Source organism: Pieris rapae, chromosome 16 (genome assembly GCF_905147795.1).
Source record: "Pieris rapae chromosome 16, ilPieRapa1.1, whole genome shotgun sequence".
Taxonomy (NCBI): Eukaryota; Metazoa; Arthropoda; class Insecta; order Lepidoptera; family Pieridae; genus Pieris; species Pieris rapae.
The window spans coordinates 1,035,234-1,158,936 of record NC_059524.1 but is presented as its reverse complement, the minus strand read 5'-3'; the positions used below and the strand labels follow the sequence as shown (position 1 = coordinate 1,158,936).

Sequence of the window (123,703 nt, the reverse complement as noted above, 5' to 3'; positions counted from 1 at the left end):
GGGGCGGTAGCACTTAACACCTGTTAAGGCTCCTGCCCGTCAGCCTCCTGTAATATAAAAAAATCCAATTCAGCATGAAAGGTGGTTTAGTTATTAAATAAAAAAATATAAGCAATTATGCTGGACCAAAATAAGTTTACAAATTTACCACATGAATTAATTAAAATACTTTGGCACTGAGCCAAACTTGAAATTAGACCGGAAATTTTAAGAATTCAAAATATAAGAGTCAATTAGCGACTGATTGCTCTTGTATAAGTAAGAGAATTAAATTTATTAAGCAATATTATTCACGGCATTCAATAACCTATGGTCCTCTCTGTAGTAATTTTCTGTCCTAACTGCACCTATTTCTTAAACTCCACTCTGTCTCTTTTGCTGTATTCAAGTGTAGGAGTGTGGTCCCCTACCATTTTAAATCCTTCAGAGAAGACTTAACCGCCGACGCGAGGTCACACTTGCGCTTCTTGTGCTTACAGTTTTATTTGTGGTCTTCTCCCATGGAGACAAGTAAAAAGACTGAGTGAGTGGTGTTTCTATATTTGTACGCTGCATTGGACTTGCCCCTCGCCTACTTTTCTGTGTCTTCCGCTACAAATATTGTTTTTATGTTGTGGAGATGAAGATCTAATATTAGGCTATATGATGGATCGTCACTGATTTATGTTATTTAATTAGATTTACCTACCGACCCTGTGTGAACGTTTATTATGAGGGTAATGACAATGTTAATATGTAGTCAAGCTTATTTAGCCGTTATCAATACACGCAGATATTTGTCTTGCCGTTGTCAGGCATTTAAAACAACGTTAAGGAAACAGAGGCCTTTTTAACCTTATTTATATAATTAGGGTCAAAACATTAATATAGAATTGTAGACCATTGTCAATTGCAAGTTAGCGATATTCACTTTGGGTAGACTGGGAGACTGAACCACCACTATAATATGGAACCAGCTGCTGACTGAATCACACTAATTCCCAACCAAAACTTCGTCTTTCATCTTTCAAGAAAAGAGCGTACCAATTTCTAAAATGTTGGGAATATACATGCAAACCTTCTGGCTTCAAATAAGCCGTTTTTATAAGATTTTTCCACCGGTAGATAGACGAAGGCAAACAGTACGTAGTCTCTGTGAATTGCTATAACAATAGCGATCCTGACTACAATAGAGATTTTGCATCAGTAACATTTTTGGTGCGTAGTGCTTTCATGAACATGTAAACGGTTTGCACAATGACCCAGTGATTACAGAGTACCCCAGTAGTAGTATTTGAGTAGATTTGACCTGTCTTGTACTGTCCGTAGGGCAGTGTAACAAAGTTCGAGATAATCTAATATTGATCTCTGTAACAGCTCTGCGGAAATAGCAAGGAAGTTAATTCAATTTATTCAGTGAATTGTCAACATTTTATGAGAGTAGTTTTACTCCAGAAACAAAAGTTTACGAAGAATGGAAGCCTTATTGAAGTTTTAACTTGAAATTTACTTTAATCATCTGAAATCCATTAGTTTATTTGATTGTCTTTTTACAATATATACTAGCCTCAGCTATCTATCGAGTCACAGGTGGCGGATACTGATACGTCCTATAGTAAATAGGATAGCTTCGATTATGGCAACTCTAATAAGCAGTCACGGGCGGTAGGCTATACTCACAGATAGTGCCACATTTTCTGCGACGGCTCCACGATCTAGCCAATAAAAACCATCATTGAATAAGTGCTACCCTAGCATTGGTTGCTAGCTTCTCGTTGGACCTTCAGACCTTTGAGGAGAACAGCTGTGAGATACATTCACAAGCAGGGCTGTAATGCACCCGAATGGTCATCATGCTGCGATTGCCAAACGGCCGTTGCTGGCGTGGCAATTAGGGCTTTTTCTTGCCCTCCATTAACTATGACAGTACAAACACAATATCGACACCGATTTCCCAGCGTATTGTAAGCCAGTTCGAGCAGTAGCCGGATAGGACAGTACAGACTTACGACAAATTATGCCTGCGACGACAAAATGCCGTAAACATCTGTACGTGGCCATATTAGGACGATTGCCATTGCTTAAACGTTTGAATAATTTTATATAACCAAGCTATTTTTCGATGATTTATTTTTCTAAATAACTAGTATTATTAACTAGTATAATTCAATATATGAGATAGTATAATAAAATAATAGATTGCTCCTCATAAGACAAGGCCGAATCACGCCGAATTTTTCTCGCAAGTCATCCTTTTCTGACAGTTGTCACCGTTTTATGAGACAGTCAAATGTGAGTGTTAACACATTTTATATAAAAATACAATGTTAATTAACAATGCACCGTTCTAATTACATTCATTATTCACGCGCCGCGAAGCGTTTACTCTGAATTTGCATCTGTATCCAGTAACTTTGGCTGGACGTGAGCTGTCAAAGACCACAATTTGCATAATCTACAAGTGTGGGAGTTTCGGGAATTTACTATTGCTTTAAGTAAAATAACTTTAATAGGTCGAGTCCTTAAAATAGCCACTGTTTGTTTCATAACAATTTTTATAGAAACCTTAATTGTTATATGTTTGTTTATTTTTTGTTTCATTTGCAAAGAGTTCAGCCAAGTACCGCTTAGAAATTCAAACTTACGTGACGTAATAATTATCATAAAATCTAAACCTCTTTGGATGTTTTCAGGTCATCCCTAGTCCATGATGAAAGGATGTTTCTTTTGCGAAGAAATCGCTAGTGAGCGATAAGCGCGCCCGTTGGCGTATAACTTATGTCACCTGATCTTTATTTGTTTTTTTATATGTATATAATCATATATATTTATATATGTATATATATATATATACATATTATGGTAACCGAAGTGTAACCGGTAAATAAATAAATACTTTTTCCTTGAAAACCGGCAACGCGCTCACTAAAATGGGTATCTAAGAGCTGTGATGACTTCCGTAGACTCGTTTGCTCCCCTATCTATCAAAAACAGTTATATTTAACTATTTCCTTGAAATTTCATAATACATTGCTAATTAATTAGCCGTCCGTTAGAACAAAAGAGTAAATTGCCAAGATCCTTTAGGCTTTTGTCTTCATTCGGGACACTTCATCTATCTTTCATCTCAAGCCTAGGCGTCATGAATACAGTGAAATGGCTAATTAAACTGCAACAATGGACATGTATATCTGAACTCATTTCCCTTTAAGAAAACGGGACGGTTTCAAATAATAAATCTTATTTAAAATAAATGCTGGATAGAACACGATAACACAGTGTTATCTCCTCAATAGATATTTCTATTGAAAGCAAGCTAATAAAAATATCGGCAACCCTATTTAGGTCTGAACGGTTTTATTATAATTTATTTTTCTAAATAGGCAAGTAGATTAGCCTCCTGTGCCTGACGCAAGCCCTCGACTTTTTCGGTCTAAGGCAAGCCAGTTTAGCCTCACGATATGTTTTTTCACAATTCGAGTGAATGTTAAATGCACACATATGGAATGTCCATTGGTGCATAGGTGAGTATCGAACTTATGACCTTAGGCAATAAAATCGCATAGTAAACCAACGCTGTACCAATACAAGCTTTATATGAATGTAGAAGAAATATACATAAACATACCAAAATTGTAGATTTAGATTAACGAAAACTGGTCAGTTAAGAATATATACCCTTATAATATCACAAAGTTTAATACAGCCTTCAAACCCTTTGAATTTCGGATTTATATGCAAAGGTCGTTCGGGTTGAATTAATCCTGATAAAGTAAAATATTTGTTTATATCCGGGCTTATAGAACTTTATAATATCAATAACATTCGACAAAGCAATTCAGCTTAGGTTTATTAAGAAATTATTGTCTAACCGTGTCTGTTCCGAAGCAATGGAAATGTAAGTAGTCTTGTGAAAAAGTAAGTCAACAAAATACTTATTTATGATTCATGTAAAGTCGCACTCTTCTTTTATATAATAAACTTTATTGTACGAAAAAACCTTATTTTAAATATAATACATTACGAAAATTACATTAAAATTTAAAATACATTACCTTACCTCCTTTTTTGAATACGGTTACAATTTGGTTAACCAAATTTATTTCAAGAACTCTAACTTATGTAAATCAATTCTTGAATAATGTAATCCTTCATTTAAATAATCTTGTAATTAGTACGCACTGGAATTAAAGTTCAGTAGAAAGTTGTTAAACATATCCAATTATCAAAAAGTTAAGATATTATGAAACGATTTCATCTTCCTTATTTCCCAAATCCACATTTCTATGTGTAACTAGTAGAAAGGCTACAAACTCAAAAATTTAATGAAATACAAAACTTGATTCTTAATAAAATAAGGCTATATAAAATTTCTAACTTCTAAGAAAATCTTAATAATAAATATTAGTTTCCATATTAAATAGCGACATTAAATTCATAGAAATTTACACTCACTACGGTGTAACCAATTGCAACAACTTAAATTGATTCTACCTTTATTTAGTTCAATAAACAACTAAAATCCATAAACATCTAATGACATTATCCAATGATGCTGGAAGGAACTGTTGAAGATACAGGCTAGGCTTAGTTAAGACGCTAGTGCTCATAGAAGTATATTATGTATAAGGTTAACCACAGTGAATACTGTTTTTAGAATGTAATGTTTGTCTGGAGTTAAATAAAGTAATTTATTATTATTATTATTTTATTGCATTTTTTGTTAAATTTGTATTGGATATAGACATATAACTGTAGACATATGAGCAATAATAATTATTTTTATTCTTTATCAACCAGTAGTTTTAAACAGTAAGAACTTTTGGACTACTTATTGTTAGCGACGGTTTTCATTAACTACTAAAGTTAACGTAGGTTTAACGCCCTATTCGTAAATATGTTGAAGGTAGAACCCTTTATTTGTATTGTGTAAGTTCCATATAAGTTGTTAATGTTTAGTTAATGTCGCAACTTTAGGGTCCCACCTTAACATTGAATTCAGTCAAGAGTGTCAGTTCTGACTTTTGTTTGCATTTCTTTGATAATTTAGGCGCCCATGTTTCATATCCATTGCACTCCATTTGCACCGCATAACTAATACCATTACCCCTCTAACCCAACACAGTAATAAAAGGAGATGGACAACATATACCAATAGCTTTGATCACATCGGGCCGGGAAATTCTCAAATAAGTAAGTAAAAAAGGAATAAGTTTAAAACAGACGCTTTTGATCGGATACCTAATTATAAATAATTGTCGTGCACCTAATATGGGGCCGACTCAATTGTCATATTTAGTTAAGTTCTTAATTATTGTAGAAATTTATTAAAAGTATTTAAAAACATTTTGTTTTTTTTGGATTCACCGCTGGCCCTTATTTAATTCCCATGTACACGTCAGTTTTGTTTTGGGACAGCTTGGGATTCTAACATACTTCGAATAAAACTCATTATTGTATATCGCTGTTCTATAACTATTTATATCTCATAAATACACTCTGAAGGAATCCTTAAATAGAATTTGGTATTGATTTTAACTGGCTTCCATCCAAAAAGTTCTCCAGTAGGTCAAAACATTTGCTACGTGTTTACGTTTCAAGTTTAAGAATTGGATTATCATAAATTTGTGGAGTGCTTCTTTATCAACTGATAGACGCTATCGGTGGTATTTCCAGTGTCATGTGGGAGTTATATTTATAGTTAAGTCTCAGTATTGAATACTCCATTAGAAGTGGAATACATATAAAATGGAATTGGGAATAGAGGCTGTTGACTTGAGGCGTCACAGTCTCTTTACCATACACATTCAACTTAGGACACCTTCTAGAAAAGAGTCAATTCTTATAAGATCAATAACACATGTGCGAACGTTCAGCCAAATATTTAGGTTATCACTTAATATTAGATGAACCTTCTCTTTCACCCTGTTCTACAAAAAATATGATTTTCTCAATTAATATGGAATCATGTTTCTTTCAATATTTTTATTTATAAATCGGCGCTGTCTAACTATACGAGCAAAGAATGAAAAGAAAAAAGACTTATTATTATAACGATAATAAGGTATTTTAAGACATGCCAAGTATAATACAACGGTAATAACTTTCGCCTGTGCTTTATTACAGACACTTACGCGGGATGCGAGTATTATACGCAGCGGTTAAACTTATTATCATGAACTTAGTTCAGGGCACTTAGCCCTAAGCATGTCTATCGTACTGAATGTTGTCATACGAAATTAAGTTTGAATCTATATGTCATATTCGTTCTTGAGATACAGGATTTGGTGTGTCTAAAAATCGTATGAAATATAAAAAAAAACAACTTACGTAATACATTATGGGGTATTAAATATACAATGTTATGTGCCTGTTTAATTTATATTTTTCATTAGATCCACATTTTTAAAATATAATGTTTAAAGAACTTTATTTCTCATTACAAAAAAAAAATACTTTATTTACATGAGAAACTTAATATTAATATGTTTACATACGAGCGAGATACACGTCGCCATAAGCCGTCTTAATTTCAGTCGACTGTGTTCATTATAACATGCATCTTTACTGCCTTTTTGAATTTGTCAAACACTCCAATATTGAGAATTTGAGATGGTAATAGATTAAATAATAATAATATTTATATATTTATTCGGAAACCAAACAGAAACATCCTTTCAATAAAAACAAAGTCAAAAATAAAACAAAACAAACACACTAGATGCATCCACAATAGGTTACACTTATACAACCATATGATACATATGATACGATACGATTATAATAATATAAGGACCAATATTACCAAATCACGTACATTTGAGTTGGGTTCCAACTTTGACGACGGTCGGATCGTAAGATGAAACATGTTTCACTGAAAATAGAACGTGTGATTTGAAATAACTGTTAATCTGTAAAAATACATTATTATTATAGTGTATTACTACCGAAAATTTATTAGTAAATTATTTACATCACAATATACAATGCTGTCCAAGCCCCGAGTTATGTAAATAATTAAATAACTTTGCATTTTATTTAAATAAATGTTATTGTTATAACTAACTTCTTAAATTATCTAAGAGAAGTTTATTCAACGAAGAGCGGGTTGACCACCCATTCCTCTCGAAGTGGCTCTCTGCATCTTCTATAGCATTTACAATGGAGAGTCTTCAGAGTTAGTTTCATCGTCATATAAGAAATTTTACCGCATCACCTCGACTTCGACCTTCTACAACGGTACGATTTTTAAGACAGTTTGGAACCAGCAGCTCACTGAAGTATTTTCGAACCAATTCGACTTAGGGTCCACAAAAAAAAGAGCAGGCTAGTTCTTAAAAGGCCGGCTGTTGAGATTTGTATCGCTGTAGATCAGAAAAGTCTCCTGCCTAGACCACGGTTCTATTAAAAAAATTACACTTCAATTTATTTTATTTATATAGTTGTTTATATTTTTGTTATATAGTTTCATTTTTATGGGTTCGCCAAATATTACCAGCAATTACAGGAGTGTTGATTTTGTTTGATTTCAATCAGTGGGTGGAAGTCCAGCGAAATCTATAATAGACTGAACGGTGATGTCCAAGATTCTCCGTCAAATTAATTTGTTCTCTATTATTCATTTCCCTTGCTTCTCAATACCGTTCAAAACACTTGGCAGCACCGACTCACACGGGATTATAATCCACACACGAACGCACTTTGATGAAATGGGCTTTTGATCGAAATTAATTGAAATGAAACATTTTATTTATTATCCAAATGCTTTGTAGCAAATTATGTTTGCAATTCTTGATTGCCACCGAGTAAGTGATTAGCTTAAATCCTAACAATAATGTGGGATTACCTAATGTGTGCGTTTGAGGCTCTATGAAGCGTTACAAGACTGGATGTCCTACTTAGCAATATATCGTTTAGGATTTTTTTTGTCATTCTGTATTATTATTATTAAAAATCAAATGTAAAGTATTTACTTACAAAGTTTACTTAACCAACCTAGTAATAATAAAAATAATACAAAGAATTTAATTTTTTTTCTGTGGCAGTGTATCTTTAACGCAGAATTTCATTGCTGTATTGCTATAGTTATTCGTTGAGCGAGGATAGTACCAGCTGTCGGGTCATCGTTACTAACAGGATTTCATTCATGGAGATATTTTTGTAAAAGTTAATCATGGTTTAAAATCAAGTACTGAAGTAAGTTTACTGAGTCTTAATTTCCCGGGAAAACCTCTAAATATAGATTCAGACATAGATTTTAACGCGCCGCATCGAATTTTTACTTTAACGGCAAAAGTTCATACGTAATATATAAACAAACATCTTTTTAGACCCTTCTGCATAAACATTTCCTAACTATATCCTATAGTGAGCAATCGTGACATATGTCATTCTTGTATAACCTTACATAGTATTGCTACCTATTCATGAATCCATGATTTAAGCTTTTTAGTTTTTTTTTTTAATTTTATTATTTCTTAAGATTAAGGTTCTGTATTTCTTTTTTTAAAGATATACTTATGCACTTCTTGCAATTTACTAAGGTTGTTTGAAAGAGATCACTTTCTAGCGATAAGGCGGCCCGTTGCATCTTATTTTATGTACTTATTGTGTTAATTGTTTCTCTTCTTTAAATGTAGTGAAGTGTGAATAAAACATTAAAATAAATCACTGAATGCTGGCAAAATCGTATCCTGCCCGTCAACGTGTGATGTATTACATAATACCCTAAGGAACATAGCTAAGGAAAGTATAAATAATATAGTCTTTAGAGAATGCCAAGTTTTGCTAGTTAGGACTAGTCTCACATTGGCAAACCGAGAATTTAGGGTGTCAGCATCATTACGGTATCTAAGACAGGAGATATAGCCTCATGTACAAGTACTGCAATATTTAATAGGCAATAAATTGTTAAGATTAGAGAATTCCCATAGGATTTCCATCCTCCTTGTAAACATAACAGAATTTTCTTCTCTATCGACCAATTAATCTAAAAAATACTTTAGTGGACTTTCTTTATTTGTGCGCATTGAACATTCGCTCGAACGGCGAAGGAAACCGGCAGGCAAAAGTGGCTGATCACCTACTCGCCTATTAGATTGATAAAAGGTCATGAAACAGATACAGAAATCTGAGGGCCAGACCTAAAAGGTTTTAGCACCACTGATTTATTTATTTTATTTATATTGCACTATGAAATTACATTTATAAAGTAACTATCGATTTTTTTAAGTAACTATCGAGCAGATTTAAGCAGTACATCAGTGGCTTATATTTCAATAACCTTAACATTTCATGCAAAAGAATAAGTGAATAGAATGCGTTTTATATTTTGAATTTTATTTAAGTCCAAACGCCAGCTTTGTCTTTTAATTAAACTTGTTGGTCCAAATTACCTGAAGATTACAGCGGGCTTAAAGATAATTGGATACCAGATGTTAGCTTCCTTCAATCTCCAAACCCCTTTTTTACTGACGGACGTTTTATCAAACTATTAATGTTTTTAAAGAGTGGTGAATTATGTTAGGTAGTTAGTTAAGTTACATATATATAAGTTAATAATTAGGAGGACAACCCTAATGTTACAGATCATCGCTCACTTGAAGCCAAATGAGCCCTTTAGTTTAACCTACACTCATAAGTCACATCTAGTAATAAATCCAATCCGAACATCTATGTTTTTGCTTGGTTGACCGTCGAGTTTATTATGTCTACCTACATTTTTGTTGCCGGTTTTGTTTTGTAAATTTTATATAAGTACTGTTAAATGAAACGAGTATTTTATTTAATCACTGTGTTAATTATATTTTAATGTTAACCAGACAATGGCGAAAAAGGAAGTAAGCTTAATTATATTACACAGAGCAAATCATAGATACCAGATATAACATAGACAATAAGTAATGTATTCTATGATAATTGCTGAAGGCACCAAATTTACATTCCATAGACTAACACTCCTACTAAATTTGAGCCTTCTATTAAAGCTTACAAATGAAAACCAAACATTAAATAGCTTAGTTATAAAACTTTATATAAACATACTTGAGCAACACAGTAATATGATAGCTTTACATTTTTGGTTTCTCAATCACACCAAGTTTCTCTCTGAAATATTGAAATTTTACTTTACATAGAGCTTTTGTAAATATATCAGCGAACTGACTATTAGTACTAACATATTTCAAATCTATCAATTTTTGTGCGTATTTTTCTTTTACAAAGTTATACTTAATATCAATATGTTTACATCGTTTATGAAAATCATTATTCTTGATCAAACAAATAGCACTTTGATTATCTATATGAAGATTAATACAACTCTGTTTATATTCGTTAATATCAAGCATTAACTGCCGAACCCAGAGAGCTTCTTTTGTAGCACAGCAGGATGCCATAAACTCTGCCTCAGTGGTAGACAGAGCGACGGTTGATTGTCGTTGAGTGCTCCACGTCACTGCTGCTCCATTTTTCATGAAGATGTAACCAGTGATAGACCTTCTGGTGTCAGGATCATTGGCATAGTCGGCATCAGAGTAACATTCAAGTATGTTACTTTGAGTTGATCTGAAACAGAGTCCAAAATGTTTTGTTTCTTTTAAATACTTAAAAATACGCTTTACCGCATTCCAATGCATCTGATCATAATTATTGAGGAAGCGAGCAACTGTCGACACTGCATACATGATGTCAGGTCTGCTCACTATTGCAGCAAATATGAGAGAACCCACAGCTTCTCTGTAAGGAATGTGTTTGTTGTTGCTATCAGACTCAGTGCTTTTTACCAAAGTAACATGCGGATCAGCAGGAATGCTATTAGTATTGGTATCACACATGTTAAATCTTTTCAGCATCTCTTCAATCGACTTCATCCACAAGTTAGAGTCTTTTGATGACAATGCTTCTGCATATGTTTGTGGTGTGACAGAGAGTGGTACATTACTTGAGCATAGGTATGTCTTAGGTTCTGTGTTCTTATTAATTTTATTTCGAGGACGAAGTGTAATATTAGAACTCTGAGGATACTTCACTGACATCTCCGGTACATACTCAGGGTCATCAGAACCATCGCTGTGATCCACGGGTGTATGAGACGACAAATCTGTGGTGTTATCTTCACGGTTTGAAAAACTTTCAATTACATGATCTGATTCTTTATTTTCTGATTCTGACAATGAGAGAGGAACCACATTTCTTGTTATACTATTCTCTAGGAAAATTACATTTCTACTTTTTATGATATTTTTTGTTTTGGAATCTAATAATCTATATCCTTTACTATTTTCACAATAACCAACAAAAATAAGTTTCTGTGATTTAGAGTCCCATTTCTTAATTTTCTCTTTAGGTATTTGAGCCATTGCATAACAACCAAATATTTTCATGTGACTTACATCAGGTTTCCTTCCACTCCACATCTCCTCAGGTGTTTTATAATTTAGTGCTCGTGTAGGTGAACGGTTCACTATGTATGCTGCTGTCATTATTGCTTCAGCCCACAAGTTTTTCTGTAAGTTAGCATTGATTAACATACATCTGGCTTTTTCAAGCAGTGTCCTGTTCATACGTTCAGATAAGCCATTTTGTTGAGGCGTGTATGGAATTGATGTTTGATGTTGTATGCCGGATGACTTCAAAAATTCAGTAAAATCATTATTTATATACTCAGTTCCATTATCGGTTCTTAATACTTTAATTTTAGTGTCAAGTTGGTTCTCTACAAGACATTTGTATTCTTTAAATTTATTAAGACATTCAGACTTTGATTTTAAAATGAAAACAGTCACTTTTCTAGAATAATCATCAGTAAAGGTAAGAAAATACCTTGCATTTCCAAGTGACTTCACTTCCATGGGCCCGCATACGTCGGAGTGAACAAGTTCTAGCAATTTTGTTGCTCGGAAACCTTCACTTTTGAATGGCAAGCTTGTTTGTTTACCTTCTATACAGGAAATACAGGTCACATTACTGCTCAGGGACATTTGCACACCTTCAGCACAGGTGTCCAGCTTCTTCAGGTCAGTGTAGTTCAAATGACCCATACGCTGATGCCATAAGTAGAAATCATCATTTTCTTGTGTATTGACAACATTAATATTTACCTTTCCACAGGCCTTCACATCTAGCTTCTTGTCATTAGCTACTCTTATTGTGGAAATTGGAGGTGTAATTTCATCGTAAATCAAGTTACGATTCATTGTCATATGCATTGATGCTCCAGAATCAATATACCAATTAATGTCGTTGTTTATTGTTGCAGATAGCACAGCAACATACCCAGAATCTGTGTTCTCCTTAGACTTCTGTTCCTTTTTCTTACTTCGGCAATATTTGCTTATATGCCCATATTGATTGCACACATAGCACCTTGAACCTTTACTTGTTTTGTTTTTATCTTGAGCTTGTTTGACAAACTGATTTCCCTTACTTTTGACATACAATGCACTAGACTCAGAGCTTTTCACTTCTTGCAGAAGCTTAGTCTTCACAGAATCAGCTGTAATTGTCACACCAGAGCTTTCAAGTGCCATGATCATTGGTTGATACATTTCTGGTAAACCGGCAAGTAATAAAGTCCCAAGCCATTCATCATCGACTTCAAAACCAATGTTTCTTAACTTGTGAGCAGTGGTCATGATCTTGTTAACATAATCTTCAATGTTCAGACAATTTTCAAGTGTTGTATTGATCAGATCTCTCAACAGACCAACTCGGCGTGTCAAACCTTTGTCATCGAAAGCTTTGGCTAAATTATTCCAAACTTCTTTAGCTGTTTTGGCTTCTTGTATATGTACATAGTTGATGGGATGTACTAATAAGATAATTTTCGACTTCGCTTTTGTGTTAAGTTTGGGATCAATTGCTTCATTGTCTTTCGCGGTGACACAACTCCATAATTCCTCATGTTCGAGGTAGGTTTGCACTGCAAATCTCCACGTAGGATAGTTTTCTCTTCCAGTCAGCTTTTCAATCAGTGCCATCGTATTATTTGAAGACATTTTTGCTGATGAAGAAAATTGAAAAACGCGTGGCGAGTTTTGAGGTTATACTGAACTCAATTTCGTACTTTTCACTTTAACTATTTTGTTTTTAAATAAAATCAGGTGGTCTGGGCCCATAACCTGTTAAATGAAACGAGTATTTTATTTAATCACTGTGTTAATTATATTTTAATGTTAACCAGACAATGGCGAAAAAGGAAGTAAGCTTAATTATATTACACAGAGCAAATCATAGATACCAGATATAACATAGACAATAAGTAATGTATTCTATGATAATTGCTGAAGGCACCAAATTTACATTCCATAGACTAACAAGTACCTACATCTGTGCGTTCTAATAATAATTATTAATCTTAGTTTATAATGTTTTCTCAGTAAGCGAATTTTTGTACATAATTCATATGAGAAATTGTTAATTGATTCACGTTTCCGATAATGACCAATAACATAAGTGGTTCTTATAGATCTATGAACCCTTACATGAGTTGGATTTTGCTAGTGTCGCAACCCCACTACCACTAATATAATGTTAGTTATATGTTTAATCGATTAAAGCCAGTTACCCAGCTTTAAACAAAGAGTTTCATATAACAAATAGTTGAACATTCTCAACGACCGCCTCGAAACTTAATTTGCGTACGTTCTTATTACCTCTGCGCATTATATGACCGAAATAAATTATAGTTCTTTCCATATAACCTGCATTTCATATTTTCGACTGAATAAATAACAATATAATATGTTTATTATGGTATATAAGATACAGGTATCACTTATTATAAGTATTTTTTTTTTGTCGGTTTGTCCATACTCATCGGCAAAGAAGACAGACATAGGCCGAGAGAAAAAGCAAACGTAAAAAACTCTCGGTACTCTTTTAAAATATCAAATCATTATACAAAATACTGTATTAAATGTTTATGTTTACATTATATTTAGCTTACATAGATATTGTATGTTCACTGATACTATGATAGTCAAAATGTATATTTATTTAACCAAAATGTGATCCACATCTAAACATGTTATAATTTACCACAATAATGCTGCAAATTAAGCTCGTTGGCTTTGATTTAATTTTGGATTGAGCTATAACCTTTAATCAATGAGCATTCCTAATTATTTAAAGTTGTATTCGGAATTTTGCTAAACATTTTAAAAATCTGAGTTCTATGTAATATCTACTAACTACTAAAATATGGCAAGGTGGCCGATGGCTGGCCATGCGTCATACTCGTGAACGGATCCTACTTGTGGTGAGTGGTCGGAATTAACTTCATGTATGCGGTGATATTATTTATTTCGACTTAGTATTCGCGTGTTGTTCCCACGACAATATAAGTGCGTGCTCCTATCTCAACATGTCTAATGCAGATAGGGGAAACCTTTTTGTGTTTAAATTTTGTAATTAAATATTAATAATTAACTTTTAATTACTTAAGATGTAAGTGGAACACGGTGTAATAGTTGCAGCGCAGCTCTTTACCATCATTGTGAAAAACGAAAATTTAGTAATTAAAAAGCGTGGCGAAGTGTTTATTGCCAGTTTTTCTTGTCCGTTCTACGTCCTTGATTTGAGAACTGGCAGTAAATGCAGAATTAGAAGCATTAGAAGTATAGATTTTAAAATTAATTTATTTTAATTCATTGCCGTTACCTTAATGAATAAATGATTTTGAATTTGAATTAAGCAGTAGATTGCTCGAAACCAGGTAAGTTACACCAACATTCATCATTATCGGGCGTTGAGGCACAACTCAGAGTTTTCAAGACACTTTCTCCAACAGAGATAAGACCTGTTATTTCACTGTCACTTCAAAAACAGTATCTATCAACTGATAATATAACGCAAACATAAATGTACGCAACATTTACTAGATAAATCTTTTGAAATGCCTCGTAGAAGGATTTCCACCTGATAAGGCAACAATAGGATCGTCTATTTTTCCTCCATTATGTTTGTTCCATTCGTATTCATTCGTTTTATCATAGATTTGTAATTCATCTATAAATTACATTTTGTTATATAAAACTAAATTATGATTTTGTTCTGATTTTTGATGGACATACTCATTTCGCCTCGTTTTAACTTTACAATATAAAAAATGAACATAATTAAATGTAAAGGAGGGCAACTGGCGGCCTTATCGCTTTCGAGCGATATCTTCCAGGCAACCACTCTTTAGTATTTCCGAACCAACTCAACTTTGAGTCTTTCAAAAAAAGAGCGTACCAATACTTAAAAGGCCGGCAACGTATTAGTGTGCTTTCACTTAACGTCAGGTGAGCTCTCTACCAGTAAAAAATATAAAAATCTTCTCAACGGTTGATTTTTTGGTGAAGAGTCCGAATGCTTATCAAGCCAATCTTTGGGTTCAAAATCGTATATTTCGATGAAAAGCATGCTTTACAAATACACCCAATTCCTTTTAATCCTTTTTTTGAAACAAACATAAGATAGTGTGCAAGTTTAGTATTTGGGACGCTCCTTTCTTGAAGGAGCCTAAGTCTTTTTCGTTCATAAATACGTCTGCGGATAGCTGGTTACATAGTGGTGGTGCGAGGCAAAAACTGCCTTAAAAACTATGAGGAAAAATATATGTTTAATATGGTACAATAATAATAATTTGCTTACTGTTAAATACATTAAATTAACCAAACTACTATAAACAATTATAATATATAGCAGTATATATAAATGTAATTGGGCGTAGTATATGTGTGGTACATAACTTACAGCTGAGTAATTTTTGTGAACGATCACGAATAGCAATTCACCGTGAAATATAGACGTTACATGGGTAGGTTTCAAACATAATATAAATGAGGCTATGTATATTTTGTAATGTTAAGATAGCTTGTGACTGAATATTACTTGCGTTACGATTTTAAATTAAATGTACAAAGGATGTACAATTCAGGTTTTGTATCTCAGGTTTTTACTCAAAAACACAGAGAGTCTGTAATATCAATACACTCAACAAAAATGTATTATCTATAAATTTTCAGTATCGATCGATTCTGTACAGAAAATTAAAAATTTATTACAAAGAAAAATAGTCTATCAGCTCAATAAGCTAATAGACTATTTTTCTTCGCGTATATGATAAATTATCGAACCTGTTTTGAAAAGAATTCAAAGAGCATATTATCGTAGGTTCGAACCCCGGTTGTGCATCAAATGATGAACTATCAAATCCCCTATTATCAAAGAAATAATTCCATTATTCCCTCAACCTTATAAGAAGTTTCAAAGATTTCCGGACAAAGCTAATGGCATCGCTTTCAAAACATTTCTATTGATAACTAAACATTTGTGAAGAACTTTTTTTATATATTTAGTTTATTTCATTCATATTTATAGTCTGATTCTACTTTCTTCCGTAGCAAATGTATTTGCTTTTCCAATGCTGTTGCATTTAACACAAAATTCACCTATTCTAGTACTAACAAAAATTATAATAATTTAAAAAACCTTATTTTCCTTGTGTTTTTCAATCTGAAGATGACAGTATTTTAAAAGCTAAAACTAAAATTATGGTTGATTTATGTTAATATGTGTAAAATGAAATATTTGTTAATTCAACTTTAATATAAGCTGTCGTTAGTATACGACTATATTTGGTCCAATGTTTACGTAGTAAGTAGATTCTATATTTTTATGCTCTCCTAGTAAATGTTCTGCCAAGTTCAAAGACAGAATTGCATTGAGTTAGCCTTCATAACTGAGTTGCGTTTAATACAATTAGCTCGGGATCCATTTTCTTCACAAAGAGACTTTAAAGCGTGGCTAACCCGATTTTTTAAACTACAAAGTGCATTATTAAAGAAATAAAACCTGTTTATCGTTATAATCCTGTAGCGACATAAATAATCATTAAATACTTTTGAGTAAATTTTGGAGTCGTTATATGTTTTTATTATTATATAAATTCAATCTTAAAAATCGAATAAACACTACAGTTATAACCATATTATATGATTGTTTCTTAAATAATAACAATGAAATCGTTTAGATTTAAATAATATGCACAAGCTTAAACGTTACTTTGTTACGTAAAATTATCCAACTTAGCTTTATAATTTACTCTTAAGACGCTACTTGCATTCCGACCACCAAATTGCCCTATTTAAGCTGCGAATGTGCTTTAGTTTAACTATGTTCACTAAATTGGCAACTTCAAAGCTCGTTAACGCGATGTTAGCCGTATAATTAAGTACAGTATTTCATTGGAAAACTATAAGCATGTTTCAAAGAGGCTATGCTTGCTTATCCAGGGCCTCGCCGATTCCAGGCAGAGCCTATTTGAGCGCGGCAACTAAATCAAGAAATTCTGTAACGAAAATGAACCTAACATACGATGACGTAATATATTCATATCCAATACGCGGGACAGAACGCACGTGTCACATCGGTCTGGCATGATCGGAGAGTAGCGCTGTTGCGTTAGAGTGAGACAAAACGCATACTGCGTTTTCACATCTCTCTGTCGAGATCGGTGACGCCGCGTGTGGCGCGGTGCAGCCGGTACGAGTTAGAGTGAGGCAGATGAAATCAAAGAAAACACTTGAATAAAAAATAAAAGTATAATAATTGCATAAGTTGATAGTAAATGTTACGCAGCAGTCCTCGCACGTTTTGTTTTATTATTTGTTTATTTTATATTATATATGATAGAAGAAAATGTTCTCCAGTTGTATATAAAAATCAGTTCCTCTATAGTGTATTCAAAATTCAATCGAAAGTCCATCGGTGCACAGGGGATCGAACCTAAGAACTCAGGGATGGGAGACGCACGCTGAAGCCACTAGGCCAAGACCATGTAGTTTTATATACGTAGATTATATGTTCCTATATAGGTAAAACCAGTACGCTTCCGCTCATTTATTCAAGGAGAGGAACGGGCGTAGTTTCGGTGGCATCATCCTGAATAGAAGACAGACAAAGTAAAATTAAACCACGAACGTAAATAATTGGAAGACAATGTACAATAAGCGATATGTTTTTTATTTGCCCCTATTGTACCTACTCACTTATTCACAACAAATAATATGTCGATGTGTTACAAAAAATATTTCGGTGGCCGCGCTCTTATTGTATTGGCTTTTGTGTGCGCCGCATGTTCCTGCCTTCAACCCACAGACTTAGACTTAGCATAAGATTCAGAAAATAATGTTCTAAATCTGGTTTGAATGTGTCAAAAATATATTAGATTTGACAAATGGGAGTTAAGTCTCAACTTTGAATCTTGCCCCATGATTATATCTGAAGTGGAAATGCATTTGGGCAACCTGCTACTTTCGTGGATAGGGGCAGGGACCTATACTACAATGTCTGCTTATCAGTGTCTGTGTGAGTAGTTCATACTAAAACCATCTCACGTACTTCCAACCAGCTGCCTGGCAGTCATTCTGGACTCGCGCTCGTATTCTACCATGCCACCTTGAATCATACCCTAAATGTTGTAGTAATAGAATAATTTAAAGATTTTTTGTTTCATAAATAATTTTAGTTGTAATCATATTTGTGGGTTGTAATTTTAAGCCTTTAGTTAAAGCTGTCGAAACTTTATATTAAAAATTCCTTCCGATCGTCACTCAAGTTGAAAACTAATATAACTTCTCTCGGAGTACATTGATTTATATTGACTATAATCATAGTCCTTAATTTAACCGTATCTAAGTATGATCGTTATGAAAAAATTTTGTATAATTGTTTAGATACAATTTTTTTTATGACCGAAAACTGCCAACTCAACCTTGCCCTACAATGACACTTTATATCAACCATTGCAAGGGTGCTTTTTCTGTTCCAATTGGAATTAAAACGCAGACTGCATGCAATCGAACGTGCCTTTCGATCAATAAACCATAACAGTGAACTTAATCATTGCGAATTCTTTGGCTATTCACTGAACCTTCCCTTTAGTATATAAGTAACATTTATATGCATATAAGTGAACCCTCGTTCCGGAAAAACAATCGTCAATAATACAATTAATATTAAGTTAACGCTTCGTATATTTTACCTTCCGTTGGGAGTTTAATTCATTTCAAGAAAGCCTTAAGATTGATCGAGAAAATAAATTAGAAATTTCACGACTGAAGAGGCCCGTTATTGAAACCGAGCGCTTAGACAATGATATCTTTATTTTTCTTTTCTATAATTTTGGCTCAAAGTAATTTTAAACTTTTGAGAATTGTATAAGGCTTTGCAATGTACTTTTATTACCACAGCTAGGTGCGTTTTTTATAATGGATTTGTCGATTTTTCTATATGTTCCAATATTACAGTAAAAAAAGAGTGGCGGAGAGTTTATAGCCAGTTCTTCTCTTCTGAAAAGCCTAATGTAATAACGCTAATTACCCAGCGGCAGTAAGTACTTTTTAAATATTTTTAGTCTATATTCCAAGACACGTTGAAGGAGAAATCCATGAATATAATAATGATAAAAATGATCAGATCATCAAAGTTCTAGTTAAGGTTCGCTCTTATGGAGATAAGTGGATATTTCTTTTTTCAACGTGGCATTTAAAATACAAATTATTTACAGTATTCTATACGAAATTAATATAGAAATCATAAAAAAAAAACAGTGGAGGAAGGACTTCTTTAACTCTAGGCCTCAGATGTCTGAATCTGTTTTATGGTCATTTTTAAATCTAATAGGTAAGTAGGCGATCAGCCACCTGTGCTTGACACACGCCGTAGACTCGGATTCTTCACGATGTTGTCCTTCACCGTACGAGCAAGTGTTAAATGCACACAGAAAGAAAACCCATTGGTGCAAAGCCGAGGATTGAACCTACAACCTCAGCCGCACGCTGAAGCCACTAGGCCAACACTGTTCTATATCTAGAAATCTAGGTTATACTTAACCAATAAGTTATTATCAAACAACAACTACCAGATGACTTACGACTATTTAAACCACTGAGCTTAGTATTAAACAACTTTAATGGATTAATATTAAAAATTCGTCATCCATAGCATAAACATTTCAAAGTTTTATGAAAAATTGTCCCGTACTCCAATAAAAAAGTTAAAATTTTTAATATCACCTACAGCCATTACTAGCGGTATTAATATGAGCCATATTTTGCATAAAGTGCACTAAACAATGGCTGAAAGCTTTTAAAACTATTGTAAAACTCCCACATACACTACACTGGAGCTTTTGAAAACAGGACATTTTTAAATTGCGCGCCCAATAAGTCGTATAAGCTTTTTTGATTTTGAACTGCTTTTGAAGTTCTTAATTTGAATTGAAACAATAGAATTTTTTATATGAGACCGAATCGACAAATGTTAGCAAAAAATAGAAAAATATCTAATATAAGAGGTCCAAAATATATAGTCCCATATTTCGAGTCATTAATATAAAAATATTAATCATGGGGATTATGGGACCTCATTTCAATTCGCAATTATTCTTCGCATTATTTAGTTAAGCCACACATAATTTATACGATTGTAAATTGATAGTAAACGTTCGTGGCTGAATTTACACTGAAATTTACATTTGAAAGCCTTTTGATTGCAATTTCGAATTTGTAGTTTCAATGTTTTGTGCTATGTGATTTGGGTCAAACTATTGATATCCTCAAAATCCTAAGGGCCTCGGATATTGCTATAAAATTGGAGGAGTGGTTTGTCTATGTGTCTATATTGTTGACTTGAATAATCAAAAAAATATTTTTTTACCAAAAAATCATTTTGAAAATAAAACTTTTTCTTTACATTGCTCTTTAAATTCCCTCTAAATGTACATATTTATAATCATAACATATACACAGCAAGTTACGTTTTAAGTGTGTAATGCGTCGTGTGTGTGCCGTGGTTGAAATTAGGTCTGGCTCTGCATTATGCTGAGGAGTAGACTGTTCCTCGGTGCTGATCATTGTGTCAGAGACAACAACAGCTAGTTTGCGTCTCAGTTGCAAAAAAGAAAAAGAAATACTTATAATACTGTTAGTAAATCTTAGCAGTGTAAGTAATAAAGTCTCGTGCAAAAGTAAATAGTTAACAAAATAAATTTAAAAATAAGAATAATTATTAAGAAATAGATATTTTTTTTTTGGCGGATTAAAAACTATGATTCTTAGTCTCAGATTGGCATTGATACTTTTTTTAATAGGTCGGCCTGATCACACATGTCCACAACTTTTGCATTGGATTCCAGTATCCTTCGCAGTACAAACAAGTGTTATAGTGAAGAGTTCCCATACCTTTTGAGTAGGTACGATAACGTAAAATTTAGAGAATTTTGATGTTAATGTTGTCTTCAGAGGGAAATAGTTTTGTAGCTTTATTAACACCATGGGTTCAACTGAATTCCTTGTCAATTTATCTTGTTTAAACTTTAACAGTCTTGCATACGTAAACTTGAAGGAACTTGGCGAATACATTATTAAATGTTCCCACAAATTTCAGTGGCTGTTCAGGAATGTTATCGTACATAAAACAAACATGTACAGTTAATTCTTAGAATATGATATTATATAGGAAATAGCAACGTTTCTTTTATGTTTATTATGAGGAAAATAGAAAATATTTTATGTTAACAAATACTGGATATGAAGATATTTGGTAAAATTTAAAAAATACTATTTTTTTAAGGATGTTGTCAATGGTTAATTAATGTAATGGCCGCAATTGTAAACCTGTGGTTATATAACATGCCTCAATTCATTCTGTATCTCATTGGTCGACTAATAAGCAAATATTTTGACGCGGTAGCGTTTTTTTATAGTAGGCCTGTCTGTCTTCGAATCATATGATACTTCAAACGTCCAAGTCGACCCACGTAAAAATGACGAAAGATGTTGATTTCATAACTCCTTTGATTATTTTTAATTCGGTAAAGATTCTAATCAATATTTAATTACGGTGCTTTGAAGAGCAAAGTTCGAATAATTAAAATAATTTATAATCTAAGTAATTATTTATCAAGCAGAAAACAGTAACTTAATTACTGTTTGTTTGGAAAACTCATCCCAAAGTTCGAATGAGTTCATTTCCATTTTGCTTGAAATAGTCGTTGGGAAATAAGTGCATTTTGAATTATTGTTTCAGAACAGCTTGAATGGAAACTTAAATGAAGATGAAAAATCTTTCATTCATTTTGATTTCATAAATTACGAAACTCCCTATTATGAAATGTCCCATTGAGGCATTGGACAGACGTATTTCTAATTGCTTATCTATACTAATACATATTATTTAAGGGAAAGATTTGTATGTAAGGATGTTTGTAACAAACTGGCTCAAAAAGTACTGGACCGGTTATATTTTTTTTTTCATAATTTGAATTCTACTTTACCACTGATTAACGAAGAAAGAAGAAAAAAATATTAAATGTAAATATAGGTACTACCTACTAAAAGTACAATAATGTTACCCGATGTGTAAAAAAATGCATATAAAATATATTTCATTGCATGCGCTGCGAAAACTCTTAATGGTAGAACAAATTTTTTTTCACAATATTAAAGAACATATCAATATAGTCAACGAAAAAGTTTCAGAAATGACCACCCGTGGGAAGCCGGGACGGGCCGCTAATAAGTTATGATTCGACAATAAGGAATTCTTGCATTGGAATTTTCTTTAGCTAATCATATAATTGCGTAGTAAAACGGATACTGTTTTCATGGAAATCACAAAGTCTCACGGGATCGGAGCGTTCTTTGGAATAAAAATATTCATCAAATATAGCGCGGTATGTACTTAATATTATTATAATTTTATAGAAACGGGGATTCAAGACAGTTTTACTTAACTATTAGGCTTTTTCGTAGGTCACGACATAAAAATGATTGCGACGCATACGATGATTAAGAGAATACCATTTACCCAGGAGATATTAAATTAATGAGAAACGTTCCAAGATGTAGTTTTCTCAATGTCCGTAGCGATCCGGCAGTCCTCAATATTGTAGACGGAGTCACAAATTTTCCATTGCTTTTCAATCTCCAACTATCTATTACACCTCAAAGATTTCGGTGCTTGCCGTTATGTCCACGAATCTGCAGTATCCTTTGACTACTCCTGTGATTTCTCAATTAAGTATATGCATATTCATACCGTGAAGTAAGTTCGCCATCGTTTCGCCTCTAATCTCGAGGCTTCCCCAGGGAATCTTCGAGTTGCCGTCCACTCCAATTGCCATCACTATTCCAAACGCAAGACCGAATCCTTACCAACCTACCCATGTTTGTTCGTATACCTACTTTCAAAAGTACCCAAGCTAGAAAATATAGTGTCCTGCTTAAGATCGTCATCAAATTAAAGTTCAGTTCTACACACAATAATGTTGTAAGAACGGTCTCTTTTTATTGACATGTTTTTAATAGTTTTAAAGTAACGAAACGATTCATAAAACTTAACAAGAACTTCTACTTCTTCTAAATTCTTACGTGAACATAAAAGAAATTTAGACCATTTTTAGTGGAAATATATTATGGTAAAAGATTTACATTCTAAATGATGCATTCACGCTTTAATCGCTGAAGATAAATTTTGCTGAAGTTTAAAATATCTAGTCACGCTAAAATTCTTCCGGTGTAATTTTAAAAGTCTACAAATAAACGTTGTTTATAAGATTTATTCGCTTTATGAGTATTTTTGTAAGTAGTTAGTATTTATTTCCCCCTTGATTAGAGATAAGACGAAAGGAATTACTAAATGAATACTATTAACAAGTCATTAATTTTTAGATCTATTCAGGCGAATTGAATAGGCTACAGGTATTAACGGTTTTGAACTAATTCCATCCAGAGATCTATCAAACCATCAAGAGAGGACTGGCTATCTTTGGAGGAGATCTTCACCTACAGAGGAGTTCTTACGGAGTGAAGAATAATAGTTTAAAAGTAGGGTTGCCATATGTTTTACAACAGTGTACATCACATAAAAACATCGATATTTGAATATGTGTAGTAAACATATTATTATGTGTTTAGTACAATTGATGCCATAGTAAATATTAAATCTACTTATAATATCATCCTTTTGATACCATTCAATCTCATTCTTTTGATAATTTTAAAATAAATCAGCGAGGAATTTAATTACACTAAACAGAGGAAAATTACGCGCAGAAATACACTAATTACCACACAAATTACGGTCACTAATTACTTGGATAACGCACACTTCACACAGTACTTTATCACTTGTCTCACAATTCGCACTTTATCTCTCTTAATCGAAAGTGAATTTATTGGTTGATTTTCGGTTAGCTTATATCGATCCAGGTATCTCCAATAATCTTGAACCATGTTCGAGAACTTTCTAGTAGATGATGTTCTGTCCTAGCAGTCTAGAACGTACGCATACTTTCACACATCGCTGCGTTTTTGTGGTTCTAGAATGTTCTTTTGGCTTCGAGAAGGCTCCCATGTTTCCTCTTTTTGACACCTAAAAAGTTCACTCTAGAATAATTCCTTTTTATCAAAGGTGTGTAACCAGTAATTCCTGTAAGCGAGTTTCCTGAAAACTGTACCTCTGGACTACACTTATTTTGAAACAGCCTGAAGTTTCAGCCTCCTGAAAACGAGCAAAACCTTTTGGTAATTTCTATTTTATAATATGTGATTGACGCTCTCTTGAAACGATCAGAAAAAGTACAATAACTAGTAGAAAAATCGAGAAACATTTCGGTCAACCTGAACCTCCTCGTGACAATATGAACGCATGAAGTTTCGAACATTTTATAACACTTTTCGACAGCCTAAACAAAAAATATTATGATACAACGCTGCCAAAATTACTCCATTTACTTAATAAGTTCAATACACAACTCCAAACAGTCGTAACAAGCAATTTACAAGTAAAGAGGAAACAGTGCGCAAAGAGCTAAAAAGACTTCGCCTGAGTTTCTCCCAAAAACTTTACGAATAAGGCAGTACGGTAGGATATATTATAATTTTAAGGCGTGTTTATACAAAAAAAACATTTTAATTTTTAAACGCGAATTAATTACTATATTTTTGATGTCTTGTGTTCATAAGGCAGTCATCAAAAGAAATAAAATGACATATAATTAGCAAAGCAACGGGCGACTTTATAGGTAAGCCGTATTTTATAAAACCTGTCCCTTCTCTCTGTTCTGGTTAAACGTACAGGAGGCTCATTTGATGTTAAGGAATACCGCGGCCCATGGTCTCTCGCACACCCCACTGGGCCCTCTGGGTCACAAGGGCGTTGCCGACATTTTATTTCAACGCTTCTAGTGTTGTATATATTTTTAGTGTTTTATATAAAATATATTATTTAACTATTTTTTCTTGTATAAAAATAGTATTTCATATCACTTCCCTCAATATACCGCTGACAAGATTTAGCAAAACAATCTCTTCTCCTCTCCTTTTAACCGCTAAAATTCTAATCATTAAAATTTGTTACCATGGCAACAAATACAGTACTCCTAGGTTACCGTCTTACCGATAGGTAATATCCATTACTTAGCGACATATGACTCCAGTATATCAAAAACATTTAGCATATGTTCGTCCTTAGTCGGAATCATCGATGTTCTAATAAATCCAAAAGTGTTTGACACATAAGCCGATCAAGCTCATTGGTCTATTTTAAGTATTCTAGCTCAATACGGACTATCTTTTATTAAGGCTATGCCCCAAGCGCTCGAATATTGGAATCCAACAATGCCTTTCCACATTCACGTTTGCCGTATTACCATATAATGGAGTTTTAGTACTGCTTATATGCTAAGACCTTCCTATTGTACTTTATCTCTCTTATACACTCGTATAGAATTAGCATCTTTGTTTATAGAAGTCTCCGTGAAGATTCATTTATCAATGCCCAACGACTTTGTGTTATTTTTAAGACACGTTTATTTTATATATAATATACTAATGGTGTTCTAGGGAAGTTTAATCTAAGGGCTTTAGTGTGTATCCCTGAAGTTGTGGGTTCGAACCCGGCATGAACTTTCTGTGTGCATTGACACCGGCTCGTATGGTGAAGGAAAAACGTCGTGAGGAAACGTTTATACCAAAAAGTTAACAACGTGTGTAGAAGTAGAGAAGAAGAATATAATAAAGTTATCATTAAAAAGGAGGTTTAATATTTGTATTATTATTGCTAGTATAGCGTATTAAGGATTTTATTTGTTTAGCCTCACCAGCAAGGCTATACTTTTTGTATTAATCTCCCGATACCAAGGGTCCCTAGAAATATATATATTTCTATTACTATATATGTATGGGCAAGTCGCGAGTCACACTCATACGCTTTTGTTGTTCTGAGCGTCGTATTATAGAATATTGGCCAGACTTATGAAAAACAAACAAGCTGCCTAAACTAAAAAGTTTATTAGTACAGTATTTGTATGAAAATTTCTCAGTAACTAAGACATATCGAGATCTTCATTTATATTAGGAATATTATAAGGTCCATGTTAGATCTCAATCAGTTTAGTAATTTTTCTGATTTCCAAATCTGGAGCCACCAGATTCCACCCATTCCTGGAGGAAACGCAGGTAACTAAGATGGTAACATTCTATACTGAGACAAAAGTAAATTTCTGGGAACGAAATTGTTATAATTATAAAATTAACGTTCCTTTTAACGGCGCTCGCTCTTATTCTAAACAACAAAGTATTCCGAGCAACGTTTTTCAGGATCAAAGTTAATTATTAATTCAAGGGAATTAAGGTAAAGTGGCTTATCTTGGTAACTTCAAGACTCTTTTACAAAAATAATAATAATCCGTAGACAACCCTAGAGGGCAGAAATAGCGTACTTTATTACTTCAGCTGCCATATTTATCTTCCAAACTACTCCACTTAGTCACCGTTGACAATTTACACAGCTAAACTAATGTCATTTGAACTTTCACAATCTTTAATTATCTGCAACCTTTAATTAATAAGCTTTTATCAGTATACATATAATGTTACTTGTGGGTTAGTTATGATAAGGGAGGTACATACGAAGTTCTAATAAATTTAAACCGAGTATAAATTTGGTAAACTATTGATTAATTATATTAATTTTATTTATTAGTACCGGTGTCGTGAGGGCTGGCGCTTTTTTCGCTTAAGGCGCAAACGTTTTAAATTTGTTTTAATTTTGTATTATTATTATACACATAATCATGAGATTCATTCATGAAACATTTCAATTAACATCTTGAACCGAAAAACTTCTTTCTATGGGACTATATCACTGGTTATATAAGATTTAAAAAACTCTGCAGATTAATAATATCAGGATTAAAAATAATTTTTTTTCATAATAATCTATTACTTTAGGCTTTATAAAGACCGGTGAAACCTCAAGGAACATATGGGCTACTTTGTCATATAGTAATGCAGTGATTTAGATTATCAATCATGAGAGCAGTAGAGGTTCGATCCCCGGCTGTGCCAATGGACTTTCTGCTTATGTGTGTGTGCATTAACATCCCCTCAAACGTTGTAAGGTAATCTTGCTTAGACCTTAAAAGTCGATGGCGTGTATCAGGCACAGGCAGCTGACCCCCTATTAGATTGAGAAATAATCATGAAATAAATTCAAGCCTTTGAATCGAGAAAAGATTGTAGATGGATTTTTATTTATTTTATGATTAGAGAGAAGTGTTGGATTAAGCATGCTGAGGTCCTTCGTTCTAATCAAGACTGTGCACCAATGGAATGTGGTTTTTATGTGCGCAATTAGCACCTGGTTCTTCGGTGGAAATTGTGAGGAATCCGTCATCACTCAAAACCAAAATTTGACGACATATACCATACAAAAGGCTGAACACGTACTAAATAAAATAAAAATGATCAAAGGAACGGACGCAATCTGAGGCCTAGACCCATTTATGTTTCCAGGGCCACTAGATAGATATTTCATTTTCCCTAATTTCCCTGGTATAACAAAACAATACCAACAATTCGTATTGTCTATATAGACGACCTTTTTGATCTTTACAAAGACAGGCCAAAATAAAGCTTTAAATACATCATATCGATTACTAGCTAAAAGCCAAAGCTAAATTCGTGCAGACATGAGACGCGAATGTGTTGAGAATCGTTTAAAAAGTAAAAAATCAATTTTGCCACGCAAATAACCTCCCTGTTGACACAGTTGCAGTGGACTTGATTGGAGCTTTATGTTTACGTGGCTAACCGTATACTGGCGAAATTTGTTGATTGGATAACTGTTTATCTTACTACAAGTATACATTCTAACATTTATTAGTTTTGCCATTGCTTTATTTGATGCGAGATGCAATAAAACTTTATTTTTATACATTTTTGTTATATATTTGATACATGTGCATTCAGATATCATAGATTCCTTAATCTTCCTTGAGCAACGGGTGGAGTAATGATCCCTTCCAGACAACCCTGGTAAAGAGTAAAGTGTTTATTAAAGGTAAAGTGCATAATTATTAATCAATGAATTGATTAATAATTAAGCACTAATGGCTAACACTAACGCTAACACTTTAAACTAGTGGTGCTACGACCTTTTTAGATCTGGGCCTCAGAATTAGTATCTATTCAATGATCATTTGACAATCTTATAGGCGGGTAGGTGATCTACGTCCTGTGCCTTACAGACACGGTCAAAATTTTGGGTTTGAAGTCGGTCTCCTCACGATGTTTTCCTTCACCGTTCGACCGAATTTTATCTGAACATATAATAAAAATCCATTGGTGCAGCCGGGGAATGAACCTACGACCTCAGGTATAACATTCACACACTGAAGCCACTACATATTATAGTGATCAGGACACATGTTAATTATTTTCCATGGATTATTTATTCGATAGACGGACGAAGGAGTTATACATACATAAAGAAATACAACCAATCAGAACGTTATTCCAGGAAGGTAATCTACAAGGTGTCCTTAATTTATTATATATTTAGATACATTCATCTAGCGACAACGACGTCTCCGATACATTCATGACAACTGAAATATCAGACATGATAAAATTTCAATCTACCTAAAGTTTGGCTTTGAGAAATCATTATATATATAAACTTATGACGCTACCTCTGGTCTTAACCGCCGTCATTATTTCGATCACAAATGTATTTAATTTAGTTGCATTTTCACAATGAAAATAGCTTTAAAACAATGTTTAATACCACATCCATCCAGACGAGCATTCGACAATATTAGCACTTCTGTGACCTCTTAAGTTAGCTTTTGACATAAAACTTCACGTATGAATGAATTGAATATTATTTTCGTATTATTCGGAATAGAACAGAAGAATAAAATTCTCGTATATTTGTAATTAAACTCCTCCGAAATTGTTTGAACGATTTTTGTGGAATCTTTGTGTGCATATCGGTTAGGTCTGCGAATCTGACAACATCTATTTTTCATCCCCTCAAATGCTTTGGGTAGTTCACCCCAAAGCAAAAAAAAATTGTTTTTATTATTTTTGTTATACAGTTTAAAAATATACATTCAACCCTTAATTATAACCCCTTTACCATCAACATCATTTTTTTATTTGTTGATAAAAAATTATGACTTAAACTCAAAGGTTTATGGAGAAAAATTCACAGTAGAAGCCCAAAAAGTTTTCATTCGGGAAAACCGAACTGTCCCTGGGGTATTATAGCAATATGTTCCATTTTGGTATGTACTAAAAGGTAGACTAAGTAAAATCATATTAAGGAAAAAAGAACTTCGCAACGGGCAGCTAGTATATGTATATTTTATAAGAAAAAATATTATATTTTCTGTTACTTACTATACTTTTCATTTACAAAAATACATTAATTTTTAATTTTGTGAGAGAGTATTAAATAGTTTAGTATATAGATTTCACTGCTGTGGCGTAAGAAGGCTTCAGTCGTTAGAAAGAAAAATGCTCGCTGTTCACTTCCAATAAATTTCGCTTTTTTGAACCTCCCTGGGTAACAGGAGTTCTGGTGATCTTTATTATTTAAATAGTTACAATTACAAAAACTATTTATTTTATTGAATTTTTCTTCAACGAAAACGAAATTAGACGCGAGTCGATTTCGTGTTATTTGGTTCGACGATTTTATATTGTATTTTAAATATCAACCAATTAAATTATAGTGATGAATCAATACATTTTTATTGCTTTTTATTTAAACATCACATATATAAAATCCACGTTGAGCGATTTTGACTGACCACTGAAACCATGTGCGTCAAAGGCGTGTGAGGACAATTTATTTATTCGCCCTTACTCTCTTTCAATGGTCTCAATTGAGAATTGAATACAAAAAAATAATAACAACACCCAGTAATAATAAACAAATACTAATTGGTTCCTAAGATTCACATCATTATCACGTCTGGTAAAGTGAAATAATATTGACGTTTTGGCAGGTTTTCGGTGATATTTTTCATATATTTTATCTCGTCCATCAATCTCTGTCTGAACGGCGCCTTTTGGTCTCCCACGACATAAATGGTTTTACGATTAATTGTTTTTTATACCTAGTAATATTTTATGGATATTCTGATAAAACGCTATGATATATATTTATAACCTAATTATGTGAGGGCCGGTGGTGAATCCTAAAAAAAACAAAAATGTATTTATTTATTTATTTACAATATAAAAATTGAACATAGTTAAATGAAAAGGAAGGCAACTGGCGGCCTTATCGCTTTCGAGCAATCTCTTCCAGGCAACCACTTAAATACTTTGATTAAATTGCTACAATAATTAAGAATTTAACTTAATATGACAATTGAGTCGGTCCGATATTAGGTGCACGATCAATTATCTATATTACATACTTAATACTACTTGAGATTTGACCGGTCCCATGTGAGGTATCCGATCAAAGCTGTTGGTATATGTTGCCCATCTCCTGTTTTTAAGGTGTTGCGTTAGAGGGGTTCCGGTATACGTAATGCAAGGCAAAAGGAGTGCAATATATGTAATAACCTACTTTATTAGCTAATTTGAAAAATAACTGTTAACAATAATGTGTAGCTTTATAAACTATAAAGTTTGAATAACCTAGTATTATGAATACATAAATGTATTGTTTTCTATTGTTACACTCAATAAATATGAAAAACATTAAGGGTATTTGCAGAAATTTCTCACAACGTCCTCCATTTTCGCGGATTGTTTGTTTTGAGATTTTAATTTGGATATCATTGGATCCCACGTGTTTGATAATAATTTTAGGCCGTCTTCTGTATTGAAATTGGGGTATTTTTTATTTTAATGGCTTCGCGAACTTAAGAAGAATCTTTTTTCATTCGCAAGTTCTTTCAGTTGGTCAAAGCGTATGTAATGATTAGGCCTGTCTAGTGTGTGTTCACAGACTGCTGCTTTTGTGTGTCGTGTATGTTTTGTGTCCGCAATATATTCCTCGAGTCTGCTGGACATATTACGTTTAGTTCACTATGTAAGACAGGCCACAGTCGCAATCCATCTGCATGCATCTTATACTGCAGTACTCCCCAATAACAAAATATCTGCATGTCTAGCACATTTAAATTCAATACACAATGTGTAAAATTACCCTATAACATTAATTTTGAAATTTTAATAATCATTTACACCTGTAGCCGTTAAAGAGTGTAATTCTTGAACTTCTTGAATGAACCGGAACTAGTCGATGGCTAATTAATAAAATTGTTAACGACACTGATACAGCAATCTTAACAACTACCACATAGGCATTCGTTCAAGATTTAACGGAGAAAGTAAGGACGCAAACCTAATCCAAAAAGGAACTATTTCATTTATTTTTTTCTTATCCCGCATTTTGAAATATATAGGAGCTAACGTAAGGTAGAAATCGAAAGCGGAAAGAATGTAATTAATGACTTGCTTTTACCGCAACTTTGTTCAAGTTGAATAATGTCTGTGGTACACATTTTCCGGCGTGTGATGTTTCAGACTGCTAGTCTGTTAAATGCCAATTGTCGAAATAAATGTGTAGTTGAATATATATTTTTCTTGTCCCTTATACTAGCAGCTTGTACTGTCTTCCTACGTTTGGACTTTTTCAAAACATGTTAGAATCAAACATAATGAAACTTAAAAAAAAATACATCAATTTTTTTTTAATCGTTGAAATGCTATTTGAAACTTTCATATTGTAGTTTAATATCTGTTTGTCAGGAATTGATCCTATTATCAGAAAATGTTCTGATCGAGTTTCTTTTGTTAATAATTGAGATTTCTTCTATTATTGTTAAGAATGATAATTTATTTAATCAAAATAAGATTTGTGTTGTGTTGTCATTTGCACTATTCAATTGTTTTATTGTTTAGAATCATTACCGAACAAATAAAAGTACGCATATTTGTACAACTAATTTTCTGTAATTGTCGAGATTGGCTTTTTAAGACTAAAGCAAGAACATAGCCACATATTCAATATTCATTTCCAAATACTTTGAATTCAGCCAATTATACAACTATGGATTTCGGATTTGTCAACCCTTGTGGTGCACTAATTTTGTATTTATTACGAGTACTATTGACATTATATCAATCTTTATTTTATTTCTTAAATATGGCATCTCTTTAAAAATGATAGGAATAAATATTCAGAAGTCCATTAAACAAATTGCTTTGTGAGTGTGAGGTGAGGGCGCTTACTTCGACCGGTTTAGAAGGACGTTTTTAGCATTCGCCCTGCTGTACAAGTGGGCTTAAAATGGCACTGCAATTTTTGGAACATCGTCAAAAATATTTTGCTGTAGATCTCGCAGCTAATTTAGGAATTTGAATAATCCTCACAGATCTTAATTGCTTGATTACTATTTTTTAAAGTGCAGTCTATAACGGCGTTGGAATTTTTTTATTATAAATTTATATTGTTCGTTTACGCGTCACATTTTTCCATTACGCGCCATTTTTTTCCTGTCACTTTTACGGTTGATTCGAAGAGATTCGAAGCCATTAATGACAAAAATATATAAAAACGATAACAATGATAGTAATACTTCTACTATAATTAATGTATTTCTGTAATAACCTAAGTAATAATGTACATATTGAAATAATTGTGTTATGTGATAATAATCTATGATAATGATTTTGTTAAACTTTAACTCATTTAACTTTCTTTACTTTCTTTAATTTCTGTTTGCATATAGTATATATTTTTTCGAAAAATAAGGCCATAAAAATTCAAGATTATTTAAATTAATCATATCTAAAGATCAATTTTAATTTATTAAATTCAAAGCAGCATTTTAAGTAACGTTGAAACGGAGCTTGTAAAAACAGTGGCTGAATGAATGATTCATAAGGATCGTGAAGCGAGACTGGCTTGCACAAGATTTGAAATCCTCTTCCAGTGATAAAGTTATTAGCGAAGAACCATCCCATTTGCTCTTTCGACATTATCCCTTACGACTTTTATTCCAATCTTATTTAACTAAGTAGGTACTAGTCTTTCCTTAGGTAAACACCGCAGATAAGAATAAATATGTACAATTAACATATAATATGAAGTCCTATAATTTTAATTTTTCACTGTAATGGTTTTGAATAGGTGAATTTTCTTAATCAATTTAAAAATATTACTGTTTTACCGAAATTTCTATATAATGTATGTATGTTTGTTAGTTATGGGATGTATAAAATGTTTATCTTTTTTTTATAGAACAGGGGGCAAATGGGCAGGAGGCTCACCTGATGTTAAGTGATACCGCCCCGCCGCTCATGGACACTCTCAATGCCAGAGGGCTCGCTGCGTTGCCGGCCTTTTAATAATTAATATTATACAGCGTTTAGTTATTATTTTGGTACTAAACATGAAGAATGCAAAATATAATATTTATTTATAAAATATATTATATTAAAAATACAAAAATTTGCAATCTTGTTGCTCGTTCCTTAAGTAGTCAATAAGAAAGACTTATAAACGTCGACATTCCACAGACCCACGGGATTTCATTTCGTATTTCATTTTGACATCTGACATCAACATTTAATTTTATTTTTACTTCAGATGAAATTCACGATTCGAGCTTTCACAAAATCGCCAGTAAGTTGTTACTTTTCTGAAAAATGCCCTTAGTAAATTTCCAGTGCATTCTTAATTTAAAAAATTACTGAGTTTCAACTACAGCTTACAGATTTCGTAAGGTAAAATATTATGTATTAACCAATATAATCATATTATCAAGATTGTATGTTTGTTTGCTACATAAGCCAAGACTACATGATTTGAAATTCTTTTACCATAAGAACGCTGCTGGCTATCTGTATTAAACAAAGCTATAACTATTCATTTCAAAAACGTATGAAAACTTTGATATTATAACCCAAATGTACCAACAGTCCCTATAATATGCTATGGAAACTATTGACAAAAGAGCAAAGTAATGTACCACAGTTTTATAGTAGATATCAATATCTACATATATCTAAGAAACAAATATTCTTTTTGCATTTAAAAGTTTATCAACCGAGATAAGTAGATCTATAGAACAGTTATTTATGAATTTGTTAAGCAAGTTATTTGTGTATCATTGTTCAAATTACACAAATTTGAAAATAACATTTCGCTTTTAAGCATATATACAGGGCTGATTAAACGATATCTAAGGTATAAATTTGTCAGAAGACCCAAAATGTTTTGTAGCGTATGTCCAATAAATTCATAACGGTTCTAAGTCAAGATGAAGGCTCTATAAAAGACATTCACTAAAGGTACGCAAGGTATAGTAAAGCTTTCGATCTGTGTGTGAAGCTTTTTAAAACAAAAGTATTTTTGTCGAACCTGTGGCGTTGCAATCAAGGCTGGCTCGTACGAAGAAGGAAACCGTTAACGCAGCCCATGGAGACGCTTAATGCTAGAGGCCTCGCGAGTGCGTAGCCGGCCTCTGAAATCCTATTTTTTGTTGTATAATAAAGTAGAGGCTTGTGCAGTTTCTTTTTATCTTAATATTTTTTTTAATAGAAGAGAAAACGGGCAGGTGATTCACAACGGGCATGTAATACCGCAGCCCATGGACACGCTTAATGCTCGCGAGTGCGCTGCCGGCCTTTAGAATTCTTTTTATTGCTATATACAAAAGTTTTTTTTCATACTTTAATGACAATTAGTTTATTGGACAAGAAATTTTGTTCGTCTAGCAATAATCCATTGAATATTTTAATACGTTAACAACCATGACAAATAAACAAAAACTCAAGACAGTCCTTTCCTAATTTTGCTTATTTCATGAACAACCGCTTTACTATGTTAAAAGCTCACGACATCTCTACGCATTAAAGATTTTATCTTTCCCAACTTGTGTCAGATTACGGTTTTACTTTGAAATATTATGTCTGTTTGGGTACGAGATTTACAGCCCAGCTTTAATTAAGGGCTTGCCATATTTAACCCATCCAAAATCTAAGCGGAAAAGATACTTGCTGGGTGTGATGTCCACGTCATGTTAGAATCCTGTATGGTATGATTAGATCTGGTTTTCTTATGCAGTGTCTTGCAATTCCACGACGTTGGATTGTCCTTATTTCAGACTGTTTTTTTTTCAGATAGGGTTCAATGTCAATTTTTTTTGTAGTTTGTATTCTTTCTGTAGGAATTATTGTATACTAGTGGCCCGCCCAAGTTTCGCACGGGTGAATGCTCATGAAAAGCAGGTTTTTATTATGTATTCTTATTTCCGTCGCTGGAAAGCTCCGATAATATACGCGTTTGATCGTTGCTAAATAAGCTGTAATGGGCTGTATAAATCTATATTAAATGAACAATGTATTCAAGGTATTTAATTGGTTAAGGATTGATGCTGTAATGGTTAAAATCGCTTCGAAAATTAGCCATTATTTGTCGTAATAAGTAAATGACAAAAAAAGTTATTGTGGGTTGTGCATAAGAGATAGACATATACCAATCAGGGACTTTTCTGTAGACCTTTACAATGTGGACAATACTTAGTACATGTACATTATTTTGATATAACTCGTAGAGTTCAGCCTGCGTTTGCAATGTAAGCGGAAAAAATGTAATTATTTACGACATCACATTAGAAACCTCTAAAATAACAGTACTTCTCCACTATTTAATTGATGTTATTAAAAAACCGCATGAAAATCCGTTGCGTAGTTTCAAAGATTTAAGCATACAAAGGGACATAGGGACAGAGAAAGCGACTTTGTTTTATACTATGTAGTGATATTACCTACATGAATAAATAATTTTTGTATTTGAATTTTTATTTATATTTATATTTAACGACACTTATTCTTAACCAAAAAATAGCAAAAAAGACATTGTAATTTTATTACTAAAGATACGAAGGTTGTATAAAAATATATATACAATCTTAACACAAATGAGAAAAAAGGACGGAAGCTTTATCGAAATGGCACCTGAAAGATGTAATATTTAATTGGAGAATCGCTCTGAACACCGCCTCTTATTTTGAAATTCGAACGGCATTTGAAAATGATATGAAACCTGCTAAATGCGCTCACTTAATATTAATTTTGAACGTATTACATATAAATACAACCGCTACCGAATAACGTTTTCGTTTTCCTTACATTATTTTATTAATTTTTGATAGATTTATTAAGATAAACTAGTATCATGTTTATATAATACTGTCGAACAACAAGTCCGATTACACGACTATTTTATCTTCTAGACTATTCTATTTTTTATGTACTAGGACAGAAACGGACTCGGCTCATCTGATGTTAAGTAATACCGCCCAAGGACATTGCCAGAAGTTTAACAAGTGCGTTGCCGGCCTTTTTAGAATTGCTACGCTCTTTTGTTAAACCCCTTAATCAAATTGGTTCGGAAATAAGTATTTCAATGTACGTATTATATAAGTACAAATACTATAATAAAATAGTATAAGTAGATTGCTAGAAAATAGAAGTTTCAATTATTATTTATTTCAAAGACATTTAGGTGGTCCGTTGTCATCGAGTTTTTAGGTCTAAGATGAATCTTATCGTACCGTATGAACAGGTATTAATTGCAGACATACTCGTAGAAAGAATCGTTTAGAGTCACACCCGCCTGAAGACTTATTAATGTTTAAAGAAATTTATTTCTCTTTACAAAAAATGTATTTTTATTTAACATATATATACAAATGAGATACACGTCGCCAACAGCCGTCCTAATTAAAGTCTACTAGGCTCATTCTGATAACTTTAATGCCCCAATGAATGCGCTAATATTTCGAATTTCAGACGGGAATTAATTAAATAATGGCACACCCTCATAATTAATTAACTTAATAACATGACTTATTCAAATAATTTGTACTCGGCAAGATAAGCAAACTCAACGAGTATTGCGTCTAGAGCTGAGTTTGAATTTTAAAATGGCTATGGAGTTATTTAAACTTAATGAGATATCAATCTCACAAAACGAGATCAGATGAACTTTTAAGTATGACAATTTGTCCAATACTCCGACTTGTATCTTAATAAAAATGATAGATTTTTTGACTTGAATGTTAATATAGTGAAATTAGGTTAAAATTATTATATTTATTATTCATAAAAACCAATTAAATATTGCAGTTTAAACTAATATGTTTGGTAATCTCCCAAAAATGTAATTTAATTCTATTTTCAAATTAATTAATCTTTCATAACAGTCAAACCACAAAACCCAACGATTTCACGTTTACCCCAATAAAATGTGTTAATTTATGCTTCATAATAGCAAACCACAAAAAGGCAACGAAACATTAAATCAAACATCAAATGGGTTTCTTGTTAAACTTTGATCTGTAAATTTATACTTACAAATTAAAAAAATATTTTTACACATAATATTGTAAATTTGGAAGTTATTATTTATAAATATTATTTTATTAAGAACATTGAAATTTAGTTTGTGTTATAAATTAGTATTAGAATTTTAAACCTCTTTGATGTGACAATGTCCTTGTTCGATGTAGCCGGCTGCACGCACGAAAAAACATGACGCACGCGGCGTCACCGCGTTCTGAGGCGTTCCCGTTTAGGCTTGAAGTAAGATAAATGTAACTTAATCAATTCAACTGTGATTTCCATTGACCTCCTTCTATATCCATACAAAATATCTATCAAACAAATACAATAAAAATTTTCTTTTGAAAAATGCAACCATTCGATCAATATTTTCTTACGAAATTGTCAGGTTCAAGTATCGTCAGTAAACCGACTTCACATACAGGCAACTGTTTTTTTTTAATTTCACTATTTGGACTACATGCCTATAACCACAGTTACCCAGTAAACAGCGATGTACCGAATAATATCCTGATATGAACCTGCATGTCACAGTGTCTATAGGAAGCCTATAATTGCCCCAAGAGACTTCTTGATTGAGTTAGGCTCACTTAATTAAGCAGCAAAATCCAATGAATTGAATAAAGAGCCCACAGATAGAACTAGTAAAGCGGTTATATGTTTGTGTATATTTATTTCGATACATCGTTAACAATAAATAGCAAACGTAACGTAAAAGATTTTTAGTTTACAGAGATATATTTAATACGAAGTGATATAATGTATGAATTTCAGAAATTGCACAATTATCAAACAGTGATAAATTATTTTACTTTAACAAATTTATTAAGTTAGTGTAATAATTCGTTTTAACGCGTTTAATGTAAGGCAATAAATTATAATAACGTTGAGAATGCTTTTCACTCGAAAACAAAATGAATTATGTGATATTGGGCCTAATGTTCATTGTTTGAATAAAGTTTTGTTCATTTTAGCAAATATTTTTATAGAATGAATCGCTGATCGAAGATAGTGTAAATTATAACTGGATTCTTAAAATTATTTTTTCTTTATAGGAAAGTCTTTCCTCAGAAAATCTTTCTGTTATTTTCAAGCGTCTTACATTTTTGAACACTCTCACGAAGTTAACCCTGCCAATTAATTCACTTAGACCCTGGCATTTTTATTTGTCCGAGGGAGGTGAAACGGGGAAAACTTGCCCACACAAGTAGCATCTCAAGTTTTTTGTTACTTACCTGTACAATATAAGATTTTTTTGAAATGGGGCCTAGAAATAATAACATTTAACATTCATTGATTTTGTATACCAAATGTGGTACAGTAATCAGTATGGAAATTATACTAATGTTTGGCTTTTAATCAGGAACAATAAAAATTATCATAAATTTAGTATTACATTTAGAATTATTGTCTTACTTCAAGAAACTGATCAACAACTTTAGTGTGGACACTTGCAGCGTTCTCTTCTCGTTCCATAAAGGAAGGTTAACAAGTTTTACATTTTGAAGGATTGCTGCATTTTTTGTCTTGTTCTCAATCATTTCATCTGTCTGCTGCTGGTCTTTCGTTTTCTTTGCAATGATGGACAATAGATAGAATGGTAACCTAAGCAAGTTTCAGAATTTTTAGCCTTCACCTATTATAAGGGCGTACTTTTCCCATCTACTAATTAAGATAAATGATTCTGAATCGTAAGAACTTATCAATAAGTAATAGTCGAATCTTACCCTAATAGTCCAAAAGCGACGATCTAATTAATCTTAATACTCCTAACACAAGCAATATACCAATTTCAACGTGCAACTTATCACATACATTTTGGGGACGGAGTTTAGCATATCATATTATCTTCACTAAGATCAATTTAATATGAACTAAGTTAGACAAGCTCGAGAGATAAGCTAGGGGTAAGGTACAATAATTAATGGTATGATTATTATTTAAATAATCTTAAGAAATTAAACCTTATTTGTACTTTATTAATAACAGCAGTGTTGCGTAGCGGCTTCACCATATTTAATGTTGATAACAGATACACAGAAATACTGAGTTCTTGAATTATCGAGGCGTTTGTAACAAACTCGATCCACGAAACCCTAAGAATTCTCCTACAGACATTAACATCGCTAGGAGAAGGTATATTTAATAACGGCTTGTAAATGAACTCGCTAACTAGATATTAAATAGTACTCGTATACCTAAAAACAGAGTTAAAAAGCATTTTTAATTAATTTATCGATTTTCTGATCTGAGAAATAGTATGTTTCAAGTAACATAATTTATACCTTTTGGAGGTATAAATTCGGTATTCAGTCCTTTAAGTTACATAAAAACGTCTATTTGATGGATGGCTTCACAATTAAAATCGTTAGTTTTATATCGTAAATCATCAACAAAAACTTAGTATAGCATACAGGTTATATAGATACAGGTTATCAACAAAGTATACAGGAGACCTAAACTAACTTTGCGTATAGAGCCAGTTAGCAATCAATAGAAACTACCACACGTTACATATGCAAAACGTCTTTGCCAATCCCATCAATATTTATTAGCAGGAATGAATGGGAGTCTCAGATGGCGAAGGGAATTGTATTTTACTAACAATGTACGATCAATGAACATTTCCTCTATCATAATTATTACGTACTAATATTATGGAGTTACAAATAGAACACATAAACTTGAAAACTGATATCAATTTTTTAGCAAGGTTTACATCACTGAGTAATAAATTAATTAAAGCTATTGGACAGTTAAGTAGACAACGTTGTTGGATATGTTTGTGAAAGTATGGAGCCGATATAGAAATTCATGTATGAGTATTGAAGCTATCTCTACACATATTTGCTTTACATTGAGGTTCTTTTCCAGTGACCAGCCATAATTGTTTGTCCGGATATCAAACCTACAGGCAATATTCCATGTATGAAAAACACACTGACATATTGAAATGAGTTTTATGGAGGCTTGTAAGAGGAGTTTATAGTAGTATGATGGAAACAAACTATACGTCACCAAGACAAATAGACGTTTTTACTAATGATAACATGTTTTTAATATATTATGACAAAATTAAAATTCTGGTAGAAGCCAAAACATATGTATAATACAAATATATAAAATGTAATTACTTGTGGTGATTGCAAATGTTTTTTTAATATAATAGTATGTCAATCATTAAATTATCTCAATATTAAGCACCTCGTAGCTGATATGATATTATAGATTCTCACAATGAAGTCTTACAAACTACAACATTTAAACACTTAGGATCAAATAACTATTTATTAAATCGTTATCTAATAATAAATTTTATTATATCCGTAAATTGATTTAAAATAATAGGTTTTACTTGAAAATAAGTTTTTGGCGTCCCTTAAACAAAATGTTACATTATCCATGTAATCGCATCATGCCCCGTCAACTTAATTTAACGATTAGCGCGAACCTAATTCCTTGCAATTATTCTACTGTTAAGGCTATTCAGACTAATTACCTTACAAAAATCTAAAATGGACCTTTTTGGAAATGCTTATACAATACGCGGTGGAGAATTGTGTAAAATAAAGTACCTAGTATACATATTAACATTTTCTCCACATAATAAAAATCAGGTGCTATAACCTTTTCACACATTGAATGCTTAAACAATGGATTAAACTAAAAAATGAATGGGACGTTCGCACGGATCCGAGTGGGTGGCACCGCTACTATGGCCCCGCTCCATAAAGAAGATAAAAATAGCACTTAATGTGATAAGCATGAAATATCAGCGGATAAACCCCGAAATCTTTTATAGCTCAACCGATCTAAACAAAAGTTTTACTGTTTTAACACACATTCTCGAGTGCTCTGTAGACAAGACATTTTGCTCCCACCTGGCGCATAGTGTATTAAAATGTGATATATTTATAATTTAACTATAAAAACCTAAAACTATTCCGCGTAAATACGCTTTCAAGAATATAATTTCAGATAAGCTAAAGACCTGGATGCAAAGCTCTCGAAACCGCAATTCTTGTGTAAAGTAGTGGAAGCAACCGAAGCTTTTAATCATTTTTAATTAGGGCAACTCTGCGAAAGTTACCCTTTGAAATGATTCGTTTTAATTAAAAGAAGCTAATTGGTTTTGTTATTGATAGTTTTTGTTATGATTTATCGTATATTTTAATAACTTTATTTTAGATTTAAATAATAATAAACATATACATTTGTTTATATATGAGATTATAAAAAAATGTTTGTGTGTACACGTACACGCGTAAGAATTGAAAGAAACTTCTTTAAGGCTTGAACAGTGCTCAAATCGGTCAACTAGCCCTAGTTTAAATTAAATTGTTGGAAGAACTGTCGCTCATATGCATTTGAAAAAAATATATATTGTGGGTTGAAGCCTACTGTATCGATTGATAAAATCAAAAAAGATAAAAGCAATACCAATTTCCCAAAAAAAAAATTACCATCGAACCGTAGATTAGACATAAATTACAAATTCGCTCCAAAACGGTTTATGCGATTTATTTTAATCTTACACGTATTATTAGATATAGCATATATAATTATTTTCATAAAAAAAAATTTGTATTAATTCGTTTCCTGGGCATGGAAAGTAATAAAAGGTAAATAAACTCAAGCGCAATGGGCTTCCCTCCGCAATTTCACACCCGCGAGCCCTGCATGCGGCTTGTCTTCAGTCCACCTCAACGCTTTGCGACGGGAGGACTACGCTTGTGTGTCGAAGCCAATAATAATTAAATATTTGCGTATTTTAGTTTTTACCCGCGGATTTTTTTAGAAATGCCAAAATATAAAAAGAAATATCAAGTGAGGCGAGGACATGAACTTCGGAAATTATTGTATGTTATAAGTATATGTATATAAGTACCTACCCAAACAAAACTCAAATTTAGAGTTGTCAAGTTTCAAGTGCAACTTGTACAACCAAGTAAAATAAGTTGCTGAACCTGATACCTGATGGAATCTGAAAGTGGGTACTGGATCTCGAGGATGGTAAGCAGTAGACATACCGTCATTGAGCTCGTTGTAATCAGCTCAACGAGACGATACTAGAAATGTGACTAAATGAACCTGATGATGGACTCCGAAGGTGGGTACTGGGTCTCGAGGATGGCAAGCAGTAAACATACCGTCATTGAGCTCGTTGTAATCAGCTCAGCGAGACGATACTAGAAATGTGACTATATGAACCTGATGATGGACTCCGAAGGTGGATACTGAGTCTCGAGGATGGTAAACAGTAGACATACCGTCATTGAGCTCGTTGTAATCAGCTCAGCGAGACGATACAAGAAATTTGACTATATGAACCTGATAATGGTCTCCGAAGGTGGGGACCGGATCTCGAGGATGGTAAGCAGTAGACATGCCGTCATTGAGCTCGTTGTAATCAGCTCAGCAAGACGATACTAGAAATGTGACTATATGAACCTGATGATGAACTCCGAAGGTGGGTACTGGATCTCGAGGATGGTAAGCAGTAGACATACCGTCATTGAGCTCGTTGTAATCAGCTAAGCGAAACGATACTAGAAATGTGACTATATGAACCTGATGATGGACTCCGAAGGTGGATACTGAGTCTCGAGGATGGTAAACAGTAAACATACCGTCATTGAGCTCGTTGTAATCAGCTCAGCGAGACGATACTAGAAATGTGACTATATGAACCTGATGATGGACTCCGAAGGTGGATACTGAGTCTCGAGGATGGTAAACAGTAGACATACCGTCATTGAGCTCGTTGTAATCAGCTTAGCGAGACGATACAAGAAATTTGACTATATGAACCTGATAATGGTCTCCGAAGGTGGGGACCGGATCTCGAGGATGGTAAGCAGTAGACATGCCGTCATTGAGCTCGTTGTAATCAGCTCAGCGAGACGATACTAGAAATGTGTTATATGAACCTGATGGTGGACTCCGAAGGTGGGTACTGGGTCTGATTGACTCTGATTTCATTTTCGGGCTTAGATATAACATGCTGCACTCGTAGGTTTCAGAACCAAGAAAAATATTTAAAATTTCAACTGGAAGACGAATCGTTGAAATTGATTATTTTTTCAATAAACTCAAAGAAATATAGTGGTATTATAGTAAATATTACCTAATATTTATTTAATATTAAATATTAATAAGTTCATATAGTCACATTTCTAGTATCGTCTCGCTGAGCTGATTACAACGAGCTCAATGATGGTATGTCTACTGCTTACCATCCTCGAGATCCAGTACCCACCTTCGGAGTCCATTATCAGGTTCATATAACACATTTCTAGTATCGTCTCGCTAAGCTGATTACAACGAGCTCAATGACGGTATGTCTGCTGCTTACCATCCTCGAGACCCAGTACCCACCTTCGGAGTCTATTATCAGCTTCATATAACACATTTCTAGTATCGTCTCGCGGAGCTGATTACAACGAGCTCAATGACGGTATTTCTACTGCTAACCATCCTCGAGATCCAGTACCCACCTTCGGAGTCCATTATCAGGTTCATATAGTCACATTTCTCGTATCGTCTCGCTGAGCTGATTACAACGAGCTTAATGACGGTATGTCTACTGCTAACCATCCTCGAGATCCAGTACCCACCTTCGGAGTTCATTATCAGGTTCATATAGTCACATTTCTCGTATCGTCTCGCTGAGCTGATTACAACGAGCTTAATGACGGTATGTCTACTGCTAACCATCCTCGAGATCCAGTACCCACCTTCGGAGTCCATTATCAGGTTCATATAGTCAAATTTCTTGTTTCGTCTCGCTGAGCTGATTACAACGAGCTCAATGACGGTATGTCTACTGTTTACCATCCTCGAGACTCAGTATCCACCTTCGGAGTTCATCATCAGGTTCATATAGTCACATTTCTAGTATCGTTTCGCTGAGCTGATTACAACGAGCTCAATGACGGTATGTCTGCTGCTTACCATCCTCGAGATCCACTACTCACCTTCGGAGTCCATCATCAGGTTCATATAGTCACATTTCTAGTATCGTTTCGCTGAGCTGATTACAACGAGCTCAATGACGGTATGTCTACTGCTTACCATCCTCGAGATCCAGTACCAACCATCAGAGTCCATCGTCAGCTGATGATGATGACTCGGTTTCGGTATTTTAGCAATACTGACATTAAAAAGTTTTAACCTCAGAACGAATTAAACATGTAAAAAAATCATGTATGTACTAGTTAAATAATTGGCAGTCACCATTTTTTCTAGACCAATATTTATGTATAAATTTTTATATTTAGCTAATAATTGGTTTCGTATTCACGTAGTTTTGTTAGACTATTCACTATTTTGTTAGACTAGATGGCGTTAGTAAATTATTGTTTGTAGTAGAGGTCAAATCCTCAAAGTCATCGGCGTATGTTAGAGTCTTAAGACCTCAATTTTCGAAAAATGATCTACAAACATGCAACTTTGCAGAAATTGGTTAATTCAAGATAAATAAGAGAATTTCTAAATTAAATAAAAAAAAACTAAATATTAATTCTGAAGTTTATTATATATTTTTTGAAATTTAATTGACTTATTTTTATAGAATAAGAATTTCATTAATTGTAATAGAGATATTTATTACTATCGGTATTATATATTATTGTTATCAAAGGCATCGGATCTCTATGAATCAACCGTGGTAGTGACAAGTAAGATATATGGCGTAACGTAAAAATGTGACGCGTAATTGAAACATGTGACGCGTAACCGAAAAATGTGACGGTATTTTTTCTGACGCCGATAATGAATTTTCACTTCAATAATCTTCTGGATTAGTTATATCTAGATTAATAGATGTATAGCTATGACTCCTGTATATATATATGGATTTAGAAATACATGGATCATAGTTCGCAATTAACCTCGACCAGAGAACTGAATCTGAACATAGAATTATGGTAAGTTATGTAGGGTATTTCTCCTTTAAACAGCTCTAAATGTTGCTGAAAGATAGCATACAAATATTTTAATATTAACGAAACCGTTCGATGTTTTGTCTATTCTGTCTGTTAAATCGAATTGCTAGAAATAGTTGCATCTAACTTTTATTTCAAACTAAGTCGCGCTGAAACTTTTCAGTGTCCTATTCAATTAAAGTCCCAGTACAAGTGAAACTAGATTCTAGCTAAATCTGTTGTAATTTGTTCCCATTGATACTCTTTGATTAACTTAGGTCTAACGTAGTTCTAAGTATGGAACCCACAATATGCCGTTCATAGCAATAATATAGAACTTATAAGAAATAAATTTATCAAACATCTCCTATATAAAGCTAAGACTTTCCTGGCTGACTACTAAAAAGATGTAACCAGTAATCCGAATAATTCTTCCGCCCACTATCTGTGTTAAATTCGGGTAAAACTGTTAAAAGATCATTTTTATATCACCGCCTTTTGTTTTGCCCTCCATATTCGTCATTTGTTATTTACTATAACACTTCCAGTACAATAATAAAATAAATTGTTTCGTATGTTTCGGTCGTAGGTAAAGATGTTTATTTAATATGCAAATCTTACCAGTTGACTCGCTGGCAATGTACCAACAGTCCTTGTGTATATTTTAATACGTTTTATAGGATTTCAAAGATTACACAGCTTTAGTTCCCAATATTTTTTGGGCGTCATCGAGGAAAAAAGTAACTGTTCAAGAATCAACGAAAACAGACCAATGGAAATATTATATTACTTAAAAAAGGTAAATTACACAAAAAACACAAGGTTACTGTACTTTTTTTGTCAATTTAAATTGGTTGTGGCAATTGAAATAGTAGATTTTTGATGGATTGTTAAGAAGTTTAGTAAGAAGGTCCCTCTTCTTAAGTACTCGTGACATTTTTAACACACGAGTGTATCACTGTCATCATAACTGTAAGTATCTAATTGTCCTTATGTCAACACGTATTAAAGAGGAAAAATCAAATAAATGAGGATAAAATAAATGTGTGATCTGCTCTTGTATGAGTGTTCATGGACAGAGGTCATTGATTCTTTTACTAATTCTATAAAATGAGTTCAGTATTATACAAACTCATGTACCTAGTACGTATTAAACATGGACTTTATAATTTCTGTTGTTATCTTTGTACTTATCACTGCATTGTTGAAAATATCATTATTACATAATAAGATTGATAGCGAAACTTTTAATTAACTTTTTAAACTTTAAGCTGCATTAATTACATTTTCTAAGTAAGTGAACATGTTTTAATACAGTATTAAATCTCTGTAAAATTTATTTTGTTAGTACATTATGAATTATTTATTGTCTTAACTGAATTTAATTTGTGTAACGGTCAGTGGATGCATCACAAATTTACATTATGAATAGTTACCTATTATCATAACTGAAATGATAATGACATTCTTAGTCTGAAGAATTGGTAGACTTTTACGTGTATTTCGTTTTGGCTTTTTTGTGTAATGTAATTATTTACATATTGTTTAGTGATTAGCTGTAGGAATACTTTAATAAAATAAATAAATAAATAAACATAAATTTGAATTTACTGTCGGCTAAAGTGACGTGGTAAATAAAAAACATCTTTACTCTTCAACTTATTTCTGTCATATATATTAGTATACTTCAAGAGTACATATTACTATCTACATATATATATATATATTTAAAATCCACTCCACTACATGATATTTAAAAAAAATGCCTTTTAAGCTATTGCATAGCGCGGCGACCTTATCAAGAAATTCCGTAACGAAAACAAAAACCCAATACACGATGACGTAATATAGGTTCGACCAATACGTTAGAGCGGGACAGAACGCATTCAAATCTCTCTGACGAGATCGGTAACGTTGCGTGAGAGGGGCCGGTGCAGCCAGTACGCGTTAGAGTGAGACAGAATATATAGGCGTATTAGTCTGAGTCTGGTGGTAAATTGGTAAAGTGGTAGTTTGAATTAATATCAAAGAAAATAAATACTACATAAATAAATTATTATAATTGCATAAGTTTATAAAAAATGCTATGCCAACATTACCAACTTTAAATATAATCCAGGCAACAGTAGATCTGGTAAATAATGAACATAGCAAATATAGTAGTAACATAAATAAAAAAATTGTTACTAACTTCTCTTTAACTGTTCCATGTATGTGTCATATCTATACATTATAGGAGCGGAGTTGTTGTTTAAAAAGCGCAATAAACTTGGGACAAGAAAAAGTGGGTAATCTCATTTAACTTGAAATTTTTATAAAATTCAATTTGCACACAACTCGGTATATCTAAAGTGTTAGATAAACGTCTCTCGCGAGCTGAAAGTGTGAAAATTTTGTGCAATTTTCACTCGGGGAGCGAGCCTCGATATATATTTAGTACCTACAGTTTTCCTTATTACTGCTAATACATACAGAATAGAAAATTGTAGGCACCTACATTCATTACTTATATAAGTTTGCCACAGAATAAGGTAATATCATTTAAAGTCACACATAAACTATTTAAGTCAAAATCGAGTACACACCGGAGTTTAAAGAGATTTTCTTCATCTCTTATTTATCAGGTAGGCTCTCAACTCTGAGGTTACTTCAAAATCCTGATAGCAATAGACTTTTCTTTCAAACCATATCGATCACCAGATGGTGGAAGAATGTAAGAGAACCGGTATTTACGTCTTGGATTCCAACATCCCCTACATGCCGCCAGCATAGCAGACTGACATTTTTTAAGGAACAGTGGGTGACAATGGTGTAAAGTTATACCGCCGCCCATGGACACTCGGCATACGAAAGGGCTCCCGAGTTCATTAAGAATTGGTACACTTTTTTCTTGAAACCCAACCACAACTGGTGAAGTAATGGTTGGTTGGTTAGTTTCCACTATTTTGGAGAAGAAGTAGATTAAGTTTATTGGAAAATTGTTGGACGGACCAGAGGTCAGAGCAATCTTCTTTTTTAGGTATTGCTTTGACATACGTATCTTTAAAAGAAAACAATCAAAGGAAAACTGCAATCTCTGGCCAATTCAAGAAAAAGATATTCCAGATTACTATAATGTCTGGGTAGGTATGTGTGTGCAACCGCTAAAACATTGATAGTAGATTTTTTTAATTATAGTCCAGGTACAATGTTAAAAATAAAACAGTTATCCCGGGAATTCACAAGAATTTATAAACTGAGAAACAGCTTGCATGAAAAATGATTCGTTTTAAAATGGTTAAGATATTTTCATTTCATTTTCCCCAGAGCTGCCGTTGCAACTTTTTAATAGACGGATTTTGTTTACGTTACATAATCTTGAAAAATCTAAAATAAATACAAATATTAGTTAATATTTTACGGATACAAAGATCCCAATGAAACCACTAGACTCCACTGCAGTCTCTAAAGTCAAGCTTTTTCATCATTACAACATATCTTCTAAAGAAAACACTTTTTTAACGGATTGAAGTTATGTATTATTGTAAACTTATAATTCTTTAAACATAATTTTAAATTTATCCGATGTTTCGCGTGGTCACCGTCACCACGCACACTGTAAAGCCCGCGAATTCTTTAAATGTGTAAAAGTTATGTTAATAAGACAATACAATATATCTTCTAGTTACTACTCATATTTCACTATCGCTTCTAAATTATTTTTCCTCCTTCAAACGCCCTAACCAAATTACGACTACAATATTAAGTCGGGTACACAACACAACCTTCTGTCACATTTCGCACATTAAACACAATTGTGAGTGGCACAAATATTTCATACTGACAAGATAAAACATTTCACGTAAGCGGCTTACATTTGTTTCTCATGTTATAACGAAAAGGTTGTATTCAGAGCAACCAAGGAGCGCTTTGACGGGCTTAGATGCTACTTTTGTGTCAATAACAGCTAATCTTTTCAGAGAAGCTTCCATGTCCGCTTGCGCAAGTATAGCGTAAAATATATTAATACATTTCAACAACCATCTGAAAGTTTTGGCTTATTCTTTTAATATAAAGGACTCATTTTAATCAAACAGCTTCACTAGTCTTTAATATCTAAACTGAATCTCTGTTTAAGTTTGACAATATTAAAAAGTATTATGGGCCGCTCAATTTAGTTTCGGTAGTGGGCTGATCGGTTTTAAAAAAGCATTGTTGGGTGCCTTTCTCAAACCTAACTAGCTACGTACGTAATTCGCTGCTTTGCTGATGATTGTTCTTTTTCTCTATTTTAAGTTCCAACAGTCTTTGTAATTTTATTTTTTATTATTGTGTAATTATGTAATTATCTTCTCTTGTTTATGTTTTTAATTGTATTTTTTTTTAATTCCTATTTTTAGCATAACGTTAACATGTATTGTCGTACATATTAGATATAAGATTTTATAAAATTATCAGTGGATTTAGTAATATTATGTATGATGTTGTAGACTTCATAAATAAATAAATGAAAGTTACTAACACAAATGATGTCTATATTCTTCTCTAATAAAATCCCAGAGGCTCTTTTATCTCTGCCTTTTAATAAATTTAAGAAATGTATTAAAGAAAAGCTGTGTAAAAAGGCTTACTATAAAGTTAACGATTAACTTGTTGATAAAAGGGCCTGGGACTATGGGCTATATTTATTTTAAATTAAGTGTTCCTTGACGATTTTCTTTTTTTTAAAACCGAGAGTTTATTACGCCGGCTTTTTCTCACGGCCTACATTCTCTGTTTTCTTTCTTGTGAGTAGGGATGCCTACTGGTTCAAATTTAATGAAGCGGAACGTTCAATGTATTTAATTTTTTTTTATTTTATTTTAACAACAGAACAGCTCATGCAACCCTGTTAAATTTTGTGTTTAAGCCCTAAGTTTGCGAAGTGCCCAGGAAACTACGAAGTTTTTGGAAGGAGCTTGGCTGGCTTAATTGGCCAGAACTTGCACAACGGACCAAACGGGCGTCTTTATGCGGAAACTGGCTCCATACTACATATATTTATTGATCCTCTTAAAGTTAGTGATTCTCCCAAAGATGTGTCTGTCTTAAACCTTGAGCTTGGTTCTTTTAAAGTCAAAGCCTTGCATACGTATTAGGGTTGCAAACATTTCGTTGCATTTTGCATACATTCGTATGGCAAAGTAAAACACAGTGGAAAAATCCTACATGACATATACAATTGGTGATGTGTGTCAGGCACAGTAGGCTAGTCACCTACTTGGACGAAACAGATACAGAAGTCTGAGGCAAAGTTCGGAACGCCACTGGTTACTTCTCTCAGAGAGGCGTTTATCGATAGGTTTTAAACGCCGTGAATTTATTGATCATGTTAAAATATTACATACATTATAGTTGGTCGGTTATAATGTATATGCAATGTTTGGATTGTCGTGAATTGAAAAATCAATAAAGAAATGGAAGTCCTTGCCTCCTTCCATCTTCCTAAGACAGTTTAATATGGTTTCATATTAGCGGCGGTTACATAGACAACTTTTGGACAGGCGTGCCCTCCTATAGACCGCAATACATTAACAATGTATGTGTCTCACCTACAAAGTAAGAGAAATAATTAAAAACTCATAGTTTATAAAAATATTGTCGCAAATAGCTTTTATATATTCCATGTTATCATCTAATTATTGCTAAATCTATTCCCGAGATATATTCACAACGGGTTGATGTAAATTAATGTTGTCGCACAATAAATATTCCCTAGATACAAATCGTTAATCACAGCGCGTTTTGCAAACATTTGGGACTATAAATAATGCAATTCTACTAAGCTCTACGAATATTGTCTATGCTATGAGAATCTCGATAGTTCATGGGTTAGAGCATACCTGCGTCTCTTAGATTACACCTGCGTCTGTCAGATCATACTTGCACCTGTCAGATCATATCTGCGTCTGTTTGCTATTTTATTTAACGAAAAGAAGCCTATAGTACACATCATTGATTATTTTAGGTTAAACATAAACATAAGCTTCCTTTGTAGTACTGTATAACTTAACTGACATAACACACAAAGAAAACCACGCATGCTGAAGCATGAGTGCATGGTCTTCAGATCATACTTACGTCTATTTAATTTTTGTTTCATGAAATAATACGCCAGCTTCCTTTTGTTCTAATTAAATTGTTCATTCAGCACAAATGAAGAAATGCTCGACATATGTGGCATTTTATTTATTTGTTCCTTAAATAAAAATTAACTGTTTTAAAATCATAATATATATGCTTAATTCATTTCCCCTTGCCTCAATCAGGGTAAAGGGTAACACAAAAAGGGTAAAAAACTGTTGTGATTTATGATAATATATGAATACCTTTAAAAAAATATCAGTGGCGCTACAACCTCTTTAGGTGTTGGCCTCAGATTTCTGTATTTGTTTCATGATCATTTTTAAATCAAATATGCAAGTAGGTGATTAGCCTCCAGTGCCTGACACACGTAGTCGACTTTTTACGTGTAAGACATGTCGGTTTCCTCGTTCGAGCAAAATGTGTTAAATACGCACATAGAAAGTCCATCGGTGGATCCGCCGGAGCCGGGGATCGAACCTATGACCTCACGTATGAGAGTCGCACGCTGAAGCCACTAGACCAACACTGCTCGAAGATCTTAATAGACAGCTGAATATTCGTGATCATTTATTGATTCTGGATATTCACATCATAAGTAGTTATTAGACTATTACCTTAACACATCACTAAATATATTTCTGGTAAATGTGAGATCAGTATAAGTTTTTATTTTTTTATAGAACAGGGGCCAAACGGACCGAAGGCTCACCTGATGTTAAGTGATACCGCCGCCCATAGACACTCTCAATGCCAGAGGGCTCGCGAGTGCGTTGCCGGCCTTTTAAGAATTGGTACGCTCTTTTCTTGAAGGACCCTAAGTAGGAATACCTTTTAAAATTACGTTGTTGTAAATTGGAATTTTTAAATAAATTGTGGACTAAAGCTTAAACATCCAGTTGGATGTTTATTGCTTAAGCTGGTTAGAAATATGGAGTTGTGGTTTCATTATGCCTCCTCGCATTTCCTAACCGTTGTCACGTATCAAATTGTACCACAAAATAGCGGTTCAATCTCAAATTATGTGACATAGTAATATCTTAAGAATGCATTAAATTAATAAAAATGGATTTGACATACGATACTTAAATATAATACTTTTATTTTGGAACATAAGACCATCAAGGTATCACTTATAACATGGAATAAGTGATACCTTAAATTTGAAACTGTAGGCATACCTACTCATCGGCAAAGAAGACAGAGGGTCTAGGCCGATAACTAGTGGGCATAGAAATAATATTTGTACATTGCCGGGGTTGAAGGTTGACTCTAGGTTGATAATCTGTAAATAGTAGCGGGAAGTATACCTGTACTGTTTTTTATACTTTAAAAATCCGATATAAGTTATCAACATTATTTTTATGTTTAAATTGTATGTATGATTCTATTTTTTTGGCTCGCTCCCTTATTCATAAAAATTTAATTGGTAATTGTTTACCAAAACTCAAAACAACAAATAAAAATTTCAAGGGCTTAAAATGTATCTTTGGTGTGTAAAAATCCCAGGCTGTGATTGCCAGGCTTGAATGCAAAAACATACGATAGTTATAAATATATGGTATAAAAACATGTATTTTCTCTCTGTGTTTTTGTTTCGTTGTAGCTCTTCAAGGTGCTTTGTTTTTGCACCCTTACTAACGTCGATACTTGTTCCTCTCTTTCTGACAAATTGTGTTTACATCTTGATGAAAGAGAGAGGGTAGTATTTTAGTTTAAATGTTGTAATTAAATTTAGGTAGTTTATCGAATCACGGCTACACCGTAAACAAACTTTTTTCTTTTGGAACCCAATCCAAAACAATGCAAGTGTCCAAAACAATAGAGAAAATGGCCAAGTGACGAAAAGTTATTTCGTTTAAATTTAATCATTGATAACAAATGATTTAATTTGTTGTAGGTAGTCGCATCACGAGAGACCAAACCAACCAAAGACAATATAGTTTTTTTTAAATTATATGCCAAATTTTGTTTAACATACATTACTTATACATAACGACACAGAGTTATAACAAAATAACAGGTTTAATGGTATTAAAAAAATATATTCCGAACAGTAAATACCTAATGATTAAGATAAGCTTAAACACTCATCGATCTCAACTATCGGGCACCAGCTTAATCCTTTTGGGAATTTCCCTGGAGCTTTCAAAACTTTCTTCTAAGCCGTGAAACATTGCTAAATATAAAATTGTAAATGTTAGCAAGCACTTTTAGCAACAAGCAAAACAATCGTTGCTAGAAAAGAACCCTTGGAGTTGAATCACATGCACCAATACAATAATTAGTTTTAAGATGGAATAGACAACTGCAGTAGTGGAAATGGGGAGAAATTGGTTATGTCAAAAACGAATCTGAAATTGCATTGGAAAACCCCCATTTGTATAGAAAGCAATCAAAACCAATTAATTTACCAAAAAACATTCAAAGATCTTTCAACTATTTAAAAGCCGACTTAATTAAATACTCATTGAAAAAATATTTTTGTCTTTTATTTGATAATGTATGTGATGATTCTTCTATGTAAAATTCTACAAGTAAAAACAAATTTGCACGCCTTGTGTGGCTGAATATGCGAAATTTAGTTGGTACCACAATTACATTGGTACTATATTCATAGAAATAATCATGATAATTATGACTTTTACACTCTTTCTATGAATAGTTGGAGGTCGTACCTCTCAGGGAAGACTTCCACCGGTAGGCAAAGCCAATGTTCGCAAAAGAATGTGCCCTGTGTGCTGCCATCAGGGTGCTGTTGATGAAATTTTGAATGGATACGCCTCGTGCGGTGTTGAAACGAGGCAGTAGGGACCAACCCAAACAATTCTTCAGAACTCTCATAATAGTACACATTTTAGAAAACGCAAAGGTAAAGTCTCTGTGTAGAGATAGAGAGAGAATCAAGCCGATAATACATTGGAGATTGACAATTTGACAAGAACTTCGCTGGTATTTGGGAGCACCAGCCCAGAGATGTGAGCAGTATTCCATTGCTGGTATAGTACTTGATCCTTTACTATAATACTATTTGATACTGCTTGGCCAAAAAAAATCTGTACCCTACTTTTTCAGGCCTGAGACATGTATGTTGGTTTCCTCACGATGTTTTCCTTCACCGTTCGAGCGAATTTTAAATGGACACATAGACAAAGTCCACTTGTGCACAGCCGGGGATCAAACATACGACCTAAGAGATGAGAGTTGCACGCTGAAACAACTGGGACAACACAGCTCTAGCTTCACCAAAACTCGTAGTATTTTTGTTTGACTCTAAACACCTACATATTACTAAACCAACAAGTTGAATGCAGTCTACTTTAAACTTCGAATGGCGTACAAGAGGATGTCGAGAACAAAACGCGATTAGTCGAAACAAGGCTACTTAAAGTTGTGAAAACTTTTAGTAATCAGTTTTAGTGTTAAAGGAAAACTTTTAAACTCTATTTGCGAGGCTTAGCGTTTAACTGGAAAATAATTTTAATTGCTATAGGAATTTAGCTCCCTTTAACATGAGATATTAAATAAGTAGATAAATGAATAAATAAATAACTAGCTCGCTAATATACAATTATCACTCTACATTAACTGGCCAACACGTTTCATTAAGTATTCAATAGAAATGTATACTTCTTGCTAAGACTTGATAATGAGTATTTTATACATATTTATTTTTCATTATAACTATATAATTTACTAGTGATCCTGACAGACGTTGTCCTGCATGAAATTTCAAGCAATTAGGATATTAAACAAAGTATTGACTTTTACACATTTAAAGAAAAACACTTTTTTAACGGCGAAAAGTTGGAAATATTTAATATTATGTAAAGTTTATAATAATACATAACGTCAATCCGTTGAAAAGTGTTTTAACGAATTGAACTTTAGATATACTATAAAAGATAATAGATATTTATAGGTAACTAATTACGAGGCAAAAGATAAATTCTCAAAATGAAGAATTTTGAGTAAATTTAAAACCTGAGCTCAAGTTTTCCAAATATTATGCACATTAATTTATATCAGGCGAAAATTGATTATTAATCTGACCACTAAACCAAAACGGTATTAGTTATACTACATATGAAATCTGCGTTGTACATTAATTAAAAATACAATCTGGTTTGGGTGTGTCGCAGTGTCGGTGTTTGACAGGAATGATGATTGAAGTGCGGTCTAATCCAAATGAATGATGTAATAACTGACCGTTTTATAACGTGTCATAAAGATTGACATCGGTCATGACACATTCATTTAATACCAGATATTTTATGTTGTATTAAATAAGATAAAATATCTGGTATTAAATGAATGTATCATGACTCAAGATGTCATATGGAACATGGTGTAATGGTTGCAGCTCCTTACAACCATTGTGTAAAAAAAAACTTGGCGATTAAAGAGTGGCGGAGAGTTTATTGCCAGTTCTTCTCTTCTATTCTACGCCCTTCATTTGATATTGGCAGTTAATGTAAAATTAGAATCATTTTATATTTCTTTTCTTTTTTTGACGTTCATAAGTGTACATTATGTTACCTATATGAATAAATTATTTTTGACTTTGTTAAGTGATACCGCCGCCCATGGACACTCTCGATGCTAGAGGGCTCGCGAGTGCATTGCAGGCCTTTTAAGAATTTGTATGGTCTTTTCTTGAAGGACCCTAAGTCGAATTGGTTCGGAAATACTTGATAATGATAATTTAAAAAAATCTTTTAATATCATACTTTTGTTTAATATAAGAAAAAAGATATTTGACACAAAGTGATCTTCTGGATATGATAAACATGATTCTATTATTTTTTTTAAATATAACCGTGGCCAGGGCAGGTGGCTCATCTGACGTGTGATACCGCCCATGGACACTTACGTTACCAGAAGCTCGCAAGTGAGTCCTTTGAGAATTTAAAACTATTTAATTTTTTATTAAACTAAATAGGGTATTTTTAAGTGAAAACTTTATCAAGTAAGATGATTTATAGTGAGAAACGTATTAAAACCTGTAACAAAATATTTTCCCGAACAAAATTGTACATGACCTACTCTATAACGACATCGCAAAAAGCGTGGGTCCAGAGAATCCAATTAATCGTGACGTCATGAACATTCCCAAATACCAAGCGGCCTCGTCATCTCATTAAGCCTTTATCACGATTTCTTCATCCTGCTTAAGTGTTGTCAATTTAAGCTTGATGAATTGGATGTCATTATCAAAGAGATTGTTGTGTGGTTTATATTTTTATATCATGTTTTATATGTAGTTTATATTTCTTATTTAAATAATGTATTTTTCAAATATAAAAAAAAAACAGTGGCGCTATAACCTCTTTTAGTGTGTACAGTGTCACCTTATACCTAAAGGACATGTGACTCCTATCATTTAGGAGGAAATAGAGGCGAAAGAGGACGAAAGAGGCGTTCTTGTGAACAGCGGCCATGTACATACGGAAGAACATGATGCTATTGAGCGTGACTGTTAGATATTATAATCTTAACATGGTCTGAAAATATCAACGAAGGTTTTTTGAAATGTGTATTACACTTAATTGTTTTGATTGTAACACCTGAGATTTAGTGTTACCGCCATGGAGACTTTGAATGTCAGAGGGCTCGTCAGTGCGATGCCGGCCTTTTAAGAATTGTTCGTTGTTTGTCCTTCCAATTGCGACTGAGTCTGGCGTTTTTGTACGAAATTTGTATTGATTTTTTTATAAATGGAAACTCGCTGTAGGCTAAAGGGCTTAGTTTTATTGTTTTTCGAAGTAATCTCTCTTTCACATCGTCACATTCGATGGTACCACAGAGAAAAGCAGTGGGCATTCTTCATTAGGGGTCTCTTCTTTGGTATCTTCATACGCTTTCACTGCATCTTTAGGGCTCGTAAAGCGAATAACTCTTTTTTTTATAAAACAGGCAGCAAACTGGTAGGAGGCTCACCTGATGTTAAGTTATACCGCCGCCCATATCTCAATATCCTAAGCGCAATCTCGCACCTTGGGTTCGCGCGGTACCAAACTTAACTGCAATCTCTAGATCGCTATAGCTTTTCGGATTTACATAGTACCGGCGTACTCGAGTCTAATATGAAACATAATATATCATGGCTGAGATAATAAATATTAGAGCTTTCTCGTGTCTTCACCGTGATGTATGACGTGCCAATATTCTTTGTTATCATATTACACACATTATAGACGACATACGAGAAGCATATACGCTAAGGAATTTCAGCATAAAAATGTAATTACGGTCTGGATTACAGCATTTTACTATGGACGTTAAGGAACATATTAGGTATTGGTAGTAAATATACCTAGCTTGGACTTCAGGGGAAAAAAAAATATATATACCATATAGCTCCTTTCAAAGCCGCAACCAAAGAATTTTCAATTTTGGAAATATAAAATTTATTTCATACACAAAAATACATGGTATATAAAATACATATATTTTTAATAATTGAAAAGTAATTTCTTATATCTCATACACAACTCGAACAATGATAGTTGAATAAAAACTCATCTAAGTTTTGCCAAGATATATTCCGCAATTGGTTTTTGTTGATTTCTATCACACTATTACCTCGTGAACACTAATCTATCGAAGAAAATACGCATCTCGGTTTTACGTTAAAACCTCAAATAATATCTCAGGTAGATGTATCAGACTGAATTACTACAATCACAGCTCTTGAAACTATACGTAGATATAAGATTGAGTTGCGTTTGTCATACTGCTGACATATGTCATTCATTCGTGATTGTAAAACGTAGATAATATATTTTATACATCAATTACGCTTATAATGCGCTTGATATAAAATTTGCAATATTAGTGCGTTTAACAAACTCAAAAAGGCGTTAAAGATGTCGCAGTGAACATACCTAGTAGATTAAAATTGGGACGGCTAATGGCGACATGTATAGAGATACATTTTTGTAATGAGAAATAAAGAAAACACTTACTTTTACATAATTTTAAATATTTCCGACGTTTCGCGTTTTCTTTAAATGTGTAAAAGCTATGTTCATAAAAGACAATACTATGAGATATAAAGTTCATTAAACATTATATAAAAATATATAATCTCTAAATATCAATCAATATCGATAGATATAATCTTACATCTTAACGACACACCCTATTCCAGGCGACAAAGTCAAGCGAACAATTTCATACATTTTATACCCTTGAGTGCCGTAAAAGAATTTAATTAGAATTAGAATTAAATTTCTTGATTTCACCTGATGTTAAGTGATACTGCCGCCCATGGACACTCAAAAATACAAAATACAAATAAAACTATTGCAAAGTCTATCTATATATGAGGATTGAGGATTAATTTATTTTGAATTTGGAATAATGAAATGAAACAAATTGTAGTTATAATTTTATTTATTAATTCACATTTTTATACTTCATTTTATTTCACATATTTATAAGAACACAATTTTATAAATTTCTATTAAACGCCTGTATTATTATTATTTATCTCTGTATAAATTACTTTTACAATATATTATTTGTATAATTTATAAGTTGATATTGTTATATTTATACACTACATTACCGTGTTGATCTTAATTCTTTAGTTGACATTTAGGATACACAGAATTCGACGAAGAACACGATTGTAAAACACATTAATCGGAGAAAAACTTAAGATTTATTTGAATTTATTAAATACAAGAACCATGAAACGCCAGTTAAAATTAATGAAATCAGTCTTGACAGATAATAATGGATGGAAAACCTTATATTTAGGTGCATCAATGACGTCTAAACTAGTTCTAAAAGTGTTTTAAGTACACAATGCAAAACATGCTAACATTGAATTTTCTTAGGCAATCTTGTACTTATAATTTAACTTACAACACAAAGGTAATTAGACACTCGTATCTATCATGATTATCTCTGCCACTCTATCCGCATTACCTAGCCATTTTATTAAATGTTGTAGCAAACGATACGGCTGAATATCTTTCAGGCCGCTGGTTAAATGGCGTTGTTTAGTTAAAAGGCTAGGCTGTTAATTGAATAGCTTAATAAGCTGAGACATAATTATCCAATACGTTGGCTACAATAAGTCGCGCTTTTGGATCTCACACTACGAAGAAAGCGTGTTGTTGTAAGTTCTAAAGTTTAGTATTAAGTTATTGGTTAACAGCGCATGAGACTGAAGCTTCATAAGAGATCATTATGTGAATTAGCGCTGTGGAAGCGGAGAAAGTTCATTAAGAGCCTATTTTGAGGCCGGAAACGCCAAAATTGATAAGGCGGTTCATAACCTTATCGGCTTAAAGGATAGCGTATGCTTCTATTAATGAAGAGATAACAGATAATAATGGAATAATAGTCTAATTAGATCATTGTATTAGCAATAAACTGGATTACAATTGTAATAGCAAAACAAATGACAATTAAGACAATTTTGAATGAATATATTACTTACTTACGTCGAAATAGTTCGCATACAATTTAAGAGTTATTATCAACTAATAACTTATTATTATACTAGAATAACTTTAGAACTATTTTAATTTTGGTGTTCATGTTTCATTATGACGAAAAATATACTATCTTTGGCACTATGAATGTTTATACTAAAATAATGTGTTTAGAATTTGAGCTTTCTCATAAGTTTACAATGTTATGCTTAATACTATATACATTGACATATTATGAATCATTATCGTTACTTATACTACATATACCACCCAAGGAATGAAACTGGAACAATGGTTATTCTCAAGATATACACAAGATGAAAAAAATAAAAATATTTTCTACTTATTCGATTTATTTTGATACAATATAAACGTATCGTTTTATCCACTTAGCTATACTTGACGGTGTTAAATTTTAAAATTTAAAAAGCCGTAGAGTGGAGGAAGGCAATAAAATTATGCATGAGTCGTGGGTGTGAACATATTTACATTTTTGAGGCAGAAGGTTTTAATTTCATTAAAATTTCACCTCTAAATTTATTTTCATATATTTAATCAAACATATTTCTCTTTAGGGTTTACTTACAAGTTCTTGGTAATAACGACTATGACAGCTTAGTTATTTAATATGAACTTACGTGAAATATTTGCAATTTATAGTATAGTACTCATTAGAGTGAAATGTAAAATAATATAGAAAATAATTGAAATATTGACAAAAAATATTTGCTTAACGATTGTTACAAATGAAATAAACTATTGTGTTTCGTATATTAAATTAGAAAACATTTCAAATGTAAGGTTACTTATAACTAAGACAGTTCTTAGATTTTCTAACACACATGGGTTTTGTTTATTTAAAAACCACTCCCTTTACATTGCATGCTATTATTAGTTCAAAAAGCTACATTCATCAGGAGACTGTCTGATACCTATTCTAAAACACAGGTGTAACCTAACCGAGCACTAGAGCACATACTACAAGTGCAGTCCAGCGACACGCCGTGAAGGATGGGTGCTCAAATCGCGGGCAGAAGGGGACTCGGTGAACGAGGTCGCCGCACACTGCTCCACTCCATCATATCCTCGTCTCCCTGTACACGTGCACTCGACATACTCTCAGCATCACACTCCTCAACTTCCCAACTCTGAGATCGAGATGTGATCATTAACTAGGACGGGGCGCTACCGGGTGATCTAAGACTAGGACTGGACACTAGTATAGGAAAGGTAATCTTGGAATAGAACCTATCAAATATCTGGACAGCACGAAGCGCGAAGAAACTTTGAAAGATTCATGCGGCGCCGCAGCTAGAAGCATACTGCATAGGATACGGATGAGGACAAAGCGAAGGAAGACAGAAGAGGCCTAGAATCACAAATAGTTCAAACACCCTTATTTCCTTGTGATTTGGAAGCTGAGGAGTGCTGCCAACATTTAAACGAAACCTGAATATTGATCCAAAATTTAGAAAATTATTTATGAAGAACTTATTACGAGTGGCAGAATTAGGGTCTATCGGAAGGCCAAACACTAAGAGGTGAAAGCATAACATGGTCGTCTAAGAACTAAAATGATAAATGAACATCTAAGAACGTTTGGAAGATGGAACAAGTGGAATAAGAGATGTACTCTTCTCTTGAAGCAGCATGCCAATCGTAATAGGGATATAGACGTTGACTTGATGACTTAATTTTTTAGTAAGTATAACTTATTTAATTTAATGAGTGCTATAAGGAATATCAAACGGTTTCTCAATTCGACGATTATGTTTTGTGTATGAAATGTTACGTCTCAAAGTCCAGGCGTTCCAACTACGGGGTAGATGCAGGATGGTGCGATAAACCACGTATGAGGTGAACACTTACATATAAGAAGTAATTACCATCATCGTGTGTGGCGCGTTGTGCGGCGCAGGGGGCGCAGGTGGAGCCATAGGGGGCGGGGGAGCTGGCGGCGGTTCTGGTGATGCAGCTGCAGGTGAGAAAGATGAGGGAGCCAGTGGTGATTGAGCTGAAAGAAAGCATAATATTGTGAGAGTGTCAATAAAATAAATAGCGCGCAGATGCGTCTTTTCTTCATATGAAGATTTTCTTTTGACATACATATGTTTATTTAATACCTTTTCTGAGTTTAAAGCTCTGAGTCTAAACTTAATATATTTAGCTCAACAATACCCTATAGTAGTTATTTTCTCTTTACGCATCGCTTGAAATAGATCGCATGTTACCTATATTGATAATGTGACTAATTGTTTATAAGTAAAATAATTGTTTAAATTTAAATATTTGTAATATACAGACCTCTTTTGAATAACATGCTTTTATGTGTAAAATGCATATATTAACGCTTAGAGGGCACTTCAGAGCAATTTTATTTTATATTTCTCAAGTATTAGGCTCGTATTTCCATAACTAATAATAGAACAGAGATTTTATATAAGATTTTTGTTTAGAGATTTTTCTAAATATATTTTACAAACTACGTGCAAGAGCAATTAATTATTGGTAGGTGCATAATCTAGTGCATAATATAAGGATCTGTTGTATTCTATCGTCTCTTAAGACAGTCTATAGTCTATACCATTTTGTTATCAATGTTGAATAAAGCACTCGTTTCCCTAAGTTTTGTTTGTTTAATTGAATTTGTCAATTTATGAATAAATTAAAAAAAAACTCCCAGTGATGCCATATCATTTAATCTGTAGGTATATGGTAAGTGATCTATTTTTTCCCTATAAAAAACTAGAAGGTCAGCCACCTGTGCCAGACACACAGCGTCGATATTTTTCGGGTAAAACCGGTATGCTGCAGACGTTTCCTTACTATATTTTTCATCAGGTACGGTGAGTGTAAATGTTAAATGTGCATATAGTGAAAAAGTCCATGGGCAGTCAGAGTCAGGGATTATACGAAAACATAAGGGATGAGAAAACGCTGAAGACACTAGGCCAACACTACCTAACTATTTAAAATGACTCAGACGGCAGCAGGTATCATTTAAAGAAATCATCATGAAAATTTCTCGCGCTATTCGAAAGAACATTCATTCAAATCTAAGTCTTACCAGCTGCTGTTAAGGCGAGGACAAATTGGCTCCAATGGACACAACAACCACAGCAGAGCTGCAACGCGGCCCGCCGCAAAGCTCGGTGCAAAGCAATGAAGAGAAGAGGGTTAACCGCCGCATGGACGTACGAAATGTGTAGTGTTATTTGGAAATATAACTGAAAAAAACATTTTTATTACATTATGTATATCTTATCTCTCTATGTATATAAATAAAATTCTCGTGTTCACAATGTTCGCTCCCATACTCCACCGAAAGGGCTCGACCGATTCTTGTGAAATATAATTTTTTTGTGCAAATTCAATAAGACTGACAATCGGGAGGGGTGTCCACACCAAAAAGATTTTTTTTTTTGTTTTTTATGAGACTAAGAGATTTTTATTAGAAAATTTTCCATGTTGGTATGTACTAATTAGGTGGAATAGGCATTAAGGAAGTTCGCGGGTGCAGCTAGTATTAGTATAATTATTTTTGCACGCTTCTCTTACCGCTCGGATAGATGCTGTGATTAATTTCTTTAAAAATCTCACCCCCGGGTGTCATTATTATAACAATTCCATGTGCCATGTATGTATGTATTTGGAACGGGATTTAACAATCATCAAAAATATTAACACTATTTTGTACCTAATATAAATAATGCACCAATTAAATTGTACTTGTATTTTTCAATTTAGTTAAGAAAAAAAAATCAAAATGTTATGATTTTTTGAGTTATCTTAACAACCCGTATTTTTATCCGTAGTTACACAGTCAACTAATCAATATTATAACAAATGCTACCATCAATACCAGTTTCTTAACCATTTTTATGTCGTGACCAACGAAACACCAATAAAGTTATGTAAAACACTTTTGCGAACCCGTGCAAAATTATAATTTTACGGTGACATTTTTCTGGATCTGCTGACACAATTTTTTTAACAAAGAAATTATTTGCTAAAGCTATATTAACCCAAAAAAATGTTATTTTTTGCGGTAGTCGTATAAAAACCGGTCTGATGAAAAGGTTTCTGCAAAAACGGAACGCACCCTTATAATGAGATTATAATTATCTTCTAGAGAATTTGATAATGCCTAAAAATTTTCAGTGTATAATTTTTACATTATATGAAAATAAGTTCTCCGCCTTATTCATAAAATATGGACAATATTTCATGGTATATTCCCGTGAGAAGCGTTGTTGTTGCGGCGTTAGTTGCTAGTTCTTAAATTTGCAGGTAAATTTACTTTAAGACGGGAACCATAATTTATAGAAAATATAGACGTCTTAATCGTCAATTTGTGTAATTAGTGCTTATTCTTGAGTTTAATTCAGGGAAAACTATATTATTAATTTAAATCGTCCAACTCTACCTGCGCTATGAATACGTCATCGTACAACTGCAAATACTGGTACACAGCAATTTATATTGCGATATTGGAAACTGTCGAAAATGTGTGATGATTTTTAGTTTACGTATTCAAAACCATTTTATTTTATCATACCTTGCAGCGATTAGTTTTTTTCTGTACAGGGATTTGAGAGTTTTAGCCTAACAATTTTATGAGGCGATGAGAACACGGAGAAACTGATCGTGATAATGAACTGAGAAGGCAAAATATCACATGACTGTTCCGAATACGGAGAGAGGCGCTGGGGAGAAACCGGTGGAAAAAACGATGATCAGACATGAGCTACCAACTAAGGAGAGAGATTTGAGTCCTTATTTACGACGACTTACCTCGTACGCAACATGTGAAGTCAATGCTGGGTGGTGTAGCAAAGTGATGATAAACAGCGGGCCCCAGAAAAGAACATACGCAGCTGTGATGACCAGGAACATTCTTACTCTCCTTACTCCCTCTCTTTCTACTCTTGCGAGATAGCCCCTTAACCGTCTACCCCCTCCCAGAGGCAAGTTAGCACTGCCAGTTGGCCGGCAACGGCCGTCTGCAAGGGTGCCGTCAACAGTCTAGAAACACAATAGCATTATTATTAACTGTAACTGTTCAAACATATCATTCTAGAATATTAAGTAAAATGTAGACACTACAATAGTATAAGTCGAAACCAATTTTAAAGATATAGCGCTAATTATATAAGTTATTTTGAAATTTAAATACTAGTTAATAAATAGAATTCAAATAAACATCTAAGAAGAATTTAGAAGAAGGTTTGTTCAGAATAGGGTACGAACAAAGTCTATACGATATACATTTTGCCCACTCAGGCTTTCTTAGTTTTATAAGCTTGGCAATTAGCTAAATCGTCAAAGTTACGCCCCGAGAGTAACGCAACAGAGGCACTCTCTTCAGCTTTTCAAACCATTTATTGAGCATTGATAGCATTTAATTAATTAGTATTATTCTTTTGCTTTACGTGGGTAGTTGATTGAGTAATTATTAAAAGCATACCGTTGATCCACTAATACAGTATTAATTAATTATTGCTTTCGTCTCAAGAATAGTTATATGCTCTATTATTTATAAACTTTTACGTTTATACTCAACACACTTTAATTTTAATAATTTTTATTTATTTTATTTTTTATTATACATTAAAAGACAACAGTATAGGGATTCACCAATGAAATTATGGGATGTTCTATCTTGTTATAAATTGTAATTTATAACAAGATAGAACATCTCATCTCTATTTTACCTTTGTTAATTGGTTTATTCTGCAGAAACAACAGTAATTAATTTATATTCTTACAGAAAATGCTCAAGGAAAGAAAATACATGTTCAATCGTCTTAAAAGTCTGTTCTGACAAACGTGTGTTTTCTTCTTTTCTTAGTGTCCTGTATTTATGTTGCCACATACATCAAAATCTTATAGAAAATACTACACAATATAGCATGTACATTTTTAGTTATATCAAGATGTCATAACGAAATTATGGAGAATGGCAGAAAATTATAAGTTAATAGAAAATTAATTTGCATCATTAGAATCACCCCACTGAAGTCAAAAGAATTAACATCACGTTTAATTTATGTTTTTATGTTACTAGTTTTTGAGCTTTACCAATTTTACAAAGCTTTTTAACTTTATTCATGCACTTTGCGTACAAATTCTACAAAGCTCACAGCCATATCCTATCTAGCTATATTTACCGAGGATTTAATCTCCTAATTTCAATCCCAATTTTTGAGTTAAGTATTGTACAAATAAAACTCTCGAAACTTTAATTAATGATTTTAAAAAGCAATTGGTTATAGGAAACAATTTAACTTTAATTAATTGAATATTATATAATTGAAATTAGAAAATTAGATAACAGTGAAGTACACATTCATAATAAGTAATAGTTCGAAACGATTTCCAAATGCAGACAAATAATCGGTAAACTGTAATCTAAGGTACATGCGATAGTTACCCTGGGTCCTACGCTGTTTGGTAGCGAATCCATCCGCCGATTGTCCCCTGCCATACTGACTAGTGTGGTCACTAACCCCGCTACGCGCACTGCCTCTACGTTAGCCTGCATGCGTTAAGATTTAAATTATAACCTCCAGTTTTTAAACAATATTTAGAATAAATCACACAGAAAGACTGGAGGATAAATTTAAACCTTATAAAATTGATTATATTTTGTATTTGATCGCTTGTCTAGTCTTTTGATAATTCAAACGAAACTATGCATTCTTCAGCCTCCAAAGCAATGGGTGACGTGGTTTCGTTAGTTCAATCAACTGTTGTTTTAAAAATATTATACATTAACAATAGCAAGACTTTGACTTTAATTACCAGCAGTGACAATTAAGTGTTTGTTTAAAATATAATTTTTTTGTTTGTTTAATATTTAAATACAGTTTTTGTATCTATTAACACATTAAGTGCTCTTTTCTCTGATTCGAGTGGAGCGGGGTCATAGCTGCGGTGCCACCCACTCGGATCCGTGTGAGCGTCCCGTTAATTTTTATAAACCATTGCCAACCTTGGATCCGAGTATTCGGCACCCAATGTGCTGTATATACTGAATAAACATTCGCCATAAAAAGTTTTGGTTTCCGGCTATTACTTTGTATCCATTATTTAAGCATTCAAATTGTTAATTGGTGGACCAGACAGACGTTGTACTGTACACTCACCTCAAACACAATTTTTCAAATATATAAAAATATCTAGTTGTAATTAATCTAAACTGTTCTCGTATCCACTTTAACACTTATCAAAATCAATCCACCCATTTTTTGCGTTACGGCTTTATCGGGAAAGATTCGGTTGTCTTGGTCGTGGCATTGTTAATGATAATAACGACACAATAAGCTAATAGAAACTCAATATAATCACGTCAAGCGACCAACAAAACTTCTAATTGTCAAATTTTCAACCATACTTAACCATAGATAACAGTACGTTTAGCTGTCGGTTGCGATTTGTTTTTTCTGTTTATTGTGTTTTGTTATTCCACATTTTATACAACGTCCCACGGAAACTGGTTAAAATGGGGTATCCTATGTCCGTCTTCCAGTTTTAAGTTACCTTCCCACCAATTTTCATTCAAATCGGTTCAGCCGTTTTTGAGCTAAGTAGTGAAACTAAAACGACTTTCTTTTATATTTATATAAAGTACTTATTTGACTTATATTTTCTGTTTGTACAACCTACATTGTTTGTAATACCTATGTATTTTGTTTAAAAAATCTGTTTAAGTTGTGTATATTGTCTAAGTGTTTTGTTCTGTAATATGTATGTATATTCTATATGTAGCTGTAAGGACTTATACATAAATAATATTAACAGTCTTCTAGGAGAATATTGTTCTTTTCATAAGCCTAATCGTAAAATGTAATTTGTTTTAAAACCTAGTCATTCTATACGCGGGATTCATAAAATAGAATACGAATGTTTTTTTCGCAATACCGTGTGACTTTATAACAATGTGACATTAATCGAAAACTATTGGCGGATCCGCTCTACGAGCCAAAAATTAAATCACGTTGTTCTCGTAAATATTTCTCGCTCCGTTCAATAAATCCGGTATTTACACAATCGTGAACAAATTCTGGCCAGTTGATTGAACTATTCACTAATAAAACTTAGCTTTTATACATGTATTTTAATTGAATTAAAATACTTGTATCATCTCCAGGTTCGGCATAGGCTTATGTCTTTGAGACTCGCCACGCAGGAGATATGGTGCACGGATGTACGCAGAAACACGTGTGCACTCTACTCCATAACTCTCATACTATGAAAGGGATGTCCAACATGACCGCAGTATCATAATACCCTTACGTCACCAGAAGATCTCTTCAAACTTCTAATTTTCCTTAAGAAAATCTAAATATATTTTTGGCCCCACCCGGGAATCGAACCGTATACATGATCTGCAGTCAAACATGCTAGCCACTAAACCAATGAGGCATTATATAATTAATACACACATTCATAATGAAACCTTACCTTTGTCAGATCTCGGTGTAATTTCTTTAAATGGAAAAGTGTTAGGCCAACGCATACGGCGTTGACTCCAATCCATAAAGCATTTAATACGTAATGCCTGAAGGGTCCTCTAACTAAGGGACACGATGGAGATGGCCCATACGATCCGTAGGAGCCAGCACTGGCAGCTAAAGCCCCGGATAAAAATGTCGGGCCCAAGTTTATGGTGATTGATGCGAACCATATCATAAATGTACCGAAGAGAACGCACTGAAAACGTTAATATGTCTTTAATAGTATTTCATCTTGTTCCTACTCTGCCAAAAAATCTCTGGATATTAAAATAACGATGCTAGAATATCTATAGAATCACAGCCGAACGGAAAATGTAAAATTCAAATATTCGTAAGACAAATTTTGAAGAATCGTGGGACGTTTATGAATTCTAGGCATGGATAATTCTATATATTTACTATTAAAACCATCTCGGTAAAGGTTTTGAAGAATATAATTCCTTAATTAGTTTAGATAAGTGACAAAAATTGTAGATCCATTTAGTTAACTATATATGTACATAATATATAATATCTGAATTTTTTTAGAATCAAAACTGGTAATACCAGAACAAAATTAGCCCGTCTGTCAAATGTGTCTTTTATAATACTTCTATGAATATTTTTCAAACCTGCGGACTATCCATAAGCAATGGTGCGGACAGATCTGCCTGCTCCTCTTCGTTTTCAGGAAATATAGGACTGTCGTTCAGCACCGTTGTCAGCATATTCACTGTTGATACTGTCACCTGTTGGAAACAGAAAAATAAATTATTTTCAGATTATTTACTCAGATATCGAAACATAAACATAATAAACCGCAATAAATCTTGCTAAATTCAACGGACGGCCTACAAAACCTCTGCTAACAGACTGTTAAGAGAGCACAGAGTATTGTAAAAATACAAACAAAATATGTAATAATATTACATATTTTGTTTGTATTTTTAAGGCATGCCTATATTATAGGCATGGCATAAAACCTTATGTGTGAATAGGACAGAGAGTTAAAATAAACCTAATAGATTGAATTAATTTAAATTTACTCTTCTCCTTTGCACTGCTTTGTGGTAGTTTAAGTTATTTCTTAGGACACCTGGAAGAGGGAACTTAGCGATAAAGCCTACTGCTCTCAGAGTATCATTTTTTAGTATATATGTGATTTAATACAAATTTATAATTTAAAATATTTATACTAAAAATCGTCAATTTACGTCCATGTTCCAACTTACCTCATATAAATAAAAAATTATGGTTTTGGATTAAGGGACATAACGATTAACTATAAAGGAAACTCAGTACAAAATATATGTGTCTGCATTACCCTACAGTACTATACGTATAGTTGCAAGCGACATGTTAAACGACAATGTTAAACGATCTGTATCGTGTACTACATCATGAAGAACGCATGCAGATCTTAAGTGATATACATTGTTAAGCTGTCCTTTACTATAGCCAAGATTATTCAATCACGTTTTAATAAATACACGCGACAGTATGAGACTGATTGTAAATATTAAAAATAAATCAGTAAATCCAGATTAGTTATTACACTTTGTTTTTGCTTCCTCACATCGACTCGCATGATATATGCGCAGCCCGGACATACAACGATCACTATTAAAGCTTTGACGTTTTTAGCAATCGTGGAATATGCTTAAAAGAACAACTACAACCCACATACACACTCTCACTTACATACCCACACTTTCACACCATCACACAAGACAGACAAATTAGGTACCACTTAGTTACATGTAATAAAGAATTTTTATTGTTTGTATTCAATTTGTAATTTTTTAAACCTTTTTTGTTGTTTAATAATTATATGTATTTTAACCCTGGATATATTGTGCGATTGTTTGTTATTTATTATAATTAATGTTAGCTGTAGGATTACGAAATAAATAAATAAATAGTAAATTGGTGTTTCATCATGACCTCAAATAATGCAATTAAACTGATGGGATCTTTATGAATATATTACTTTAGGGATAATATAATAACAAAATATTATTAAATATGTTTGAATATCAATAAGAAAAAAGTTAATAATATTCATTAATAAATGAGAAAAATAAAAAATCCGCTCGGGTAATTCCCGCTATAAATTACAAATTAGATCTATAATTAAAGTTTCTCTTAAGTATTTCCACTTCAAGTCCAAATTAAACCGAGTTTAAGATTCAGCGAATCTTAAGAGAACGGTATAAAACTTTTTAAGAAATTTTCGTTATAAATCATTCAGAGTGAAATCGAAATAAAATTCAACTTATTAGTAGTAAACAAGCGCTTATAAATTCAAAACAGAGATAGTGACTTCATTGCCTTACTGAAAAGGCCTGACATGTTCCAACGGATCCAGATGATCCAATCTTACTCATCAGGGGTAACATCAGATTAGGGTATAACACTTCCTTCACTGCGGAAGAAGACCTTTACTTCGTATTTTTCTCACTCCAGTGACCTTCTTCCAGTCAATCGCCTGAAGAGCTCCTGCTCTTTTAACCACCCCGCTGGCCCAAGCCGTGGTCTGACTCTCGCAGGAGACTCTCTTGTGCTAGTTGCCAAAAGAGCCCAAGGTTCATTAAAAAAAACTTATTCACAAATATAACTTTTATTTATACCTAAGACAAACATTAGAGATGGTAAAGAGTGCGAATCTTAATCCTTATTTCACATAACTATTAATACAATTTGATCAATCAATATTCCAACTATTCCTATTTTCTGAAGGTCATGTTAGTTGCAGAATTTCCTCCACACTCCCGTCTTTGGCAAGCCTTTGCGCCTAGGTGATGTTAAAACATGTTAGAACTTTTACTTGATTGGTCCAGCTATAGGAGATCGGCCATACGGTCTGGTGCCCACAACTCTGCTAGATGCGATAAGTTTTTCTAAACTTTCTGGATCTCTGTGTGTTACGTGTCCAAAAAATCTAAAATGCGTTGGTAACAAAGTGTTGATGTTGATTTTTACCTGTAAAGCACATAGACACTTATCGTTAGCTGTCTAAGGTATCCTAAGCAACCACCTCCAATACTACATTTGCAGAGCAACGATTTTTCTCCCCTCAGATGTCTCTCCAGGCTATTCTAGGCAGCTTTAATAAATCCGTGATGATATTAATAAAATTCCGAAGGGTTCTCTCATACTGAAGATGAAGTTACCAGATATAGAAATATTCTAGATGATACAGAAATATCTCTTGTAAAGATGTCGATCACGTATCAGTGTAGAAACGATAATGGCACGATGCCAATTCACCCGCATTGCGATTCAGTCTTAGCTACAGCATCTTAGTTACGGTAAGGCTATATTTTCACACAATTTACAAGAAAATTCGTGAAATATGGAGGGATTTTTTTTTTAAATGATAACGTAGTCTTATGGTAAGATTAGAGTCCTAACGCTATGAACGACACGCGAAACAGAAATGAACATCATTATTGCTGCGAACGAGCCTACGGGATGCCTAAAAAAGGACTGTCTTCGCAGACCATGCACACTCATAGTAGCGCATACGACCTTTAAGGGACTTGGAGGCTGTATCTACCGGAAGTTGACTTAACAGTTCGCAAGTTCGCAAAATAAAATATCTCGTAAAGCGGACAGTGGACCGTGGAATGGAACCGTGGTTATGTGTGGCATTAAAGCTCATCTCAGTTAAATAATGCGGCCTCAATCATAGATCGTGTCACTTCTTTATGTTACCGCAAAATTCCTGAAATTAGACAATAAAATTTAAAACTTAACTTGTATCTCCATTATATACCACAGATTTAATCCCAGTTCTCGGTGCTATTGGAAAATGATAACAGTTATCTTATGCTTCATAAACTTTTATGTGAGTATTAACTATTAACAAGTATCGGTAGTACTCAGAGTAAGTTTTGCTTGAAGTTGCAAGCTCATATGAGATAATTTACGTAAAATAACTTACAAATTTTAATAGATCTCAAACTATTAAAATTTTAAGATAACTAAAGTAATAACGATTGATACTTCAATATAACGTTATTTTTAGATTTAATGGAAAATCTAACTAAATCGTTGGAGACAATATCTGTGCTGGGTTTTGACGGACAGCAGACCACAGAGAATTTTTTGTAAAATTTGGTGAATATTTATTTATTTATTATGCTATATATAGGTTTCATTAGTTATTTGCTAACAAGCGATTTCTTCCTGGCAATCTTAATATGGAACAATACAAAAAGCAACACATACAGAGAGTAATGTATAAGTGCATAATTAATTAACAAAAAGAAACTCAAAATAACATGCAATATAACTAAAATTAAATCAAATCAAAACTTAAGATAATGTACACAAGTAATTAAATTAAAAAGGTTTTTTGGTATTATATATAAACAATGCACTATACAATAAAACAGTAATCGCTTGTATGATTTTACACTTAAACTTAAATTATACTTTTTGTTCTGTGCTTGTTTTACCAAATACTCTCAGTTTAGGCAATATACATTGTTTTTAAAAGTTTCCATCTGATTTAGTTTTTGTAATAGTATTAAACAGTGACTTTGATTTTAAATATCTGTATGAAAGTGCTGCAAGCAAGATACAAAACGAAACTTGTGTAAACTCCAAGGGAAGTAAGACAAAAACATTTCGGCAAAATAATATTTATGTTGACGAATAGGAGATTCCTGCCATGAAAATATTAAATATACCTGAAAATATATACCTACCATGCCGTACGGAGCAACATATTTTTAATGTTTTATACGATGTATTTGGTATATTCATTTTTAAGTTTAGCAAAATATTTTAAACTTACATGATTAGCGTATGAATAATGTCTGGTTAATAGCCCAAAGTTGTATGCTCTAAGCAGTTCTTGAACGTAATTCAAGATCTTACCTTGGCGTACTTCCAAACATCACAGACATAATACCGTCCTATTATTTCTTAATATAAACTGTATGATTATGCAACACAGATGAAAATAAACCTCGCTAATGAAAAATATTTTGTGGTATTATTTTTTTTATGTGTCGGTTATATAGAAATTTGACCAAGATCGATCACAAATCAACGGAACGTCGCTCAAACACAGGTAAAAAATAATAATAATAAATAAAAATTTACTTTATTTGACTCAAAACAAACATTACATTCTATATAAAATATTCACTGTGGTAACCCTTGTACATAATATACATCTATGAACACTAGCGTTTAACCTACGCCTAGCCTGTATCTTAAACGCTAGATCTAGTGTCATTAAGAAATTGGTTGAGTTTTTGTTTGATTTTTATTGTTTATTGAACCAAATGGAGGTAAAATTTAATTGTAGCAATTAGTTAGAATGGAGTAAGTGTGAACTTACTCCATTACGCGTTTCAGAAAACTGACGGCCAACCTCCAGTAATGGAGAGGCACTTGAATAAGAAGAAGAAGTGTGAACTTGGACAAAGATTTTAATTTTAAATCTTGTGTGAATCAATTAAACTATAATTTTATGTTGAAAATCCCATATCTGTGATTTACGAGATTACAATGAAAATTTGCGAAAATCTATTTAACACTCACCAATAAAAGAAAAGCGGTCTCTACCAATGAGCATTTGTATACAGGCTGACATCTAAACACGGCGATTCCAAGTGGTAGTAAAATAGCAGCACGTGCGCAATCCACAACAGCTTGGTGGAAGAGTAGACCGTGAGACCATCTGAAAAAGAATAAATTATATACGCAAAGTAGAAAAGTTGTCTTTGGTAGGCTAGTTCTACACTTTGGCTGGCATTAAATAATTGCCGTTTAAGGACGAGAATGTACGTGTGTGTCTGAGAATGTAATGTGTTAACGGCACAGTAATAAATTTTGAAATACCCAAGGACTACTTGAAGTGATAACGTCACGAATATGCATTTCCCAAAATATAACATTACTAGCGACCCGCCCCGGCTTCGCACGGGTGCAATGCTGATACTAAATACACTACAGAAGATCTGTGAACGTTGTATATAAAAATGTGGGTTATCCACAAGAGATAGACATATACCACCACGGACTTTTCTATAGACCTTTTCAATGTGTACAATACTTAGTGCATAATGCACTAAGTGCATTATTTTGATAAAACTCGTAGGGTTAACCCTGCGTTTGCAGCGGAAAAGATGTAATTATTTACGACATCACATTAGAACCTCAAAAATAACAGTACTTCTCCACTATTTAATGGATGTTATTATATACATATAAACCTCCCTCTTGTATCACTCTATCTATTAAAAAAACCGCATCTAAATCCGTTGCGTAGTTTCAAAGATTTAAGCATACAAAGGGACATAGGGACAGAGAAAGCGAATTTGTTTTATACTATGTAGTGATATGCAAGGTGAACCTATGCTTGGTTACACCGTAATTGACAAAGATAATTACTTAAATACGGCTTTGGGTAGGTTTTGTCTCCCACCAAGAAACTTAATTATAATTTCTTTAGTTTGTGCTGGCGGTAACGGGGTACCAGGGTATGTATGTATCTTTGTTTGATTAATATCGTCTTTAGTCAAAGTCAAAATTCATTTATTTTCACAGCGTACACTACGAACGTCAAAACAAATACATTAATTGCTTCTAATTATAAATTTACTGCCACTTTTCAAATCTAGGGCGTAAAACGGTAGAGAAGAACTGGCAATTTTAATCGCCAAGTTTATGCGAGTAATAAAAATAATACTAACGGCTAATGTGAGTTTATTATATCGTTACTGCACCAAATATATAGTAAATGGAATAGAAAAATTATAGCTGAATGCTGATATAATATCTTAAATTTTTGTAGTCTTATAAAGTAAAAAAATTGCAATCCCCGTAGCCAGAAGACAGATATAATCGTGTTTCCTTCATATGATAATTATAGTAATTATTATTATTACTCTTCCTTTCACCCACAAAATCACACTATACCTGCCCTTCATTCTTTGACGTGATAGGAGGATAATGGGCAGAAGGCTTACTTGATGTAAAGTGATACCCGCCGCCCATGGACACTCGCATTGACAAAAAGCTAGCAAGTTTGTTTTAAGAATTAGTACGCTATTTTCTTGAAGAGTCAAATTGGTTCGGAAATAGTTTGGAATACTGATGAATATAATTTGTGTTCGCTGTGATAGTTTAAGTACTAAGCACAGGCATTTCCAAAAAGAACTGTTAAGTAGTTTATTACTAAAACTATGAAACGAGTTTTTCGGTTTCTAAAAATACTAATTAATTAAAGCTATTTCAACTATTCACATCTATGTTAGTAAAATGTTATGGTTCTATTTGCCAAACAACGGTGAGAATAAATCAAAACAATACCAGTTCATGGGTTCAAACTCATAACAAAACATTTCAGATAAATTTATACAATACTAGTGGATCCGACAGACGGTGTCCTGTCTACACGTCTTTAATTTCAAAATTTAAATTTTTAATAAGCCATTTTGATGAAAATTATTATTCAAATGTTATGACAATATCTAACGATCCAGCACATGGTCACACACGATATAACACAATGATAACAAAACTTTTTTTAAATTTCAGGACAGACTAAAATTAAAATTCGAATATTATTTAAAATTTGACACTGCGATGGTAGCGCCGTCTGTCGGATCCAATGTAAAACATTCCAAAATCAACAACAACTAATAAATTGAAAATTAATTAAAAAAACATTGTCCAGCGGACAAAATTGTGAATCTAAACCATTCCCAGATCCCCTTGAACACACACAAAAAATTTCGTCTAAATCGGTCCAGTCGTTTAGGAGGAGTTCAGTCACATACAGACGCACACAAGAAATATATATATTAAGATTTATAATACCAACTTAATTTCCTTTTTAATATTACTTTTAACCCTAGAAAGATAATCATATTTTGTAATACGGAAAAGATAATCATGCGTAAAATTTACGCATGAATTTGAATTAGTTGTAGGTTTACGTTTAATAGTTTATTTTAATGAATTCTATGTTATTATATATACTCATATATTAAATTAATTAATAATGCAGATAATTTGTTAAACTTCTTTATTTGTATTTAAAAAATAAACAAAACTTTAAACGTCTCCTATAAGTCAATAAATTAGTATAACACTTACTCTTCCTAATGAAAACTTATTTTTTATTCTAATAATCAGACTCATTTTAAGTAGAAAATCAACAGTAAGCTTTTCTTATAATTTAGGAACATACATTTACATAAAAGTAAGTTACAAACAGCTTTGGCACATATCAGTATTATGCTCACAACATAAAACTTTTTTACATTTTTTGCAGGACGCATTTGCCTTTCTCCTTTTTTTAGAAGGGCAAAAAGAACAATAAATCCTTTTTTTTTGCTACTGGCTCATTGCTATAGTCTTCGGATGTAACAGGCACTTTAATTGGCAACATATCAGAGATTTTATCTCGCAAATATCTCTTCAAAGTAGGTACTTCTAAACGTCTACGTATAAACAAAGAAGACAGTCCCAAGCTAAGATTTTTCATAAATCTTTTGCGACTCAGAGGATTTTCTCCTTTACGATTAACATTATGGCTGTAACTTACATATGCATTAATGCAGGCAATGTTAAGGCAGGCAAATTCCATAAAATAAAGCCATAGGCCATCTATTTGTCTTTCTATTACAGGACATCAGAGAACACATTTGGTCTAGCGTGTCAACGCCACCTTTTGTTTGATTATAATATATTCTCATTTCTGGTTTGCCAGTAGCTTCGTTGAGAGTAGCATTCTCCTCACAAGATGATAACAAATAAACCATTTTTGCCGGTTTCGGTTTGTAGGAGACGAGAGTAAGGGGTCCGTCAAAACAAAACATCGATGTCCCCACTAGCCTGGAGGGACTGTTTTTTAGCTCTTCCGGTATCTCACGGTGTTTGATCGTATGGTTCCCACAATGGTTAACTTATAAGATTCTTGGAGCAAGCTTGTTGCCAAAGGGATTGAGGTAAACCAATTGTCCTCTGTTGCAAGGCTACGATCCTACGAAAGGCCGATGTGGAGACTGGTTGCGCAGTACTGCTTTGCTCTTCTAAGATATTACTTCCGCTTGGTGTCGGCTGTTCTTCTTGTATCTCGTCTACAAACCCTTCTTCTGTGTTACTCTGCACTTCATCTTCACTGTCGTGGTCCGCTACTTTACTGTCGGTGTCCTCACACGGAAGCATCATCACTTTGCATAAGAGCGGCCAGGATTTCGTGTTCATTTAAATTGGTACTCCCCATTGTGTTATATATTTGCCTCAATATCTTTAAAAATGAAATAACAATATTAGTTATGATATGAAGTATTAAAAGTTACGAAACACAATAAAACTGTCATATAAGCCAAAATCATAAAAGTCACGATAAAGATAATCATGCGTTATTTTGACTCACGCGGTCGTTATATTTCAAAATCGGTGGCACTTACCTCATTGACACTTACGGCACGTGGCAGCTCCCAACGACGAATGAAATGTCCTACACGCACAGCTATGGATTCGCGCTAATTAGAAAGTGAGAGCAATTTTTCGAAAACGTATGCGTAAATTTTACGCAGACTATCTTTCTAGGGTTAAACATGAAGCTGAACACCAAAGGGGAACAATAAAAACTCCACATTATGCATATGGAAATTTAGCAGCAGATAACATTCTTTTGAATCTTTTTAAAGCTAGAGAAAACTGGCACGGAATTTAAAAATTGTACGAAATGTAACAAAAATATTTTATCTAAACAGTATAAAGATAAACTTTACACATCACTTATTGCGTTTATTGCATTGAACTGATCTTTCTTTATATATAAACTAGCAGACTCGGCCAAGCGTTGCTGTGGCTAAGGTTTTTATTATAAACTTATTACTTATACAAAATCATGAAACTAATTCATTACTTATAAGAATACAATTTTTCGCAGTGGTGCAGAGTTATTTCCAGAATAACCTACCTATCCTAAGATAAACAAAGGCCCTATACTACTCAATATCTAGATATTTAGGAGCAATTAAGGCTTCTTAAGAAGATCTGTTGCGAGTTAGTCTGATAAGCGAAATCTTATGTCAGTCATCTTATAGATATTTTAAATTATAACAACGATGCCGTTGCATTTATTTGACACTCCATCCGATACTTTTGTTGCTCGAGAGAATTAACTTTTTTTATATTACTTCCACTTAATCTCGTTTATTCGAAGAGATTTTGACATGGTTTGCTTAGGGATTTATCTCGAAAAATGCCAGGAGACCTCGCGGGATCGGGAACTTGCGAGATCAGCATTAATATTCCCTACTTATGAGTATACAGTCTTAGCGCGTATTATTAAATTGTATTATATTATATAGTAATTTACATATACAACAGTATATATATAAATATATACATACTATGAACCCTATATTAGTAAATTATAATAATTTTACTGATATATTATAATTGTAAACGGCTTGTTATTAAAACTAAAAATTAAAACTAATAACATTTGAACATGAGAAGAAATCAATTAACTTAAGCATGCTAATCCCACGATCTAAATTCAATTTCCAATATCCTATCTCGACGCTGATTAATTCAGTAATTAGTCATCAATATAGATCTTCAAATGCTTTCGAAACCGTTATGATTATATGTTATATTGGCTATGTTAGTTACTTTTATTTATATTTTTTTACCTTAAAAATATGCATAATAAACTAGCTAATTTGATTAAACCCCACTTATAAGAAACATGGGCAGAAGGACCTCGAAATTATAATTATAATAGAAAAACTCATTAGAAATATAATTTTCACAACGACAAATTTTCAAAGAGCAAAAGAAAAATTGCTGCTCATATAAAAAGTAATTTTAACATTTCCAGCTTGTTCACAGTAATTTGTGCCCCAACGATATTTCCGTAATTGTTGTCCCTCGGTAAATTTCGCATTTTAAAATGTCTTTATTATGAACTGTTAGTATGAAATTTTCTCAAGGCGAATTTTCAAACAGAATTATTACTATAGTACATATAAATGCAGTTATTTGATTTGAACCTAGATTTTCGAGGCTTATAAATAACAATCTCTGGCGTTGAGAGTGTCCATGAGCGGCGGAATCACTAGATCAGGTGAGCCTCCTGCCCGTTTGCCCTCTCTTTGTTGTTGTGTTTACAAGTATTTTAATCAGTTAGAGCAGTGTTAGCCTAGTAGCTTCAACGTGCGACTCTCATACCTGAGGTCGTAAGTTCGATTCCCGGCTGTGCACCAATGGAGTTTCTTTCTATTTGCGCATTTAACATTTGCTCGAACGGTGAAGGAAAACATCGGGAGGAAATCAACATGTCTTAGACCCAAAAAGTCGACGACGTGTGTCAGGCACTGGAGGCTGATCACGTACTTGCCTATTACATTTAAAAATGATCATGACACAAATTCAGAAATCTGAGGCAAGGATCTTAAGAGATTGTAGCGCCACTGATTTATTTATTTTTATCTTAATCAGTTTATTCCTACTAATTGTAAAATTACAATTACCTGCTCAGATTCTAGCCTAGATAAGACTAATGATCTTATCAATTTTTCTCGAATATATTATGGAAAATCATACAATATCAGACCCAAAAAAGTATGACGTCACACTTAACAATCATGAAATCTCCAAGTCGTAAAGTATTTCTCAACTTTTCATAAACTGCCAAGAAGTCAAATGAAGCGAGAAATTTATTTCACAAATTAACCGAAGACTCTTATAACTTCAAATTTGAGAAGAAAATTAAAATTGGATTCACCGTGACATTCGATTTTATTTGAAGCTGTATAGAACATGGGGCAATCGTGCAGGTGGACTTGATGTTAAATGATACCGCTACCCGTGGACATTAATTAATCTCAGTGGACGCGCGAGTACGTTGCCGGGCTTTTTTTATTAATTTAGGCTCCTTTTTATATAATATACAAATGAGCCGGCTGGACGCCCAAATAGGGCAGTCATCGCAGCACATAGACACCCAATTTTGTCGGCCTCTGAGGGAGGAGTACGCTCGAATTTTGAATAGTTGGAGGTCGTATCTCTCAGGGAAGACCCCACCGGGAGTCGATTCCACAGTTCGCTAGTTCGCAAAGGAAACATACTTGTGAAATGGACTGTGGAAGATTGAGAAAATAATATTAAATCATAATTTAGGATTATATAATTAGACAAATTTATATTAACCCGGTGATCGAACCCGAGAATCCATTCTAAGATTCTAGATAATCTAAGATAACTAGTAAAACCCGTAAATCCTGATACTAAATCGAAATTCACGTTAATAATCCTAGTTATATAAAATTAATTGCAAAATTAAAAAATATATTCTGATAAAGGCTTTATATTTGCATATGACGTTTCAATAGCAATGTTAATTGGTTTGCGGTCGGACCTGGGTCATATGAATAAAAATTTAAATGTTTTATGTGTTAATTATGATAAGCTGGTTGAGTGAGATTCTGTACCGACTTCACTACATGATGATGACTGTACGAGCCAATGCCGTACATGTTACTTACTCAGGCTTTCTTAGTTTCTAAAGCGTGACGATTTTCAAAATCGTTGGAGTTACACCCCGATAGTATACTCTCTTAATAGTGACATTGCAGTCATTCGTCTCATAGCAATTGACTAAATCAGGAGTATGACTATTCACCCCGAGAATACTATCAGACGTAGGCACTCTCTTCGATTGTTATATTGATGATGAAGTTGTTGATGAGTATGTAACACGATTTGCACCTGTTCCAAAATAGGTTTGTTGCAATCAAATGTTTCACAATATTTTTTATTTTTTAATGGACATAATACCAATATACTAACAAAAAAATGTAGAATCAACAATTTATTAAATAATTTGGAAGATATTGGAAACATCGTGAAACCTTCGATCAAAAAGTGAAAAGTGTGTGCCAGGAACATAAAACTGATCATCTACTTGACAGACCAAGGTTTGCGAGTGGCTTTTTAACTAATAATTTTAAAATAGTTGAGAGCTCACAATTGCGTTGCAGACCTTTTAAGAGTTGGTATGTTCTTTTTCTGACCCTTAGTCGAATTTGTTCGGATATACTTAAGCTAAATAAATAAATGCGAACGACAGCTTAGCATAATAGTTAAATGTAACGCTGAACCGTGTTTTGTTTGAACCCCTGGAGAACGTTTCAAGTACACAATTAGCACTTGTTCGAACGCTGAAAGATTTAACTTCAATGTCTCAGTCTTTAAAAAGATTTTTGATTTCAGATTTAAAAAAAAAACATCAAAAACAAACAAATGACAATCAATATTTTTTACTAAAACCAAGAATAATCTCTTAATATAATTTTATATTAAGGACATGTGGGAAATATCGAGTGACACTTCAGTCGACAAAAGGTTTATGAAGGCACTTGGCATTTATCGATTTACGAAGTCCAAAGTTCATTTCACAAGAAGGTCATATATCCTCTGAAGATATTTAAAAATACTAATATTATTCCGAGCTCTATATGAGTCTCGACATCTTCGGTCATTTCTATTTCATAGACGAGTATCAGTCTTCACAAGACACTGCTCATCGATTTGTGGATTTGAGACATACCGGTTTCTTGATATCTTTAGCCATGATAAGAAAGCATCAGTTTAGGGTCGCACTCTTAAGGTACTATGCCTATACTAAAAAAAAAAACTAGATATTAAATACCACCTCAAAATTACTAGGCATTTTACTAATTAAATTGAAATAAAGTATTTTGGCTAAATTTAGCTTAATAATGTTTTTTTTCATTTTGTATTATTAGATAATACTGTAGCTGCAGTATTTCTACTACACTTTTTGAAATTAACAATATTTATAAAAATTATGTAGTTTTAATTATCTTACAGAATATTAGGTCATTGATAAACTAATTGCTTCAAAAGTGTTTTCATCAATATCAGCTAAACGTATTACTAAGATTTAGTCAACTGAACGGATATAAGTACACTTAGATAAACACACGTTTAGCTAAATTATTGCATGTAAGGCCCATTATAAGTAAAGGACTACTTTAATAGTCAATAGCAATGAGAATGCCAGCTCTCGTTAGAATTTATATTTTTTTAATTAACATTCTTAACTTTTGTCTAAATTAGGCTCGGCTGTGTTTTACATGGCACGTTCTTTAACATGCTAATTTCACACCTTAGGCTCCCTTCAGATATTTTTTTATTTGCGCTGTTATAAGAAGTAACAGTTGAATAATTTGTTAAAATACATATATATCAGATGTATCGAAAATCAAAACAAAATAAAAATTATTCATATAGTTAATTGAATGTACCCTTATAAATTATTTTAGTTGTGAATTGACGGTTACATGCAGTTCTAAATCAAGGGCAAACGATTGAGAACAACTGGCATTAATTTCTCCGTCAACTTCGAATTCATTACATGGCGAAGGATAGAGAAAAATGGTAAGAAAAAATCAAAATCATTTATTCTTATAATTAACACAATGTACACTTTTGAACGTTAAAATAGAAATATAAACTAAATTGTATATTTCCAGGTCTCAGGTCAAGGACATAAAACGGAAGAGAAGAACTTGCAATAAACTCTCTGTACTAGTACGTCAAAAAGTCCGTAGGAGGCTTTTACACGAGATGAAATTCTTACAAATAAGGATTGACTAGAATTACGTTTTTCATTTGATATAATAAAATATAATAGTCAGGTTGACTATTATTTAAGTCAAAATCAGACCCAATATTTCAATTAAACTATCAGTCACGTACATGGAATTCAATTTCGGAACGACTCGTATCTCTAAGGACATGCTTGATTCAATTTCCAATATTAAATTATTGTAATGTAGCGAACCTTCAATAGCTTACTTAGAGAAAATCCGATTACTAAAATAAAAATATGTAATTCATCAAAAATATTGTCAACTGTCATTTTATAGCAACATAACATGGATTCGTTGTAGATTTTATTTATAACTGGATAGATTTTGTGTTTTTTCATATAACTTGGAACGAATTGTTTGCTTTTAAGAATTTGTAGGCTCCTACCTGAAAGGAATTCGAATTGGTGCGAAAATATTTCAGTGGGCTGGTTCCATATAGTGGTGTTGCGCGGCAAAAACTGTCTTATGATACGCTCAGCTAGAACGACGGATAACGAAGTGATACTGCAGGTATTTGTAAATTTACTAAAATTTATCGTTAATTGGATTCTGAATACAACTATCATGTTCAAAGTTTCAATAACAAAATCAAGTTTCATATATTCAAGATAAAGTGTTCTATTGCCACTATTATACTATTACTAGCGGATCCGACAGACGTTGTCCTGTCTACACGTCTTTAATTTCAAAATTTCAATTTTTAATAAGCCATTTTGATGAAAATTATTATTCAAATGTTATGACAATATCTAACGATCCAGCACATGGTCACACACGATATAACACAATGATAACAAAACTTTTTTTAAATTTCGGGACAGACTAAAATTAAAATTCGAATATTATTTAAAATTTGACACTGCGATGGTAGCGCCGTCTGTCGGATCCAATGTAAAACATTCCAAAATCAACAACAACTAATAAATTGAAAATTAATTAAAAAAACATTGTCCAGCGGACAAAATTGTGAATCTAAACCATTCCCAGATCCCCTTGAACACACACAAAAAAAAAATCGTCTAAATCGGTCCAGTCGTTTAAGAGGAGTTCAGTCACATACACACGCACACAAGAAATATATATATTAAGATATTTATTGCATCTTAGATGCGTTTCACTGTGATTACTTCAAAATGGATGTTATCAGTTTAAACTTTGTATGTGATACTGCATTGCATATTTTTTTAGTATCTATTGTTTGTATATATTTGTCCATACAGCAAATAGCTGTTATATCAAAGTTCATGTTCTATATAGATTAAAATATTTGTTTATATGTGTTAAACGTGTTTTCTGAAGCAAATGAATGTGAATGTCTGAAGCAATCAGAAAATCAATTAAAAGACATTGGTACATTATACGAAAGCCAACAGAATTCTCTGACTCTACGTGATTCGGCACGTCTGAATTTCCATTTTCCATATGTTACGAGTCTACAGAAATACAGTGATGCGAAATGAAAACGAATGTTCAGTTGATAACCTCGCATGTGTCAAAGTGCTTTTGGAAGCAATAAATGTTCTAGAATTACAATTACAACTTTCACATACAAATCTTATATATTTGGTATCATTTCCATAGGTGCTTAGAAAATAAGTTTAACAAATGAAAACAATTACATATGGAGAAATCCTAACATGTTACGGTTTACGCATTTGTTAATCTTCCATGTCAGTGACTCAGGTTCGTTAACTGTGGTAACGGTTACGATATATTGGTTTGTTTGTGCCATATTTGCCCTCACACAATTAGTGTGAGGGTAATTAACCTTTGTCTTTACCCAGACTCATTGACTAATAATTCACGTGGCATTTATGGCTCGAATATATAATATATTATATGTTGGATAATATACGAAAAGCAACTAACAACTTAGAATAAATAATGCACAGATTATGTCACATAAATGATATTCTATGTAACAAAAAATATTTCTTCTACAAATACAAATACAATAAATATATCTTCATAGTAAATTATATATCTCATATGAATTATAGATCTAAGATGTTTTTTTTAATAAAGTATTCAAAGATGTCTACGACGTATGTAAATGATGTGTAAAATATTAATTTATCTAATAGATAAAGTAACAAATTTGATAACTTAAATATATTTAGTTTTATTAAATTTTATCCTTTAGTTTATCCACAGTTTCTCTTGAGTTGCAAGTATCACTTAAATAAGATAGCGAAGATCGTGCACTGTTGTTTGCTTAGAAATTTTATCTTCGCTTTACTTATCTTGGGTACATATATATATAGCAGCTGCTCGAGCCCGCGCTCGATATAGTATATGTTTATATTATCGTATAAAATCATGTATAGACAAATTGCAAGAGGAAACTAAAATAAATTGTTTTTAGAAATTCATTAATTATTTTAAAACAAAATCATAAATTAATTAAGGCATATTATGCCGAAAACATAAATTCTCAATTATTATATAAAATAATCCTACCTTCTTAACTGTTTCTTGCTTAGAATAACGGCCATGAGCGCTAAATTCGCAGACATGCCCAAGCTTGACAATGCCAGAAGTGCCGCAGCACTTGCAGCTCCACCTGGTGGGCACAATCTGGTGTTGTTGACTATAGAGGCGTTGGTGGCTCCAGCTGATCCAAACCGGAGGTTGGCTCCTATCATCGCCACCGCTGACCCTGCTGAAAAGATACTTATATTACGTATATACATATATATTATAGGCCGTGTAAATTTCTCGTCTTTCTGAGTCACCTTACCAATTAACCTAGCGATATGAACCATACTTAAAGACCCAATCTAATGTTCTAAATATCAATTTTTAATATTATTATGACTATGTAAGATAGCATTAGTTATATTGTAAATAGTGTATATTTGTGTGTTAAATATCTCTTTCTTTAATCGGCTGCCCATGTTTGAGCGTGGTGGTCAGCAACGAAGCATCTACAGCGGACTATCTGTTTCCACCAGTTTCTGTTCAGCGCCTCTCTTATGACAGTGTACAGTTTTAAAGAGTCTTTTACTTGATCGGTCCATCTGGTTGGTGAACAGCCACGTGATCTTCTGCCTTCTGTGTTACTAACCACGATCAGTTTCTCCAAGATCTTATCATCTCTGCGCATTGTGTGACCTTAATAGGATTTGATTCGCTGTAAGCATATGGTAGACAGGCGAGTCATTGGGACAGGATCGATGTATTGCTACTCTTTGCAGTTGTTAATATATCTAACAAAATATGCATTGAACATTCAAAATAGTTGCACGGGTCATCTTGATTATGTTCATGTACAGACAATGTAATTATTTGTCTAAAAATAAAATTATTAATAAAATTTTCCGTGTCTATTAATTAATTTATTTCGGAAAAAATGCGGTCTATATCAATATCAATATATATTGATTACATTTTGACTTGAAGTGACATGAATATTGCGTCGTTTTCAAGTCCTTTAAAAATGTACCTTAAGTTCCAAAACTATTGAATACAAACAGATGAATAATTTGGAGCCAATATATAGTGAAAAAACAACTTTCTGTTACTATATCGATATCGTTTTACCATCAACATTTAAAATACCTGTTATACGAAACTTGCGATTTGGCTGACTGCAAGGGCGTTATGCAATACAATTTGTTGAGTAATGAAACGAAATCTGTTTTCTCATTTAAATTCTGTTTGAAGAGCTTTTATATTAAATCGGACTTGTACATAATGTACTTGCCATTTAATACTGTGAAATGGTTGAAAAGTAACTTAACACACACATGAACACTACTAAGATAGCAGATGTTGGTACAAATGTATAGACTTCAGGCAAAATGGATCACATGGGAAAGAATCATAGAATACATTTATAAAACCTTAATGACGGTAAAGGATAAAATTATTTAGAAAATTGTTCTATCAAATTAAGGAAATAGCCACTGAATGTCACAGAATACAAAAAAATTCGGGGCTTGGAGGGGGCGTTTTGCAAAAACAGGTATACGTAAAAATCAAAAACAAACTCTAATCAATTGACATGGGCCATCTAATGTACATATGATTGTGGGCCCTTCTGCATCACTGTCAATCATCAATGTCAATATCAAAGTTGAATTTATTAGTCCTCTCTTTTACACTGTAAGAACTAAATTAAATTTCGAGCTAAGTCCAAATTGTGTTCTTTTAATTGTTACCCAAACTTTTTCAAATTTCCTACAGTCCTTTCTTTTCTTATTACGCTGCCATCTATTTTCTTCTTGGTTTTACACCAACTCTTCTCAATATTTTCATCTCTGATGTCTGATGGTAAAAGATTTTGAGAACACAAATAATTAATTAATGTCATATTACTTTCACATATTTTTTAGAAATTATTCCCCTTTATATAAAGGTAAATATTACTTAAATAATAATGTCTGGCCTGACATAAAGGAAACAAAATAGAAGGTGCCGGTTATCTGGATCTATTTCAATTGAATAAAAAAATACTTGAAGTTATTTTTAGCACCAGATTCAATTAACTTAATAACTGTGAATATGGGGTGTGATACTTTAATTCGTAGAATAATTCCTTAAATTATTAATATATGAAACAAATTTGCCATACCTGCCGACATCTTATCCATGATTGCGGTTTTAAAAGCTCGTATCACACAAACAAACACCACTTATGCCCTCCACCTTTCCACTGCATCTTCAAGTGTTTTTCATTAGTCACTTGCATCACACTATACACTTAAGTGTTAAATATCATTTCACTTTACACTTATCTCGTACAGCTAACCTAAATTGGAAAAACATGGTTTTTAAGGATGCTTATATTGAATTTTTTTTTGTATATTTGTATATTGTACATAGTATAGTTATCAAGAATCCTGAAATCAAAACAAAGAAGATATTACTACCACTAGTAGTTGTCTTATAAATTCAATAATTAGTTCGTATACAGGCACTCTAATATTTATATTGTTACTTATATGATGCAGCTAACCTTATATGTTAATTTGGTCTACAGATTTTATTTATGTTATTGAAGGCAAACGGGCGGGAGGCTGACGTAATGTTAAGTGATACCGACACCCATGCACGCTCTCAATGTCAGGGCTAACGAGTGGGTTGCCGGCCTTTTATAATAATAATAATAATAATAATAATTTATTCATTGCACGAATATGGTACAAAATGTCAAGGTGGTACAATTGTCAATTATACCACCTTGACATTTTGTAATTAAGAATTGGTACGCTCTTGTCTTGAAGGAATAAAAATTATGTGTAATTCCTTTCCGTTAAAATACACGTTATCAAACATAGAACCCTTTCTACGCCTTTAATAAAAATAAATAATGTGCGAATTTTTTTATGTCTGGCCATCAAATTTCTGTATCTGCTTCTTGATCATTTGTTATCTAATGGGCAAATAAGTGATCAACCTCCTGTGCTTGACGCCGTCGACTTTTTGGATCTAAGACAAACCAGTTTCCTCACGATGTCTTCCCTCACCGTTCGAGCGAATGTTAAATTCGCATAGAAGGGAATTTATCGCGGATAGAACCTACGATCTCAGGGATGAGAGTGCTACCCTGCTCTACTCAGTTACCATGCCTATATTGATATATATAGTACAACCTATATATAACAACGCCCCTAAATATAATATATTTTGCAAAAATATATGTAAAAGTTATTATACTTAACGAGCTACAGATAATAGCATTTATTCAAATCTACAACTATAATCAGGAAAATAACAAGCTAAGTTCATGTACGTTGTTAAGTATTTCCATTTCACTGCCCTTCCCTCGGGAGGTATCCATTGTGAAACACAATTTATTATATTGCTCACACACAAAGAGATGTTTTTTCCGCGATGTTTCCGTGTACATCGTAACATATCTTTAACTTAATTAAACTGTATGCTTTATTTACATTGGGTTGAAGTTTTTAATTAATCCCGCATTAACAAATAATTATATGTTTGAACATAAGTCATGTTTTGTGTTGGAAAACTCGATCAACAATTTATTACTATACCGTAATTTCCGAAAACGCGATATCACCCATATAACGTGGAGATTTCACAAATTAAGTTGTGTGTATGTAGTATGAAATGTATAATGATTTGTCAATTCTATAATAAGTTTTGCGTTTGCACCTTTTCCTAAAGAACTTTACTAAATTCGTGTCCCTAGTCTTTAAAATAACGTGCTTACATATACAACGTGATTTTTTAACGCGGTTCTAGTTTTCCGTGTTATATTGGCATTACTGCATTTGGTCATTAGTAAATCTGTGTGAATGTCGAAAACAGCTCGACGTTTATATGCGCTTTGTAAGTAAATGTACTGAAAACAAACCAACGAATTTAGCTACCCAAGAAATCATTTGCTAAATTACACTGTGAACCGAATTAGTACTTTAAAGGAGTTAAAATTAACAAAATCACATTGATATTTGTTCACGCCATCCAATTACAACCGATAGTCTTCTCTGTACTCATTGTCTGTCCTAACCGCATCCATTCCTTAACCACCACTCTATCTCTTTTGCTATATTTAATTGTGGATGGAGGGAACCATTCTTTATGCTCCCACGCTTCAGAGAAGACTTACCCACCGACGCAAGATCACGCGTATTTTCGCTTGCGCTTCTTGTGTTTACAGTTTTATTTGTAGTCTTCTCCCACGGATACAGGTGAAGAGACGGAGGACTATAGGTGAGCGGTGGTTCCACATTTTTACACCGCATTCCACTTGTCCCGCGGCCTACTTTTCTTTGTCTTCGCCGCTACAATATTTAAGACTAACTGTATTTCAGCTTGATTAAGCAAGACAAAGTAAATAAAAATAGATATCGTGAATAAATAGCAACACTATTGAGAGAACTGCAACAAAACTTCATAGATATCGAGATTGGTATCCGAATCGCTGTTGGAATTTACAGAATAACGACACTGATAAGCGAGGTGTTAAGGAAATTTGATCAACAAATTATTTCAGAAATTTGAGACCTAATACGCAAGTAAGACTCAGCTTCCTCACTTAGACGCACAAGCCAGAGAGCTGCAAACACGAAACTGGATTATTATTAATGAGTATAATCATGGGATTCACAATTATAATATCTGCGAAAAATTGTTAAGTTCTAAAAGCATTTAAAAAGTTTTACCTAAACTTCGATAATACTGTACAAAATTTTCCAAGTTTTCAAATTACTTCCTTACCTTGGAGACTCAAACTGGGAAAAGCTTGGAATTTAAAATGCATTTTATTTTTCAACTGTCGGCGCCGACCCAGTAACCTTATAACTAATATAACAATTTTTATTTCAGAGGTCAATTTACTTAAATCTGATTTCTGATACATAAGTGATAATTCTGCCCTTCATTTTGCCTTAGTTCTATTGTTTTAATTAGCCTACCTTTTTAGCATCACATAATATGAATTATTTTGCTATGCTACATACACTAGATAAATAAAAAATGACCTCATTTCAGAGGTTGGCTAACAAACGCCTAGAATGTAATATATTGTGACAAAAATCTTGTTAATATGGAAATGTGAAACCCATTTCTAAATTGACATAACGTGTGTGTACAATTATAAAATATACATAACATAATATAAGGTTTAAAAAACTTTAAAGGAAGAACAAAATTTGTTAACAAATAAAACGCTATCTCATACTAGAAAATTAGAGATAAAGAATGTGAGGTTTTTAAAAAAAAATGACCTAAAAACATGTGTTACACTTCCTTTCAGTTCCAAGATACGCAGCCCATTGAGATCTACTCAAAAGAGGTATATTTGAAACGAGATGAAAACTGCGTTATATGTAACTTATTAACATGGTTTTGCGCTTTCTGTAATAAATTTATAAAGTTATCGCAAACAACTGACCAAGGTTATATTGATGATTCATGGCACGGTTGTAAAACTTTCTACTTACAAATGCGAAAATATATTAACTATAAGAGCTGTAAATTATGTGTTAGCCTGTCAGCCTTGTGATTAAGTGTCTCACTCTATATATACAAAGTTTCTTTATCACGTCTTTACGAGAAAGATTTTTCATTAGGTCTATAAATTGACGCGTATCAGAAAACTAAATTAACAGATTTAAAAATGTCCAATGTACCGCTCAGAGAGAAATCGTGTGAAGGAAACTTCGTTCGGAGGTTCATATCTAATCCTAACAAAACAATATAATTTTTTTCATAATCAAACAATATGTAGTAACAGAGCGAATTGAATGCCTATAGGTAATCAGAGCCAACCCTATTAAGTTAATAGGTATATAGTACTGGTGTCAAATTTATTATGTAATTATATTCTATAGTTTATTGTCTTGTTTATCTAGTTACGTTAAATTCATGTTTCTTCTACGTTTTTATTATATTCAAAGCGTAGTACATATAGGGTTACAGCATCGCTACAACGCACGTAGCATGTCTACGAAAGGATGAAGCACATCTACGAGAATGTTCGTAGCGTTAAAATTCTTGCCGCTTTTACAAAGAACACGAGGAAGTGTAAAGATAATACGCGTACATTATGATTTCAAGTAGGCTTCATTTTGTATGAGTGTTCTTACATGAGACGTGACAAGCTTTTATATTCTTCCCTTACCACAAGATTATTTCGTTGCAAAGAAATCGTGAAATTAATTTACCGAAATTTACTTTAATTTATATTAAGATAATACATGTTTTTTCGTGAAAAGTGTTTTATTTTATGCATGATTAAATTGAAGTTTATAATATACTTTTCGACGTTAACGCCGCAGTTAGGCTATGGAATTCACTTTCCGTTACTATTCGCTTAGATCCATCTCTATCTTCTTTTAAGTTTCTGCTGTATAAACATTGCCTGTCCATGTCATACATACGTAATGTGTTTAATGTATTTTTGCACTTCTTGCCTACCCTATCTAATTTAGTACATTTTTTCCTTTACTCACAGTGGTTGCCTGGATGAGATCGAAAGCGATAAGGCCGCCAGTTGCCCTCCTTTTCATTTAATTATATTTGTATTGTATTGAAATGTGTTAATAAATAGATAAAAATATATTAGGTTCTGATATTAAATCATTCTTGTTAATGCCAGTAAAACAAGAACGTCGATAGTAGTCGCTTACATCAGCTAGTAATGAAAGTTCGATTCGCAAAAATCGTTTGACGCGAGCCAATCGACACTCGAATATTTTTAGGTTGTAATTTAGGTCTATAGGTTGCTTATAGGGGAGGTATAAATAGCGTGCCCTAAAATGTGAAATGAGTGTCTTGATGTCAAGGCCCATTTCAATATCCACACAACGTGGTATGGTTCGTTTCGAAAGCTTCATGTAAGCGTAAAATTGTATCTAGTACAAAATACTAGCCAAGTTCAAAAGTAAAACCAACACTGCTATAAACCAATTTGTACATAAAGTAAAATTCAATCTTCATGTATTATTATAATTAATGCTTCGAGAAATAAGGAGTGCGGTAATGATTGCATCCCCTTACAATCGTTCGACTGGTAGTAATTGTAAATAACGAAGTATGAATTAAAATATATATATTATGTTTGCTATGGAACATACAATATAGATATATAAGAACCTGTAGGCATCCCTACTCATCGGCACAGAAGACAGAGGGCCTAGAGAAAAAGCCGACGTAAAAAACTGTCGGTATTCTTTTAAAAAAGGAAACAAACAACACTTATTTTAAAACAAATGTAGCAAATTAATATTTAAATTTAAATTAATATTTTATAAACTAGATAATCGCTAACATTATATTTAGCCTTTGTTTGAAAAATTTGACATAATCTATATAAATTAATGATATTTTTGGAACGAAGTTCGTTATAGCACGTCGCGAAAAGAGGTTAGTCGGAAAAAATTAAGACCAAACACAAAGTTGTAACGATACTTTTTGCTATAGTTGTAAGCCGTGTACGCAACACAGCGCGTGTTTGTCTGTCTGCCTGTCTCTCTCTGTCATAGAAAGTCAGCCAGTTATTTTCGTGGTGGTGGTGGTGGTGTCGCGACGATTATTTTTGTTGGGTGTTAGCAGATTTTTTTGGATTGCATAATAAATAATAAAAATATAATACTACCATCGATCAAGACATTTACATTGAATAGAATTCCAAACATATGTTTCCTACTACAGTTACCACCAGACAATTATTACTAAAATTGAGTCTACTGATTAAGTTTATACATAATACTTGTTAATTATAAAAAAAAACTTTACAATTCCTTCACAAATTAATCGAAAAGAACTTCCTTCCATTCGGGTGTTCCTTGAGTTTTATAAAAGATTCTTTATTAGTTTTTAATAAAAAAAACAGTTTTCACTAAAGCAACAGTGACCTTAATATGCGAAAGGTATAAACGCGATAATATCTCTCCGACTTCTCGATATAAGCACTTAGCAATATTACGATCGGTTTATCGCAGATTATATCAATAAAAAAGCTCTTAAATTCCGAAAACATTTTGATTTAAAGATTATCTGTATTTCTATTATTTAGAAGAGATGACTAACGGCCAAGACGTTCATCTAATATATACTGAGGACTTAGAATTAATACCCTCTTTCAGGGGTTCTTGGCAAAATGTGCACCAAGAAACAGTCAGTTGTAAAACAATGGAATCCGATTCGATGGCATTTTATAGTCAGGCTCGATGTCTGATGATGAAACCCTATATGCAGCTTATGTTGCTATACTATTTAGCGCGAGGTGTTCTTTTGATGACTGCGAGACCTGAATTGTACATTACAATGCCTATGGACTTTTTGTATGGTTGAGTGTATATTCTAAGGCTATAATAATAATGAATAGAGTAAAATTAATGTCAAAAGCAATTTTGTTCATAAAAGTATAATTAGGGATTTAGCCTAATCTTATTATATTTTCATGACAATTTTTTTTTTGTAATAGATTGCAAATGGTGCATGTACACTTGCATTTTGCAAGTGCGTTGCCGGCCTTATAATTAATAACAAAAGAAACCCCGTTTTTAAGAGCAACAATAGTACTTTTAACAGGCAAACATTGATTCGCCCATATAAAATTACACTACTACTGAACGACATTAAAAAAGGAAATAAAAATTTACATGTTTTGTAATAAACAAAGTTATTCCACCAGTGCTGACTAAACCTCAAATCCTTTTAACTTTCCCGCCGCGGGATTAGGGACTTGTTAAAAATTACGCGCAAAGTTCGTTAAAATGTTACAGCAAAGTTAACACAAAGTTCTAATTTGGTCCTATGTAAATCTTATGTAACCGCGTACGTTGAAGATATTTATAAGATTTTCTACATAAGTTTCCTCTTTAGATGTTTAGCTGCATTTCTAGGAATTTTGCAACCTACAAACGTTTTGAGGGGGGTCAATGTAAACCTAATTATAACCCGCCTTCTCGTTTGTCTCTTTTTAATATAATTTCCAAATTTTTAATTATTTTATATGTAATTTACAGTCTTTTACTACATATAAGTAGTAAACGATGAAGAAGTAACCCGTCAAATGTTTCCATAATGTAAGCTTCTAAACGGATGCAGTTTTCAGTAGTATACAGAAACTTAGGAAAAACAAAAGATGGTTTATTCATAAGAAAAAGACGGTTTCGGTAAATCGTGTTTTTTTTCATACCATGACGATTGTCAACTGGCATCATTGCCAGTTTGGGTGCCAGCATATCTATATATCCCTACATCATTCAGTAAAAGAAAATACAGGCAATGTAAGCATTTACTCCTGGCTAAGAGGCATTCATATAAAAACGTATTGCGTAAAAGTGGATCGTAAAAGGTTTTACGAGTTAGGAAATATTTAACTTACGATGTGCGTGAATTGAAGATGCTTTGAATATTTTAAATCCTATTTTATATATCATTATTTTATATGTTCACGGAACTACTTTATTGCAATTAACACATTTAAACTTGACATGATATTTTGTGACAATTTTTTCATAATCAGTGTCAAAATCAGAATATTTAGTTAGATCCTACAGAATGGATTTTGATGGTTTTCTTCAAAATGTAGTGTGTATTATGAGAAACGTTTTCAAAAATAAGACATTATGATTCTACGTAAATTGACAGAAATTAAAGCCGTCAAAAAGTTTGCATTTAAACGCATTTACTCAAAAACAGCCGAAGAGATTTTAATACTGTTTGCAGTAAAAGGTAGTGGGGCTCATAGGAAAGGTTTGAATTTAGAATTCATTATGATTCAATGTAAATAGACAGAAAAATTAGCACTAACGAGGTTGTATATAAACATAATTTACTCAAAAACTACCAAATCGATTTTGATACTGTTTGCACCAATAGAAAGTGTGATTCATAGGAAAGGTTTGAATTTAGAATTCTTTATGATTTTATATAAATAAACAGAAAAATAAGCACTCAAAGAGATTGCACGTACAACTTTGGTTGTAAGTACAAATAGATACATATATAAGTTCATAATGAGGCTCTTATATTTATAAAAGCAATCAGATCAGTCATTCGTATGATGCGTGAAAAGCGCTTACAAGTCCAATAGTATAAATAGTTTTAACGCGATATTTAAATTCTAAAGGCAGTACAAAAATAAAGACATTACTATTCTATTCAATTAATCCATTTAAGTTTATTTCATTTTTGTAGCAGACGCTTCTGGGATAAGTGTCAGCGAACGCTTAATGGTAATCCAACACGAAATGCTCTATAAATATTTATTTGTAACGCAAAAAATAATTGAAGTATTCGTCGATATTATTGTTATTTTGATCATAATATGCAGCAGATTTTAGAGAAGTGTTGGCGTGGCATGCCAACGCAACAACTGCAACTCTCATCCCTGAGGTCGTAGGTTCAATCCCCACCATCACCACCAAATGATTTCCTATGTGCGCATTTAACTTTCGCTTGAACGGTAAAGGAGAACAATATAAGAAAACCGACTTACTTTACACCAAAAAGTTGACGACCAGTGTCCTGATCACCTTTATGCATATTCAATTGATAAATGATCACGGAACAGATCCCAAAATCTGAGGCCAAGGCCTAAAAAGGTTGTAGCACTACTGATCAAGTAAAAAGTATGCAAATATTATACGTACAACTGTTTTGTCGGTTTTGTACTTGTATTTCGCAAACAACATTCACTGTCATGTCTTTTGTTTTCTAACTTAACCAGTCTATAGAAATTTAATTTTGTTAATTCTTTGCATGATAAATATCTATAGAAGATTATAGATTTTTATCAAATTAAATTGAATTAATAAAGTTTCAGTTATAGACATGGAAAAAATATTCTGGATTGAGGTACACGCACGTACCTGTTGACAAAACACAAATACAACAACAAAATAACATTAAAAAAAATGTTTATTTTTCTGAGATAATTTGCAATCAGCCCGAAGACTATGCATTTATTCTGTGGTGCGGAAAATAAAGTGTTTATAATGAACAATGTATCTCATTGCCGTACATAATTTAAACAGTTTAAAGTAAACGAATAATAAGCTTTATCGCAACGAAATTATTAATTAATTGCGTTGTATTTTATTTAATAAAGCAATTAGACAATGAAGTAATTTTACCATTTAAAGGTTGAAAACGTTCTCTTAAAGGGTAAATGCTGTCATTAGAAGGCGGTCATTAAGATCTATCTTCGGCACAAGACATCTAGTTTAGAACGCCGACCATTTATCACCAAAATGGTTAATGCATTTGTGGGAAATGATTTAGGGCTTGGAAATCAGGTTCATGCGACCACAACGTAATTCACATTTGTTCAAGGTTGTACTTTATATTTGTGTATATTCTGAAAATTCTGTCTGACGACTGAGTTGTTTCTTTTTGGTAAATATTTAGATTTCTCTAAATAATTTGAGAAAACCGCGTTTTATTGTTTGTAATTTATTTCATGTCAAACTTTTTGTACTATACTCTAAGAATATTACAAGGTTAACTCAACTTGGTATTCAAAATGGCGGAAGATGTGAAATATTCATGGAAAATCTTGCGTATAATGAAGTATTGGATGTCTCCTTTTTTGTCGATAGTACCATAATACAACTCTAAAGAAAAATTATACATAAATAATTACGCCAGAATATATTTCAGATAGCAGACACTGCGACATTCCCGCGCCGTGCAAGAGTAGAATTGTCGAGGACAATACAATATAATAAAGCAATTAATCATGTGTTCGCACTCCGAGCTTGATCTGTGAAATCAAATATTCTCCATATTTGTGGTAGCAGTTATTTCCTAGAGTCAGAAACCGGTGCCCAAACAGCATATTACATTTTTTATTTAAAAAAAAATTCTAGAAAAATCTACTGTCAACAATATTTACTAAGGTTTATTTAAAAGCGTCCTCTGCAAAAACTGGCAAAATTGTAATAATTTTTTTTTAATAGATATTATAGTAACTCTATCTTTTTAGTACAACTTTAATTAAACGTTCATAACAACTTTATACTTGAAAACAAATTTAAACTTCTAAAAGAATTAATTGATTGAATAACATTCTTGAACGAGCACAAATCTGACCCTTCCACAGAACAGGCGGAAAGTAATAAACGGAAAATAAGAGTATTTCCTCCAACTTAGATTTTGTTTCCTTGGGAGAGAGACTCTTGGGCTGGTAGATTGCCTGGTAGATAGTACCGCTGACCCCGGAGGTGGCGATTTCCTCGCTCAACGAATAAGTATCGCAATTTTGCGAGAAAATGCTGCCAGTGACGTACACAAACTTTTTAAATATGTTTTAATTTTTAATTTTTATATTTAATAATAATTATAAAAAATAATAATATTATAATATTGTAAATTCTGTTAATATTATTTTAATTTTATTATATAATATTAAATATTAATAGTATTTACAATAATATTACGTATATGTGTATGTGTAGGTATATTAATGTAATATAATAATTGTGTATTGAAAATAAGTTTTATTACTATTGATAAACAAACTTTTAAAAACAAACTTGGTTTTTACACATTATTATATATACGAATAAATAGAAACTGCGATCTTCGTAAAAAACAGTAGCATACATTCGTATTCCCTTGGGTAAATGGCGCAGATTTTCATCAAAGTAATATATTTTATGTTGATTGCACTCAAACCGCTAAAGATTTCGCATTGTTCGTATGTAGTTTTAATATCTGTCATTTATCTTAATGTGGATATTTCTGTGGAAAAATATCACCATATATTATATTTATTTAATTATGACAGTATAGTATGTTATATTTTCCGAAATACATGACACAATAAAAATATTTTACTTCCAATTTTAATATTTACTCTTACAAAGCATTTTGCTTAAAAAGGCACTCTAGGTATCAAATAGACATTTAACATTGTTTTTTTATTGATCAGCCCACTACCGAATATGTCAATCAATAAATAATATCGTTGTTTATAATTATGTCGTAGCTAACTACCTTAATTAGGTGTTCAATTAACAGCCTAGCCGTTTAACTAACAGCCTGAGAGATATTCGGCGGTAACGTTTGTTACAACATTTAATCTGGCTGGCTAATGCTTAGGCCATTCGTATGATGGACCCATTAATTGTCAGAAATAAAAAAGATGAAACATGTTACATAAAAATATTTATTTTAAAATTATATTGCTTAAGTCCAACTCACATTATTATTGTCACTGTATTATTCCATTTTGCTAGTTATTTTTAGTGAAAGTTTGGAAAACACCATCAAAGTTGTCATTTTCCGACGCCATATTGTTTGAATTGTTTCGTTTCGAGTTTGAGAGTTGCTGGATGTAGAATTATATTTAAATGACAGTCAATAGGCTAGCCAAGAAATGAAACGCCATCGACCTAAGTCAATTGGCTAGCTATTTTATCAACTAAACGAATTGGCCATGCCATTTTGTTTTGAAAAACACAAAAAATGTTGCAAAGAGGGTTTAAGCCAAAGTAACATTGTTCTGTAAAAATATTTGCATTTCTATCATTTACAGAAATACGTGAAAATTTTAAATTAAATGCTTTTTACAAGATCCGAATGTAGGTTAGGTTAAAATAGAACCTCGCCAAAGGGCAGCCGTTGCTAAAGATAAAAGATTAAGATGACTTACATGAAACTGGGAATTAGAAACATGAGAGATTACATAAGTTTGTTAATATACTTCAGCGAAGGAATAATAATACAGTGCTGCTAGAAATTATATCGTTTACACCTTACGCTGTTAGCGCTGCACCTAATTAAATTATCAAAAGAAGTGATGCTTGTGAGTAAAAATTAAATAAATATATGGGTGATATAAGTAGGCGGTGGGACTTCTGTGCCTGCTACGTCGTGTGGATTTGAGTTTCCACACGATGGTTTCCTTTGCAATAATGGCAATTACTAATTGCGCATATTGATAGAAATCCATTGCCGTGGACTCGCGAACTCAGAATTGGCCACTTAAACTCTCTACTGCTCATTCATACGTGTTTTATAAAATGATTTTATTGCTTACTGGTAGTATTCATGTCTAATGTACGAGACATGAAATTTAGATTTCTTTATAGTACAATTTAACGCAAGACAAACAATCTAAAAATAATGTATTTATTATATTTATAAAAATATATTTATTTATAAGAAAATAATTATTACTTAGTTTATTTTTACCTAGTTTGGATATAGGAGAATTAGTGGGAGCAACACGCTAACTCGTACTATCAACGTGACGCAAATGATAAGGAAAAAATGGCGCTACAATCTTTTTCGGTCTGGGCCTCAGATTTCTTCATATTAATCTAATAAGCAACTCAGCAATCAAATAAGGTGATCAGCCTTCAGTGCCTGACGCACGCCCTTGACTTGTTGGGTATACCGCAAGCCGGTTACCTCACTATGTTTTCTTTCACCGTTTAAGCGAATGTTAAATGCGCACATAGAAAGAAAGTCCATAAAAGCACAGCCGGGGATCAAACCTACGATCACAGGCGTGAGAGTCGCACGCTGAAGCCAACAGACAACAGACTAAGACAACAGTGCTCATAAGTCCTCTATATAATATAATAAAAAGATTAAAAAGGGATAGAATATAAATGATAATATTTGGTTAGAAAGATATTATTTTCCTTCGCATCGATGCTCTGATAGTGCTCGTTCAGCGTATCTCGTTACACTGTTATTCGAAAGTCACTTCAGACGAGCCTTGGTTAAATGAATAATATTTACTTTTTATTAATAATAATAAGTCGGTTTGAAGTATAGCGTTTATCTTTTAGTAAAACACAACACAACGATTGTGTGTGTTTTACTAAAAGATAAAGTGTAATACAAAAAAATATTTTAACATATTTAAATTCGCAGTTTAAGGTTTTGGTAATGATGTGGTTAGTCAGATCAGACAGATTTTAAAGTTTAATTTGAAAATTGTGGGTGTGGGTCCTGCAAGAAAATCGCGTACCAATTCTTAAAAGGCCGGCAACACACTTGAAAGCCTTCTGGCATTGCGTGTGTCTGTCGGCGGTATCACTTAGTAAAGATTAGCCTCCGGTTTGCCCCCTGTTCTATTAAATAAATAAATTCACTCAAATAACAACTCACTTGTTTTATGTTTCCAAGTATACACAAAAAAATGTAGTTAAAAACAATAGTTAAACAAAACTGTCACCGATGCCATCTTACCTAAGTGTCTAGTATAGTGACAGTTAAACCCGACAACAAAATACTATTTTTTTCTATCAAGAATGCGCATAGTTTTAACTATTATGACTGGGAAAATATGTAACAAAAATGTTTTTATTATTATTATTTATTTCCTATTACGTCTGTGATTATCAATGTTTCACTGTTCTATAATTTTGACCGTTCTATGACTAACTTAACATCAATAGCTGTAAAATAAGTAATTAATTCAAATTATTGAATACTTTGAGATTTTCTAAGCCTAAAATAAAGACATTTCATAGTTTCTTTACACTAGCGAAAACAAAAGACAATATAGAAAATATATTTGCCGAGATAAAAGGTATAGACACTCAACAGTCAAACTTAAATAGCTAGATTATTAATGATGGCTGTCAAAATTCAGTCTCGTCTGAAAACTCCATCAAGCAAAAATCGAGGCCATTCGTAGCATCTGCTTCCTTCTCGCGGTATTGAATTTCCCTCCCTATAAGTGTTGCCATAAGAATCTGTATTTGTTTCAAACAAAGGAATTCGTATCAATGTTACAAGATTTATCGATTGAAAGTTCTCCCATTATGGGAATCTACGTCTAATGTTCAACGGAAGAAAGCTTGATTAGATCTATTGTGTTCACTGAAAGTAAATATTATATTGTTGAACCAAATAAAACTAATAACTTGAATGTACTTAAAGATCAGATCAGATAAAAAGAGTGGCGGAGAGTTTATTGTCAGTTCTTCTCTTCCGTTCTACGCCCTTGCAAAAAAAACTGGCAGTAAATGTAAAATTAGAAGCATTGTATTTTTTTTGACGTTCATAAGTGTACATTATGTTACCTACATGGATAAATAACTTTTGAATTTAAATTTGAATCTAACTTTAAGCAAAATGTAAGCTAAATTAATCTTATTTCTGGGACTGATATATTTGTATCTGGTTCGTGATTATTGGTTTCTTTGGCAAGACAGATCAGCTTTAAGTTGCGCATGCCGGCGACTATTTGGCTAAAGCATATCGGTTTCCTCACTATGTTTTCCTTCCTTTCCTGCTAGTATTAAATACACACATAGTCAGAAAGTCTATTGTTGCACAGTCGAGGATCGAACCTACGAGCTCAGGGATCAGAATCGCACTTTGAAGCCACTAAGCCAACATCTTATGCCTTAGCATATTCGATTATAGAAAATAAACAAATTTACATTGTGTTTGTACATTTGTCTACTTTATACTTTGGAGTTCAATAAAGAGGGACAATCGCAATGTTTAAAAAAATAATCTGAAGTGCCGGGAATCAAGGTTGTATGGAAAATAATAATACTTAATACCCTTTAGAGGCCTACTAAGTTTTGGGCAGGTCGAGTCACTGAAATGGATATTGTTGTTTCACTGAAGTATTTCCGAACTAATTCGACTTCAATAAAAGAGCGTACCAATTATAAACGTATTGGTGAGCCTTCTGGCAATAAACGTTTATTTAACATCAGGTATATTTTATTCTCCATTCGTTACTTTTAGTTATTCGATTTTTGTTTCCTCTAAGATAGCAAATTCTCACTCAAAATTAATTCAAGTAAGAATATGTTATATGAAAGCATTGCTACTGTAAATTAGATTAATATACTTTTATAGTTATAGTTTTCTCGGCCTACACCCTCTGTATTCTTTGCCGATGAGTAGAGATACCTACAAGTTTTTAATTTAATTACATGGAATAAGTGATACCTTGATGATCTTATGTTCTAAAATAAACGTATTTTATTTTATTTATGTGTATTTTTTGAATCGATAACCTTCATTGAAATATAAACTGGATACCATAAAGTTGAAGGCTTAAACCAGGCGGTGCACTAGTACCTACACAAAAATCATACAATACAATATCAAAGTGCTGTAACATTGTATATGTTAACTGGCGTTATCGTGCTCGACTTGAATATTTACCCGGATTTTGGAACAATAGAAGTAACTCCAAACCATTGGATTGATGTATTAATAAAGGATTTTTTTATTCATTTATACTAAAAAGCTATTTTGAATTACATGAAAACAAAACTTAATCCTGTCTATATGAAGTTTTAGTCATTGTACTTACAATGGCTATGAGGACCGCAATAATTATGAGTTAACTGTTCAAAGGTCAAATTCAATTTCAAAATCATTTTTTCATATAGGTACACTCAGGAACGTCAAAAACAGAAATGTATTGACGTTATTCAAATTTTACATTCACTGCCATTTCTCAAATCAAGGGCGTAGAACAGAAGAGAAGAATTGGCAATAAACGCTCCGCCATATTAAGCTGGCAAGTATTAGTGAGGACGCTGACATGCATGCCCGACCCTACACATAGCCCCTAAAACTGAATTGGTATGAACAGATTTAACAAACTATGGATGGAACTGAAAAAACTATTATCATTAGTTGTGAGACAAAAAATTGCACAGTCATGATTCAAAAGCAAAGACTTCGGCAGGTCATGGATCTAACCAGAAACCCCACCAACTTCTTGTTACTATCCATCTTCACTGCAAGGGAAAAAGAGTGACAAATGATGAAATTAAGTACAATATATAACCATTGTATCTTGAGTTTAATAATTATGTTAACTGTATCATAGTTACAGTATCTGTAAAACCCAGTATATATTGTAATGTTTATATTTGAATTGGTTTAATCAAGGGTAAAGCTCAAACATGCAATATTGTTATGTTAGATATTCCTGATTAACACTATTTTATAATAGAGACGATTTATTAACAATATTAATTCAGTAGTGGTTAATCACAATGAAATTAATCGCGCCATTTTCGTCTTTATTTGAACGTATTTAAATAAACCGTACGAATTTGAATTCCAGCTCCAGGTAGGTTATTTCCAATTCCTTATTTAAATGTAAAATAAACGGATATTTTTTGGAGGTATTTACTTATTTTTTTTCATTTCAACCATTTGTTGTGTGAGAATAAATTCTAAAACATGTTTTGCCTTGTTTTTAGTCGTGACCTCTCAGACTTAAACACTTGACTGTTAAAGTGTTCTGACTCAAAGCGCGCAACACAGTTGTAATTATAAGGAACAATTATTTTCTCGTATATTGTTCTGTAGGGAGATAGAAGTCTACGGTGCATTTTGACATTTGAGCATAATTAAATACGAACTTTAAAAAACTAGATTAAGATTTCTGCATATGTTTCGTTTTATTAATAGACAAATAGGTAATCAACCTTCTGTGCCCAAGCACGCCGTCGATATTTTTGCAAAGCATGGGCCATTAAACCCAAAAATATTATAATAAATACATCAGTATCCTCAAAATGTTTATGATACTCAGGGAGAGTATAAAAATATTGAAAAAATTAAAAATTTTGTTTAAGATTTTATTTTCGTAGTTAAATTTATTTATGTTATATATTACCATTTTATTAATAGGTATGTATCTCAATCAAATTTATTTTTCTGTAGCTGTTAGGATAAAACGTTTAAGCAAGAAATATTAAATCCAGTGTATTTTACCATGAATAATTTTTAGAGATGAAATAATCTTATGATATTTAAAACGATAATAAAAAAATAATAAGCACTGATTAATCTTGGCGGTGAAAGTTTAAAACTTAAGACAATTATTGTAATAAGTCAACAGTATCTCTAGTCCAACATGCGTTGATACGCGATATAATGCGTCAGAATGCGTCCGATTGTCAAATTGCAATGACCACTCTAATCACCAATTTCGACTATCGTTATGTTGTCGTAGCATATCTATACTTGTACTATATGTAACTTAAGTAAATGGCATTAGTAACTAGGTAGATTAAGCACTATTTATTTGTTTTAACAACTTCTTGTATAATATTTAGAGCAATAGAAAAATATCTCTTAAGATTTTGTTCAACATTATTATTTAGTAGTCTCTGTCACATTTAATCGCGAAATATTGTATGCAATGCATAGTAATTTCTATTTTGAATCTTGTATTGGGTACAAAGATTTATCCAATGCTTCCTTGAATCCGTCCCAACTAGGGTAATACAGTATTTCTATATTAGAATAGATTAGAATTTACTATGCATACAAGTTTTCGGGAATAGACGTTCGTAGCTAAATTCCGTTGTTCTTAGATAAATAAATATTTATCTACAAATGAACAACATCTAATAAATTTAAAACATATATAATTATTAAGGTTGAATCTGACTGCAGTTATTTTTTCTTTACTTAATTTATTTTACCAGATTAAAATTTGATAGATTTTTTAGTTATTTACATGGATATTTTGATATGAATTATTCTTATATTTGTTAATCGAAACTAGTAAAATTTAGTAGTATGGAGTAAACCTAAAATTCACTCATATACTCTTTTTTTAAGTAATAAGATTGAAGATACATTGAATTTTAAATATATTATCCACAATAAATAAATATCAAGATATAAAACCGTTACACTACTATCAAACCTTACTCCAAGCAATTATATTTAGTCCTTATCAAATACTGAATAAAACCTCTAATTGTTTTTTACATAACACTTATTACTGGCCGAAAAGAAAAATTTGAAAAACGAATCCGTCAAATCGACCGCGCTGTAAGCTTTCGCGCGCGGCGCGAGCGATCTTGTCGGCACTTTAGCGGGCACTGCCTTTGCGGCAGGAGCCTGCGTCACAGATAGACCCTGGCGCCTTTTGCGGGATCCTAATTAATGGCCAAGCGTGACGCGGACACAGATGATGTCAAATCTCACGGTGTGACGATTTATTTCTTGGATTAATGCAACTTTTTCCAGAATTTGTTTAACCTTTCGTTATTAATGATGACAATTTTTCTAAAAAACACGTTTAATGTTATTGAATTTTTATTTTACTTTGTATTACTTAAATAGGTTAGAGCCGTGATTTTATGGAAAACACATTTTTACCGGATTGAAGCTATGTATTATTTAAAATTATTTATTTATTTATTTAGTACTCCTACAGCTAACATAAATTATATATAATTACAACCAAATACACTGAGAATATAGCCAAAGATGGAATACAAGATACATTTAACAACAAACAGATTTATAAAAGGGAACAAACAAACAAAAATTATTTAATATTTGACTAATTGTGATTTAATTTATTTAACAAGCCTAAATAAGTTGTGTTGTGTAATGATGTGATTATAATTTAATTACATTAATACATAGCTTAGCATACATAAGCTTAAATGTGTAAAAGCTATGTTAATAAAAGACAATACTAGTCGTGATTTGTTTAATTTTGTAACGTAAAAAAAATTTGATTTTTCGTTTCATGTACTCTAAAAGGAATGACAAGATAGAACAACCAACATTGGACGTGAATCCAAAAGTTGTTACATTTGCAAAGCTTTATGGCTGTAACTGTTCACTGTTAGGAAAAATGCGACGTGAAATTTAACCTTCTCGCAAAATTGCTTAAAAGCTTCAACGTGAATTTTCAATTCAAAGTTTAAAATAATTAAAAATTCCTATTTTAAATAAGTTAGTAATCAGAAAATTTTCTTCATCGTGATAAGATTTTAGGCGTGTTTTGTTCAATTATGAGTTACGTCTAACATAGCTATATTAATAACCAACATAAAATATTTTGTTCAAAGTTTTGTAGAGAGTTTTTCCTCACAGTTTTTCCTCGCCACGCATCACTGCCCGCATTGTTATTCTTCGATACAGCCTGCAATGGAAAACTATTACTATCTTTTGTACCCACCAAATGTAATCAAAAAAAATTCGCCATTATGTGTGGCAGAATTTACGAACTTTACATAGTACTACATATTTTTGTACATCTTGCAAATATATTATTATTAATATTATCATCTTGTAGTTATGATAGTTTGTTACTTTATTAGTATATCAATGAAGCATGGCGTAATTGTAGCACTTTACAATTTCCTCACAAAACTTGTCAACTGAAAAGAGCGGTGGATAGTTTTATCCCAGTTCTTCTTCTTTAATTTTGGGAGTGGTGTAAATGCATATTTAGTTTTTCACTCTCATAAATGTTTACAGTTTAAATATTTTTATTTGATTGGACATAGTGGGGGAAAAAGCGACACTCATTTTTACGGCGTCCTTTGAGGGCAGAGTATTTTTTCTTAAACCGTTAAAAGTCGTCTTCCAGGCAAGAGCCGTACGGGGAGTAAATCTCACAGTTCCCTAGTTCTCAAAGCTACTTTATAACATAAATAAAGTTCCTCTAAACAACAAAAAAAAAACTTGGAAATGGATTGAATCGCTTCGGAAAATTCTCAATTTTCCATTATACCGGTTACTTGGTGAAATTGTTTGAAAATTCGGTTATGTGGTGGCTCACGTGGAAAATTGAGGTTGCCAAAAGCTGTTCTATTATGTATCGGATGAAAATTAACTGTTACAATATATTTCTTAGTATAAATTAAAACATAAGGTCTAGTATATACTATTAGGTGATATGGTCAAATAATATTGTAAAAAAATTGAGGCTATGGCTAATGCTTTGAATGCTTAGAAATTATCAGTATCATTTTAATGGCTGGAAGTATTCCACAATCCGCTTCACAACACACTTTCTTTTGCGATCTAGCGAACGATGGAATCAGAGTTTTCTCATCATCCCACTTAAAATGGATGTACATGGGCTGCGATGACTGTCCTGTAAACAATAAATGATTTGATACGAATATATGAATAGCATATAAATAGAACCATGAGTTGTTTAATCGTATAATTTATCACGTAATCCTTGCGATAGTTAATTATTTTCATTATTCCGAGTTGATCCTAGGCCAATGAATGAAATGAATGGTAGCAAACGAACCTTTTTAAAAGAATAAATAACCAAAATTATCTTTTACATCTGGGCCTCAGATGTCTACATCTGTTGCGTGATTATTTATTTTAATAATAGAGAAGTAGGTGATCAGCCTTTGTGCCTAACGATTGTGGTTTAGCCAAACTATAATATGAATCACATATTTATTTATTTATTTTGTACTCCTACAGCTAACATTAATTATATATAATAGCAAACAAATACACTGAGAATATAGCCACAGATGGAATACATGATACATTATATAACAAAAAGATTTATTAAAGGGAACAAACAAACAAAATATTTAATACAATTAACTAACTGTGATTAAATTTAATTAATTAAGCCTAAATTGGTTGTGTTGTGTAATGGTGTAAAAGTGTAGGTATGTACGTATGTCGGGCGTGCTTATGATGTAGATGATTTTGCGCTATGTTTATTCTTAATACATTTTTTAACCACATTCCGCGATAACCTAAACAAGTCAAGGCCTAAATAGTGGTCATTGTATGTCCGGGCAGCGCGATACAAAACTGAGTTTTTAGCATAATTAGTATTCATGTGAGGAACATGAAACAATGTACGATTACGAGTTTTGTAAGCAGGAACAAGGAAGGGCTACTTTTCCAGAAGGGAGCTGTTATCAATTTTATTGGAGATAATGTCATGTAATAGTATTATATCATATCATATACAAGTGTTATCCACACTTACAAATGATAATCCATAAGTGGAGGGTCTTGCACGAACCCACGACCCATGAGAGACGCACGCTCAAACCACACACACATTCCACATTTTCCTCGCTAAATTTTAACTCTAAATCTCATTATTATAAAATGAATAGAGCCACATGTAATAAACATTAATACTGATGCGGCTTTCACAACAGTTAATGTGAAAATATACACCCGTTGCTAATGAAACGAGGTGTAGTTTATTGTTAACTGGAAAATCGTATTACATTTCTTCACTTAAGATCGCAGTCCATTTTCAGCATCGATCTGTCTGTATTACGGTGTACACAGTCTGACAAGAGCGTTATCCAGACAAGCAAAACTGGAAAGAAACAATGGAAATCATATACGATTTACACACTTTTAATTATGAAAAAAATACGATAATTCCTAACAAAGTCTTAAAAATACAATAAACCCATAAAAGTTTGTTAAGCCAAATTATTCAACCTCTGCTTGAAGCTTAGAATTAATAGCGACAATTATTTTTCCTAATAAAGCGACGGCTGTAACGACAAAAACGTTGCCCACGTAGGCTGAGATGGCAAAAAGCTTACATTGCAAGAACTGAGTAATTGACTTGTCACGCTGATAAGTGCTGTTTTTGCCAAAGAGATCTCTAGCAAATTACAAGGAACATATATTATATTTTATTAATATACTAGCTATTGATTCATAATGTTTTAGTTAATCACAAAAATAAAAATATATTGAATTACTAGCGGATCCGACAGACGTTGTCCTGTCTACACGTCTTTAATTTCAAAATTTCAATTTTTAATAAGCCATTTTGATGAAAATTATTATTCAAATGTTATGAAAATATCTAACGATCCAGCACATGGTCACACACGATATAACACAATGATAACAAAACTTTTTTTAAATTTCGGGACAGACTAAAATTAAAATTCGAATATTATTTAAAATTTGACACTGCGATGGTAGCGCCGTCTGTCGGATCCAATGTAAAACATTCCAAAATCAACAGCAACTAATAAATTGAAAATTAATTAAAAAAACATTGTCCAGCGGACAAAATTGTGAATCTAAACCATTTCCAGATCCCCTTGAACACACACAAAAAATTTCGTCTAAATCGGTCCAGTCGTTTAGGAGGAGTTCAGTCACATACACACGCTCACAAGAAATATATATATTAAGATTATGTATATTGTGATATTCTGTATCCTATGTAGGTACATAGGATACAGAATATCACAATATATAGTGGCAGATGAGGCAAAGGTAGCCGGAACGACCTGGAGAGAGGTAAAATAGGAGGCTCGAGACTGGGCGCGATGGAACTCTGCCCCATCTAGGGGTTATTGGACATTAAGTTAAGTAAAGTAAATCACAAAATATAATATCGCTGTACACAAATATACAGTGTACTGTAAACTCACTCCATGAACATATAAAAATGTTTTTATTTACGGGGATCTGTGCAAAAAACTGGTCCGGGCCTTTGCTGTCACACATATCCCCAGGCACAAATAAACCAAGTTCTTGAAAATAACTTGAGTTGTTCACCATACTAGTAGTAGTAGTATTATTTCTTATTTATTGCATCCTGTGTTGACTTAGTGGCTTAAGTGTGTCCCATAACTTGTGGTCGTATGTTTGAATCACGGCTGTTCTCCAATGGCTATTTCTTTTGAGGTACAAATTTGATACGCAGTCGGTAGAAGAAAATAAATAAAACCGAGGCGTATGTCAGGTATGGACGTGACCACCAACTTACGAGATTTATACGACAAGAACAAATCTATTATTAAACAGGTTGAAGACTTGACGTTGTGTCGTGTACTGTATCATAAATTTAGTTCAATAACGACCAAACTGAAAGTCTATTCATAAAAATACTTGTCCATAATTTTCTATTATCCTATCCATACGGGATACCGCAGTAATATTCCACTTCAAAGTTATCCCAAGCCAAGCAACTGCCGAGTCCCAAACGGGTAAGTTACGAAGTTAGTAAGTGCCAAATATATGCGATACGTTGAAAGCTTAAATTATTCATGTCTACTCAGATGTGCACAAACAGATCAATAATATATTTATTGTCTCACTGCTTAGTGTCCATTCTCAAGTAATAATAATAACGTAATTTTCAACGATGTACGGTGTAATTTTCTATTGCGGTTTCATTAAGAACTTTGCCTCACACATTATTTCTCGCCGGGAATTCATAATTACAACACATAATAGTTTTGTTATTTTTCTTTCATGTATTTTATTGGATAGGTAGCTAATAATTGTTAGTTGTGTTTTATCTTTAGAGTTCAATGTGTAGTCTTTGACTTTTGTGTATGATGTTATTATTTACATATCGGTTTGGTGTAGGGCAAATGCAGAGTTTGAAAATAAAACATCACAAATCTATAAGTAGTAGCACAGATTTTTTTTTATAGAACAGGGGGCAAACGGGCAGGAGGCTCACCTGATGTTAAGTGATACCGCCCATGTACACTCGCACTGCTAGAGGGCTCACGAGTGCGTTTCCGGCCTTTTAATAATTGGTACGCTCTTTTAAAGAAGATTTAGACCCTAAGATTCTGGATGGTGTACTTTGTTTATTAAATCAGGCTAAGAGTAGGAAATAAATAGTTTATTGAATGAGGATTCATGATTGCCTCTCTAAGCGAGATTTATACTGCGTATAGCTTCGTGGGTGGACGGTACTCACACATCACAAATCTCTTTTCTATTACAAAGACAATTTTCTATTGCGATTTCATTGAGAAGTTTGCCTCATACAATATTTATCTCCGGGAATTTAGAATTAATTACACATAATGGTTTTGTTATTCTTCTTTTATGTATTTTTTTGTATAGGTAGCTAATAAATGCAGTGTTTTAAGTTTAAAGTTCAATGTGTAGTCCGTATTTAACTTTTGTGGATAGTGTAAATATTTAGATATTGTATAATAAATATACACTTTGTTTAACTTTAGCCTGCAGCTATCTCGGCCGTAGTTTGTAATGGATCCGCGCCCCAAAAGCTTTCACTACTTCGTTATCAACTTTGATATCCAGCTTGGGGCTTGTTCTGCAGGTCGAAATTTCCAGAAGAAACACGTTGTAAAAAACGCACTGTGACTTTCTTTCGCGACACCGCTGCCATACACATCAATAATCCTTCAAGCCGTTTCTGCAGCACCGGTGCCGCCGTCGAACTTTTACTCGTAAATGATTTTCATGTTTTTTTATAAAGTGCACAATTAAACAGGGAATTTTGCGTAACAAATGCCCGAGTAAATAGCTGTTAAAAATTGAATTTGGAATTCCTAACCAAAGTGGTTTTTAGGTCAAAGTTGCTAGTACGCCAACACGCCAATTTCATATGTAAGAAGCAAATATTAATAACAAATGAAGTTAACATCAAAGCGAAGTGACTGTTTAAGTTCCAAACCTGTAACCATATACCGTTCCAAATAACATTTCCCAATGGGATTTAAACCACAAATCTTAATATAGGATAGACCCGTATTATTTCGATCAGCGGCAGCCGTTAAAGGAAATATATTTCAATCATTTTCAGATAGCTTAGGAACCTCACTACAAATACGCGATTTAATTTATCTTGGGGAAAGGTGGATCTTAAAAACCTGTTTTCAAATCTTCAGTCTGGCTTTGACGTTCGCATTAAGGGCGGGATAAAGGTTGGAAAGAATGACGTCATCCTTTAAGATACCTAGGCTTGAATTTCTCTTTTTTGTGGAGAATATTATGAATTATGTAACTTCAATAAAGCTTTGATAGAATTTCCTTTGTTTTACAATACACTTTGATGAATTGGAATAATTTCAAATTTATGGTTACGTTTACTGTATTATTTTCCACATAGTCTTTTATTAACATAGCTATCATAATATCAACTCCGGGGAAATAAATACCGATAATATAACTTTTGTCTCTATCTGTTTTCACAAAGTTATGTTCGATTCCCAGCTGTGCACCAAGTTCTTTCTAAGTGCGCATTTAACATTCGCTCGAACGCTGAATGAAAGCATCGTTAAATCCAAAACGTCGACAGCGTGTGTCAGGCATAAGAGGCTGATTTTATTAGTCATTTCAGACACAGAAATATTAGACCTAGCTCTAAGAAAGTTGTAGCTCCACTGATTTATTTTTATTTATTTGTCTGTGAAAATAGGGTGACAACAAATATCACTAATTACTTTGAAAATAAAGAAGTATTCATTTTTTTTCATGTAGGTAACATAATGTACACTTATGAACGTCGAAAAAAGAAATATACATTAAATGCTTCTAATTTTACATTTACAGCCAGTTCTCAAATCTAGGGCGTAGAACGGAAGAGAAGAACTGGTAATAAGTTCTCCGCCACTATTTTTAATCGCTCAGATTTTCCTTTTCACAACGTTTGTAAGGAGCTGCAACCATTACAATGGTGTAATAATTCTATATGACATCTTGAGTAATAAAGAATAATACGTTCTTAAAAAGGTTTGAAATTCTGTTAGTCATAAACATTATATTTTTAATATTACTGCTAGAAAAATCAATTTAAAACAAACGAGAAATCTACGCTACTAGTACAAGAACACGATTGATGTCACGTCAAACTGAAATCACCTCGGGACAGTCCCTAGATAAAACAACCAATATATCTTTCTTCAAAGATTTCTGTAGCACTATCGTTAGAAATATATGATACGAATCCCAAAGCCCCTTTCAATTCTGTTAAGGGTGTAAACTGATAGCTCTTTGTTTAGGTAATACTTAGCGAACCGTTTCGTCGTTTTTATAACTCTAAATACATTTTTTTCTTCCAATACTTTCTCTCAGATTCTGGCATTTCTGTCATAACGGTTGGAATGGAGTTTTAACTTTGCATCAATAAAAGACCTGGAAAAATAGACGATATCAGCTCACTTTTATTTAACCGCAGCGTTCTTTCTGTTTTTTCGCATTCGCCGCATAAACTTCCCGTGCAGCACGTGTTATTAATGACTTATTCTTTTTCAACAACCTTACTTCAGGCCAGGATTTACCGTAGAACTTGAACTTTTTAAATTATGTGTTATTATCCCGTTTAGTTGTACTGATCATATACACTACCGCTCAAAAGTATATAACAGCTTATGGTTATTTGCCGACTCCTGGTCATAGTATTATATATTATTTTTATGTCTAAAAATAATTAATAAACATGTTAAAATAATTATGTCGTCGTTTCACTCATTCAGACTTTTACAAAACGTATTATATTAGGTGGCCAAATACTTTTGAGCAGTTATAATATACATAACACATCTCCGAGTATACTTGGACATCACATGTATCTATAGACTCCTGCGTTTTTACTTTTGGCAGGTGGGCCGAGAACATGGATCACCATCGCTACTTTTAATATACTTATCTTTCCCTCGCAATATATATTTTATGAAAATATTATGTTTGTTTACAAAAATAGTGATAAGTAACTCGAAAAACTCACTACTGGGGGTTCAGGTGATCCTTCCACCCTAGAAATGTATATGAAATGCTTCTAATTTTACATTAACTGCCAGTTCTCAAATCAAGGATGTAGAACGGAAGAGAAGAACTGGTTATAAACTCTCCGTCACTCTTTTGAAAACATATGGTTACTCCAAAAAGACGCCAACTAAGCGAACAAAAATTTTGATTACATTGACTGACTGATTCTGAGAAGCTTTTTGTGTTAAATAACCAGTGAGCAATGACCTTTACTCTTCAATGTTAACGTTTTCCTTTCCAATACCTCTGAGGAAAAAAGCGATATATTGAATGTTTTTGTTCAAGCGAACCCAACTAGGATAATATATTAATGTTTGATGTTGCGTGATTTGTATAGCGATAGGTTTTTAATGTGTGTTGAGAGAGATGTTTTAACTCTGCGATTTTCAATCTTACGTCTGCAACCCCAGATTCTTTATTTCCACGTGCACCATTAACTCATACTCGTCTGATACAGGAAGTCGTAGACTAAAGCTAATTAATTACTTACAACAAAGATATAAGTACCAAGATATTGTATTAATTTGCTTTTAAATTCTATGATTATGACTGCTATCCTTCTTAATTAATTTTTATCTTTAAATTATTATTTAGTTAGAAAATATGGTTTAAATTCAAAATGTTTTATTTCTTATTGAATTTGTTTTAATCATGTCACTCTGCCAACAAGCTGTCGCATCACGCTGTTGTTGGTACATATTATGGAAGCCAGAAATGAAATACATAATATATTCAAAAAGATTTACGAAGGTAAAAATCAATAAAATATTATGTGAATCTATGAATAATTCAGCGCTGTGGATATTCTTAACATTGATTTTAAGAATATTTCACGATAGGCTTAAAGGTCGTTGTATATCCGGGCTGCGCAATACAAAAATGAGTTTTTGCATTTGTTGGTGTCGATGTGAGGAACGTGAAACAGAGCACATGGAAGTACAAGTAAATTTGTAAGGTAGAACATAGCTGTTAAACAAAAGTTTGTTGTCCCTTTCTGTCAAATTTTGTTAACGCTGTAATGAAAAGTAACAGGTGAGCATTTTAGTTTAAAAGGGAGTATTTTGAATGAAGTAGTTGTTATGACAAATGAGGATAGCCTCATATATAGCTCTGATCTAGATCTGAGTAGATTGAAGGTGAAGTGAGTACTTCATCTTTTTTGCATCATAGTAATAACCCGTCATTTTTCTTTATCCCAAATTAAGTATACACAATGAGAAAATATTTTTATTTTATTTTTCACAAACAAAGCCTCAAAGAAAGACATACAGAATGAGACATCGTCGTAAAAGCTTTGATTTATTGAGGATTTGCACGTCGCGCTCTACTTGTTTTGTTTCTCTTATTTTTATTGTTTGTCGAGTTATTTTTTATTCAGCGTTGGTCTGGCTTGAGTGTGCGACTCTCAACCTTGTGAGTTTAAATCTTAGCTCAACGAACTTTTCATTTCTAGTACGGTGAAAACATAGTGAGGAAACCAGCACCACCAAACTGTTGATGCCGTGGTCAGGCACAGGAATTTTACTTAATGATACTGATCTGACGCCAAGAGCAAGGGTTGAACTGATGATTTTTGATTCACTGTCGTCTATATAAATAAAAGACAACCTGCATAAGTTATATTATATATATAGGATACTTCACATACTAACAGAGCTCAGAGCTTTGTAGAACCTATTTAAGAGGTCACTATTCCCAAAAAAATGTTTAAAGAATTAGCTGAATTTTTTTGACGTCGAACCAATTTTGATGTAGTCTTTTTATATAGTGCCAACGTAATGACAAATACAGGCTTTACGCGTCAGTTGTAAGCCTCCTGAAAATTTAGTTCAATTTGTTTTGTTATAGATACAAAATGATACAGAAAAAATTTCAAGTATCGTTTTAATTAATATAGTACATATTTTTTATTTTATATGAAAAGTTTTATTTCCTACAATACTGTATCTACTAATTTAAATTGAGCCAAATAAATAAATGTTGTAATAAAACGTATGGATCCAACCGTGTTAATCGCGCATGGTCACTGAGGAGTACAATAATAATATTACAATTAATTTAAATAACTAAACCTTTAATTACTTTTTTCCACCAGTTGAGATAGAGAGATGTTTTTTTATACATAATAAATAATCAATGTCGTTCATTATTTCAATGATATATCTGCTGGCTCTATTTATTCTAGATATTTTGCTTTAATTAAATTCGCTCGTTTATTTAAAAGAAAGTAATTTAAATTAAACATCGCGTCTTTGCTCTGTTAATAAGCTACTTACAAATGAGAAAGCTTCTTTGTGTTAGCATTGTTGCTATAATATTCTAGACTGTGACTTGGAGATGTTTTTTTTTTTAAATTCCATACACGGAATTTATTTATGGTGATAGTCCGCCAGTATGTGCAACATCTTCCAATCCATCCAAGCATCAGATTCTTTTTATTTTATGTATGGCGTCAAACATCACACCTGTTAAAATGAGTACGATCAAACAAGAAACAAAAATTTTTTATACAGTTTATAGTCAGAAAAAGTTTATACTCGTACATGTGTGAAAATATCAAGAGAAATTTAGACAGACGCAAGGCTAACCAGAACCGAGTAGCCGACAACATCGCAGCACACAACTCCCAAGGGGACGCTTTCCATCGAATAAGTCGCGTGGGTCAGCTATTGCCACTGAAGTTTGAAATTTTTGGGTTAGTGGTTTGAATTATACGAAGGACCAAAAGTACGATAGACGGTAGGAGTTCAAGATTTAAGTTCAAGGGAGGATGAGATTATGATCTTTCCATCGCCTTGCGACAGCCAACATTATCTCTTTAGTGAATTTAGGGATTTATTTGTTATAGTAAATGCTGTCTACTTAAAACACATATAAAGATTTAAATTGGTTATTTAACTTTTTAGCAGTGTTGTCCCGCCTCATTCAGCGTGCGACACTCATCTCTGAGGTCGTAGGTTCGATGTCGGGCACTAATGGACTTTCGTTCTTTGTGCGATAACATTCGCTCGAACAGTGAAGTAAAAAAGAATGGGATTCGGCAGGAATGGGATTCGGCCGGAATGAGACTCGGCCGGAATGGGATTCGGCCGGAATGAGACTCGGCCGGAATGGGATTCGGCTGGAATGGGAACCGGCCGATTCGGGAAAACTCGGCCGGTATGGGTATATTAATTCGTAGTTACTCTTAGTATATATTTATAAAACTCGAACCACACGTGGTTTTAAAATTTCTATGCGGCCAATAGAAAATGTTGGACATAATCCAAGAGCATTTTATATTATGCTGACGTAAGTAAATCCCCATTTGTGTACGGAGTGCTTGTGACTCGCTTGGAATTTATCTATTTTAACATAGGGAATTTACATAGACAATTGCTAATTTTCTAAAAAGGTTTTTCTATTGAAAGCAGCTTCACAAAAGGGTTAGAGTTTTTATATTAAAACGTGTTTGTTCGTAAGGATAAGCCAGTAGTTTATTTTATAACTTTTAAATGGACATGGTTACTAAGAGAATGAGTAAAACAACATAATATTATGAATTTTTTATTTCTTCTTTGCTGTCTACAGGCTTCTTTTCTGAAAAATTGATTTATCTTTTAGTGCAAAATTAAAGTTATAATTGTGAAATTCTGATCCTTGTGTTACTATTGTGATCAAACATTCCCTAATGCATTGGAAATCCGGCTCTCCGCTTAGTCCCTTTTATAAATATAGAAACATTGATATACACTTAAATACGTGTTTCATTAAACATACAATGTCGTACGCAATTTGTTTTTCACACTCGATATTTACACAAGTGATAACTAATAAATGTAATTGTTAATTAATTTTTCGACTTTCATTGTCAAAATCACGTTTAGGTAATAATATTATATTCGTAGGATGGAGCCCTTAATGGATTTTTCTTACTGTGTTCGTTAAGCACCTTATCTGCTTATAGATTTTTTTTATTTATTGTATACATAATCTTACATAGAAAGAAGTTCGTGTGGTGGAAACACAAACTGGACACAGTTTTTCTGTCCACCAGGACATCGAACATATTTAAATAATTAACTTATAAACATACTAAGGACAGCGCCATAATATAGAATATAACATTTTTACCATTAAACCGTCAAAAATTGCACTAACAACATAATAAACTAATTAAATATTGTCGATTCATAGATAGCCGAAGCAAAAAACTTGACGAGAATTCTCATTCGAATATGAATTAAAATGATGATGTCTGATTTTTGCTATGCGTAATTTGTAATTGTTTGATTTATGTCGTAAATAATATATGATTTATCTGCGGACTATACACAGGTGTTTTTATAAATACATTACTTAAATATCTTCCTTCACATCGTGGTATTAGAAGTATGCCTAAATCACTACATAGTATAAACTAGTTCATTTCGATCTAGTATACGCGTATCTTGATTCCATGTGAACAAAATCACGCGGAAATTTGCTTGCACTCTATATAATGTCTTAAATTAATAAAAGAAATTTTATTTTATCAAATCTACCACGCCGCTTCTACTGATTTATAGAATACCTTCAAAAGTAGTATTTTCTTTAGATTCATTAGAATACATTGTGCCAGTTTTATTCTCCCCATTAGTGAGTGTCGAAGGAATCGTTACATTTTTCCTCTTTTGTGGCGACAGTTTCTCCAACGCCTTTTTGTCATTTGTCGTAAACCAAAACGAGGAATTCGTATCATCGCCTTTAACTAGCGATATATGTGGGATATCTGAAATAAAAACGTAGTTACTCATTTGAAATAGTGTGACCAATGTAAAACATTACTATATCAAACCGTGGTACACCACAAGATGTAATTAAATTTTACGCAATGCATTGAACATTCAAAATGAAATTATAAATTGCGCAGTTTCACACCTGATTCCTTTCCCAAACTTATTGAATAGTACCTAATAAAAATATATCAAAATGTACTTACAAATAGGATTAGTTAAGGCTTGACCTGATGCATTGGTGTTAGTACTTAAGGAATTTCCTGGTTCGTGACTATTTTCTTCTTGTTTATCAATAGCATCAGTCTCATTTATAATTAAAAATGGTTTGATAAACTCTAGTCTATCTTCAATGGAGCTGACAAAATCCTCTACTACTTCTGGATTAGTATTAAAAACATCGTAAGTATCGTTGGTATCTGTTATAACATCATTATCCTCAAAAGTTAGATCCTTGCTTGGTATCGTCTCTGGGTTTAATGTTGAGTTTTTGGTAACTGTAATAAATGATCAATGAAATATATATCTGTAGGAAAGGTATTCTTTAATGGATGTAGAAAAACTAAAGTATACTTACGTTCTTCGTCCTCATTCGAATCTATCGTTTCAAAGTTTTTAAATAAATTTTCTTTGTTAATTTCACCTGCAGCTGTTTCATCTGTGATTTGAATAACATCTATTTCTTTCCAAAAGTCGATAGCACTTATCTTCTCGAGCATATCGTTTACATTATCTTGAAGTAGACTACCAGATTCGATTTTGGTATCTTGACTCTTTTTAGGGGGTTTAATTATTTCTAAATTTGGGCTTGTTTTATCTATTACAGGTAAATGTTTTGAATCATTACTTTTTATGGATTGAAGTGTTTCTAAGAAGCTTGTATATAACTTTTGGGAACCAGGTTTGCTTATATCATGTTGGGAGGTTAAATTTCTTGGTGAAATGGGTCTAAAACTTGAAGTTTCTTTATTAGCGTTAGCATGAGTTGCATTAACTATAGCGGATTCATCTATTTTGGTGAGATTAATCTGTGACTGGGTTATTTGAACTAATGTATTAGGTACTAGTGTCTCTTTTTTGTTAAAATTTAATAAAGGCTGTTCTAGTGGAAGATTGTAAATTGGTACAATAGTAGGATTTACAAGAGGACTTCCAGCATGTACTTTCATATCGGCAATACTATCTTTTTTTATATTTTTTTTATTTAAATCGTGCACAGTGTAGTACGGATAATTCTTTTTGATATATTCAAAATCATCCGTTTCTTCAATAGTTCCATTTGGATGAACAATAGTATACGATTTTTTTGATTGTAGACGAGCATTTTCTGTAAATAAAAAAACTTGTCAACATTATTAAGTAAATAGTAGTAATAGTAGTAGTTAGTATTTTATATTTATTTTTTACAAATAATTACACTAAAAATATATCCAAAAACAGAATATACAGTATTTACGTATAGGTTTAGACGTTAAGACATATGGTTACATAGATTATGACAGTTTAGATAATAAAAAATATTGTTAATTTTATTTCAGTAATACCTAATTTGGCTGTATGTACGTAAAGTTGTGTGTGTGGGGTATACTCATTATGCTCATTTTGCGCTAACGATATTCTTAATATTCCTTTGAGACCTATTCCATTCGTTGTATAACCGTGCTGCGCGATAGAAAACTGGGTTTTTGCATAGTTAGTGTTGATGGAAGGAACATAAAACAAAGCACGACTACGTTTTTTTATATTGCACCCCACCAAAGCTGTATGTATAATTATGAGTTCTATGTCAGATTCCCTAAATGTCCATTAATTAATTCACTTTTGAGTACGCTTCACCTAGCACAACAATTGGTCTATTATGTGTCTTCGACTAATGACAGAGTGAGGAGAAGCGAGATAGAAACCAAATCCGTTGGAGGTCATTTTGAGGATTCACCTACATTTGTTGAATAAATAAAAATAATACTAATAAATTAGTTAAGTAATTTCGATGAAAATAAATTATAAATGCCAGATGCCAGATCAAGAATACAAAAATTATATTTTGTGAAGATAAAAATTTGTAAATTTACCTGAATTTACTTTACTGGGTAACGATGCAACTGGCTGGTTCAGCATTGGGCGGTTCACATTATTACCGATGTTTACACCTGTTGGCTGTATTGTATTTTGAACAGGCCTGATTTGTGGAAACGGTTTTAGTGGAGCGGACTGCGGTGGAATAAATCCTTTGTTTATATCCGGAGCGACATACCCACGTAGGTTAATTTTGAAATTTTGAGGTAGGCCATATTGTTTGGCTAAATTTTCTCCTTGAAATTGTGAAATCATTCTCTGATTGTTCAAATTATTTAAAATGCTTTCGTAGTTTTGTGGTACGTTAATGTACTGATTTACTTTTGGTCTGAACTCGTTTCGTTGTTTCAACCTTCCATTATTTGCCATTCCATTTTCATTTATGATCTCTAATTTTCCTGATGCAACCGCTGCATTGCTTTGAGCAATATTGAAATTTGAATGTGATCCTATATTTGGTAATGGGTGGTAATTGTGTGAGCCTTTTGCATATACATTTTGCTCTTCCAAATTTGAATGTTGAATAAACCTTTCATTATATCTAGTTTGAAGGTTATCAGCATTATTTCTATAAATATTTGGTGGCAACGTATCTGAAAAGAAAAATAATCTTACTTGATTCGCTAATCACATACAAACAACAATGAAAATCTATGTTTTATAACAATCTTTATATTATAGTGTTAAAAGATTTTTTTAAGTATTATCACACACACACACACACACAAGTCCCGATTCTCCTGAAAACAGTGTACCCAAATATATATTTATTTATTATTAAAAGACGCTTTAATGAAATTCCTAGTCTAGTTATAATTACGCCAAATTACAAAAGTCTTCAACAATTATAATAAAAACAAAAGTAATAGTGGTTGCCTAGAAGAGATCGCTCGAAAGCGATATTGCCGCCAGTTGCCCTCCTTTTCATTTAATTAAATTCAATTTTTAAATTGTATTGTACCTAAATGTTAATAAATAAATAAATTATGTGTAAAAACTTACATGAAACTTGAATATAGGTTAAATAAAAGACCACAACTGTCAGCAACATTTTCGTCGACCACAGCAAGTGTTTGGCTAAAGACTAAATTATTCAAAGACTTTATTGTTGAATCCGCGTAGTACTAGGTAAAAGCTGAACAAACATCTATTGTTGTACGTTTACATTGTACGCACGAAATTTTATATTTAACTAGTCGAATTCCGCGACCGCCTCCATAAAAGCCACATGATATAACTGTGTAATTTTGATTTAAATGTTTTAATAAAGCAACATGATATAACTGTGTAATTTTGGATTTAAATGTTTCAATTATTTAAATGTCGGACTTTTGGTGTCCTCGGATTTATTGATATTAAATCAAGAGTGACGGAGCGTTTATTACCAGTTCTTCTCTTCCGTTCTACGCCTTGCTTTGAGAACTGGCAGTAAATGTTAAATTTGAAGCATTTAATTTATATTTCTTTTTTTGACGTTCATAAGTGTACATTATGTTACCTACATGATTTTAAGTTCAAGTCCCGAGTGGGCATGATGATGCACCTAAAAATACACACACATTATACTCCACACCAAATAGTTTCTAATTTCACTTTTGAGTTGATTTTAAGATTAAAAATAAAATATATAAATCAGTGGCGCTACAACCTTTTTAGGTCTGGGCCTCAAATTTCTGTCTCTATTTCATGATCATTTGTAAATCTAATAGGCAAATAGGGGATCAGCCTCCTGTGCCTGACACATGTCTAAGGCAAACTGATTTCTTCAGGATATTGTGCTGCACCGTTCGAGCGATTGTTAAAAAAAGACCCTGTCAGGAAGTCCATTGTTGCACTGCCGGGGATCGAACCTACAACCTTAGGGATGATAGTTGAACCATGAACCCACTAGGCCAACACTTCTTTCGATTGATTTTAAGATTATCTTTATAAATATGCTTTACAAATAGCTCTCAGCACATCTGCTCCTAATCTAGCTGACTGATTGCAAAATAAAGACTTGGAAGAAAAAAAATATTATAAACACTTTACAGACAGACCTACAATGTTATTATATTAACTCTAAATTTAAGAGGCCTAGTGCGAATACTTATATTAGCCATATGTAGATTATTTTTTATTAACTACATTTTTATTTGTATTACGTCAAAGTTAAAGTATACAGAAACATTCAAAAGCATTCTTCACTGAACACAACAAAAATCTTCTTTGACAATTTTTTCTTCATGACTTGATAACTTTTTGTTTCATTTCTCGTAAAACATAGTGCTTACAAATAGTAGATTTATAATAATATTTCCTATTTATTTGCCTGTGCTGTTTTAAATCGAATTTCAACATTGTTTTCAGTGCATATCCAAAAATAAAAAATAGGAATAGTAATATATGTATCGTAGGATATTTCTTAATATATATTTTGTAGAAAATATGTTTTTATAATAAGGTCCCGCACCACAATATTGAGAAATCTTAATATATATAAATTACGTCGTCGCGTCACGTTGTTTGTCCTCCTAAACTACTTACATATTATATATATCATTAAACTGTCCGTGTGTATGTCACTGAACTCTTCTTAAACGGGTGGACCGATTTGAACTTCTTTTGGCGTTGTACACTTTTTTGGAATGGGTAAAAATTGTTAAACTAGCGTCAGAACACGTGACCTGATCGAAAATTCCAGAGACGGATGGAGAATAGACAGCTGGCACGGCGTATTTAATGTAAAATAAGTTGTCGTTTGTGGACGATAGCGCAATAAATAGATATTGTATTCTACCACGTAAATGATAGTACTTTTATACTGATAATTAAAGCAATTCGTACAAAATTATTC

At 32.8% G+C, this 123,703-nt stretch overlaps 2 protein-coding genes and 1 long non-coding RNA gene across 5 annotated transcripts; all 3 read right to left on the bottom strand.

Annotated features, from left to right (window-relative positions):
• Nucleotides 1-60,947: 60,947 nt before the first annotated feature.
• On the bottom strand, nt 60,948-105,591 carry LOC111001211. 3 transcript variants are annotated; one of them, XM_045631764.1, is made up of 11 exons: nt 105,437-105,591; nt 87,915-88,091; nt 85,799-86,000; nt 74,232-74,370; nt 69,305-69,421; nt 68,641-68,889; nt 66,608-66,712; nt 64,969-65,199; nt 63,242-63,401; nt 62,061-62,188; nt 60,948-61,322 (listed from the first exon to the last, which is right to left on the bottom strand). In XM_045631764.1, exons 2-11 carry the CDS (start codon nt 87,931-87,933, stop codon nt 61,194-61,196), a joined length of 1,479 nt encoding a protein of 492 aa, XP_045487720.1. In that variant the 5' UTR covers nt 87,934-88,091; nt 105,437-105,591; the 3' UTR covers nt 60,948-61,193. The 3 variants fall into 3 exon arrangements, with proteins under 3 accessions (XP_045487720.1, XP_045487722.1, XP_045487721.1); XM_045631766.1 differs by having other exon boundaries at nt 60,948-61,268; XM_045631765.1 differs by having other exon boundaries at nt 85,799-85,997.
• Nucleotides 77,425-78,158, bottom strand: LOC123689883. The gene is made up of 2 exons (XR_006750755.1): nt 78,113-78,158; nt 77,425-77,949 (listed from the first exon to the last, which is right to left on the bottom strand). It is a non-coding gene; the product is annotated as an uncharacterized LOC123689883 (long non-coding RNA).
• An 11,979-nt stretch (nt 105,592-117,570) lies between the features above and the next one.
• On the bottom strand, nt 117,571-121,976 carry LOC111002484. The gene is made up of 6 exons (XM_022272642.2): nt 121,870-121,976; nt 120,864-121,460; nt 119,369-120,118; nt 118,998-119,288; nt 118,590-118,787; nt 117,571-117,616 (listed from the first exon to the last, which is right to left on the bottom strand). The coding sequence occupies exons 1-6, from the start codon at nt 121,916-121,918 to the stop codon at nt 117,573-117,575; spliced, it is 1,929 nt and encodes a 642-aa protein (XP_022128334.2). The 5' UTR covers nt 121,919-121,976; the 3' UTR covers nt 117,571-117,572.
• Nucleotides 121,977-123,703: the final 1,727 nt, after the last annotated feature.

Coding starts and splice junctions, on each gene's coding strand:
- LOC111002484 (XM_022272642.2), bottom strand. CDS start 121,918: ATGTTGCTGACAGTTGTGGTCTTTTATTTAACCTATATTCAAGTTTCA. Junction 121,461..121,869: donor AACCTATATTCAAGTTTCAT/GTAAGTTTTTAC, acceptor TTTTCTTTTCAG/ATACGTTGCCACCAAATATT. Junction 119,289..119,368: donor TTCGAATGAGGACGAAGAAC/GTAAGTATACTT, acceptor CATTTATTACAG/TTACCAAAAACTCAACATTA.
- LOC111001211 (XM_045631764.1), bottom strand. Junction 68,890..69,304: donor TGCTTATGGATAGTCCGCAG/GTTTGAAAAATA, acceptor TAACGTTTTCAG/TGCGTTCTCTTCGGTACATT. Junction 65,200..66,607: donor CAAACAGCGTAGGACCCAGG/GTAACTATCGCA, acceptor TTGTGTTTCTAG/ACTGTTGACGGCACCCTTGC.